This window comes from Opisthocomus hoazin, chromosome 2, assembly GCF_030867145.1.
Source record: "Opisthocomus hoazin isolate bOpiHoa1 chromosome 2, bOpiHoa1.hap1, whole genome shotgun sequence".
Classification (NCBI taxonomy): domain Eukaryota; kingdom Metazoa; phylum Chordata; class Aves; order Opisthocomiformes; family Opisthocomidae; genus Opisthocomus; species Opisthocomus hoazin.
Genome location: NC_134415.1, coordinates 95,293,962 through 95,412,397, shown reverse-complemented (window position 1 = coordinate 95,412,397; position 118,436 = coordinate 95,293,962). Strand labels below are relative to the sequence as shown.

General features: G+C 39.1%; 1 protein-coding gene across 7 annotated transcripts; it reads left to right on the top strand.

Annotated features, from left to right (window-relative positions):
• The first annotated feature begins 1,306 nt into the window (after nucleotides 1-1,306).
• MYO6 (myosin VI) lies at nucleotides 1,307-114,089 on the top strand. Of its 7 annotated transcripts, XM_075414480.1 has the most exons (36): nucleotides 9,565-9,582; nucleotides 10,018-10,102; nucleotides 32,246-32,384; nucleotides 39,491-39,560; nucleotides 44,173-44,246; nucleotides 46,349-46,478; nucleotides 47,418-47,523; nucleotides 49,425-49,480; nucleotides 51,678-51,775; nucleotides 53,433-53,597; nucleotides 59,676-59,756; nucleotides 62,395-62,575; nucleotides 64,421-64,565; nucleotides 72,681-72,838; nucleotides 73,818-73,909; nucleotides 74,373-74,445; nucleotides 76,837-76,964; nucleotides 77,994-78,089; nucleotides 79,156-79,329; nucleotides 83,861-83,899; nucleotides 85,494-85,587; nucleotides 87,592-87,722; nucleotides 87,803-87,880; nucleotides 88,815-88,944; nucleotides 90,731-90,821; nucleotides 91,975-92,125; nucleotides 93,486-93,694; nucleotides 94,074-94,152; nucleotides 95,720-95,880; nucleotides 99,044-99,073; nucleotides 99,546-99,584; nucleotides 102,771-102,874; nucleotides 104,212-104,343; nucleotides 106,872-106,898; nucleotides 109,098-109,316; nucleotides 110,793-114,089. In XM_075414480.1, the coding sequence occupies exons 3-36, from the start codon at nucleotides 32,265-32,267 to the stop codon at nucleotides 110,990-110,992; spliced, it is 3,861 nt and encodes a 1,286-aa protein (XP_075270595.1). In that variant the 5' UTR covers nucleotides 9,565-9,582; nucleotides 10,018-10,102; nucleotides 32,246-32,264; the 3' UTR covers nucleotides 110,993-114,089. The 7 variants fall into 7 exon arrangements, with proteins under 7 accessions (XP_075270594.1, XP_075270596.1, XP_075270598.1 ...); XM_075414479.1 differs by lacking the exons at nucleotides 9,565-9,582; nucleotides 10,018-10,102 and adding an exon at nucleotides 1,307-1,368; XM_075414481.1 differs by lacking the exons at nucleotides 9,565-9,582; nucleotides 10,018-10,102; nucleotides 106,872-106,898 and adding an exon at nucleotides 1,307-1,368.
• The last annotated feature ends 4,347 nt before the right edge of the window (nucleotides 114,090-118,436 follow it).

Below are 118,436 nucleotides of genomic sequence, written 5' to 3'. Positions count from 1 at the left end.
GCCGTGAGGGCAGGGACAGCACAGGGCCCGGGCTGGGAGGGCAGCCATGCCACGGGGCCCGGGGAGCTCAGAGGAAGGAACAGGGGATTCAACGCTCTCCGACCTCCAAAGTTTGCGGCAGCGGGAGAGCCGCCACCTACTCTGCATCCTTCTTCGTGGGGTAGCGGTTAACAGAATCGTAGAATCATAGAATGGTTCGGGTTGGAAAGGAGCTTAAAGATCATCTGGTTCCAACCCCCCTGCCATGAGCAGGGACATCTTCTACTAGACCACGTTGCTCAGAGCTCCATCCAGCCTGGCCTGGAACACTGCCAGGGAGGGGGCAGCCACAGCTTCTCTGGGCAACCTGTTGCAGTGTTTCACCACCCTCATGGTGAAGAATTTCTTCCTAACATCTAACCTAAATTTGCCCCCTTTCAGTTTAGAGCTGTTCCCCCTTGTCCTATCACTACACACCCTTGTGAAAAGTCCCTCTCCATCCTTCCTGTAGGCTCCTTCAGGTACTGGAAGGCTGCTATAAGGTCACAGCGGAGCCTTCTCTTCTCCAGGCTGAACAGCCCCAACTCCCTCAGCTTGTCCTCCTAGGAGAGGTACCCCAGCCCTCTGATCATCTTTGTATCCCTCCTCTGGACCTGCTCCAACACATCCATGTCCTTCTTGTGCTGAGGGCTCCAGATCTGGATGCAGCACTCCAGGTGTGGTCTCACAAGAGCGGAGTGAAGGGGCAGAATCCCCTCCCTTGCCCTGCTGGTCACGCTTCTCTGGATGCAGCCCGGGATACGGTTTGCTTTCTGGGCTGCCAGCGCACATTGCCAGCTCATGTTGAGCTTCTCATCCACCAGCACCCCCAAGTCCTTCTCCTCAGGGCTGCTCTTGAGCCACTCTCCACCCAGCCTGTGCCTGTGTTTGGGATTGCCCCGAACCATGTGCAGGACCCTGCATTTTGCCTTGTTGAATTTCATGCGGTTCACACAGGCCCACCTCTCCAGCCTGTCAAGCTCCCTCTGAATGGCATCCCTTCCCTCCAGCGTGTCAACCCCACCACACAGCCTGGTGTCGCCGGCAGACTGGCTGAGGGTGCGCTCAGTCCCACTGTAACCGAGACAACAACACAGACGGTGACCGCCGAGTCAGAGGCGTCGGTCGGGGCGGGCGCAGGCCGGTGCTCGCTATCAGGCAGGGCCGGTTTGCAGAGCAGGCCCGCGGGCCCGGCCCGGGCCGCTCCCCCCTCCCACCGCCCACCGCCGGCGCAGCCCCCGCCCCCGGCCTGCCCCTGTGCCGCTGACGTGCCGGGCCGGGCCGGGCCGGGCCGCGCCGGGCGGCGGGGGGCGGCGCAGAGCAGCGCGGCAGCCGCGGCGGCAGCAGCAGGTAAGGACGCGGCGCCGGGCGGCGCAGCAGGCCCCTGCCCCACCCCCCCCGCCCCTCCGCGCCTTCCTCCCGCCCGGCGGGGGGGCTCCGGCCCCGGGCCTGGCCGCGGCGCTGCCCCGGCGCCTCCTCCCGCCCGGCCCGGCCCGGCCCGGGGGATCGGAGGCTGTGGCGCCTGGTAGCGAAGGAGAGCTCGCACCGCCGGCGGCGGGGGTCTGCGGCTGGGGGGGGCCGGGGGCTCCGGGGGAGAGCGGCCGGTGCGGGAGGTGGGGGGGGCCGGGCAGAGGCCCCCGGCGCGGCGGGGCTCCCCGTCAGTCCTCCGCCGGGTGGGTGTGCGGGCACCGGGCCTTCCCGGTGCGGTGCCGTCGCCGTCTGAAGCGATTTTTGTTTCCTTCCTTGAGTCTGCCGTCGTGGGAGTGTCTTCCCCGTACGTTCTGTTTTTTAAAAATTTTAAATTTCAGTGTCACCCTCCGTAAAACGCCATCCCTGCCGAGGTACAGCTGAGCTCCCCTCCCTGTGTCAGAAACACCCCTGCGCTGCGAAGGGCTGTCCTCGTCACCGAAGAGACGCGTTTTACAGCCTGGGGTTGCGTTGGTGCAGCTGAAACCCGGCTGCTCTTGGCGGTCCCTCGGCGGGCTGCGGCGCCGGTCAGCGTGAGGTGATGCCAAAAATGGGCACCCAAGTTGGCTACGGAATGGGAAAAATTCCGAGGGTTCGTCCCCTCCGCGAGCCGTCACCTGAGCACGCTGTGCAGTGCGGCGCAGGCAGTGTCGGTGCGTGCCTGATGCTTGGCCCGTGGGTTCCCGGCTGGTAAGTCCTGATGCCGAGGCCCGTCAGATGGAGACCACTGGATTAATAAATTACGTCTTGCTTAGAAGGATGGTCGTCGCCTGTTGTTCCGTCTGAATGTTGCTGATGGTCAGCCCTTTTCCGCGAAGGCAAGCAGTACGTCGTGCCTTGAGTCCCGTCCCGCTCTGGGAAGGAGAAGACCTCGGAGGCGGTGTGATCTCTGCCAGTCCGGGTGGCATCGCCAGGCGGCGGAGCGGCCTGTGGACTGGGTTCGCAGCCGTCGGGGTGCAAAGGTTGGCCGTGGGGCTGAGCCTTCCTTCTGCAGCAGACGTGACAAATTAACAGGGTTGTGATGAACTCGTGAGTTAAATGTCATCTGCTTTTTTTCTCTTCCAGACAGAGGGGAAAGTCTTTTCAACACTAGGCAAAAAAGCCTAATGACAGTGGAAATTATTAAAATTATCCTTGTACAAATTTAAAAGTATAAGCAAATGTCTTCTTGTGGTATTTGTTTAAATATCATAAAACTGTGCCGATGTACAAGTTAACTATGAAGTGTATAGTTCATAAAAAAACTGCGAAAAAAAGGTCTGAGTACTGTTGAGATAGGAGAGTAAATATCGAAATTGTCAGAGCAGAGGTTAGAAACCTTTGCGATGTTGTTTTTACTAATGTGGAAACTGGATTTTAGCTTGACCGTATTTTTAGTGGATGTGTTTGTAATGTTTATAAGTTAATGAACAGTTTAGTGATGGTACAGTTACGCCTTTGACTCTGAAACTATAAGGCCAGCAGTGTGAACGTAAAGGCAGTAAAGTTTACTGCGAGGCTTAACAGCTTTCTGAATTGAAAGCATGTCAGTGTTAGCTTGCAGAAATTGTAAGGAAGTTGAACTAATTTCCCCACCCTCATATTTCTAGCCGGAGTGGGTGTTCATGTATAATCTGCACTAAGTACCGCGTCCTTCAGGACCTGCGATCGCCGTGCGCCTTTGATTTGATACTGGGTCAGTATTTTGACCCATTAACCATCATGTTCTCGTAAGCAAAGTGAAGTAGTGCTTCTTCGTGCCTGGTCTGCAGGGGCAGGGAAGGCTTTGTGGCCTGATCTAACCTTCATGTTCTCTTGGTATTTGATAATACTGGTCCGAGGAAAACGTTGAGGTTTTGGAAATTTGGACGGTCTTGTGAGTGATGTGGCAAAGGTGAGCAGGGACTAACTTTTTATTGTCGCTCCCGTTACAAAAAGTGGAAGCATGAAATTAAGCTGTTAGGTTCAAAACAAACAAAAGGGGTGTGTTTTGGTTTTGACCCAATGCGTGGTTAGTTAAGCTTTGGAAATCCTTTCTGAAGCATGTGGATGCTGAGAGTTTACAGGGACTTGAAAAGCAGCCGGAAAAATTAATGGAAGAAAAATCTGTTGAGGCTGACTTTGTACGGAGTACCTCCAGTAGCTCAGAGAGTCACTGAGCTGCAGATGGAGCCTGGGAGAATATACTGGGAAAGCGCTGTCGAGTATTTACCATACCATTGACAACTGCAGGCAGCAAACTGGAGACAACAGACCTGCCGTCTGACCCGGTAGGGCAGCGATTAGGAAAATTATTTATTCATCTGAAGTGTTTGAGAACAGCTGAGCCGAAGGGACCAGGTCTAGAGATAGCAGCTCTGGGTGATTATTGTGACAGAGTGATTATGAGTTGTCATCAAACTGGGAAGTCAGGTTAAGTGGTGCTGGGGGCAGTTCTGGCACCTGTGTGCTTGGTGTTGTCATTGGTGTCTGATCCACAGAATTAGCACAAAGTTTGAAAGAGACCGAGCAGGCGTTTCAGGCCTTAGTTTTGATGCTCTGTTTTGGAGGACTAGAGATTTTAGATACATTTCATGGCTGTACTGAAGTATGAGATACTATTTTTTGGGAAGGAGATCCCGTAACACAGATAGGTGAAGTCCACTTGGCAGCAGCGCCATGGAAGCAGATCTGAGGGTTGTGGGAGGTCACCATGATCAGCAGCGAGATGCAGTCCTGCTGAAGTTTGTCGTTTAACTTTTTGTACCAGTGAAGCTTCAGTTAACAGGATAGTGTGTTCAGTTAGGGCTGCAGCCCTTTGAGGCAGATAAATGCAAACGTCGCAATCCGGCGGGAATGGTCATCAAGGCTAAGGAAGGGTTTAGAAAGCATCATCTGCAGCGACCGCGCGTGTTTCAAAACTGTGTTCTGCAAAGGCTAGACAAGGTCAGTTCCAGCAGAAAGAGGATGAGATGAGAGGACAAGAAGATGCTACAGTCTGAAAAGGAGTGAGAAGTGGTCTGGGTCCTACTGTCAGTGACTGTATTGAAAAAGATGAAACTAGTTTGTACCAAAGATTGGATGTCGTTCTTGGAATCTGTTGTGCTTTGGGGAAAACTGGAACAAGCTGAGATTGTGCTGTCTCCTTTTTGCAAAGATTTTTTTTGAAAGTCAAATAGGACTTGTGTTAGGGATCTGTTAAAGACTTTCCTCACAACTGTTTTACTTCTCACGCAGGTTGTTGAACTTGATGATTTCTTCAGGTGCTGGCCTGAGCTTATGTGGAAGAAGTAATCAAAAGAAATCCAGTTTCTGTGATAAAGAATTAGAATCTTTCAATTATTGCAGGCCATCTGATGTTACAGCTTAACACATTTGGTTTTGAAATGGTTTGTGTTGAGGCAAACTATTATATTCAACAGCAAAATGTTGTGATTTAGGAGAGTAGCCCATAATTCGGTGGAAAATGTAGGTGTGGGATCATACTGTGGTTTAAACCAGAAAAATCAGAAGGATAAAACCTGAGGTATTCATCATCTGCTGTAGTACGTACTGCATGGGGCTTAGTAACCTCTGTCCAAATGTTACAGCATCTTCTGTTCTGGAACACTTTTAAGAAACTGTCAGCCTATTTAAAATAAAGAAATCAGACTTGTGAAGTACTGTATGTTTCTTTAGGTACCTTCATTTTGAATCTTTTTTAAAGTATGATGGGCAGATAAAAATGACTTAGCATTTCAGCATAGTATGCCATCTATTTATCTTTTTGCCTTGCTGTTACCTGGGATGACTTTATTACATTTTTAGTAAATACTAGTGACTGCATTTCTGAAGTATTGATAGACACAGTAATAATATACAGAAGGCATGGAAAAAATACAGTTTTTGAACTGAAATCTGTGGATGAAACCTCTTTTTTTTTTTTTTTTTTTCTTTTCAAAAAAAATCAGTTGTGTGAAGCTAAATGTGAAGTATTAGCAGCCTGCATGTTTTTTCCTGAGGTTTTGATGGCAAGGAAAAGCCAGATAAATCCATGGGCACTTAAATCTCTGGTGGAATGATTTGTGCAACTAATGACCATGCATAGTTAATAGTATGTGTTTTATTGGGAAGAACATGGTAATTCTGTCTTTCAATAAGCAACTATCTTAGAATAACAGTTTAAAAAAAACTGATTTAGCCAAGCAAGTTCTTGCTTTTCCTTTTGTCAAGCAGCATGCGGAAACAGAGTGGAGGGCGTCGGGGCCAGAGGGGGCTGGCTCGGTTTGGTCCTGAGCCTGAAGGCACAGCCTGGTGCCACCAGCGAACGCGAAGGGGGTCTGGGAGCCCCGGCAGCACCCTGACACAGGGCGCTTCTGTCGAGCCAGGGGTCTGTCCTCGTCAGCTGGGTGCTTCCCCTCGCTCTGCGAGTGGGTGCCTACAGGGTAGGTGACGCTTGCTTTGGGGAATGAGAGGAGGATGGGGCACCTGGGGTCAACCCTCGTGTTCCATAGGTGCGGCTCGCAGCGCTGCTGCTGCTGCTGGGTTCGCCTGGTGAAGGTGGAGCGGGGCCAGTCTCCAAACTGGGTTCCAGCCCTGGCAGGGCCGAAGGGAGCTGCTGTGAGCGCTGGTAGAGCTGGCTGCAGCCGTACGTTTGTCTCTCAGGGCCCAGCCTGCTCCCAGAAAAATCAATAGAGAAATTCCCTGACTCTTGAGCTGGAAGTCTGAGTGAACCCTGCGTTTGTAAATGCTCAGTAAAAGGCCGTTTTCAACTTGAAAGAAAAGAAAGCTCATCTTTGCTTTTTGAAGCAGCCTGCCTTGAATGAGCTTGCTGAGTTTGTTTTGCAAAGGTAGTTAAATGGGCAGTTAAATTACTGGTATTATTTACAGATTGGATAATTCTGTAGTTTCTTGAACAAATCTGTTTTCTTTGTGATGAACAATGTTTAGCAGACTGATTTGAAATTTGAGGAAAAAAAATGAGAAGCAGGGAACGTAGTGAAGTCAGTGGTTCACAAAAATCTCTCCCGATATGAGCAAGATCTGTGTCTGTATTAGCAGCAACAACTTCCTGAATTAGAAGTCAGTATTTTTATGGATCCTTCAGGCCTGATCTGAAGTCGTATAAGTCGTGTTACGTTTTGTACTTTCAGCAAGTCCAGCTCGTGATTTGTATGGTCCAGAACCCTGTCCCCTGCATCTGCCGTGCTCTCTTTTGTTACGGTGGCACTCGGCAAGGTGTTGGTTGTCTTGGGTTTGCTCGTAGTGCCCCAGGTCCAAAGCCACCTGACTAAAGGGTGGTACTGTAATGGCCGTGTGTCAGAGGAAGCTGCCCGTGGGAGGGCAGCGTGTCCTTCGCCAGTGCTCTGGCACAACAGCGTGACGACGGCGTGAGCAAAGCCGTGCCAGCGGCAGGGTGAGGACATCTCCTCCTCCGTTTCCATCCACGCTCCGCTTTTCTCCAGTTTATTCAGGCGCAGCCCCTCATGCCCTCTCTATGGTGGCGGAGATGATGGCTGTAAAAATCTCCCAGGACAGGGATCAAAGCACCCGGGAATGAAGAGTGTGACAAATAATTTTAATAACTTAATGGTTCTCTAGGGTCGCAGTTTTGTGAGTAGCTGGGCTGAGGTAATTGCCTGCTGGCCCCTCGAAAGGAGGATATCTTCCCACGGCTGCGCTGACATTCACTGGGCTCTCCCACACCTCTGCGCAAGCTGCTGGCTCTGCAGAAGGCAGCAAACCCCGTCGCCTTTCTCTTCTCCGTCGCATCCCTGCTGCTGCAGAGGGACGTCGTGCGTTTCGGAGCAGGGCAGCACGAGCAGAAACGAGGGGAGGCAGATGAGGGATTTACCCCTCTCAGGGTGGTAAGCTGTTACCAGTTCAGCTCACCCTCTCTCAGGAAACCACAGCGGTTTTTTTGCAGTCTTTTACACCTGTGTAACCCCTGTTGCCTCTATCAAAAGGTACACAAATGCCTCCAGGAGCCCTGTTGCAGAGAGAAGCATGGACATAAAGAGTGTCCGTAGGGAATTTCAGAGTCATAGCAGTAGGACCAGAAAGGATTTTAAAAGATCACGAACTTCAGAAGACCCTAAGATAATGTGGACTTTTATGACCGTGTAAAGATAAGAACACTTGCTTTTAGCACACGTGGTGGTTTTGGGGCTGGGGAGGAATTTCTTTTTTTTTTTTTTTTTTTTATTTTAATTTCTTACCTAGGATCTGTTATAAAGATAGGAACGCTAACGAGACAAACCCTTATCTTGTTTTTTGGGCTTGTAATAAGTTGTTATTTTTGCAGTGTTTGCCAGTTGCTTTAAAGCCTTTGCTGTGTTCCTGCAGCGAGCCTTTTTGCAGGTGCTTGGGTACACGCATGGCGTTCTGCTGCGTGTTGTATCTCTCTGCTCTGCTGCAAGGAGTGTTAATTACGCAGGCCCTAAAGGGACGATGCTGTTTCTCCTCTCATACTTGTTGGCTTGCCTTTCAATGAGAATTGTGCCAGGCCCATTTTCTCCTCCTCTTTTAATTTTTTTTTCCAAAAATAGACTTGCCAACTGCGTATTCATTTGTGGGAAGATGCATGCATGTTGCATCATCACTTTACTGTCCTTGTTTGCTCGTTGTTGGGGTCATTTCTCAGCGACTTTAATGGCTTTTGTAGATTTTAGTAACTGATCTTCTTGTGGCCGTGGTTGAAAGAGTTGCTTCAATTTTCAAAGTTCTTGGGAAACAGAAGAGAAATGGACTTGTCTGTCATAGTTGTGCATTTAACTGCAAGTGTACAGAAGAACTAGAAGTTTCAGAGATGGTGTGATGTTCTTTGTCTTCAATTGTTGTCCCATTACAGGGCTCTTGCGTCTTCTCAAGCATCTGATATTAGTCATGGTCAGACACTCAATCTCAGATTATATGGACCTTGAGATTGTGTTTGGTTCACTGCGTGAATGTCATATATTAAAATACATGTTTCTTTGGGTGTTGAGAGATGCATTATGGGCTTTTGAAAAAAGCAGTGTAACACCTTAGTATTTTTTCAGATCATTTGTATAAGAACAAACTTTAATCTTTGATTAGGGGAAGGGTGCTTTTTCACAAACTTTTTGTATCATATTCTGATGGTAATCTAAAACAGATTTTAGACCTTGGTTTATGTTTTGCTTTGAAATTCTACATCCTTTCAAAGAAAAAGATTATTTTTTGCTAACCTAGGGAGAGGCATCTTAGACATGAAGATTCATAGACTGTTATCATGCTGTACAAGTCATGTCTTGCTCAAAAGGTCAACACCCACAGAACATGGTTTTTGCAGTGCAGTGGACTCAGTAGCTGCTTTTCTTGGGGCTGTAACAGTCTTTCCTATTGTAAATGAAAATACAGTCTTTCGATGATATGGCATCTGATGCTATGAGTATTTCTGTGTTACATGCTACGTTATATATATTCAACACCAAAGCAGCAATGATAAATATAAATAATATGTTGACCGTAAACTCTTGTGGATTATTCTTGTTAAATCATTGCAGCCTTTCCCAATTTTTCGTACATACATGTATTTTTTAAAATATTACATCAGATTTCTTTTAACTTGAAACTGGTAGTACTTTTTTTACCAAGTGTTGGAGTTCAGCTTCTTTATTTCTGTTGATACAGAGTTGGTGTCTGTTCGTGTAGTAGTCAGCCTAGCAGGGATTTTGAGACATTAAGCTGGTTCATAGACTTTTTTTAAATTGCCATTTGCAGCTTCTGTTGCAAACCCTTCTGTAACGGTCCCAGATCAGTTACTGAGCTCTGCAGAAGGAGATTTTTTTTTATCCCTCTGAAAAAAAAACCAAACAGTTCTATTATTTCCTGATTTTTTTTAAAACAGTTTTTTAGTGAAAAAATTGAGAATTCATGTGAATAATAAGTACCGAATGCTTGAGTGCATCAAGTGGAAGTGGAAATTTGTATGGTTTCACAGAAACCGGCTATTTGAGATGAGTTGTGTTCTGTACCAATCCTGGTTTCTTTATGAATCCCCGTGGGAGGGAAGAGGGCGGACAAAGGCCACTTTATGCCGCTGGCGTGTTTGCTGAGTGACTCTGCTGCTTTCGCCCTAGGGAGGAGGTAGAAGCAAGGGGAGAAGGAAACAAGCAGGAGGAGGAAGAGCAGTTTGAGGTGAGCTCCTGCTTGAGGAATGTGTGAAGGATGATGCCGCGGTGGGAAAGGCTGGGGAGCTGAGAGGACCCAAGGGAACCCAGTAGATTCAAGAGGAACATTTTGAAGACTGTAGTGGGGGAAAAATGCTGGTTTGACCACTTGAAAGCAAAACAGGTTAGTGTCGGGGGTAAGTCCAGCCCTTCCTACCGTGTCTGGGCTTGGCTTTAAAGCCGTGTTTTCCTCCTCAACTGAAGGATGCTGTCTGATCCTCATACACGCCCAGGCACTGACCCCGGGTGTGCCTGCCGTGGGTGTAAGGAGACCACGAGGCCTCGCAATTTGAGCTAAATATTTCAGCCCAAGACAGGTAAAGGTTTTGGAGTGACATCTGAAGGTGTGCTGAAGTGTGGTTAGTTGTAATTAATGAAAGCTAATTGGCTCGTATTTTCCTAGGATTCGGCGTGTTCTCTCTAGCAGCCTCTCTTATTTCCATCGGTCGTCTTGTTGGAAGTGGCTGAAGGGTTTTGAGAGGATCCAGGTAAGACAGGAGCCTTCTCAAAAGGATCTGTTACTTCCTCCACTTTACATACTTTATGGAGAGGTTTGAACAGGCAAGATACAGCTGTGCGTGAGGATCTCATGGCTTTGTTTTGTTCAGTTTGATCAGCTGCTCCATTTTAAATTCGAGCCTAACTTTGTGACAAACATCTTACAGGCAGGCAAACCCACAAAACTGTAACCGGTAGCCTCCAGTCTGACAATGAGGTAAACACATCAGTGTGATAAATACAGGATTTTTTCAAGTATTTAATTTTTACTTTTTTCAGGCCTTTGCATAAGGAAAAGCTGTGTAAATATTACACACCTGAAAATATAGGAGAACCAAGTCAAATATGAAATTGTAGCCACATTTGCAGGAAAAAGAATTTTGTGTTGTGAGGAGTTAGCCTAGTGAAGAACAGAGTTTGGTCGATGGTATGGGGGCCTGTTTATTTTTGGAGCTCATGTCTTAGCAGTGTTAAGTTACTACTCTTAAAAAAGAAGGGTGGTGTTTTTTTCCTTTTCTCTACCACATCACCACTTCTCTTAAGCATCTCCTGCCAGTGTTTGGGCGATGCTGGACTTTCAGTATAAGCTAAGAGCTTATACTAGTACCTAGGGAAGTTAGAAAAACTAAAGCGCCCTCTCTGTTACTGTAGCTCTGTGAAGGTCTTCACATATATTTCAGTCGTAACAAGAAGAAAAGGTGGGAGAAGGATGAAGAGTTTTTAAAAGATCTTCCTGTAGCTGAGGCAGGATTTTCCCCTTTTTGGGTACCAGGGCTCTCCTCCAAGGGCCCCCACCCACCTGGGACAGGAATGACTTGGTCTGAAGCTCGGGTGCTTCAGGCTATAGCGAGTCATACGTGGGATGCAGACCTTGGCTTGGTGATAGTTGATACCTCTTCTTTGCACTGTTGAATGTAATGGCAGTCAAATTTTGACCCAGATGCATGTGATAGTGTTCATTTGGAGTTCACCAGAGCATAAAATATGGATTAGCATGTCACCTGAATTGGCTGCCTGGGTTGCATCATATCTTGCCCCTCATTCATCTGCCTGGATCGCTCTGGGATCCAGGCTGCGGCGAAGGTGTGGTCTGGATCCTTGGCGCTTCAAGTGCGGGTATTTGTGGGCGGCTTCACAAGGTGGCTCCCTCTGAATCAGTATTCTGGTTTTAGGTTCAGCTGCTGCCCTTAAAGAAGCCCTGCATAAGCACTATTCCTAGGACACCTGCCTTTTCAGCCTTTTTTTTTTTTTTTTTCCTTTTACTTTGCTACTTCCAGGATATCCTGCCTTTTTTGTTTCACAGCTTGCTGGAGATAAGAAGGATTTACATGGCGTCAGTCCTGCAGATGAGCGTGCAGCTTCGCATGCTCTTTGTGGACGGCGTAGACCAAGACAGATTGCAAGTGGAGTTTGTACAATAGAGCAAGTAAAACTGGCTGCATCAGTATGGTTTTCCGAGGATGGAAGAGATGCTGGTTTTTGTTTTACTTGGCAGCCAGGCTTAGTGTCTAGTGAGCAGGGTAGTGGAGAGACGCAGGGCAGAACATCTGGTGGAAGCAGAGTTTAAGGATTGGAAAGAGAGTTTTAATCAAAATCCATTTTTTTCTGTACTTTGCCTTCCCTCATTGAGGATGACCAGTGTCATACCAGTAAGCGCTGGATTCGGGATGGCTGTAATTACTTGGAAGCTGTCAACCTACAATTACCCCTGCTCATCAGCCTGGGGTTGGGAGGGTGGCGTGGAGGACACATTTGCTGTGGGGAACACTCCTGTCACAGCAGGCTTTGCTTACGTGTGCCTAGCACAGGCTGGGAAGCCCTGCGGTGGAACGTGCTTGCTCCCCATCCGAATCAGCAGGAAGGAGTATTTTTTGTTGTTGTTGCTGTGGACTATTGTGGGTTGCTGCTCTGCTGGGGACACCTTTGGCTACTCACAGCAGAGTCCTTGCACCAATGGTATCGTCCTGGTCATGTTCTGGGTCAGCAGAAGCACCTTCTCACCATGCCAAGAGCATCCTAGCGAAAATACCCCTGTGCTTTTTGCTGCCCACAGCATGTGTGGATTCACTAAACTCCTAGTCTGAAGCAGCAAGCTGTTGTCCTGTTTTGGGAAGAATGGAAGTGAGGGGAATACTGCTGTGATAAGATGGAGATCTGCTTTAGAAGCAGATTTTAGCTGTAGCTTAATTCGAAGGGGGAGGCAGTTTAGAGTAGAAGGGCTTGAGAAGGGGAGTGAGTACCAGAGGTACAAAATTATTAATGCTGGTGTTTACTAGGGTAGTGTAGGCAAAAGCAGACACGTGCTGTAGGGAAAGCCTGATGTGTAACAGTGGCTTCACAGAGCTGCGGATGCGCTGAATGAAGGAGGCTGGGGAGATGTGGTTCACCTTCCAGCTGAGCTCAGAGGCACAGCACGGTGCCTGACCAGCACAGCCACCCCGGCAGGACGGGGAGCTCCTGGTGTTCCCCAAAACCAAAAGCAGTCCCAAGCATTTCGAGGAGTTTCTCTTACCTGGAATGGCATCAATTGTGATTTTCTAGAATGTGGTCCTTTCTGCTGGCACGTTTTCGCTTAAATACCTTCAGTGGTCCTGCCATTTCCGTGGTTTTTGACTTGCCGATAACAGTTTTAGCAACAGATGTGAGCTTCTCTTCAGAGAGCAAAAAAGCATTTTGAGGCTGGGAGAAGAGATGAACTATGGGGTACCTAGAGAAAGGTGGGGAGCCAAGTGCCAAAAAAGATGAAAATCATTCACTGCAGTCAAGGCCTCTCTTTTAATGCACTGCTGCAATCAAAGGGCAGGGCAGGCAAAAAGTCAGTCCCCTGTGCTATACCTCTCTTCTCTTACGTTTTGCAGTATGAAACTCGTTCAAGAGGCTTGCAGCAGGAAAGGCTTACAGGAAGGCCGCTGTAGTTACTAGAGCACTTTCTGGGTGGCTCAGGATTCGTCTCCAAAGCCACACCTGGCTTATTAGGGCTTCCTGTGCTGTTATTACAGGACACGCTCTGTGTACGTTTCCAGAATAATGTCAAAAGCTTCTGTACCACGGGAGGATCATTCACAGCACATTCACAGCACAAGCTGCTGGGTGCAGGAAGAGATTAGTTAAATTACAGCATCCAGTGAAACCTGAATGAGTTTTATAGAGTAGAAGCTGAAAAACTAAATACTTTTTGAATAACCTTTGAAATATACTTGTACTTCTCTGTTGTGTGCTTAAACTTGAACATCAGCACATTTTGCTAACTCATCACTTCTAAAAAAAAAAAAATATTATCTCTTCATAGACCAGATGCAGTGGTATTTTTCTTCTAGTAAAATTAGATTTGTATCCTTCACAGGTCATAACACTGGGAAGTTAGCCTGCATGGCTCACCCTCTTCTGCAAGGAGAGTACAGGAACCAGCTATTGCTGGTTTTGCAGGCATTTGGGAAAGCATTTGATTAATTTCTTGTTTTCCTTGTTGTTCCCAAGTTATTGGAGTTATTCAAGAAGCGTATATATTTTCTTTAAGTTTGTCAGGATAAACCATTAAGACTAGTGAGTTCTTTTTACGAGTTAGCCAGATAAAGCAGAAACTGCGGCAGATGTGAATTTCCTTTTGACAGAGCATTGATACTGAAATGCAGTCAGGTTGATGGTTAATATGAGTAATTTTCTTTCTGTTTAGTATGAAAGAAATATTGTCTGCTTTTGTTTTTTGAGGCATATTGTGGCAAAAAAGTACTCCAGGTTTAAATACAGTCATCTGAACGATAGTCTGGTGCTTCTTTTAGATATCCTCTGTTTTTTAATAGAAATAATGTGATAATTCTTCAGACCTTGTGTCCTTCAGTCAATAAAAGGAAACGTGTGTGTCCCTGTAATTGAAGACACGTATGCTATTGTGGAGGGTGGAACATGAGTCTTCCTACAGAGAGGTGGAGTCTCAGGTGGAATCTCCAATAACATGGTGTGACGAGGGTACTGATTCATCTGTTGATGCATTTTGCAAAGTGGGTCTGAGAGTTGAGCTTTTTTTTTTAGTTCAGTGGGTTATGAGTTGTGTCAGTGGACTGCTTTGTACTACCATCTTACTCTTTCTGAACTCAATTATTCTGGAATTCTTGCCTCAAGACTTCATGTAGGTCTCGGGAGGGTGAATGAGCCGTGTGTATTTATAGTGTTCTCCGTCTAAGAACCAAACAAAGGAATTGGGCTTTTCTGGATTCCTGAGGAAGTGCCTGACTCACATTAACCCTCTGAGGTAGTCAGATTTATCTGTATTCTGGACATGTTGTTTTTCTTCTTGCACTATGTTTTGAATCTCTTCTAAGATGAGCTTAGAAGATCTCTAATCATACGATGTTGTAAGACAACTATACTCACAAGCTTTTAGTTTTCTAGTTCCCATGAATTACTCAACACTGAAACCTCTTCTCTGAGGAAGATTTTTACTCTGAAGAGAAAATAATAGGACATCTATGAGAAGTTTGGTATTAACATGTCTGTGTCCCATCCCCTCCCCCCCCATCCCTCCAAGAAGGTGCTCAGATCCTTCAGCTGTATGAATAAATATCCATTGTGAGAGGAGATCTGAAATACTTCTGTTCACAAGGAGGAGTTTGCATTGGTCACATCTGACTTTCTTGTAGAATTTTCTGATCACTGTAATTTAAGCTCCTACGAAGCTCAAATTTTGTATGAATATACAGAGGAGATGTATTGACTGTGTGCATCTCCAGTATAGAATGTATTTGCTGCAATGTAGGAAGTGTTGAAGACCTCCAGGCTGGAGTCCCAAACAGGGTGCTTGAGTGAACTTAAGCTGGAGCACTGTAGACCAGAAGTCCAGAAAGCTGAAGAGAATGCTTTGTAAAGCCCTGCGCAAGGGCATCGTCGGGTTCTTTTCTTGTGGGTCCGCAGATGATAAGTTCCACAAGATCCCACGGTCTTTCCTTCAGTAGCAGCACAGCCTCTACTGCATCTTTGATCAGTCGGTTTGGTTTCGAATTGTATTTTTCATCCATTCAAAACTAGTAGCATGTTAGTTTTCCCGCCAAAAAAAATCAGGGACTTTTTTGTGTTTTGGTGTTTGGCAGTTAGCAGTGAGGGTCTTGCTTGCAATCACAAATGGATTAATTAAACGTTTCTGTCATCAGGACTCTGCGTGTGCCTTTTTTCAGCTGTTTCCTAGACCTTTTGGTTGACATTGTTGATGTTTCTGAGTACTTGCAGTATCTGCAGATGTTGAAACCAGCCAGAAATTGACTCTCAAGTGTTTCTGGCGGAAAGCTCTAGCACTTCTCTTTGGCTGTGGCTGTAGATGTGCTGAAAAATAAATAAAAAAGGCAGCTGTTTTGCAAGCTGGGTGTGATCTTGCAATTAGACTATTGAACTAAGAAGAAAAAAAAAATTAGCCCTAATTTAAAACCTGTGTTATTGGTTAAAAGTAACTCTACAAAAGATTTTCAAAATGATTGATTGCCTTCGTGTTTAAAATAGTGCCTGTTTCTAGTCTGTGTGGCCTCTGTTTCCAGTGATTGTGCGTTACAGCTTTTTTTTCTGGATTTGATGGATTCTGTAGTCGGGCTTCTGCATCAACATTGTACATACTTAACCTCTGATGATGTGATCCTTATCCTTTTTTGTTTGGCAGAGGGTTTGTTTAAGACTTGAAGGAATTTCTGTGTGGCTGGTACTGAGCATATACAGGAAAGTTGTAAAGAGGTGCCAGAGTAAAATGTTTCACCTTGGCCTGGGAAGATCAAGGGGATGTGTCTTCAAGTTTAGAAATTAGTAATAATGTATTTTTAAGTGCGAAGGATTTTGAAACTATTCAGTTAGATTGGGCTAGAGTTGGAGGAAGGCATTAAAGGTGCTGCTCTTGATCACAGAAAGTGTTTGAATTAAAAGAAAAAAGTGTAAGAAGATTTAAGTATCTTCAAAGCACATGTAAGAATTATTTCATGTTATCCTCTTCTCTAATTGATTAACTGGATAATAGGTTTAAATGTGCTAAATAACAAAACCAATGGATTTTATAGCAACTGATCTAAATTGATCTAATTAAGTTTGGTTTTTCCTTTTGTGCCACCTGGGTGAATCCTAATGATGTAGAACAGGTTGAATTAAATTGAGTTGTGCCTGTTTCTTGGGAATGGTGTTGAGAAAATGAGAATTTTTTTCAAGAACATTAATTAAATAAGTGTATTAAGTGGAAATGGCTGTTCAGTGTGTTTCTGCTCCCCGTACACCTGGTCCTTCTCACTCATTTAGGCAATTCCATTTGATTGCCTCTCTCAGTAGTCTCAGTGTCGAGCGTATGGACTGCATTTTGTATGTGTAGACGTGTAGCTGATACATGGTTTGAACGTGTGATGTCAGCTGTGATGTCAGTTTTGTTCATTACCTTGTGAAAATAATTAGTCTTTTTGATTTCTGGACCCCCTGCAGTTTCTGCTGGGCACCTGGATTCTGTTAGAAATTTCAAATCTATGAAGTCTTTGGAATATTATTTTTTCTTAATCCCCTGCTAAGGGCTGCCAAACCAGCAATTAAAAATAACTCTTTTAGAAGAGCGTTCCTTAAACACTTAAGGTCACATTGGTCAGATCTCTGTGATCCGCATGAAGTGCCCTGCTTTTACAGTTGTGAAACGTGATGTGATAGAATCATAGATTCAATTGTGTCAACCATCCTTGACAGCAGATAGCTCAAAGATATGATGGTAATCCATTCCAGAAGCTCCGCGCATCTGAACTCAAGCTGAGTCCAGGTAATTCAGGGCATGCTTGTCGGTATTTTGAGTTTTTTTTGCAGAATGTTACAGGTAACAGCACCTGCAGGAGATGAGAAAACCTGCTGACTTTTCTTAAATATTGAACAGGATTTTCAAAGCTATGGAAAAACCATCGGGTTTAGAAAGGTCTGAGTTTTTAACCTGAATCGTTGAGAAAATACCCTTAATTAATGTTTCAGAATTTTTTTTGTATTTCTGCATCTAGTATTTTGCTTTTAGTAATGGGAAACTTTTAGGTATAAAAGAGGATTGTATGTTAAAAATGAATAAAGCAAGTCTGGTTGATTACAAGTTGACTCATTTTTGTGCCTTAGAAAAGGCAGACATTTGGTCTGTATTGATTCTTTTCGACTGCATCCTTCACACCTCCACACATATTTTCAGAGATTTGGACAGCCAATGTAACAACTTGCTGTTGCCCTAAGGAGGAATTTCTGCTCGCATCTCTGCCTTCTCACGGATGTACTTTCTACTTCTACTTTATGCTGACAGTGGAGCTCACCCATTTTCCTTTTGAACCGGGAGGAATTATTTAAGTGGATGAAACCATGCACTTTGGCAGAGATATGTTTCCACCTGATTGGGGAGGGTGGCACTGAGAAATGGAAAATGTAACTTTTGTCCTTGGGGCAGTGAGCTGTTAAATTACCTCAGCTGGATGTTTTTTGGGATTTGGTTGTGAGGTGTATCTTTTTTGTTGGGTTTTTTTGTTGTTTTTGTTTTTGTTTTTTTTTTTTGGAAGCTGCTCCCTAAGTCACAAAATGTCCCGGATACCTCTTCGTAGTTTCATAGCTGATTGTGAGTGGAGCATTACATACTGACTAAGGGGGATGAGATGTCCTGGCAAAGGGGAAAGAGGGTTTTACTTGGGGTTTTTTGGTGGAGGTATCTGGTTTGTGGGGAAGAGTAATATTGCACGGATCCTGTATTTGGAAACTTTAAACTTCTATGTGTAAGCCTTGTACGCTCTTCTCAAGGGTATTTTTAATAATATCTTCCAGTGTGTTTTTAAAACATTTTGGATTTACATGTTACATATTGCCCATAAATGAAAGAAAAATTACCTTTTATAATGTGATATTGGAACAGGAGCAGAAATTTCTGTGCATTATTAGATCTGCACCACTGCAAATGTTAGCTGTGCTTTTGGCTTAAAGCTCTAATTCAAATCTCTCCTGTCCAACAAGCAGCAGGAAGATTAATCTCCTCTGAAGAGAGGAATCCATACCCCAGTTTTAGACAAAACACAGTGATTAAAGCTATTTGTAGGCTGAATAAGCACAAGCCTTTGTTTGGGAGAGCTGACCAGGGTTACATCAGAACATGCGGGAACAGGACTTACTCGCATTCCTGTTTCCAGGTTTCCTGTCCACAGCATCATCTGACGGGGAGCGGGTGGCAAGTTACCAGCTGAGCGTGTCAGCGATATTTTACTCGGAGACCTGTTGTTTAATTAGACAACGATATCTTTGGGTGTCCTCCCCCAGCCAGGGTGAGGGCTGCTCGTCAGAGATGGGGAGAGCTGCCTGGTGGTGGGTGGTGGGCTGGGGGCTGCTGGGTCGTCTTGGTATGATTTAGAGGGAAGGGAAGATAGCTTTAATCATGCTTTCTTTTTAGATAGCAAGATCACTACAATTATGTGAAGTCTGAAGGGGAAAACTCAGTTTGGCTTGTGTTTGAACTCTGGCTTTTAAAAGAAGCATGCAATTTCAGTATTGAACTTTGGAGGTCTAGGCCAAAGGTTTGTGTTGTAATAGCAATAGTCCGTCCCTGGGGATGGTGGAAGGAAGAATAGCTTACACTATTTAAAAAAAGAAAAAAGTCACGAGAAGCTGTCTTCACATTATTTTAAGGTCTTTCTTGCTGTTTAAGTAATGCTCTGTGATTGGTGGCTATGTTATATATGATCACTAATGCTCAGTATTAAAAAAATAAAGCTTGGATTAAAATGGTGATGAAGTTGAAGACAAACTGCAGATGAAAAAGGGGAAAAAAATGCTCTGGCTTGGCCTGTGACTACATTAGAGCAACAGTATACAATTTCTGTCTTTTCCTGTGCCAGGAGCCATCAGCAGCCGAAGAGTGAGTAGAGTTGCATCTCCGTTAGTGTTTTAGTTCATCTCAGGAGCTTGCTCTTGTTGTGAACCTCCAGGTTGCCTGCACTTACGACACTGCAGGTCCAGGCACCAAACTGGGTCCCACTGGATGAAACTGGAGCAGATGATGCTCCTGAGAAAAACACCTGATGCGCTGCAGCTGTGAATTCATATTCAGCCCAGGGACCCAGATGAGCCATCTGGTACTGACTAGACTTAGTAAAACCCTCAAAATGCCTGTGGTGTGGGCACTGGCCCCTCAGCGCTGCTGTTGCACTGTACAAATTTGCTCCTGTTGTACTGTGTTACTTGATGTAGCTATTGAGTTTAAAACTCCTTTTTCGGATTTGTGTCACAACACATAATGACTTGAAAAAATTCTGTAAATAATATGTCCTACACTTCTGAAATTTATCCTTTCATCGAGATAATGGATGTTTTTAAAATCTCTCCAATTAGTTAAAAATGAAAAACACACAAAAGCCTCACCAAACCAGAAGTATTTAAAATTGACCATACAGGGTTTCTGTATGACATCTCTGGTCTTGCGCATAAGAATTTAATTTGGTTTGTCCTGAATGGTGTGCAGTTTAGTTCAGAATATTGTAGGAAGGGCTGTAAAGCAACAAAATGGAAGAAAAGTGTCACTTAGAGTTGAAAATAATACCTGTGTTTTCATTTTTCATTTTGTTCCTGAGATGAAAACCAACGTAGTATGATCCTAGCACCAATGCAATGTTAAATTTAGGGATAATTGTTAAAGAACAGAAAAGGAAATGGAAACTAAATATTCATGTAACTGAAGGAGGAGGAAGGAAAAGTGGTTGTGATGAGTTTCCTAACCTCTGGAGGTGTGCTCTTTGTATAAAATATTTCACGTAGCCTGAAGTGAAGGCTCCAGTGCCATGGATAAATGCTCTCATCTGCGAGCTGCCGAGTCCAGCTAGGGAGTAGCAGTGGCAGCATGACAGTGCTCATTCTACCAGAATTTTTTTTCCAGCTGTAATTGCTCAGGAAGTTTTGAATTTAAAAACACCTGAGCCACATTTTGCGGCTGAATTTACAACCTGACTAAAGGCTTTCCTTTGACTCCGCTTCTGGCCTCCTAGCCAAAATAAATAGGCTGTTTTTAGCATGTGGCTGTGGTGGTTTGTCCTCTGCATGGGCTTCTGTACAGAATTTGTAATTATGCTTTAGGGTTGGTCCTGGTAGCCGTGATTCTGCATGAGTTATTTTCAGTTTACCCACATGTCAGATTTATTGAGACCGTGTGTGCCTGTGGTTGCTGTGCTTTAGTACAGTTCCCAGTCTCAGGGATGGCTCTCTTGCGTATGAGGAGACAATGTCTTCGCTGTGTCGCCTGCACCACGGGACTTGCTGTTGAAAGCCTTAAAGCTACCCCAGATCTCTTCCGAAAGATGGGTTCAGCCAAGCCTGGTCTTTTGTATAGATCTTGTAACACTTGGACAGAAAATTAATAACGATTTTTGTGGTAATGCTGGTTGGTAATTTTTAGTCACTGTTGACTTTCAAAGAACCTTTCAGCAGGAATGCACTTTCTTGCAGCATTCCTGTGAAATTAATAAATAACATTTTATATGTGGCAGGGATGGGGAGTAGTGTTCAGATGATGTATTTGAGGTTTCAAAATAAGTCAGTATAATACAACTGGACTTTGATCTCAGTCTTCCGTCTTAGATCTTTTTAACTGTTTTCTGAACAAGAAGTGAGCGTGATGTTCTTGAACTGGATTTCTTATGGCTCATGGTGTGTAAAAGCACAGAGCTGTGGGAGCTTCATCAGTTTGTCTCTGCAGCTCCTGTACCAAGTTTTAGAGAAGCCCAGGACTTTCTCAGACCTTGCAGAGAGCTAGTGTCTTACCGAATAATGAGCGAGTTGAGCTGTGGTCAGGATGTGGCTGTGACGGAAGTTGTTCTGGTCTGCAGTCTTCCCTGCTGCTGAGATCCCTGTCGGTGCCGACCGCAGATTTTGTCTGATTTGTTGCTGTTCCGATGCCTGGCCTTTACAGCACTTTGCCTTCTGTGAAAATACAAACTCTTCTGGAATAGTACAAGAATTAAAGGTTAGTTTAGAATCACAGAATGGTTTGGGTTGGAAGGGACCTTATAGATCATCTAGCTCCAACCCCCCTGCCATGGGCAGGGACACCTTCCACCAGACCAGGTTGCTCAAAGCCCCGGCCAACCTGGCCTTGAACACTGCCAGGGAGGGGGCAGCCACAGCTTCTCTGGGCAGCCTGTGCCAGTGCCTCACCACCCTCAGAGTAAAGAATTTCTTTCTTATATCCAATCTATATTTACCCTTTTTCAGTTTAAAACTGTTGTCTCTTGTCCCTTTACTACAGGCCTTGGTAGAAGGTCTCTCTCCATCTTTCTATCTTTATATGTCTTTATATATAGAAAGGCTGCAATAAGGTCTCCCTGGAGCCTTCTCTTCTTTAAGCTGAACAGCCCCAACTCTCTTAGCCTTTCTTCATAGCAGAGATGTTCCAGCCCTCTGATCATTTTTGTGGGTTTTAGGTGTATTTTATCTTAAGCATGCATTCCAGATCTTTTTTTGAGATTGAGATAGCGTAAATGATTTCTTTGCAATTACTGTCTTTCCCTGTAATTACTATTTTTTAGCATCATAGTAGTGGGCCCATTAAAATCATCTTCCCAAGAAAACCAATGGATTTGCTGACAAAACACGTTCTGTCTCTTTCTCTGGGTAGCATTTTGTCCTTAGCTGTTAAGACTGTGTTAAATGACTCTCGCGCTCTTCTAGGTTAAGAGAAAGCTTTCAGTCTCATCCCTCAGAATTACTTTATCGATGGCATCTGTGAACTTGGCAATAGATTTTTGTCTTTTTTTTGTAGACTAGATTGAGTAGACTTGGGCAAGAATCTTCCTTTTTTAGTTGCCTGTTTCTGAAGGGGGACTTTCTCCTGAGTTCACTGTGATCTGTAGAGGATTGTCTGTTTTTAGCCCATTGCCTATAAATTACACCTCTACTTTTTGTAAGAGGTACAAGCTGATATGAAGAGATGAAAAAGGAGACTGAAACTGGTAATGTAAGCATTTTTAGGAACTAATTCTGTCTCTGAAAGAATTATGGTCTCTGCACAGAGAGGAATGGCAGTAAACAGTTCCAGACTGTACCCGGTAATCTGCAGATGCCGATTGTCATTAGTTTCTAGTATTTTCTCCTCTATTAAAGTGGCCAAATAAAAATTAATGCTATTTGGAAACCTCCGATTTACTTGCTGTTTTGTTACTCTGAGTAAGACAGAAAGTATAGTTGTCTATTTTTCCAGTCCAACCTCTCTGCAGTGGTCTGAGGTCAAGCATCCAAGTTTTCCTGCAGACCCTCCAGCAGCCTTTGATGCTGCCATCCACAGTGCTTAGTTTATTTGATTTGACTTGGATCCTGGCTGAGTATATATTCTTATTTTTCTAAAATATCAGTTCTGTTCCATTTTCACTCTGATATGTACCGAAAAGTGGTGTTTGGCAATGTTTTCTTATTGCTGGACTTTAAAAACAAATTATCATGCAAATACGTCTGTCTGTTCAGTTATTTGTACATGTATGTATTTATCAAAACTGATGAAACTCGGTGCAGATTGCTTTCTTGCTTATCCCTGTATTTACTTACTTAGTTTTGCTTTATTACACTGCAGTGAGCGGGTTGTATAGCTCAGGCTCAAGACTCAGCAAGACAAATGAGTTGAGGGTAGGGGCTGGAGCTGTGAATAGACTGCTCCTGGGAGTCATCAGAGTATTCCTAAGGCATTCATGAGCGCAGCCGAGGAGAACAAAGGTACTGATAGGCTCAAGGTTACGATTCAGCTCTTGCCTTGCTCTCTTGGAACTGCAGGGTAGCCTGAACTTCAGGACCTGAGCATGACTCATCCAAAAGTACAAACTGTATGTTATTGGCACTAGTTAGTAGGCTTTCTTCTTCAAGTATTTTTCTGAAAAATTAGTTAAGTTGTGGAGAGTTCTTGAGTTGCTGGTGAATTACCAAAATTTCAAAAAGCACTCAAAAGTGGTTTTTTTTGTTGTTGTTTTGTTTCTTAGTTTTGTGGGTTTTTTTCTTAAATTGGTGGTTAGGAATATGTCTCTGATTTTTCTCGTGAGGGGATGAACTTTTTACTGGGTTTAGCTGCTTTCATATGAGTTAGGATAAATTACTGGGATTCAGTTTGGCTCAGCCTCTTCCTGAATCAGCTTGGCAAAAGCTGATGCAAAATGCAATATATGCTTGCTTTAACTGGTATGAGCCCCTGCTGGTTACACTAAGATGTGCTTTTAGATGACATTGATGGTTTACAGAGGACTGAAATTCTGGGGTCCCGATCACTTATCATAATGTGCAGCTTCTGCAGTTCAGGTTATGGAAGCTGGTGGCCAGATATTTACATACCGAACCAGTATCTATGACAAGTGATAGCATTTCCTCTAAATATTTGGGAATCATAAAATCATAGAATGCTTTGGGTTGGAAGGGACCTTTAGAGGTAATCAAGGAGGGACTTTTACTTTAGTATTTTTTTCATTTGCGTAATCTGATTTTCTGCTTTTTGTGCTGGAGCCGAGGTCTCTTGTGTTGGGCAGACTTGAGGCCGATTGGTAGCTTTTGTTTTATCTTGTATACAGAGCTCAGAGAAACTGGCGGGTGTGTAGCCTTAAAGGAGGATATACACATCAGTTCTTGTACTGGGTCACCTGAAGATGAGCAATAGCTTGGCAGCAGGGTGCCTTGGGTGGGGAAAAGGGATGCTCTAATTGAACAGTAGGAGAGTATGAGATGTGGAAGGTGAATGGGTGGGGAAGGCTGGAAGATGACATAACTGGAGGAGAATTTAAACTTCGTTAGCCTGGAGAAGAGTCTTCCTCAGTCATCAAGAAGCATTTGTTCTTCCTGATGTTTACACTTGGAAAACGTGGCACACGAGGGTGTAAACAAATACACCGTTAAAGTGTAAATACCTGCCCTTATTGAGGCTGGCTGTTGAATATGATTTAAGCCAGCGTGCTTGAGCACTGCTACCAGGGGTCACACAGTGTGGTCTCCCAGCTATAGGGGTAGTTAACACCAGCATTCATCTCGTTAGCTTGAACTGCTTCAGCTAGATCCGCAAGAGAGCGTGTCTGTCTGCTCCTGTGCATGCTCCGTACTTTGTCATGAGATGGCTTAAGACACCTTTGATTTTGTGTTGATGCCTTTACCTGTTTGCTGAGCTCTGCCTCATGCTTACTTCCTTCCCCTATCGCTGTCCGGTGGTTTCACTAGGGCTGGCTTGCACAGTCTTTCGAGTTTGGTTGGTTTGAATGACCTCTTTCAGACTCTATCTCTTGGCCACATCTGTTTTTCTGGTCCTCTTTTCTGTTTAGTGATGCTTCTGAAGTAGCGTCCAGACCATAACTGAGGAATTCTTTCTTTAATTTTAACTTCAGCTTTTTTTTTTTGTCTTGCTGAAATTTGACGTTGTGTTTTGGGTTTGGCTTCTTTTCCTCTTTCTGCTTGTTTCTGTTACTGGCTTAGGTACTGCTCTTGGTCGAAAATGCTTGTGCAGACCCCTTGACATATGTCTTCCTTGGTCCATCAAGGAGCTCCACTCGGGTTATTTTAATTAACAAGAACCGGGACAGAAACCTCTGTGTTATGTTAGTAGGAACTAAAATGGGAACAAAAAGATGGCAGAAGAGCAGGAATCACAGAGCAAATCATCAGACCTCACTGATCCTAATATGAATCAAGTTTAACTTTCCACGGTCATAGTCAAGAGACCGCAACCTCTGTGGTTAGAGTTTTACAAGCTTAGAGTTGTGCAGAATTCATCTTGGTCTTTGTATAACTGCAGTTGCAGTTGGACAAATACTGGCTAAAGAGAATTGGTACTGAAGTTCGACAGAATTTGATAACTAGGCAGAATTTTATCAAGAAGTTAACTAGAACTACATTGCTGCAAATAAGAGCTGTTTCAGCCTAGCTTTCATGGTGTTGAGTTTTTATTTGTTTGTTTGTTCTTGTTTTGAACGGTTACTGCAGTAGGATGCTGCTGTGTAAGCCCCATCTCGACAGGTCCAGTCAGTACTGGCCATGGTGAGCGCAGGTGAGCACAGTTGCGTATGGGGGACACGGTGACATTGGGTGCCACACAGATCTTCAGTGCTCTCAGGGTCTGGTGGTGGGTGCAGTTCTAAAAAACCAGTAAGAGCAGTTGGGCAGAGTCTGCTGGAACGCTTTCCCCGCAAGCACTTGCTCCTGCAGCCCCCCTTGTTGGCAGGTGGGCAAACTTTCCACCGAGGATTTTGCAGCCAACGGTTTTGCTTAGGCTTAGTAAAAGTGAGATGTTGCCTTTTGGTAGATTTGAAATTCTTGAATCTAGAACTACTGTTTTATATATATATATATATATATATATATATATATATGTTAGGGTTGCCGAACAAAGCTTTATGTAAGATAAGTGCTTTTTCTTTTAAAGGTCTAAGCAAATGTTTCTATACTGCAGCTTGCTGAGAGCTGAGTCTGTTCACATTGACAGATAGAAGCTGCTTGTTCCCTTCAGTTTATTCTTTTGGGTTTATAGAAATCAGCTTTTCTTTTTTCCCCTTCATAAATGCCTTGGCCATCTTTCGTGGAAGTACATCCTGTCAAGTGCAAACACAGTCATGATTACCTCAGGATTTAATATGAGCCAGTATCAATCTGCTAGGTAATACAAAATGTGTGTTGCTGTCTCCTTTTGCTAAGTCTCTTTTGACTTTCCATCTTCTCCGTTCCTTGTTGCCCTCTCACACAGTAGAGTTTGTGAGAGTGGGGATTTGCAGTGTTTGCTGTCGCTCCTCTCCAGACTCTCGTGTGGACTCGCTTCTTCAGCCATACCCACGGAGCTGGTGTGCTTGCCCAAACCCTCCTTCCTTTGGCTTACTTGGAGCTTTGCTGTAACCTTCAACGGCAGATTTTCATGGCCAGGAAGTATTTACTTTTGTTTCCTAGGTGGTACTGAGGCTCTTGGCACTTCGTAAACAACAGTGGAAAGACACTGGGCCTTTTAAGAAGTCTGTTCAGTTAAAGTAAGAATGATGTTAGATAAGCTTCCTGCAATAGGAGCTTTATTAATTATCTCATCCTTTTTTAGTGGACTGCATTTTTGTTCTGATGCATTTGAAAAAGTATGAAACAAATGTATTTCAAAACTGGAAGAGTTCTTGCCTACAGCTCAGTGCATATAACACCTTATTTTCAGAATAGTGATAAATATGGAACATTCGGTTCCTGTGAAGGAAATTTCTTACTGTTAATCGAGTTAACAAATCAATTCTTTTTAGGAACTTACTTGGATGCCTCAGCTATTTAAATATTTGCGGACAAAGTAATTGTGTGTTTTTTTCAAAGTACTCGTTCTTACTCAGACCGCCTCCTGCCCTGGCTCAGTATTTCTCAAGGTGGCCGGGAGGGGAAGAGGCAGGGGCAGGGACTAAAGCTGGGAGCGTCGCTGGGGTGGGCTGGCTTTCTGCTTTAAGATTTGTTCTTCAAGGATGTGTTTCTGGAGTTACTTGCATATTTTCCTTCCAATTTTAGAACTTCTTCACACATATTTCCCGTAGTGAGGGAAGTGGAAAGAGAGCACAGATGTGCCAGGTGTGGCTGTTTGAGAAATGATACGGGCATTGCAGGCTCGCTTCACTGAGGTCCAGCACAGGTCTTTTGTAATTTTGAATTGTCACATTTAATGTGGAGAAGATAAAACTAGATTTTTCTTCTGCTTTAAGCATGAAGTATTGGCTTGCTTGCTTGTTTGTTTTTGGTTCTTTTTAAATGTTTGAGGAGTAAACACAACCGCAGAGTAGGTATTTCCTATGTCTGCTAAATACAAAGTGAGTACAAACACAAAAGAGTGATTCTTACAGCAGTACTACAGAAATCAGTTTCTAGCTGCTCAGTATTGAGAACGTGTAGATACGTGCAAGCATGCAAGGAGACGAGCATGCTGTGAGAATAATTCCATCAGCTGTTGTCCTCAAATTGTCTCCGGCGGTCAGAGCATGTAGCTTTAAAAGAAGTTTTTATCTATTAAGTCTCAGATGCATGAACTATTACTCTTTGTTTTGCTTGCATACTTCTACAAAATGTATTGGCAATTAACAAGTCAGTATTAACTTTTTCATGGCAAATTGTTTTTGAAGATACCTTTGTGCTCTGCTGTGTTCTAGCCTGCTTTCTTTTCTGGGTTGGCAGAAGGCTCAGCTTGACAGTTAACTGCTGATTCTGTCTTAAGTAGGTATGAAAAAAACTGCAGTTTGGTATGGCTAAACTCGGGTCTGTTAGTGCAGAGAAGTTTTATAAAAAATTGGAAAAGTAAATAAGAAATAAGAATTGAATGGGCTTCATATTCAGTTAAACAATGCAGTTATTGACTGTGTTGCATTTAGCTCAAAAAAGAAAAAAAAAAAATCTCTGTGCTATATCTGCAGTTTCTTTTGAAATATGATGTCTCTTGCAGTAGAGTCTTGGATGCTGCCTAAGCTTTGATTTGTTGTTGTTTCAGTCAAGCAATGAACTATGGTTGAAAAAAGAACTTGAATGGCAGTAAGCTACCACTATGTATCAATGTTTTCCTCTGTCTGGTCTGTCCTGTATGTTCACAGGACCTTCCCCAAAGCATTCTCATGTGTCTGGTGTAATGTGCAGAATTTTGAGCACGAGTAGTAGGGTTTTTTTAATATAAAATAACCTATGTAATTCTGCTTTTACTCTGATGATTTGCTACTGTACCTATTCTGACTACTGTATTTTCCTTGGATTTATCCCACCTAATGAGATACTGTCAGTTGTTTATTGAAGTTTAATTTTTCATTTGTTTTAATTAGAAAATTGCATTAATTTTTCATTTGTTTTTATTAGTTAATTCAGCAATCAGTGCCTTGGTGTTGTGAACTGTTCTTGGGATAATAAATAGGATCAGATCATGCAAATGCCTATCTCTGGGCTCTGATATCAAGTTTAAAATTGCATTACTATATTTTGCCTTCCTAGAATTCTTTCACCAGATGGTAGTGTTTGATTTCCTTTTGAACACTCTACAAAATCAAAATGTAGTTGTATTAAATTCATTTAAAATCAATAATATTTAAGTGAACATAAGTGAGATGATAATGTGCCGACTTTTAACTAAGGAATTCTTATTAGCTTCGTATACTTAATATGTTATATAGATAATTTTTTTGAGAAACGGTGTCATTAAACATTCTCCAAAAGAGGGAATAATAGCACAGAATAAGTTAAAAAAGAGCTAGTAAGTATTTTTCCTTATATTGTAATCTGGGGAGTGCAGTATAGTTTTGTCTTGCAGGTTGTTTGAACTGCTGGCTGCTGGTGTTTAGCCAGTCCTGAATGTGTTGAATACTATTACTGGCAATTAAGGCACGGTCTATTACTGCTTGCCAATTATGAAAATATAAAATCTGACATTTGAAGGAATAGCTATTAAGTTTACCAACTTCAGACAAAGGCTTGTTTTATTACTGTCACTCTCCTGCTCAACGGAGAGACAAACACCAGCATGGGGTTCCTGGCCTTTTTTTCTACTGACCGTAGAAAGAGAAAAGGGCGACCAGCTTCCCAGTTATAAACATAACCTTTGTGAATTCTCTCCTTCATGTTGGAAGAAGTCTTAATTGTGAAGACCAAAATGACCTAGCAGCTTATAATCAACTACTTCAGTCTTTAATATATGTACATGTACAGTATATATACAAATACAAATGTGGAAGATGGCTCATTTTGGCCTCCTTTGTTCAGAAGCATCGTTCAGGTGACTGGTTGTGTTTGGTGGACGGTCTCAAATGTGTTGCCGTAGTGCCTTTAGCCTGGATACCAGTCTTTTTGCTTTCATGGTTTTCAGAAACAGTGTGCTCTTTCAACAGTGTAGTGAAGTTGGCTGCATGTGGATTGGATTTAGATGGATGCACATGGGAAAAAAAATGCTTGTTCCCACTGATATCTATTAATGAATGGTCTGTAACCGGACTGGGGCTGTATTTTTTGTGGGGAAAATATGATGTGAAGGTTCTCCATCCAAATCTATATTTTTCCCAGTTTGTACTCTGTGATATGTATGTTTTAATCAGTAAAGCATAGTTTCCTGTTTCTAAAAAGTGCTGGGTTTTTTTTCTTTTCTAAAGGACTTATGTCAGGTAGTTGAACTTAGAATTTTTTTTTGTTTATGTTCACCTTAAAATGCTGGATTGGAAACCGGCTATTCAAGAACCGGTTCAGGAATAGACTTCATGCATCTGTCTGAAGGGCAATGGCATATACATCAGCTGGAGGGGTAGATGATAGAGCAGGTATGACCTGATAGGTTTTGGTATCCAGTTCTAATGTGCTGGCCGTCAGAGGCCCAGCTGACAGGGATGGAGTGGTGCCAAAACCAAAGCGTTACAACTGTTTTTTTTGTCACTGCTCAGGCAGAAGACACTATTTATTGAAAGTAATTGTCCCGTGAATAATAACTGCTACACTCATACTTAGATGCTTTCACTCAGTGGCTTCTTAGATGCTTACAAAGCCTCAGGTGTTTTTCTTAAACATGCATTTGCTGGTGGTGGCTGAATTCAATCACTGCTCTGTCCTTCAGAAGAATTTTTTTAGCTTGTGACACTCCTCTATCATAATTTATTAGTAAAGCGTAAAGTAGGCTTAAGAATATGTAAGAATGCAAAAGTCCATGTCGGTGAGCAAAGCAGAAGCCTCTGGATGCTAAATGGGGAGACTGGATTCTGACTTTTGGCAGGAATTTTGTCAGTAATTTCAGGGTTTGTTTCTTGTGCGACATGGTTATGTCTGGATGCCTGGCCATGCTACTTGGGGTGTAAAAGAGAGCCTTGTTTTTAGTGGTTGTGTGACATATCACTTAAGTACTAGTTTGAACTAGCATTTTAAAAGCAGATGATAGGCTTGTGAAGAAATGAAGGCCTGGTTATATCCAGAAATAAACTCAGCTGTTTTGCAACTATGCCCACGATGGCAGTTGTACTCGGAGGTCAGATCTGGCCGGGAAAAAAAAAAATCCATACAACTTTGACGTATAGTAGATCTGATTTACAGTACCCTAAAGTAAAGAAAAAATGTCCAACAGCCAATTGTGAGTGAATACAGATGTTTTACAGGATTTATCATGCAATGCTGGCAACACCCGATGAAGGTGGTGGTGTTTTGTAGAGTTCATGGGATGTGGCAAAAGGTTTGAAGTAAATACGAGTGAATGTTACACTCGAGGTTGTAGAACATAGAGTTGCTATAAGTGGTTGGAAGTTAATATGCTGCGTTCATGGGGGGAAAGTAAACTGCATGTTTTACTGTATTAAATACAACATTTTAAATAGCATGAGTTACATGAGTAGAAGACACTAGAAACAGTTGTTAAAATCTTCATGAGCTTCTTGCATCCTGAACTGCATTCAGGGAGAAAAAAAATCTGATTGAGTAAATTTAAACACAAAACCAGATATCAGCACTAAACTAGGAACTCTGTAACTAATTTTTTCTGTCTCTTTGGAACGTTACTTCATTTAAAAATATTTGACTTTACATTCTGAGTCTCTGCTTTAGAATTACTTTTTTATCTTCTGTCTTTTCACATTAAAGTTAACAGCAGATTGTCTTGTTCCTTGACAAGCAAGATGTTAAGACCCAACAGCATTCTCCAGGCGGTCTCAGCAAGCCTTTGTCTTTTCTTCAAACCTTTCTAAATTCCTTGGAGGCAGGAAAAAGCAGGTCATGTGCAGCATGTCCTGACAGATCCCCTGTGGGATGAGAGGGTCCTTTACTGCTCGTGGTTGTATAACTTTCTGGGGGGCCGATGACTCTTTTTCCTTGCCACTGCTTATGGCAAAGGGGTCTGCAGCCTTCCCTGGTTGTGAGAAATTTTGGAGCTTGTTCAGATATGGGAAAAGAAAAATGTGGGACGTTTCCCAGCTTACAGACTCTTGGAGTTCGCTGCCAGTGTTTTCTTTGCTGCTTGGCAGGCTCATTTCATTCATGCTGAGAGAGGCAAGTTACACCTTGGTGCTATGAGATACTTCTTACAAATTTTGGAATCACTAAAACGTGTTGGTTTAGTATGTGAGAGAGTTTTGGAGGGGAGTAAGAAACGGGCAGGAGAGGTAAGCCTTTCAAGCTGTGTGGACTCCCTATTCTTATTAGGGTAAGGACTATAAAGTAGGGTTGTTTTTTGTTTTTGTTGGTTTTTTTTTTTTTTTTTTTTTTTTTTTTTAAAGGGACTCATTCAGCATATTTAAAATTGCACCATTAGCCATTCAGAGTGTGCCAATCCTGGCAACTTTCTTGGTTAGCTCAATGAGCATTGCATGCAAGCAGATACTCCTTTTAACTGGGAGCTTATTCAGCTGCATAATTTGAGGAGCCTAAGGTTTGAATGTCTTGGCCTTTGCACCTACTTCACTTGTAGGCTGTAGATCCCTGTAAAATGATTTTCACGTAATATTTTCATAGAAGGTAAGGTAGGTGTTCCTTAAGAGGGAGAGTTGTAATGTCATAGTATTGGAGGTGAGTCTCACAAAAGCTTGTAATATGATAAATCAGTTGTGACTGAATGCATTAGTGGGTTTTTTAAGAGTTAAAGTTATTGAAGTGCCCAGCAACATGAAATGAGTGGGCACGTTCATTCATCTGAAGTGACAAGAGACTCTGTTTCTGCTCACGTGCCTGACGTGCCCGTTACAGAAATTCAAATATTTGGACACAAGACCAGGGACAGACAAGTATCCATTAGTCATATGACTCACTGTGTGCGTGTATGTATATATGTGTGTGTGTATACATGTATACAGACATATATTTATGTATAGACACACCCCTAGTATAGTCCTAGCTTTGAATGTTTGGTACTTCTATTTAGATCATGAGATAGACCCCCTTTTTGGTTCACAAGTTAGGAAAATTGGGGAAAAAGCTGCAGGGGTTAGTCTGTGGACCCCCACAAAAGCTGATCTCTTCTTGAATATTCTCTATACCCAAGGCTGAGGGTAAGCAGAAAGCAAAATATCATGAGTTGGAAAAAGACTGGAAGAATCTTGTCCTGACAGACTGGCTACCTCCACAGGGAGTAACAGGAATAAACATAATGAACTAAAGTCTGCATAGTGAGTCCTGATAGCTTACTAAATTTGTATACAAATTTTTTTGGTTTAATTTTTATTTTATTTTTCTTGCAGAAAGTGCTGGATAGATCCCATGATGGAGGACGGGAAGCCCGTTTGGGCTCCGCACCCAACTGATGGGTTTCAGATGGGAATGATTGTGGACATTGGCCCTGGCAACTTAACTATTGAACCTTTGAATCAGAAAGGCAAGGTAAGTGTCTCACAAGCAAAGGAGCGGAGAAAAACCTTACAAGAACTATTTCACCTGTAGGCCAAATCTTTACCAATACCTACCATTACACACAACCTGAAGGAGCGGGAAATTGGTTTTCTCTGGCTAAGGATCTTTGTTTAGCTTTAGCTTGCATAGCTTGCATAGCAAATGAAATATCCCACTAATAAGAAGTGACTGCCTTCTGTCAGTTTTCTGCATGTGTTTATGTGCTTGTGAAAGACAGAAGAATTGAATCCCCATAGCCATTTGATTCAGTACTGTATATTTTTCTAAATTAGAGACTGGTTAAGAGTCTACTGTTGAGATTAGCTTCTCTTTTTTCCCTTAAATGCATAAAGAGAGTGTCCTGCAGGGCTGTCCTAGACTCTGTCCTAGACTCTGGCTCAGATTAGACACCTGTTAGAATGATGAAGGTTGAGAGATGAATCCTCTTACTTCAAGTACCTTGAGAAGTAACACAGTATGTCAAACAAAGGTCCTATGGAATTGCTGCATCAAATTAAAGGCAAGATAAATGTAGCTTTTAATGAAGTCCTAATTCATCCTAATTAGTGTGTTCCAACTGCTTCATTTATCATTACATCTTTCATATTCAGTATGTTGAAATTAAATGTCAGTTTTTACAGGACGTACCTTGTATCTGTCAATTATCCTAATTCACATGGTCAGCATCATGGTTTTTACTAGCAGGAATAAGAACAAAGGCTGTTTTAAAAGTTGTAATTTCAGTCTTTGTGAATATGTGATATGTGCCCTTTCTTACAATTTTGTCCTTTCTGTATCTTCAGGTATGCAAAAGACAAAATTTCTTTGTAACTTCTTTTTTCATGTCAACAATAATACGTCAACAATAGTAGAGAATGCCTTGTCACAGGTCAAACGGTTATGCAGCAGTCCTTCCTTCCGGGGGAAATGTTTATAGACTTTCTTTTTTCTGCATCTTGGAGAAGAAGTTGATTTTGCTTTCCTTAGAAACATAAAGCAAGTGTAACATCTGATTTTTGTGTGTGAGATAAAGTCTGTAGGTTTAGTAGTAGCAGTCTGCATTCTTCAGTTTTGGGGAAATTATTCAGACGAGAATATTAAATGTTACAAAACCATGACTAAGTAGTCTTTAACTGACTTAAAAGATTTTGACACCACCCCCACCTCCCCCCCCCCCCCGCTATTTCTGCTTGTGTCCCCAAATGCTTCTGATGTGATGAAGATCAAAAGTCTGTATATTGAAACAGAAATAGGCAATAAGGAGATTCCTGAGTCACTATTTATTTCTAACAAATGCTTCTTTCAGGGTGCATATATGTTTTTTTTTTCATTTTTTGTGAAACCAAAAAATGATCCTAAAATACAGCTATTTTGCTTTATGGTTCACAATGAACAATCTCTTTTGTCAAGAAAGTTTGTTATTCTGCTGTTGGCTGTTTTCTTGAATTAAGCAGATCAATTAAGGGCCTAATGTTCATTCATTTAAAGGAACAAACACTTCACAGTTTAAATACCTTAGAGATTATGGTCCTACATTTCTAATTATCAAACTAACTTATATTAATAGAGGTGGAGTAAAACATTTTCTTGATGACCTTCTCAGTCTTTTCAAGGTGTCATTGATTTCTTTTTATAGTGAAATGTTTCTCATTGCTTTTTGTCTTTTTAGAAGACTCTGTTCTTGTGTGCCTAGACTATTAATTTGAAGTAGTCAGCATTAATACCCATTATTATCAACTTTGTTTACTTAAAATGATAGATCAAAAGTGCTTTTCAGTAAGGAGGAGTGATCCAGCAGCTCCAGAGTTGCCCATGATAATTACAGGGAGGAGAGGAGTAACCTGATCTTGTAAACATATCCGGGCAGTGTAATTTATTATTATTTTTTAATCTGGGTCATTAACATGTCATATATATTCTCTGTAGGCGCTGGTAGCTTACCAGAGATCACAGGCTTGGAGAGGAAATGTGTATGCATATGTTTATTACCTTTTATACCCCTTAGTGGTTAATTAGAATATGTTGCTGATAACTGCAGTAAATGCTGCAAGGCAGCAGTTTCATGATGTCCTAGAATCCTCCCTCCCTTCCCCACCCGTAGCTAGCTCTGGCGTAGCAGAGCGGCACCCTCACAGCTCTGCTCGCCGAGCTGTGCATGACACAGCAAACGAGGGCAGAGAACGGATGCACCTTAAAAATGAAGAACTGGGAAGTTTTCAGGAGGGCAGCAAGCGGTGGCAGAAGGGCAGAGGACCTGAGGCCAGCGTGGCTGTAGATCGCTTTGTGTTGTGAAACCAAGTTACCCGATCCAGACTGGGTGAAGGTAGTTGGTCAACACACTGATGTACTTATGAACCAGCAATAGCAATTTTGCGTACAGAAGCCCATACAGAGTTAATGACGGCACTTACATTTCTGTGCGGAGGCTGGGTGTCTAAAGAGAGGTGGAGACCTGAGTCACCTAGCTTGTAGGAGAAAGAGTAATCCAAGCCGCAGGAGCGTGTTACCGGAACAGAGGATGCATGTGTTATATGATGGGAGCGACTCCCCAAAAACTAGATCATCAGCTCGCGAGGCTGATAAATGCCATGGCTGGAAAGAAAATGAAGAATCTGGAGAGCAGTTTGCTAATGAGCGTGGTCCCACCTATGGCTGGAGCGCTGCCCTGAGGGTGGGCTCCAAACTGGACTGGGGGGCTGGAGCTGGGAGCCCTGGCCAATGTCCCACCAGCAGTTGCACACTGGTCTACAAGGAAGGCGGGTAGAAAGGCAGCCAGTTGCTAAACTCAGCTAGTATTGTATTTACACGTCTACTTGGAGTGTACTTCTCTGAACTTATTTGGGATACCCACCTCAGGTTATGTTGTATACGTCTTACTTTGTTCCGTTTCTTGATGCTGTAATGGGGAGAAAGCAGGTGACAGTGAATTCCCAAACGGGGATTTTACTCGTTTCCTGGAGGTGGCAAATCTAAGGAAAGCTATTAGGAAGAGGTGCCTCAGGGGGACTTGCAACCTGAGGTGCCATCCCGAGACCATTGTGGCACTGAGGAGCAGGGGGCAGGCGTTTCACGGAATCACAGAATGTTTGGGTTTGGAAGGGACCTCTGTAGGTCATCCAGTCCAGCCTCCCTGCCGAAGCAGGGTCACCTACAGCAGGCTGCACAGGACCTTGTCCAGGCAGGTCTTGAATATCTCCAGAGAAGCAGAATCCATGACCTCTCTGGGCAGCCTGTTCCAGTGCTCCATCACCCTCAAAGTGAAGAAGTTCTTCCTCATGTTCAGATGGAACTTCCTCTGCTTCAGTTTGTGCCCGTTGCCCCTTGTGCTGTCGCCAGGCGCCACTGAAAAGAGTCTGTCTCCATCCTCCTGACATCCACCCTTCAGATATTTGTAGGCATTTAGAAGGTCCCCTCTCAGCCTTCTCTTCTTCAGGCTAAACAAGCCCAGCTCCCTCAGCTTTTCCTCATGGGAGAGATGCTCCAGTCCCCTCATCATCCTGGTAGCCCTCCGCTGGACTCTCTCCAGTAGCTCCTCATCTTTCTTGAAGTGGGGAGCCCAGCACTGGACATAGTACTCCAGATGGGGCCTCACTAGGGCAGAGTAGAGGGGGAAGAGAACCTTCCTCAACTTGCTGGCCACACTCCTCTTAATGCATCCCAGGATCTTATTGGCCTTCTTGGCAGCCAGGGCACACTGCTGGCTCATGGTCAACTTGTTGTCCACCAGCACACCCAGGTCCCTCTCCACAGAGCTGCTCTCCAGCAGGTCCGCCCTGAGCCTGTACTGGTGCATGGGGTTGTTCCTCCCCAGGGGCAGGACCCTGCACTTGTCCTTGTTGGTCTTCATCAGGTTCCTCTCTGCCCAACTTTCCAGCCTGTCCAGGTCTCACTGAATGGCAGTGCAGCCTGCTAGTGTATCCATCACTCCTCCCAGTTTTGTGTCATCAGCAAACCCTCGAGGGTTGGCAGTAGGGACTTCCTGGGAGCAGTTGGGAGGTTGTGCGGTGCGGTGGGTGCTCATCGGCACCCCTGCTGCCACCAGCCAAGAGGCACCTTAAGGCTCTGCACCGGTTCTGAAGGGGCATGGAGGGCTTCATGGGCACCTGCCCTGGTATGCTGTGAATAACCAGAAAGGTATTTTCCCAGGCTAAGTATAAATGAATGTACTTTGGACGTTCTGATCCTTACTTTCAAAGTTCAGTTTTTCAAGCTAAGGGTGTTTTTTTTTTTTAGCAGTGAGCGCAGCTTGCTTGCACGAATGAGGTGTGTTCTTGTCTGTCTTGTGCACCATTTGTACTGCTGTAGGTTGGTTTGTGAAATACAGCTGAGAGCAAGGATGTCTCCTGTCTGGATCTGGAAGGTATAAAGGAAGGCATGGTTACACATATTGGATTACATGGTAGAAAGAAGATCCTGCTTGAATGGAAAGATATCTTTTTTCACTCATCTAGTTTCTGGGAGAATAGTTAAGATTGCCATTGGATTTCAAGGGCTGCTTCATTACAAAGGGGAAAAAAAACCCTACAAAAACCCTTAAACGCTCTGTTTTGCCTCCTGAGACCACTTTAGTGTCTCGTAAGATTAATATCCTCTCCATTTGCTTACAACAAGTTTGTCCTAAGCTACGTCTTAATGCAGAAGTCTTCCACCAGATGCTTGAAGTGTTTTCTCCTTACAATAAATGTTTTTAAAAAAAAAAAAAAAGGGACAACATGATAAAGAATTTCTTTGGTTTTTTTTATTGATAGACCTGAGATACCTTGCCCATTTTCCTACTTAATGTATTACATTTTAATAGTAATTGGCAAAACTCAGAGCTCTGCACATCTAGCTAACGTACTTACTTACATAATAAGCAATCACCTTACGTAAAGCAGTAGTCCAACTGTGACATACAGGACTGAAATTCTGTTGACATAGTTGAAACTAGGCTGCATGTTCTGATCTAAAAACGTGCAGCAGAAAAACATCAGCTTTCAAATAAGTCTTCTTCATATTGCTTATTTGTTTTGTCACTTCTGAAATATTCTAGAAAATAATTCACAATTGATATTGAGTGAACAAAATGAAGGAGGACTTAATACAGCATGACTTCTCATTATTTTTTGCATCAAATTTTATATTGCATCAGAAGGGTGAGTGGTGAGGACATTGAAAAAAAACTCTTCCTCTTCTGGGACAGATCTGGTATGGCTGCCTTTAGATCCATGAAATGTTGAAGTATCAGAGATTTGTGAGAAGTCTTAAAGAATAACTGGGTGTCATGTTCATTCTCTCCTGTGAAAAAAAAAATCTGTCTTTGTTAGTGGTTAAACTTGCATTACGCATCAGCAGACAAGAACAAGAAGTAAAGTTAGGTTTTCGTGAAGCCAGTCATGCTCTTTTTAAACTTTTCCACTGTTCCGTGCACAGTGAGCTGATTACGTGGGAATGTTGTGTTCAAGTATATCTTCAGCCAATGCGATATACCTTTGTTGTTGATAAACTTGCAGAGAAAATTAGTAGGATAATATGTTCTAACTGCAGTATTGTGAGGGGGAGGAAAGCAGGGTGAATCTCTGCCCTGCTAAAACTCCGAGTAGCAGCTGGCGACTTTCTGAGGTAGGTAAAGATGTTCAGGTCCTCCGTGGTGCCTCTAAGCTCTGACAAAGGATATTTTGGAGGAAGTTGGTCTGATGGACGTTCAGACGTTCCAACATCATTGAGCTGCTCCGTTTACCTTAGGAAAGCTGCTTGTGCATTTTTTTCTGCATTAGATCCTGATAAGAAGATGACAAAATATAATTTATTATGACTACAAGTTGCATACTTTATGATAACTTTGTAGGGAAGGGATATTGTAGACTTACTGTTTTCTGACTGGCAGCAATTAGTTCTGCTCTGAGACATTTTTAATCCTTTCCACTTCACAGGGAGTTGGAATTTGTGGCTGTTGATGATGGCGTAAGCTACAAGAGCTCACATAACTGCGTCTGTTGTACTGAAGCAGAGATTAGGAGAAATACAGCAACTTGCTTAAACTTCGGTGTGAGGTGCTTCTCATGGGACTGTCTTGCCGAGTACAGTGTGAAACAAGCAAACATGTTTGTTTGTGAAGGTCATTCTTTAGATCCAGTTGGTTGCCTTTTCAAATATTAGCCTAGACTTCTTGTCTCCATTTCCATGGGGAAAAGGAGCCTGTGCCTGCAGCAGCATGGCGGCTGTCGTGTCTAACCGGTGCAGCGGGGGTTTTATGCATTCGTAGTTAGTGCAAACAAGCTATTACTATGGTAAACAAAAAATCAGCATTAAAAGCCTGCCTCTAACAATAGGTATTTCTGTGCAGATGCTGTAATGCCTCTGCGCTAGGATGTTTTTCCTTCCTTTTTACAACAATGTAAATTATGATTTCTGGAGAATAAAGAAGAAACAAAGTTGCTATTGTTATGAATTTTTTCAGTTGGACATGAACACTTGATAAATGGCTGTTTTGTATAACTGGAGTACAAGGCTTGAAGGAAGGTCTTGTCTGGCTTTGGTATTGATTTATTGAAGAAAAAAAAAACAACCAACCAAAAAGCAACAACCAAAGCTGCAATATTCAGGGATAGAGAGGATATTCTGTATTGAGCATTTATATTTTAAGTAGGAATGTTTTAAACCAGCATATGATGATGACAGCACAGTTCTTTGACTGAACTAATAATTTGATTTTTATTCTTTGTGCTTCTTTGCAAAACTGAGGAAGTTGTATGTTCTTTAAATGCTGTTCCCTTTGCAGTACTTTTTTTTTGTCCTTATTTTTTATATTACACAATATTACACAAAATTACAATATTACATGCCATTTTGGAAATGAGCATCAAATACTATTGCAGTAAAAATATGTATTATGGTGACTGCATTTTTATAATGTAGTGCAGTAATGTAAATGCGGCAGCTCCTATCTGCATCTAGTAACTCAATAAAATTTCAAATGTTGAACTATAAAGCTGGCAACTTCATTTTTAACCATGCACAATTACAGTGCACTCACTTGTATCATCGCATCAGACATCTTTGGACTATATTTATATTTTTATCAAATTCTGACCATATTAATATTTTTCATCTAACAGACTTTTCAGGCTGCTATCAATCAAGTGTTTCCTGTGGAAGAGGACAGCAAAAAGGATGTAGAAGATAATTGTAAGTTATGAATTTATAAAGAAATTACATGTTTGAAAAAAAATCTGTATAGTAGAGAATATCGTTTCCTTACAAGCTTCCTGTTTCTTCCTTGTAACCTTTGTTTTGCTTCTTTGCTTGAATTTATGTATGACCTCTACTAGTCCTTTAAACTTCTTCAAGTAAGCCGGTTTTAAACCTCATTTATTGTGTTTTTTAGTTTTCAGTTGAACACTTTAGAGGAAGTCATACAATTGTTACCTGGCTTCAGATATATATCAGATGTCACCTAACTGCATCAGGATCAACTGCTTTCAGTATTAAGTGGGTTAACTCTGTCTTTTGTGGGGCAACAGAAGAATTAGTTGCTTTATCAGTAGCTGTATTGTACAGCATTTTCCTGCAAATAACCCATTTCTCAGGTAGCATTCCTGTGTAAGTACAGGTAATTGAAAACAGATTTTAAGGTAACCTTCCCAAAACCGGAGACAGGAATCTGGACCCATTGGGGCCACTGGAAAAGGAAAGAGGTTGTAGTGAATTGGATACAGGAATGCTGCTGGTGAAGGAATTTGAGGTGAACTTGAGTAATAGACTTCAGTGTTGATCTGCAGGGCTTTTATTTTGTTGAATATTGTATAGTTAGATGTGTGGAGACAAATACAGTATTCAAATCTGGGGAGAGGTGGGAGATTACCAAGAAAGGTGAGTAAGCTCTAGCATCAGCTTTTAGAGAACTGTTGAACAAATATTTTGCTGCTGTTGCTCTGTGTGAAGGCAATTCTTTTAAACATTTCCCATGGTGTTTACTGGTTGGTGAAAATACTGGTAATTTTGTAAATTGTGGGCAAAAGTATCTTCTATTGTTCTTCGTTTAAATTAGAGGCTAGGACTTTGAAAGTTGTTTCGGTGATTTCACCACAATTCCTATTTTGGAATAGGGGTTAGTGTTTATATCCTGTGCCAGGAAATATAGCTGTTACGGCTGCTCCACAGGGAACAGGAAGATGAGACCTGAGGCTTATGATCTGACTTAGATGGTGCGGTGTCATTACAGGTGGAACCAAGCTGGTAGCCTTGTTTCCAGTTGCTTATATTTTTGCAAACATTACGTGGGTTGAAACTTTTCAAAGTTGGCATCTGTATTCTCTGCACATGATGATTGTTAGGGAAATGCATTTAATCTGTGCATCGGCCACAGTGATTTTACTGAGATGTCCTGGCGCCTCAGTCTCCTAGTCAGGGCAGTGAAATTTGGAATGAGATTATGGAAATAATTTGAGATTCCAGCAAAGTAAACAAATAAGTTAAACCAGTCTTCCTCTCAGAGAAAATGTCTTCTTTGGCTTACTGAGTCAAATATAAAACTTAAAAATGCTTTTTCCAGTAATCCTTTCTGTATCAAACCTTATTTGGAGACTTTTCTAATGTATTCTCATTTTTTGTTCACTAGTTGAGATTTGTCTCCAGGATGTGCAAAACTCAAGTTCATTTTCCTTTTCTGTCAAAGAGCGTTTGTGCTGAGCATCTTTGATCTTTAAGAAGATATTTTATAAAATACTGAGTGCTTTCAGTCTCTCCTTATAACACTGTTCTCAAAAATCCTGAAAAACTAGTTAATAATACACTTGCCATTCCAACCCATGCTTTAGTGATTAACTCCCTTCTAGGAAGTAATTTGCTGAAGTATTGCTTTTTTGCACCCTTAGTCTTCCATATCCCAAATGCGCTAGCTGCAGGAGACACCTTTTTGAGAATGTAGCCCTTCCTCAAATGTGAATTTTCAGTTAATGTTGCAAACAGAGCAGAGACAAAGCATTTACTTCTTTTTATGGTGATTCACACTCTTTTTCTGCCCTTCAGTTTTGGGGGTTTGTCACCATACATGGAATTTTTATGTTTTATGGCCAGGAAAAAGATTTATTTATTTATTTATTTATGGGATGAAACAATTTTTTTTTTTAAATTAAGAGGGGCAGGGTATCAGATAAGAATCTTAAAAGAAAAAAATAGTTCTACGGATGCAGAGCCTTGCACTTACATGTTAAAATTATTTTCCATATAAACCCTGCTTCATTGTGTGCACGGGAGAGCCAATGTGAGAAAATTTGATGTTGGTATTTCCTAGCTTTTAGTGCCTGACTTCACTTCTGTGAACTTTGTGTGTGTGCATGAGTGGATATATACAGACTATTAGATGCACATACACGCACTGGTTACATTTAGGCATGAGCCATATGCATATTCAGAATTCTCCCTCTGGTGACTTCCTTTGCCTCTGGATATGAATGCCTCTTTTAAAGGATTTATTCTAAAGAAGATGCTTTTGGAAGTTGCTGACATAAGCCTTAGTTTGCATATCTGGAGTGAAGGTTGCCCCGAGGAGCAAGCTCCCATTACGAACCCAGTCTGCAGGTATAACTGCTTGAGCAAGGACTTGCTAAGAGAGTACTGGGGTCGCACTGAAATCTGGGGTCTTTGTTGTTTAGATAATTACCGAGTTTTTATTCGAATGCTTCGCTGATGACTGTTTCCTTTGAAACAATACTGCAAACCGTGAGAGGTTCTTGGGAAGATATGGTCAAGAGAGAGGATCGTTCCTTGAAGTGTAGACAATTACTATGTAGTAGTTTCTCAACTGAATACTGAGAATCCAAATGACTTTTAAAAAATTAGCAGACTTCAAAAGTTAACACCCTGCTCCCCTCCCAAGGCATACACAAGGGGAGAAGGAGATTTTAACTTTCATTAGAGCAAATGGGAATTTCTGTTTCTGGCCCATTTCCTTGTAATGTCTCTTTCGCTTGGGATGACCTTGTTCAAGGAGATGATAGCAAGAGTTCTGGCAGCAGCCCTGCCGTCGCTGCTGCCTGCACCATTTTCTCAGCCACGTGACCCGCATGCGCCTGGGGTGGGGAGGAGGAGGAGAAGCACCGCTCCCATGCAAGGGGTTGCGCGGAGGAAGATGGCTTTTTCTAAACAACCCAGAAGTTGCAAGGTCCTGTGGGAAGCATGAACGGTTCCAAGTGTTTGAAGCAGAGCTGTGTTTAGTCACGTAATGGAAGGAAGGGCTGTTATTCGGTGGAGGAGCTGGAGGGAGGCTGCAAATGGCTGTGGAACCTGCCTTTGCTTCAGGCCGACCTGGTCTAGGTGGTGGGAGGCAGAGCCACTCCTCAGTCCACTGTGGGAGGAAGGGTAAAAGATTAAAAATGAAAACACAGATGCTCTTGAGAAGCTCCCCTTTTCCCTTTGCCGGTATCTTTGGGTTCAGCAGGAGGAGCGCTGAAGGAGATGTTAAGAGCTGCTTACTGTGCTTCAGGCATCCTTGCGGGGTGAGGTGGCTTGGGGGGTTGGCTTTAGGTCATAAGAACTGGCAGCCCGGCTTGCACATTTGTCTAAAGAATTTGGAATACATTCTTCTCAGTTGGAGCCCTCAAGAAAGAGCATTGGTCCAACTTGAGAAGCAACTTTGTTGGTCATTATAGATGAGAGGTGTGTATGTGGCCCTCGTGTGAGGTGAGGGGTAGCAGTTACAATTACAGGTGCAGTGCTTACTCCATCAACAGCAGTCAGATGTATACAGCTTTTTAAGTGGCACTCACCATAAGGTTTACCAGCATGGTAGTCAGTCGGTTGTAACTAGACAAAATATTGTTGCGCACTTGAATTTTAAGTGGTGAGCAAAAGAAGATTGGGCATATTTGAAAACAGAGGCTGAGTAGTGCCCTCAGTTGTTTTAGGGATAATGTTTTTAATATTGTTACAATGGAACCTGGTAATGACCTACGTAATTAAGGCTGCTGACACTTTCTAGTGCCTTATAGCTGAGAACAAGCACCAGCTTTGGCAGAATGCAAGCCTGTACGGTCTGAAGCTTTCTTTGGATGCCTGCTCGCTGCCTTGAGCCGCTGCTTTGTACCATTTCAGCAGAGTTGGTTTGGTTATTTTATATTAATGAGCCAAAGAGAAAAATAAAGCTAGGTTTTGGTGTGTTAACATTTTTTTTTCTCCCTAACAGTCTCTTTGAGGAGGCTGAGTAGCAGTGAAATTCAGAATCAGAACACAAAAGGTTGCGTTGGTGCCTGGTGTTGTAATGATGCTTGCTGCCACCTCTATCTAGGCAGTATTTCCCGATTGACTTGGTGAATATAAGTATCTAAAAATCACCGGGAGCCAGCAGTTGCTCTGAACGTCAGTTAGGTGGCATTACCCTGGGGACACTGTGGCTGAGGTTGGAGAGGGGAGCTGGGAGGAGGGAAGCAGTCGGTGCTGGGGATTTTGGTAGGCACCACTTTCTGCGCCTATGGACCAGCATGGAGGGAGATGCACCGTGTTCGTCTGAGGCTGCTGAAAGGGAGCTTACCCTGCGCCGGGCCCGTGTCGAGACTCCCGGAGTCTGGCCCTTTGTTCAGCAGCTTTCTGTAACTCTGGTTGTACAACAGAGCAGGTCTATGGTTTTTAAAGCATATATTGAGTCAGCCTCAAGACGGTATAAAGAAATGATCAATAAGATTAAACTGTAACCAAAGAGAGGGGAAGTAAAAATTCTTCTTAATCCTAAGATTTAGTTTTTCAGCTGTACACAAAAGTAGTCCTGAGCTCTTAATGGTGTATGATTGTCTTTTACTTGCAGGTTCCCTTATGTATTTAAATGAGGCCACTCTCCTTCACAATATCAAAGTTCGGTATAGTAAGGACAGAATTTACGTAAGTATTATGTGTCGTGACAACCAGTCTAATGATAGATGTCCTTTCAAAAAATCAACAAAACAGGTGTTTCCAATTCTGATTTTTGCAATAACAGAGACTAAACAGAAATGGTAACATTGGAAGGTTAGGATGTTTTAGGCCTTATTTATTTATTTATTTATTTATTTATTACATTATACCTTGTTTGAGATCTGAATGACATTAATCACATTCATGTTAGCTAATTTTTACCAGTCAGAGCAATAGATCTTTCTCTACATGACTGTTCATGTGCAACCATGGCACGACGTTGTTTCACAAAGGTCTGTTCCTTCAGGTAACTTCGCCAGTAGAGTAGCTGTTAACAAAGATGGTTTTCTTTCTTCATTATTTTTGAACGAAGCAAACAGGTGCCGTCTTTGACACCTCCTAGCTCAGATGTCCATCTTAATCTTTTATATTGCTATCAAGTTGCCTAATTGTACTTAATGAATTCTGACTAAATTACATTTTGTCCTTGCCATCTGCCCGGACACTGACAGCTGTGAAATAGAAGAAAGATAAGAGTTTTCTTTCTTCCTGATTTTTTTCCTAATAGAAAGTTGGCTAGTAATAATACAAAACAGTTCTACGTATTTTCTAAGTGTCTGTGTTTAAAATAATCAACTTTCCTGTTAGCATACTGTTCTTAAATGAATTGAATTAGGGTTAAACCCTCTTTTTTATATATCTATATAAAGAAAGTATAGTTGTTTTCTTTTGTTGCAGTTAATTTTACATAGCTATAAATTCTTTATGGCTCAAGATCAAGCACCAGCTTTAAAATAAATAAATAAAAATGGCCATTTGAATGCTGCTCTGGAAAAATAATTATTTAAAAAACAAATGAAAAACCTTCCAAGGAAGTAAAATTCTAAAACTGAATTGGTTATGAGGTATGATAGTATTTAGCTTCATAAAGCTGTTCTTCATTTTAAACCAATACTACTAATATGTTGTCCTGGCCAGGTGGATTTTTGAGGGGGGCTGGGGAGAGGTTTGATTTATATTTTAACTGCCTTTCCCTTGTAACTTTAAGATACAGTTTGAATCAACATTTTTTTTGCTTTTTGTTTAATGCTAGTTATAAGTATTTGTCTTGTCACTAAAAGGAAAACTAATAGTAGTACTTGCAGCTTTTGAAGAACTCTGCATGTTTTCCTTCAGTGAAATAAGTGCTGAAAATAGAAACCATGTAATAAAATTCATATATTGTGTATGTGACCCAGTTCTCTATCAATGTATCAGGATAGTGTCCAAATTTCAGTTGTCTAGGGACATGCTCAGTAACAACAAACCAAGTAAGTTATTCAAGCTGAAGGTTTATCTGGTTTTCTTCAGACCTTTTCCTGCAAATCTGCTTTTTTGTTTTCCTGTGATTCAGACATCTGTTCTTCCTTGCATGTAATCTGGCCATCATAACCAAGCTATGAAAGTTTTTCAGAAATCTTAAAAAAGCTTCTCTTTGGTCTTCCTTATCCTATGGAAAGGTGAAAAGCAGTCTTGGTTTGAGATTCTTCTCAAATTCTTTCTCTGTGAGAAAACATTTGCATTCTGTATTTCTCACTGTGGAAGCAGCCGTAGCTAATTTCTCTCAGCTGAATGCTTTTATTGCCTGGCTTGAATGTGTTCCCAGGCAGGATCCTGTCAGTCCTTCCTGCTGAGTTGCTTCCATTCGATATTGAAAAATTATCCTCCTCACTGGAGGAGAGTGCATTATGCTAGCCAGAAACTTAGTTTATTCACTTTTCAGGGGGAGGTTGTGGTGTCTTATCCTTGATCCAGTAACTTGAACAATAAGAAATAATTTAAAAGGAGATTGGGAGAAAGGTCAAATTCAGGACATACTCTTAGCTCAGTGGTTAGGAAATTCTCCTAAGAAGTGCTTTTTCATAGAGGTGTTGAGAAGATAATTGGAAGAACTCTGAAAATATAGCCCTTCTAGCATCTGCATTAGCTGGAGAGAATTGTAAATGTAATTGTTATACTTAGGCTGTAGTCTTCAATAGTAATAGAAAATTGCTGTTACCCACTTGATTGGATACCAGCTAATAGTTTGCTGTTAATTTTTTTCTTCACAGACTTACGTAGCCAACATTCTTATTGCAGTGAATCCATACTTTGATATACCTAAGTTGTATTCTTCAGATACTATTAAAAAGTACCAGGGTAGATCACTTGGAACATTGCCACCACATGTTTTTGCTATTGGTATGTATTGAGCCTGTATTTGTCTTTTACAAAGCAAACATTAAATACTTTGCAGTTATCCATAAATTGGCAGCTGTAACAGTAATTAATTCACTTTAAACCATTATAAAATAAAACCACTGATTGCTAATATTGCAAATCTTATCATCTTTGATAAGCAGTTTGAAGAACTTGGAAATTAGCAGCCCTGTTGTTATTGTTCTATATTGCCAGTGTTTTACGTCTAAGCAGATTAAATATAATTTACAACCATTAAAAAAAGAAAAAAAAGAAATTCAGATTTTATTTTTTTATTATGTTGCCAGAGAACATGTACTGTTGCTTTTTATATGCTTGTGTTATTTAAATGCACTTTCTGCCTATGTTATTAGCAGGATAAACCTGATTTCAGTCACTTTCTTTAAGAAAAAAAAAAAGGAAACTACACATCAACATTTGACTTGTTAAAAGCCTTCTCACTGTGTGGCATTTTGTTTTGTAATCAAAAGTATACATAGCTGGGGTTTTAGCACCTGCTGTGTAACAAGAAAACTACACACATTTTTCCAAGTTTCCTTGTCTCAGATGTTACTTGTTACAAAGTGCAACTGAAAGTTTCTCTTTAGGAGACACATTAAGATTGGTTACAATTTTGTAAATACATTTAATTCAAGAGATTTAGTTCTAGGTGGTGGTTTTTGTTTTATTTCGTCCTGGATGTAGTTGAGTAGGTCTTTATTTTCAAAGATTTTAAGCTCTTACATGTCAGTGTTTGAGGGTGAGCAAGTATAATATAAGGGAAACAGACTTTAATAAGTTGTAATGCACTCAATTGTAAATAATTGCTTTATTATTCCTGAAAATGTTACATTTTCATTTTTGTATTGTAGCTGAACTTTATGCTTGCAACTGTCCTGAATATTAATTTTTTGTCATGTTCAACATATTCTTCTTTTTAAGCTGATAAAGCATTCCGTGACATGAAAGTTCTCAAAATGAGTCAGTCCATCATAGTCTCTGGAGAATCGGGAGCTGGCAAGACAGAAAACACTAAATTTGTTTTGAGGTTTGTGTTTTTGGACCAAAGTAATTCATTGAATCTCTTGTATTGATGTGTTTAGTTCACAGACAGACAGAGAAAATTGTGAAGTAATCAGTAGGTTTAAGCCACAGTTCAGCAGCATACTTCTACGTACACTTTAACGCAAAAAATTCATAGGGTTAAACTTAAATGCTGACATGATAACATAAAAAATGGCTATCTATTCACAGAAACCTTAACTTGGTTGTGACATCATGTGGTAGTTATGGTTTATGATGCAGTCATTTTGGTATTGCATATCTGCTGTTGCGGTAGATGAAAATGTAACTAGGCATTTTAACTGTGTCTTGCAAGACACTGTTGGTTTTGCCATAAATGTGCATTTCTGTGTTTTCCCTGTCTTTGTTTCTTTAGTTTGCTTAAGCATCCAGGATTTTTAACTCTTAATTTTGAGGTCATTGCAGAGATTCTGTAATGTACTGTACCCTAATTTACTGAATAAGATTGAATAATGGGATTTGTTTATTTATTGATGTTCATGTCTGACTGGTATTGTCAAGCATATTAAACTGTATGGAAGTCATGTTGCTGATCTATATTAGCCTTGCTTCCTCTTACATGTTTTTAAAGTTTTTGACCATATTTACTTTATATTTTATCTGCTTTATATCACTCTGGAACACTGTAACTAGAAAGCACCACTCCATTAAATTCACCTATATCATAGGTGGCCTGATTATCCCGGGAAGCACAGTGCAGGCAGTGTGAATGCACTCCCTTCCCCACCTTGTCCTTGTTATCTGCTATGAATCTTTAATTCCATTTTCCCTAACATCGTGTATTCTCTAGTATGTATGTACAGTAGCGATATTATCTTTTAGATCCCAGGAAGAATTGTCATGGCTGTCTGTTGTTCACTCATACTGCTCTTCTCTGCCCCTGTTCAACCTTTAACAGATGCCTGTAGGAATTACTGGAAGGTGCTGGTAATGATTTTTACAGGGGACATCCTAACTTTGATCCTGCTAAGAGTAAAAAAAGATGGCAGGCACTGGGAGAACATCTCCTGAGGAGTGCTCTCTAAGGAGGTCATTCTTCTGCTTTTCGGCAAAGGAAGTTCTTATTACACGGCAGGCAAATGTCACTGCTGCTGCTTCTCCCCACCACCCGCCCTCATAGAGTCTGTGTGTGAAACATCATTGAGTTTTAAAAGCAGGAAGGTTTTTTCCCTTGTGCGATCAGGAAGCAAACGGTACTAATACAGCTCTGTTAGTGCTCCTAAATTTTTTTTGGAAGGCCCCATTTTCGAGAACTGTTTTTAACTTGTCCCAGATTTACTTGTGAATTTCCAGAAAGCATGCGCTGTGCACAGGATAGGGGGGAAAGCAAGCTGCAGCTATGGAGCAAATAGGTTGTAGACTTATTTTCACATTCTTCATTTAGTTGCTAAATTGAACCTTACCTTGTTTATGCACCTGCTATTTCCTATCTCACTGTCTCCGTGTGGGATTTTTATTAACACTGATAGTTATGAACACAGACGCTGTATGCATGGAAACAGTCTTTAATTCAGGAAGTACATACGAAACCTTATGCGTTCACTAGGGTTATTAATAAATATAGATAGTATAGTAATAGTGTAATTATATTTGTATAAAAGTGTAATTTCCATATGCACGTCTAGAAGAAATTTCTAGTGTGTCATGAAGTATTGAAAAAAATCTGAAGTCTGCAAGAATATTTTTAACAAAAAAGAAAAGTCAAACTGCATTTATTTTAAAAGATATAGTTATTTGGAACTTGTAATCAATATGCGTTCCCTTTAGTAAATTATTAGTAAGTATGGTGCACAGACGTGCTAAGACCTGTTGAATTGAGGTAACCTGGTACATGAGAGATACTGATATTTTTATCTTGCTTTACAGGTATTTGACAGAATCCTATGGTACTGGCCAAGATATTGATGATAGAATTGTAGAAGGTATTGAATTTTCCTTAAATAAATTAAAAGTTCCAGTGTTGTATTTTTTTACAAATTTGATATGTCAATCAACACTAAATAAGTAAAAGTTAGGATGGAAAAACTGTCAGACTCCCTAGGGCATCATTTACTGGTAGTTTACCTTGATCCTACAGTCTGAAAACATTTTTTTTTATGTGTGATTCACTTTATTTTTATTTATTATAATGTCATATAGTCCTTGACCTAGAAATTGTTTAAGTATGCGTTCAAGTTGAACTTCACACACATGCGTACCCAAGACTGGTTTATATGCTGTATGAAATCTGCAAGGACAAGATAATGTTCTCATTGGTATCTGCTAGTACCAGGAAAGAGTAATTCCTCCTCCTCCTCACTATAAAGTTCTCAAAGTCAGATAAAGCAGGAAAGTTCTTTTCAATTATGGTTCTGGGTTATTTTTCTGTTACGTCTTTTTTGTCAGAAAGCCCATAATTCAGATTAACAATTTCATTGTGTCTATCTTTATAGTAGACTCCCAAACAAGGTCAGAAGAGACTGTGCTGATCATCCAGTTGAGCCTCTTTAATGTTGCATGCATTTCCTGATTGAACCGAAAATAACTAGTTGAGAAAATATAAATATCTCAAAAACAAACAACCCTTGGCCAATCTAATAATACCTCAAATGTCAGTTTTAGTCTTCTGTACTATATAGTAGATTTATTTCAGAACTTCATTACTCTCTGTCTTTCTTAAAGCAAAAATTTTTGCTTTCGAGCCACTGGATTGTTCAAGAGAAGTACTGCGGGCTTTGATCTCTTGTTGCTGTAGGTTTGCTTAAATGAATTCCTTAGTGAAATCCACTGTGTGCTAAAGGAACTCGGAAAGTGGCCAAGAGTTGGATAATGCCTGACGCAGTATGCCATAAAATTAATCGGTACTTGTAGGTATTCTTAGAATTGGGTTTTTTAATCTAACCCAGCATCTGATGCATGACTTTTGAAATTTTTTAGGCACAATTTTAATGAGCACCCTTACAGCATGTGTATTACTAGAGGAACCTGTAACCTATCTGAAAGATCTCTTGCAATTTGTTTTTAATAATGATCTTTTCTTCAAAACTGTTAATATTATGTAAAATACCTGAATGGTTATCAAAGATCTCTTAAGAAGTCAATTTTGAAAGTCAGAATTCTATTTTCATAAGCTTTTTAAAAGAATGAAAACCTAGCCAAAACAAAAAAGTTAATGCTGATGTTGTCCTACTAAATGTTGTATTATCATTAATAACTTATCCAACCATTATAGTTATTTATTCATTCTTTAATTTTTGTAGGAATAGATTTGTAGATGATTGTCAGTGGAGTTCTGGATCTGAGTTTCTGCTTGCTTAGCTTCCAATACATATTTTTTTAGCTAAAAGCCTTAAAAAAATCTAACAGATGCTTTCGATGGTTTATTGATAGTGTGGTTCAGTAAATCGGTTTTCTGTGATCTTCAGAACTAGTAAATGCAGTCTTTCAGAGGCCTTGTGTTTCATAACTACTAATCATTTTCAAACTGCTTAAACTGTGCATGATGTGGAGAGAGAAATACATATGCTTTTAGATTGCTGTCACTCTTTCTGTATGGGCTGTAAGATGCTTGAAAACTGCAGCCAGTAAAAAAATAAAATCACTCAATCGCTTAATTGACCTAACTTGAAATGGCATTTAAAACTTGTTTTTGAAATCAACACACTCTTCTAATACATTTTTTTATTCCCTAATCAATCTAACATGTTGCATGCATGACATTTAAGTGGCACTTTTGTCTGTGGGATAAGTGGGTAGTGTGGATTTTATGAATAACAGCTCATTGAGAAATGTCAGATTGTGTGTTGTCTCATATAGTTTAAGTATCAGTTGTTTACCTACTTGCTGTAGAAGAACATCACTGAACAATTTTTGATGTTTGTCTCTGAGTTTCTTACAGCATTGATTCAAATGCTTTGCAATGTTATGTAATATTTCAGCACTTCATTGTAAGTTCCACCACAGTCTATGCAGTACAATTTGCAAAATTGATTATTCGTGATATGTAATATTTTTCCTTTAATTTTCAAACCTTATTCCCAATATGTTCACTGAATAATTAATATATATTTGTTCTGTCTTTCTTTTTGGTAGTTAATTGATAAAGTTTTAACTCTTTAAAATATTTTATTTTTTAAACAGCAAATCCCCTGTTAGAAGCCTTTGGAAATGCAAAGACTGTTCGCAACAACAACAGCAGTCGTTTTGGGAAATTTGTAGAAATTCACTTCAATGAAAAGGTACTGGAATTTTGATACAGATAACTGGTGATGATTTTTTTTGCCATAAAATGGTAATGCTAGATGGAAAGTAGGTTGAATAGACTTCCTTATCTTGCACCAAATAGCTGCTGTCCTGCTTTACAGATAAGTTTTATATTCTGTCACCTTGAAAGGAAAACCAAAGCCACAGTACTGTGTCATTACTGGAAAATGGTGGGTCAAGTCAGCAGGAAAATTGCTTCCATCCACAAAAGGATAAAAATTGTTCCCTTTATTGCAAAAAGACAAAAAGGCATAGCTAAAGAATAACTTACTTGCTGTTAAGTATTTATGCATTCCTTTAATGCACAGATAAGTGGGAGCTGCGTATTAGATACAAACAGATATAAATGTATTTCAGTGCTTTAATACTTTAAATGAATTATTGATGGTTTTATGTATTTGTATGAAATTTTGGGATCTCATATTAGTATTATGTATGTGGCAGAAGTCAGGCAATTGTTTTTTGTCAGAAGTACTATTCACTGTGTAGCTTATGAAAGATTTTCTCTGAGTTTAGTTTTGCTTGGATAGCATATGTATACAAACATTCCACAACTAAGGATGACTCTATAGTTGTCCAGCATATTCAAGTTGAAGACTTTTGTCAATGATCCCCATAGAGGTTACGTATGTGCCTCCTCATCTTTCTGATTGAGGACATAAAGAAACAAATTCTTTGTTTCAAATTTCTACTTGGAATGATGCATTCATGACCTTTCAACTTACCTGTCAACGCTTACATGATGTTTCGGATTAATTGCTTCAGCTGAGGCAAATAACACACAGAGTATCTTCAGAAACTGCTTAAAAGCCTGTTCCAGCTTTCCAGGGCAAGATCAGCCTGTTTACTTGAGCCCCTTTTCACAAGACTTCATGCTTCACAAGACTTCACTTCGTGGTGACCTTATTAGGTCTGATTTCTCAGAGGAATATAAGTACAGACTGGGGCCTCCTGAATGAGTGAATGACTGCATAACCGTAGTCAAATTTGTCAGTCTGTAAGTCCTTCTTAGCTTCTGTAGTGGCCATGAGCTCAGGAATTCCCTTGCTGTTAAGATTTGTCTAGGCACAGGGAATTTTGTCAAAGGCCAGATAACAAATAGCTTTTGAAATCTTTGTCAGGCTTCGCTCTCGGAAAAGAAGTGCAAGTATTTGAAATAAAATGTTCACTCATAATTAGCCTGCCTAAGATGTTGTCCAAATATGTATTCGTTAATTTTAACACTTCCTCCCCCTTTGCAAGAGTCTCAGTGAAATGCAGCTTGAGAAGGTTGTAGCAGTGTGGGAATGGCACTTACTGCCGTCCACTGAATGTGTAAGGGTGGCTGTAGCACTCCTCTTTGCAGGAGGTACTCGAATTCTACTCAGGATTTCTGTTTGCTGGGGTGAAACAGACCCTTCTTTTAACAGGAATGTATGCATATGCAATACATGAGCGGGGGGGAGAAGGTAGGGTAAAGGCAATGGTTTCTTTTCCAAGCTCAATATGTATTAGGTATAGATATATTTTAATCTTCTTTGAAGCAGTGCCCGTTGAAAGAGGCACGATCAGACAAATGTAAATTGAAAACGTCTGAATCTCAAACAATCCAAAAAATATTCAGATAATCAAAAAAATGTTTCTTCTTCCTAGAACTCGGTGGTTGGTGGATTTGTATCACATTACCTTCTGGAGAAATCTAGGATCTGTGTGCAAGGCAAAGAAGAGAGGAATTATCATATTTTTTACAGGCTTTGTGCTGGTGCTCCAGAAGACATTAGGGAAAAACTATATCTAAGCTCTCCTGACAACTTTAGGGTAAGTATCAGAGTCAGTGTTTGTAAAGCTTCTCATATTTCCATACATGGATTTTTCATATAGATCTTATTAAAGTCTCTATTTACTATTTTTGATAGAGTTTTTCCTATTACAAAAATCAGAAGATTTTTTGTTAAATCTATTTGATCCTGAAATAAAGCTGCCTGCCATTTTTCCTTATTGGAAGATTTCCTGTACTTCATGTCTTAAAATTGAGGAATCTTTGCTTTTTCCAAAAATGTGTTGTTGCATACCCAGCTGCTGTAATGTTGTTATGGGCTCTTCTAGTTGTATAAACTGTGAATTTCTTGATAATGACCTAACTGTTCTGTGGGTAGCCTATCTTTTAAGTCCTGAAAACTGCATTTATTTCCTTCTGTTCCAACGATGCATTTAGGAAGACTTAGGAGTTGTCCCACGATTCTCTTAATTTATTCTTTCCTCACACTTCCCACCAAGGATCAGACCAGGGTGATAAGGTGGTTGTACTTCTCTATTCCAGCCCATGTGCTTTCACATTGCTTGTCTTTCCTACTCTGTTGCACCTTGTTCCTATCATATGATGCTCTGCGCCCTAGATTGCCACTTGTACTGCTCCAGCTTGGAGCCTTTCCTTTTCCTCTTATCATACTCCTCTGTCATTCTTGGTCACTCCAGGTTAAGTGATAACTTACTAGTGGCTTTCAGCCGAAAGCTCGCCCTTTTATCTCTGGTTGACCCAAAGCGCATGCTCAGCTCTTCCTGCCAAGATGACTTCTGTTCATTAAGCATGATCCTCCCTCTTAGGTTTTTATTCACCTAATTTATTCTTTCCTGAGGACTACACACTGTTCCTGAGTTTTGGCTGTCTTTCCATAGCCTGTTACTGGTCCAGTCAGTCAGGTAATGGAGAAGCCAGTAAAACACAGATGAAATCAGTGCTGAATGTAATACTCCTAGCTATACCTAAATGAAAGTGATCTTAAAATAAAAAGTGGGGAAATAAGACTTGAATCGCTGTGCATACTTCTTTAAAAATGTTAGGTTAATGTTCAGTGGCAGGAAGAAAGCAGAGTAGAATTTTAGGAGTTGTTAGGAAAGGAAGGGAGAATGAAATAGTGAGTTATGCTGCAATGTACATCCATATTTGTAAACAGTGTACACAGTTTGTCATCCCAACTTGGAAGGGCACAGTAAAATCCTTGGGTGAAGCAGACAGAGGTCATGGCTGAAGAAAAGCTCTTGGATAGTATGGGCCTTTTAATGCAATCCAGTGTGCCTGTTCTTATGACTTACAATTTGTTTACTGCCTTCCCCCTTCTCCCCATGCTTTAGTTTTAAGGTTTTTGTCCTTTTCTGAGATTATATGGTTTCTCCTGATTAACCCTGATTCTGTGTTAATGTTTCTAGTATCAATCCCAGAAACAGGCTGGCTTTCTGTCCTACCATTAAGTTCTTGCATTCTTTTCTTCCCATTTTTCCACTGAATGGTTTTACTACTTCAGTTCAACTTTTAACTTTTTCCTTCAGCTTTCTGTCTTTCTCCTCCCCTTGTCTGTGTTCAGATTTCACTGAATTGTTTTCAGAAGTGATCCACAAATCATGTGACGTTTCCTTTTGCTTTCTTTCCTTTCTTGTCAGTCAAAATTTTTTCTCTATTTTGTTTTCTGTTTGCTTGAGTGACTCAAACCCCATTTCCCTTATTTTTAAATGATTTTAATTTCTCTGTGTATTACATCTCGATTATTGCAGTCTTTTTTTTTTCTTGAGAAACAAACATTATTGAACTCTTACCCAGCCAGGGCAGCTTTACTGATACTGCTGTTTCTCGTTGTTCTCATTGTCCCTTCTCTTTCTCTTCAAAGCTAGCTTCTGCCATCCCTTTGAGTCCTTCTAAGCCTATTCACATCTTACACTGTCGTCACCAATTTCACTAGTGAGGTGAAGACTCTTGCCTTCAATCACTCATTCCTGTTATTAAATTATATATAAATGTATCAGTAGGTTTTTGTTGTATTTTGTTTTTCTTTTCCTTTTGACAATCACACTTGAGCTGAAAATATCTACGAACATCATCATGTGCTTTGTTGACTTGCACTGAAAAGAAGAATAATGTCAGATCAAATCTTACTGGTACATACTGGTCAGTTGTTTGTGTTCTGTGGTTTGTCTCCATCTCTCCACTGTCTCTTGGCTTGAAATCTCACGGAAGCAGAATTTTTTATATTTCTAAAATACCCAGACCAAATCCCTGCCACAGGTTTGGAAGTGTTTAAAAACACATCCCTGAAGAGCATGTGCAATTACAAGGCTATAAATTAATTGACTGTCATCTTTTTAGACTTCCTTGATGTTAAATGGGGTGAGGAGCACTACTAACAAAGAATTACATTACGGTGTGGATTGTTTTCTTTGTTGGTATATTTTCTTTCTTGGTTTTCTAAATAAAAGTGGAACTGTGCTTATCTGATACTTTCCCCAAGGTCTTTTGTACTCAGCTTCGTCTGAATTTAGCAGAGGACTAGAAGCCTTAACAATAGAAAGCTCCTGCTAGTTCTGTGCAAAGTCGTGGTTGCATAGGTGACATCTAAATTGCACTGGTGACCAAACAGGTTGCTGCTGCTTCTTGGCTTGGCCAGGTCAGTCTCTGCATACCGATGAGCCAGGCAGCGGGCATGGAGCTGCAGTTCTGTGTCGTGCACGTCGTACGTTTGTACTGTGGTGTCTAGATGATCTTGCTCCCTGAAAAGCCATGGCAGTATTTTAGGACAAGTTTCCTTACTTCCTCAGAGGTATTTGTAGGGGCCTTTATTATAGACCTTATATTATGTCTTTAAATATTTAGTTTGTATCTTATAGTTCATCTGTTTGTACTCAGTTGTGTGATGGAAACTTGATCTGATGCTTATTAAGAAAGAACTGCTTCTGTTCTCTAGAAGGAAAGTTTTCTTTTGAAATACCAATAAACATAATACTTAAAAAAATCCCAGCACCATTTATTTTCATATAATATGGAGCTAGTTTTCAAAACTTCCTTCGTTTCTGTGCAGCTATTCTATGAAATACTCTCTTGTATGTTTTAAAACTAAAATCTTGAACAAATTTTCAAATACATATTTTTATTGTGCAGCCAGTTTTCCATTAAAACTTTTTTCTTGTAGTTAATAGATTTTTAGTTCTGGAACTGGATATGCTGCGTAGCCACTCTTGGGGATTTTTTTTTTCTTTAGTCAAAAACTCTGCTTACGAGAACACAGAATGTTGTAGATGTCAAGCTCAGAATTATAACCTGCTTAAAATCATGCTGGCACAGCACAGTGCTGAACAGCCTGAGTGCCTTACAGAAGACACTCACTTGCCTGTTTCATTTATAAGGAGTTTACAGTCACATCAGCATTATCGCACCATGACATAATTTTTTTGACTTCTAAGTTTGCAGCAGGTGCTTTCATTTCCATTAAGAATATTTATTGCTTTACCATAAGTTAGTATTTGAGTCTTGAGTTCTTGCTGCATGTGAGAGATCCATTCTGCATGTTAAATTTAACAAAATTAACCTTTTTTCCCCTTCTGAACTTAAAGTAAATTATCTTTAAAAAAAAAACCCTTAGGATCATTTTCATCTCTGTATGTATGCAAATTAATATAAATAAAGCTTTAGTCATATTACACTAAATATGGAAGCTTTTTAGAAAAACAAACTGTAAAAGGTTAATTTTCTTCCTAAATTTTTATTACTTTTGTCAAGGTCATTTTTTCTCTGTTCCTCATTCTCATTTGCTGCTTCAGGTTTTATCATGAAATGGCTCTAAATCATAACGCTTGTGTCAGTTTTACCATGTTTTGTTGTTGACTGCATGTCTGTCTGGTTCAAATTTCATGGGAATACCATCTTTCCAGCTTCTGATAATATACGGTAATATTATACTAGGCAAGGTTTGATGATTGATCAGTGTTTTGATATTAATGATAATTTTTTGGACAAGAAAAACATTGAGAAAAAAAAATTACGCTCTTACATTAGTTATTTAGAAAAACCCATCCCTAAAGTCACCGTTTTGCATTGGCACTATTGTGCCACTTGTGCCTTTTAGCTTACTGAGTTAAAATCCAAATTAGGGCCAGCTTGGGTTCTGAGACTCAAGCATGTTTTGCTCAATGCCTGGTTTCTCTTAACTCCACTCACTGGAAAATACTTTCCTCCCCCCCCAGCAGGCTTGCTCCCCTTTGACTTAAGCGAACCCTTGTGATCTCCTCCCTGCACATTTGGCCGTCTCGGCGTAAGCGCGCAGTTGCTCTGGGCACATGAACTGAGACCACTGCACTGGCTGCGCCTGCCTGACCTGGCGTCGGGATTTCGGCAGCACTGGTGGGGGTTACCTCTCTGCTGGTTCATCCTTCCCCTGCAGTTCCCTTGAGGAAGCGTGTATTTGCTTAGCAAAGCACCATTAAAAATTGCAGGTTTCTTACGCACCCCTCCTCCGAGCACACCCACACAAAAACCTTGTAGGTCTAGGTGGCCTGGACTGCACTGCATGGCTTTGAAAGTAAAGTTGCACAGTAAATCTGTACCTGGAGTAGAGTTGATGAGGATGAGAAGCTGATTTTTTTTTCAGATCTTAATTTCCAGAAGAGAAATCAGGTTGCCTTACGTTTGGGTCACTGATGTTATAATGGGGTGTTGTACTTCACAGTTAAACAAAAAACAAGTACAGTGGTATTTAGATGTTATACATGATAACATCAAGCTGTGTATTTGTGTGTTTTAAAGTATTTGTGTGTTTTAAAAATACAATTTCTCTTAGGTGCAATATGTAAATTTATTTGAGTTTTTAGCTTTCAAGTGAAAGCCATTATCTTGTGATTAAATGTCTTCTACATAGATTATTATTGAATACCATGCTGGTTCACATTCCTAGCCTGTCAGATAAGTTTCCACACTCTCTTCGTGAAAAGTATGACCTTTTTCACTTCCCTCCCGAGTTTCTAGGATCATGTTACTAATACTGTAATACAGGGATATATTGTTGTGCTTAAAATATGCTGTGATTTGCATTCTTATTGGCTGATTAAGAAAACTTTTCAGTATTTTGTTAGACACCAAGCTAACTTTGAACAGTGCTTCTTGCCAGTTTTTTAGTATTAAATTTGTCACCTAGTTTTGTTCTGCTGTTAGAAATGCTTTGAATATTCTATTTTTTAGAATTTTGTATACAAGTTTTAATCAAAGTGTGGAATTATCTGTGTTCACCTAGCTGAAAACATCTCCTTTCTTCATGGGCCAGAGCAAAGAATCAGTTCGCTTCCTTCAGACAAAGGGCTCTGTCCAAGCTTTTTTGGCCAGAGTTCTTTCAGCTGAACAAATTCGGAAGAAAAAGCTGGCGATCCCATTTTGCTGGAAGTGTCAGTCATGTGAATGCCTGGTCTGTTCCCTTTACTATACAACATGAGATTGAAATCAGAAGCCAAATTCTGCATTAGGCTTCTGCTTGTACCATGTTATAAGCTTATAATACTCTTCAAGCTTTTTAATATGCTATGTCTCTTACTACCTACAGAAATATTTCACTGGTGAGGAAAGAAGTGACCATAAAACTACACTGGCCTTAGTACCACAAATTCTTTGATCCTACCCCTGTCACCCCCAGATACTCTATATGAAGCCTATAAGTTGCTGAAAACATAAAGATTATTGTGAATTTTTTTTCTGATGTTCCTTACAGCTTGCTGGAGTAAAGTTTGATATTAGACATAGGCCAGAAAATTTATTTTCTTCGTTCCTAATTTTGATTGTCTTTTCTGTAATCCCACACTCCATACAGTCAAGAAAAGATTGTTGGACTTAACAAAATGAATATCCCACTGTGTCAAAAAGTATTTTAATTGTCAAAATCGAGGCGCTTTTGATAGGAGTTTATTACTGTTGCACTTCTGTAATTTTGTAGATGTAAATAAATAAATTGAATGAATTCCGAATACATAGCATGTTGTTGCTATCATATAATTAAATCAAGCTATGTAGAGCAAGCCTTAAATAAAAGCATATGTTTTCTTTACTTCTGTCTTTAAGTAAGCATTTCCACTTTTTTATTGTTACAGTATTTAAATCGAGGCTGTACCAGATACTTTGCTAACAAAGAAACAGACAAGCAGATTTTGCAAAATCGCAAGAGTCCTGAGGTATGTTTGCATCTTCAGTTAGATTATATTATTAACTAATAGAGATAGAGTTGAAAATGGTGGTTACAGTTTTACAGTGTGGAATGAAATGTTCATTTTGCACACCTTCATAGGTCTAAATGGGTACTGTCAAAGCTGGTGCATTCAGAACTCTAGTTTTGGAGTTCAGTCCTAGAAATACATTTTAACGTGCATAAAATGTAATATAAAATGCCAAATGGAACAGCATATGAAATCTGTTTCCTTTTAATTCTTGTAATAATATGACACTTAATGATGCAGCTTGTCTTCTGTGGAAAACAAAAAATAAATTCAAGATTTGTTGTCATTTTCTTTTTAAATCTTTCTGCCGCTAGGAATAGGTCAGAAGCAGTACTTTTTTCCAGAGACATTTTTACTGTCTGGATTTTTGAACTGATGCTCCAAACTGTTTTGTAAAACATGAGTGCAGTGTCGCTTCCAGGACGAGTGTATCTTGCTCTCCAGTACACTGTGTTCTTCACTGGTTTTTGTTGTCCCCTTGCTATGAACTGTTACTTACAGCACAATGTGGCATTTCCTGGAAGAGTGTGACACTTCAAAGCATTTGTTTTCTCTTGCTCCATGTCCGTTTACATTTTTTAAAACTGGAATTACCTGAATTTGTAGCATTTAAGCCTTTGAGCTTGTTTGTGTGAAGACACTAAAGAATTTAATCTGAACTAATAGTATATGTCAATTGGAAGTAGTTTAAACACTTCATTAAACTTCTACTCTGCTTTCTAGTATAATTTTTATCTATTCATACCTAAAGTATGAATTTTTCAGTTGTTTAGCTGGAAGATATTTCAAATCTTAATAAAATCCATACTTCGGATTCAGTAGCAGGGCAAGCTGCATATACGTGTGGATTAATACAAAGAGAAGTTTACTCAAGAGCTTCTCTCCCGGCTTGAGCTTGTACGTAGCTTGTGCCTAGCTATGAAAGGCAATATAGATACTTGCTTTGCTCAGGTCAGCATTGCGAAGTCTACTCCTGGATTTCTAATGTTTGTATGTTGTAACACTGAGCACCTAATGCCAATTTATTTTGCTTGAGTATAGGCTATTTTCTGTGTTTGGGGATGGTGGCGCGTGAAATGCAGAAATGCTGATTTGATCTTATTGTGAGGCAGAAGGCTGGTAGATGGTTAATTCATTTCAAGCATATAGGCTGAGATGGTTGGGAGATTTTGCCTCAGTTTACCTAATTTGCCTTAAATTAAGATTTGTAGTGAAGTTGGTAACTTGTGTAGGCATGAAGTATCAACATTTACTTATTCTTACTACTGGAAGATGAACCTATGCTATTCTGCTATTGATGTGATTTACGGGTGGGTGTTCTGTCAAAAATGTGTCAAAAAGGACTTAATTTGAAATAAGTGTTTGTCTAAATTAAAAGATACTGAAATAACAATTCTGAAAATATGTACTGGAGATTAAATAGTGTGATGTTTAATGCCATAATACCTGTATGTTACAGCCAAGTCAACTTGAAGGCGCAATAAATGATCAAATTTCGATGATATTAAAGCTTAGTCTAGCCGCTTAAACAGGAAATGTATTGCATTGTTCAAGTTTTTAAATCAGAAATTTAATATATGCTCTGTCATTTTGTGAAAAATATTAAGATAGTTTATTTTAATAAAAGTAGCTGGAATAATTAATACTTAAATTATTTTTGTGTTTTCCTTATCAGGAAGATGAGGTGATCATTTTGCATAATTAAGATGTAGTTTAATTCTATTGATGTGTCTAAATGTTGTGTGAAGTGAATTTTTCAGATGCATGTGGTGTTTTGATAAAAATCATGTTAGCTTATTTGATGTTAACAAGGCTTCTATTTAAAGTTAATTATTCTTAGTTGAAAACATTTTAAAGTAATTGTAAAACCTTAGATCAGTCTGTGCATGTTCAGTTAGTTTCTTGATTGCATGGAGATGTGTTACTATCTACTATTTAAAACTGTTAATAATTGAAATGGCTTTTGTTGTATTTAAATTAGGAAAATCAGCAAAACATTAAATTAGTCTTTTAAAACATAGCTGGTATTCTTTTAACCAGTAGAACACTGCAACAACTTTACCGCTTCTTAATCGCCAGCAAAAGTTAACGAGTATATTTCTCTAAATATGTCTGTTTGGAATAGGGATAACGCTTCCAGTTCCGGTTTGTCCTCTACTCCTTTCCCATGGTCTGTCAGACTTTCTGTCACCCTGTTACAAGGACTTCAGTCTCCTTCCAGCTGCTAGGGGCTAGAAGCACTCCTCGGTATAAGTGCTTTGATGGCCTCCTTAGCCAAACTCTGCCTTTCCACCGCTCGCTGTCTTGTATTCCCCTGTCCTTAGCTGTCACACTCTCCAGCTTCTGCTTCCTGAAGATAGTTTGAAGTTTGCTTTGAAGTTGGAGTTTGAAGATCATGTTTCAAAGTATCAACAAACAAACAAATCAGGGTTTTTGCAAAGCCTGTATTGTATGAAGAGCTCTAATCTCTTTCTGCTTAGTTTGTGTTTTGCATGCTTTTTTATGCTTTTTGTTACGCTTTATTTTTGACTGGAGATATTTGCTTACATTTACTTTAAAATCACTCACTCAGTATTTGGTTTATCTTGTTTTGTAGTATCTCAAAGCAGGCTCCTTGAAGGATCCACTCTTAGACGATCATGGAGATTTCAACAGAATGTGCACAGCGATGAAAAAGATTGGACTAGATGATGCAGAAAAACTTGATCTTTTTAGAGTAGTGGCTGGTGTCCTTCACCTTGGAAATATTGATTTTGAAGAAGCTGGGAGCACTTCAGGTTAGATGAAACACAAATTGTTTTCTGTAAAAAAAAATACTGAAAATGTCTCTTGATTATAGATGATTCCTTTCCATGTGAATTATTGCTTTAGAAAGCTGCCTTGCATTCAAGGGTAATTCAGTCTTAATTCACACCATTCTGAAGTCAAGTTTACGATTGTTTTCAAGCTGTACTTCTTTACATGCTCTGAAAGCAAATAGGCTCCCACTGAAATTGTGCAAGAATTTGTTCAGTACAAAGAAAAGAGACATTTTTGTATTTTAATAATAATTTTAAAAAAGCCCAACTTCTTGCTAATGTCATGAAAACATCTTGAAATTAGTAACTCCATCTGTAGGGAAAGGCATTATGTCCTTTGGCTTCATAAATAAAAATATCACCATGTTAGTATTTTGAGAGGCGAGGGAAAAAAAGACACAGCAAAAACTTAGGTAAAGGTAAACTTAGTCATTTTAACATATCACTCACAAGATGAGTTGGTACAAGTGTAGCTGGGACTTAGTAGCAGAATGTGCAGGAAGGCTGAGGAAGGGGAATGAGTATTTTGGGAACGATTGTCCTTACCTTACTACTGAAATCAGCCTCTCTAAGCTGAGAATTGCTGTCCATATACTCCTGAAGGACTGAAGATATTCCTGGTCTGGACGGACTACAAATATAACTGCAGTACAAAAGATGTGTATGTAGATCTTTATCTGGAATTGCAGGATAGACAAGATACAGTGAAATTGGTTGCTCTTAGTCCTACTTCAAGTATGTATGGCTGTTGCCAGACTTGGTAAAGTTGTTAGGAAGGGCGTACCAAAGAACATTCTAAAAGATGTTTTGAATGACGAATTAAGTGAGTGCTAGCCTTATAGATTCGCTAGCTCCTGACCTCAAGCACAGAATCACCACAGAACTGCAGAAATGTTCGGGTCGGAAGAGATCGTGGGAGATCTGTAGGCCAACGTGTCCTGGTCAAAGTAGGGCCAACACTGAATTCAGACTGGGTAGCTTAGGGTTGTCATAGCAAAGGTGGGTTTTTTCCTTTTTATTTCCCATCCCCTCCTCTGCTGGTCAAATCAGAACCTCCCCAGTGTCAATTCGCGACCTTGCCATCTTCATGAAGATGACTGAAATGAACGTGAATGGATCTGGGGGGATGTGGGGGTAGGGAAAGGCTCTGTGGGGCCCGGCAGGGAGCTGGCAGGGAGCTTCCCTGTTTGGGCCTCCTGTGAGTTGGGATGACAAGGTGGGATGGGGTGAAAAAGGTGTAAACGGGAGTGGAGAGGCAGTTTCGGGAGGCAAACGAACAAGGAGAGGGGGAGCCACTGATGGTGAGGGAAGTCAGGGTTTAGGGAAGGGAAGGAGAACACCAGGAAACTTATTTTCTCGGAATACTGAAATTCAAGCCTGTTTTTTCTGGAATAAATTATTGACCTTCTAAAATGTCCATCGCAAATACAGGCTTTCTTCTGCTCTCGCCTTGTGCATGTGCGCACAGAGCGTTCGTTTGAACTGCTCCGGGCAGTATCTCTGCACCAGAGACCCTCTAAAGTTTCATTTGAAAACCTGGTAAACACCCCTCAAAATCTGTTTACTACAGGTCAGGCGGTGTTTCAGAGCTTCCAAAACCAATTCGCAAAAGCCTTGATCTTTTAAGGGCTGCCTTTTTCTTCACGCCGAGCCGGCAGCTGTTGGCCTTGACGATGTAAAATAACGAGAGGGCGTGGGTGCCGGCACCCGGGAGCCTCACGGGCGGGGGGCGGCGGGGCGGGGGGGGGCCTCCCCGGAGTCGGGGAGGGTGGGGTGGGGGGGGCGGCGGGGCGAGCGCCTAACGCCTGTGGGGCCTGTCCGCAGGGGGCTGCACGCTGCGGCCGCGGAGCGAGCCGGCGCTGGAGTGCTGCGCCGCGCTGCTGGGCCTGGACGGGGAGGACCTGCGCGGCAGCCTCACCACGCGCGTCATGCTCACCACGGCAGGGGGCGCCAAAGGAACGGTCATCAAGTGAGTCCCCGGGACGCGGCGGGGCGCGGCGCGCTGCCGGCTGCCTCTGGCGCGGCGGGAGCGGGGCGGGCAGGGCGCGGCGTTGCCGTCGCGGCGCTGGAACGGGAGGCTCGGGAAGGGCGACGGTGTGTTCACGGGGGGGGGCTTGCGGTGAGTGTGGCCGGGGGCTGGGAGCCGCTGACCCCTCCCGGCCCAGCTGCGGTGTGAGGTAACCCCTTGCCGACCTCCGCCCGGGGCCTGCCTGCCGACACTGGCTTTGCCCGGTTTCTGACCCGCGGGGAAAAGTGGCCCCGCGCTCCTGGTTCACCGTTTGCACGCGTGAACTGAGCTGCGGTCAGCCGAAGTGCAGCTGTTTAAAATGCCTGCTGAACGGTTTACAAAAGACGGCGACAGAAACATGGCGTGACAGAAATAGGAGAGTGCAGAAGGCCGGCAGACTGGCGTTGTTAGTCCCCTCAGAGCAGAAACGGCACGCGGCGTTTCTCCGTATCGCAAGTGTTAATTATGACATGACAAATTTTTAACAGCGCTTTGATTTTATCTTTTTAGTTTTATTTGTTGATCCAACTGCGCGTTTTTAGATGTTCAGGCTAGCTTGTTGGGTTCTTGGGGGTTTTAAAATTTTCGTTTGAAAGGGTGGCGGTTGTACAGCATTTCAACTAAAATGGCCTTTTTCCAGGAAAGGAACAGCTTTGCTCAAGTCGCTGTCACATTTTATAAAACCTCGCCATGTCGGTGAATATGCTGTGTGAACAAAGACTAGTAGTCAGCCTGTTAAATCCATAACCTACACAGAAAATTACATATGCGCATGAATTTAACAGATATACTGCTTCAAGGAATATTAGTGCTGTGCTGAAAGTATTTCAGCAGATACTGGGATGCATCTTTCTTTGTCATGAGGGCTGTACAGTGCTATGATATTAGGTCTGGGATGCTTTAATCAGAGGGTAATACATCCACAGTTCTCAGTGTCTGGGTGCTCAGGTTCCCTGTGTTCGCCACATCTAATTCTTCTGAAATCAAGTTTCAGCTTTAAAAACACCACCGCAAATGGAAATCCAGAGGTGCGCTGCTTCTTGCTATTGCTGGTAAACAAACATTTAATCTTGACTGTGAAATTAATATTGTTTCATAGAAACATAAAATACAGTGGAACAGTATAAATTTAAGAGAAAGTTGGTTTATTTTTTCTGTAGCTACTAAGAACGTGTCACTATTGAAGCAAATAACAATCTTAAAAAAAAGAGTGATTATCCCTTTTTTTTCATTAGCTTACATTTTGACAAGAAGATATTATCAAGGTAACTTCCCAGGCACAGAAATAGGATAGTGATTTGTTTCTGTACACGTGGGGAGAAGGAATAATTGCAAAGAGCATGTTTAGGCATGATATTGATGATAACACTTCAATACCATGGAAGTTATGACTCTTGTGAAACTGAGTTTTGTAAAAATGATCAATTTCACTACAGTTGCCTTTTGTTTATGAAAAACCTCTAGCTTCCACCACAAATTTTCTCATGTTGAGATCAATCCTTCTAGCATGCAAGCTGTCAGGGACGCTAGCTAAGCTGCGAGCAACTGAATTGTGTGTTCTAACATTTGGTTTTCCAAGTTGTATGCTTTTCTATGTTGTGTAGTTTCTGGAGTTAAAGAAAACATTGCATCAAAAACTGAACTTGGGCTGAACAGTTTTTGAGCACATTAAAAATAATTCTTAACGTGTAGCTGAATGCATCAATCTTTTAATTAGGAAACTAATTAACATTCACTTCACTCATTGGAAGAATGCATGGCTGCTTCGTATTGACTTACGGAAACATTGTTTTAGTTTCATTGAATCACAAATGCAACTTCATACGCATTACACCAGACGTTTAATATATGAAAACCGTAATTAATTATCTGTATTAATATGGTTTGTCTAAGTTCCTTGCATATGTTTTATTTTTCAAAATTTATTATTTATGTTTTATAATATGAAATATTTGCTAACATTCCATAAACTTGTGGACTGAAACAAAGTAAAGGCTGGTTGATTTAACCTTGATATGTCACTGTGTCCAGTAAAGGTGGCAGGTGTTAGTTAATGCCTGCTTAGGTTATATCAGACTTATGGGTGGAAAGTTGATATTTGAGCACTTGAGAGTATTGGCTTTTTTAGCCCTCAAAGGGATGTAATAGATTTGAGTAATGAAGGTTTCCAGTGATCAAGATCTCATGCTGTGCAACTAATTCCAGCCAATGATGATAAATTAAAAGAATCACAGAATCACAAAAAGAGAACAGCTGTAGTAGAAATACAGTTCCCGCTTCGTGATCTCCACGGTGAAACCGATCTTCCTGGCCAAAGTGCGAGCATAATAAACCATCATAATAAACCAACAGCCTGTGCTGTTTGAACATTGTGTTTTTTAGGGGCATGCAGAAGCTGTCCTGAATATAAGTTAATTCAGAAGTCTTCACTTTAGCATGGGTATGGGCTGTTGTTCCAGAAATACATTATTACCAAATGGCAGACCTTTGATGTGTATTTCTGGATAGAGCAAACAAGTAGACTGCTTGGTGGTCTCCTTGTTTCTGTACTTTGAGAGAAGGGATATTCCAGAGTTAGAACCTTCATAGCGATTACCATGGAAAAAGTTACAATGCAGGGACAAATGGTAAGTAATGGTTGGGGAGGGATTATTCTGCCTTCAGTTAAAAGCTCAAGATCTAGATCTCTTCACAATATTTTTAATAGTGCATTTCTGGAAGGTGGTTATAAATTCCTCTCTCCACCCAACTCCCCCACCCCTCACCCCAGTTATTAGAAATCTCAATTAAATTAAAATCACTGTTGTCTTGCTGCCTTATTAGCAGATATGGAAAGTTACAAATAATTTTTCGCTTTATAACAGCCTTTACATGTAGGAAGACGTGGGTCTGGCAGGATAAAGTTTTTCCAGTTGCCAGTTTCCAAGTTGTACTGTTGGCTCTCTTCCAGACCATATCTAAATTGACAGCAAATCTTTGATACGTTCATCCAGGAGAAACTTTTTTAATTAAAGGTAGCATTAGAATAGGCGATTATATATTATACAGTACAGATGGTACTCATAACGGATGGTGGTATGAGAATTGCAGGTTTTGGAAGTTCGTAACCTTTTTTGCTTAATTCAGCTTGTGATCCACGATAACTGCTGATCTTTCTCTGTTGACTCACTGCTTGTCTGGTTATTCTCCATCTTGCATTTGTATTTTTGAATTCTCCTAAGTATACTACCACACACTTTTCTTTACTAAAATCTATCTTGGGGATTTTTAGATAGTATCTTCAATCTGTGGAAATAATTACACAATTATTTCACATTGTGAAAATTGCTAATCTTGTTACTATTATTTCCTGCTTTCTTAGTTAAGTATTGTGAGACTGTTCTTTTGAAAATACCCTTACTTTCCTCATTCCTGTTTAGTGAAAGTGATAACTAGAAGCAGAAAGGGGTTAAAGTAATCGCATCCGTGTCGGATTCAGATGGCACCCCACTGGAAATGCTCTCAGTGAACTATTGACTTGGACTCTGAGAGCAGATTAGTTTTGGCAGTTGTACACGTAACGTATAGATAAAGCGTGTCAGTCTGGTTTCCTTTTGAGAATGTTTGTGGGACATACCAAGCACTGAAGCAAAGGTGTATCATAATATACTGCTTCCCTTTCACCACATCTCAAGTGACCCTGTCCAGGAAGATTTCTTAACAACAAATACATTTTTTGTTACAGCTTCAAATTCACTTTGGATTAAGACTGTAATGATTTTCTGCTCAGCATATTTATCATGATAAGCCTGGGGCATTGTTAGCAGTGTACTGTTTCAAAAGTCTGGAAACACAAGGAGCTATGTTTTTGTGCCAGCAGGTCTTTCACCAATGTTTTATTTTGTGGATAGCAAAAACGAATTCAGAGGACTCCTTCCACCATCTCGAACGATTAATGTGTTAAGCCTTTTTCTCTAGCCTTTTCTAAAATTGTGCACCTAAAAGCAAACATATGCTAATAAATACGCTAATACCTTCTTCTTGTATGGCTTGCTGCATGTACAAGGGAAGTGGATTGGACTGTTTTAGATACTTATTAAATAGCCACCAGGTTTTACTGTGGTAGCATATTTTAGAAACTATTTGATTGCCATCAGTCTTAGAGTTTTGACAAGTACGATGTTTTATTTTGTTACAGCAACCCGGAGAGCTACTCATTTCTCTCTCTCTTTCTTAGGGACCTTTTGTGTGCAAGTAGATCATGTGAGTCCTAATGGGTCACAGTGAACAAATAGCTCAGCTGAAATCGCTGTGCTCAGAGTATAACAAAGGCTTTGTTCTGCTGGGCACAATGGAGCCAACAAGGAACAGAAGGAGGGTGATGCTACATGCTATCTCTGTGAATTTTATTAAATACTAATGTGGGAGACTTGACAGCTGCACTACTTTTTATCTGTCCTCGTTAGTCTCCCAAAAAGAGCGTAATGATCTCCTTGTTTGCTGATGTTTTTGCCATCCCTGTAAAGTGTGATTGCAGAGAGAAATAATGTACTAGTATTCAAAATCCAGTGCACTTCTTAGACTGTAAATGCACTGTACTACTCTCTTACTCGGTTTCTCCCTTCCCAAGAAGACTTTTAAATGGAACTCCATCATCCCGTAAATAATTTTACAGAGCGAATAATTTAGCTGACATCATTCCAGGTCCTCCAGCTTCTTTTGGAGTAGTACGTTTTCTACCAAAATGCATCTTTTGGTGGTAGTACTGAAGCCTCTGTTGGAAAAACATTGAGAGTCTAGGCCCTTCAAATTTTGTGTTTTTTTAAAAAATATTTTTCCCCAACTTTTCTCAAATTGCAAATGAGGTGTTTATATTCTTTAATTACGTAGGCCTTTCCCTAGGTAGTGTTACTTCATCCAGGCCATTTCATTTGTGAAGCAGTGACCGGATTGGGTGACAGTGACTGATGGGTATTGCTTCACCTGCTCTCTCTCCCCGTTTTGTTGACAACCATGGGCAAATTGTACATATTTTAACTGCAGTTTATTTGTTCGGCAAAAATTTGTGTACTGCATGGAATTATCGACAGGTAAATCCAGCCCACGGGAGCGCTTTCCCCTAGGCTAGGACTGTAGATCACTGGAAGCCTTACTGAAGAAATTTGTATGACGGCCAAAGAAGTTTTTTTTGTTGCACCCTTAGCAAATAGCTTAGAAAATTGGAAGAATTTCTCCCCTGTTCCTTACAAGTAGCTGATGGATGGAGGAGAGGGGGAGAAGGTGAAATGGAGGAAGGAAAATATATCTTTTTCCAGTTCAGATGAAAAACAGGAGCAGGAAAGAGATTCCTTTGTCACTGTGCGGCCCAGAGGAAAGGAGAAGCTTTGGGAAAGCCAGTTCACAAGAAGGAAGTTACTCTTGCTGAATGTCACTTCTGTAATAGGGCTCTTCTGTATTGACTGGCTCAGTGCAATTTCAGCATTATTTTGTGGTTCTGCACTTTCAGCAGTGCAAAACACATTGCAGGGCTACAGTTTCTTTCCACAGGTTTCTTTTGCATACAATGATAATGTAAAATAGCAATAGGGTTTTGCACGGTCTCTGGAATTCTACTTAATAATGGCAGAAATTTTTTTGAAGCACAGGAACATTTTATAAATACATGCTCTAGAAGTATGACTCGGATGTTGTTTAACGTACTTAAAAAAATAAATTGAAAGCAGAAATTATTTTAGTGTATTGTATTATGTAATGGCACTGCAGCTGACGTGGGAATTAGTATTCTGATCTCTTAAACGTATCAGAATGGAATGTAAAGTTACCTTCATTCTATTTATAAGATAAGATTTCTGTCAGTACTTGTTACCTTAAGATAAGTCAGGAGATACTTAGTGGAAGACAAGATTGTGTGTTAAAGCTAATTACTGTCTAATATAATGTAGCTGCAAGTGTCCTTAGTGAACAGAGTCTCTGATTCCCTGACTTGCCAGTCACAATGGAAAGTGATCTCCACCAGTCTTACGTTTCTGCATCAGAAGTATCATCTTTGAAAATATACAGAAATAATGAGGTAGTTTAGTGCTTGTGAATCCTGGGAAGTGAGGGAAATAATGCAGTGTGGGTAGGCTGCATAGCGTTAATTTTTCTTTTTCTGACCTGCCAGTTCTTTGTACTCCTGTATATGGAAAACTACCTGGCGAGGGCGACAGAGCCGCTCTGCAGTGGTGACATCTTGAACCTCATGCGTAGGGCTTACTAAACAGCTCAGATAAGCAATATTTTTTAAACATCATTTGCTGCGTATTTGAGAAGTTATATAAATGACTCCACCAACTTAGCTGGACAGTCTATCGGTTGATTATTGCAAATTGTTATTGTAGCGCTTGTGGTCCAAAGATATGAGAGGTGAGGCATATGGGGAGAAATAATATAGAGAGTTATATGGGAAGAAGTGATTAATATTTTTAAGCCAACTGATTGAGATATTTAGAAAAAGCATGAGAGGTTGTGGCATACAGCCATCATCCTGTATTGTTTATGACAAAGAGGCTTGGTGTGAAAAATATCTTGACATTATTTCTCCAGCTTCCTCCCTGCAAATTTTTTCAGTTTGCTTAGCAAAGGGTGTCTCCCTAAAAATCCCTTTTTTTGATTTACTCTAACATTGGGTCTATCTGTATGTAATGATACAGTGTTGTGCAAAGTCTTTGTCTGCTCATAGTTGTTCTAAACTGTAGGCCTTCTTTTCATGCCTGAGATTTTGGTACTGTCTGGTCAAGGGGCTGTTTCAGTTTAATTTTTTTTCTCTTTATATTTTTTTATTGACATGTAAAAATCCTTTGGAGTTTTGATCTTTGACAGTCTGATTCTGTTCTGATCCTGTTCAGATTGGTGGGACTTTTGCTTTTGAATTGTTTGGCAACATGATTGGTATATAAGTGCCATTTGCAATCATACCATAAAGCCAAAAGTTCGTTTTTCATACTTCTTTCACGTTGTTTCTTAAACACTTCATTAAGGCTCTATTTTTGTATGAATTGTCTTATTCTGGAGACTTCTATAGGTGCTTCCTTAGCCGTGTACAGCGTAACTGTTCTTAGTTTTGGTACTCTTATGTGTTAATCTGAAACCTATTTAAAAAAACAAACAAACCAAAACAGTCTTGTGGAATGTGTTTAGTCAGGAAATGAGGTGATTAAAGGTGCTTTGAAATATATGCATTCTAAGCTGTCGTACTGACTTTATAAAATAACTAGATATGTATTACTATATGTATAGCTAAATATGTGGTTGTATTTGGGGGCTGATCTAGATGACCTTTAAAGGTCCCTTCAACCCCAAACCCTTCTATGATTCTGTGATTTTCCTGATATTTGCACAGTTTTGTCATGCATTTCATAGGCTTTGAAGTTGTGACTCATGGGGGCTTTGTTGTTGGTTTTGTGGTTTTTTTTTTAATTTTTATTTTTAAACTGCTAAACTGGGATATAGGCTTGTAATAAACAGTCAGAATACAGAATAAAAGTTTATAAATAAGGGAGGGGGAAGAATAAATTCTCATCTTTTGAAAGGCCCCTTCTTTCAGTGTTTAATAATAATCCTTATTTTGGGATTGCATCTAACTTTCACCATGAGAACACACTCCCTGATCTGTGTGTGTTTATTGTTGATTAACTTACAGCCTTATAGCCTTAGTTATAGCTCTTATGAAAACATAGGAACAAAGACGTCAGAGCAAAACTGAGCTATAGGTTTTATTGTAATTAGGCAGCTCATAAATAGTTGAAATAACTTTTGTAGATGGGAATGTATATGTTTTAAATACCTTTCTCTGGCAATTATCAATGTAGTTTCTAATTAGTAAACGAGCATGAAAACATCTGCATCTCGCTTCTGCTGAGGACAGCAAAACATTATTCTTTCTGTTTTCAGGCAGGATAGTCGTACTTGGCAAGATTGTTTCCTCCCTGGGACAAGAGTTAAATTTTTTTCTGTCCTTTATACTAGTTGGAAAGGCTCTTTTTAAGTTTAGGGTCTTATCTCGGTATTTCAGAGTAAGGAATTCTGAAAAATAAGATCTGTATTTTTGTTTTTTAGAGTACCCTTGAAAGTGGAACAAGCAAACAATGCTCGTGATGCCTTGGCTAAAACGGTGTATAGTCATCTGTTTGACCATGTAGTAAACAGGGTAAACCAGTGTTTTCCATTTGAGACTTCTTCTTTCTTCATTGGAGTTCTAGATATAGCTGGTTTTGGTAAGTGTACTTGAAATAAAATAATTAATGTTCTAGTTGTCTATTATTGCCACCAAAGATTCAATGATAAATACTGTAATGGAGTGAGAGGGTTTTGTTTTTGGTAGTGGTGGGTGGGGTGGGTTACAAGGGCTTAAGAAGATGTCAAAAGAGCAGATAAAGCCTCATTTTCCTGAGATACAGGAATGTAGAGGAGGTCTAGATCTTCTCCTGATGACCCAATAACACTAACGTGTCAGCATGAAACTAGACATCTTTGGTTATGGTAATGGTTTCAGATTCCTCTAGTGTCTACATAGACACAGCTTCTGAAGGACTAAAAATTTGGAAATGGATCTTACTGTGGCCACCCGGTAAGATTTGTAAAGATATTGCATATGCACGCTGTTTTCCCATTCAGTCCTGGGAAGATCACTGTATACTGACAGGCAAATGAAGTCCCTGAGTTGTGGTCCTGTTTCCTGGGGGATGGATAGTTCTATTCCAGTGTTGAACTTCAGGCTCCTGATTAATCCCTGCAAGTGTTGGGCATTGTTGGTGCCCATAAAGCTTTTGTCTTGTTTGGCTCACTGAGATTCAGAATAGTGCATATTTTCTGGCATGCTGTAGCCCTGCTAAGGTGATGCAAGAACGGTGAAAAAGGGAACCTTTGGTTTTCAGGTCTTTAGAGCCATGATACCCTGTGCCAGCCTGTTCTAATGTGGATGTGTGAGGATGTATTGGTACAATTTCACTGTATGGTAGTATCTTGCTTTGGTTTGCTGCCAGGTTGCCTTAGAAATATGATCTGCCACAGTATTTTTATATCTGTCTTATGTGCAACTTGAAAATTTATAAAAGCTTTTATTTTACTGAAAGAAACAGATATGGATCTGAACCCATCTTTAAATATAAGCAATGAGAAACTTTTCTTATATACTATGTAATATAAATTCTTGAAAGACTGGTTTATCATAGAAGTTTGACTTCTGTTTTTCAGAATACTTTGAACACAACAGTTTTGAACAATTCTGTATTAACTATTGTAATGAGAAACTGCAGCAGTTTTTTAATGAAAGGATTTTGAAAGAGGTATGTTATATTTGATATTATTTTTGAGGATTTGTTTTTTTAGTAAAGAGATACTTAAAATAGCACTGCTTTCCATGAGATTGTACATTATGCTGAGATTAAGAAAGAATCAGCTGACAAACTGTTTTCTTACTGTGTCACATCTGGTTGCGCCAGAAAAGAATATGGCTATTCGAAAACCAGCAATCTTTTTTTTCTTCATCTTTTTTACCATTGATTAAAATGAGGCATCCACATCCTGGACAATATCTCATAACTAATGGGAATATCTAGTTGCATGGGCTTATCATTAAGGAGGTGAAGTTGGGATATCTTAAGCTGTGGAAGGAAATACTAAAATGTGTGTTGATTCATGCTGTATATAAAAATGTCTTTATGTTTATTTAAAAAAACATTCTTAGTGGGTGGAAAAAATATATGGTGACGTGTTTTCTCAATTACTTTTTTTTTTTTTTACTATTAGGAACAAGAACTTTATCAAAAAGAAGGCCTAGGGGTTAATGAAGTGCGCTATGTAGATAATCAGGACTGTATAGGTATGTACTTCTTGAAATGTCAAGCAATTCATTAGTTTCATGGAGAAAAAAAAGCTTCAAGCAGAAGAGATAATATGTGTAGCAGTAGTAATTTTATGCTTTTAATGACTGTTGCAAGCTAGTGAATTCTTCCAGCTTTGTATAACATTCCAGTTCTGGTTGATAATAGAGCCATATTGTCCTGCAGTGTGTTATAATTGCAGCTGGGACTTGTGAATTTCTTGTGCATTTTCCTAAAAAAACAGAACACCTAAATAAGATAAATAACGTGAAGAAGGGTAAGAGGGTGTCTGGGAAAAAATATTCCATGAATTAAAAAAACCGCTATCCCATTCCCCCCACCTTTTTCAAGCCAATGAGCAAAGAAGCAAAATTGGCTATAGGCGACAGGCTGTAGATGTTACTGCTGCTTTTAGGTTTCCATAGACTGATATACCAGAGGCTTGAGAGTGGTGGTGGTGGTTTTTTTTTTTCCCCCTCCATGTTCCACTTGTGTTCTCCACATTGATGTCCTGTGAACAAATGTTCATCGTGTTTTTGTATGTACAGTTATTTGCTTATGGTAACTAGTCAGTCCTGGCTGAGGAGAGGGTTCAGAGTGGCAGAATTCAACATCTGTTGCAAAATGTGTGGTTCTTCTGAGTTTCTATAGCTCTGCTGAAGAAGTTTTCACTTTTTCAGATAGGAGTGTACAGTCACTAACTCAGATTTAACTGCAGACAGCTCTTGTAGAGCAAACCTCTTGGCCATCTTGTGAAAAAGCAACAGGAAGGTATTTGGAGGAGGGAACAGAAGCATAGCAAAAGGAAATAAGTGACTTCTGTGAATACAAATCTTGTAGAGGTTTAATAATGTGTTTGATAACATATATATGAGCCTGAGCCTGTTCCCAAAAATGTTGTTATAAAGACTGTCACATTTCTATAAAAAGGATTGCTTCCCCCTCAATGTGAGTCGTCTTTTTGGTTTTTTTTTTTCAAATGTATCTGAGGATCAAAAGGGATTTCCTGGTGACTATTGGAAGAAAAGGTCCAACTGTCTGACTCATAGTGGGAAAATGGGTCAGGTTGTAGAGGTTGTTGCCAAGTTGTTGCCTTTTTCCTGCCATAGAAGAGGTTTGGGCAGCTTACCTAAGAATACAAGTAGCAGTCGTGACCCCTTTTATTACTGCAGCCAACATATGGCACCCCATCACAGATTTGACACATTGCTTCATTGTATGAGTTATTCTTGGGTAAGTTAATAAAATTACAGCTTAGTTAAACACAACATACATGCCCTTTTTCTGTTCTTGCATGGTCTGGAGAAAAGGTGTTTCTATTGCCTTTTGAAGCAAGTGAGAAAAATAATGTTGGTTTGTGTCGAAATATGATTTTGTTTAAGGTGTTGGAGCAGGCCAGTGACAGCAGTAAATGTAGAAATATTAACTGTCACAAAAGAGAGGGAGATTATGTTGACACGGACAATTTTTTAACACTATGGAAGAATCTTAGAAACAGTCATTAGTATATTAGAATGTTTTGATGGAATGGTAGTCATTTGTAGCTACATTAGCTTATTCAGATTTGATAAGCATCAATTCTTTGGACTGGGGCTTTGTGCCTTATATGTAGCCTCGTACTGTTTACAGTCTGTGGTAAGAGTTCATAGGCACTGCTGCAGTACAAGCATTAGTCATTTCTTCCTTACCACAGGGAAAAAAAGTAGGTAGTAAAAATTCCTCTTGCAAGAACAGTTTCGTAGATAGTACAAGAAGGTTTTAAAAGCTGCAAAATTCTTTTGTTTAGTAGTTCCAAGACCATGAATTTCTATTTCAGCTTTCAAGGGTTTTTGTATATGTATGTGAAAGGTCAAGGCAATACACTTGTAAAAAGCTGTGAAACCACCACTGTATGCTTAAGTCTAATCTGCCTTCCTTAAAACGAATGCATTTCATTTTTCTTCCTGGATCCTGTTACAAATGGAAGTATGTGTCTTTTCATACTTTCAGTTTTGACATGTAGTGAAACATGGATGAAAAACTTAAAAAACCCACCAACAACATAAACAATTATCCCATAAAAACCTATGGTTGTATTACATAAACCTTTTGGGAATTAGATGACTAAATTCAACTTGAGACCCAGAGTAAAAATCACACAATCTATGCTTGATCCTTTTTCCCCTCATGTTCTTTGTGTTAGAGTTAGAACTTGGTATGTATAGGATATCGATTAAATCAACAGCTCAGAATTAAGTAGAATTGATTTGCAATGACTTTTTGTATTTTGTGTTAACAGCTTTGCATAGATACTGTTACACAGAATCAGATCAGTAGCATTTTAAACTTGTGTTCAGTTCTGATATGAGGTTATATATTCAATTTTTGTAAACATTTTGTTTTATTAATAGATTTGATTGAAGCAAAATTAATAGGTGTACTGGATATTTTGGATGAAGAAAATCGTCTTCCCCAACCAAGTGACCAGCATTTTACTTCAGTAGTGCACCAAAAACACAAGGACCATTTCAGACTCTCAGTAGGTTTATTTTCGCTCTCGGTTTTGTTTTAATAAAACAGTTCTTGGAACAGTTGAGAGTAGCACTTCAATTTAATGAAAAGCTTTCCCAGGAATTCTCATACCACACGAGTCTGCACAATCCATATTTTTCTATTAAGGACAGGTCTGGTTGTTAGGTTTGTTGAAAAGATCATTGAAGGGTTAAGTCTTCTAGCAATTCTAATATCCTGCTGAAACTAAAGCTGTATTCTTCATTTACATTTGAAGTTTGTTAACATGTAATGAATGAAAAGGAAATAAAAACACATTTTAATTTAGATTATTTCATATCAGATGAGCTATTTTGTTGTTCTTTTCAAAAATTGCTTGCTTTGTTGAATATCTGGCTCGCATGGAGTGTCTAGCTAGCACTACATAGGTGAAAATAGGGAACACACAAGGAAAACCTTTTTGTTGTTGTTAATTCTTTAACTCTGTGGAAGATTAATGCACATTATTGCAATTTAGGTACATGACTTCTGTTGAAATTAAAAAAAAAAAAAAAAAAAGTTCCCTGCTGAAAAAAATGCAATTTACCTTTCATTAAGTTTCCACTTAATCTTCCTTAACTGGATTGCTGTGCAATGAAACATTTTTGTTGGTGTGTGTATAATCAGCTAGGTGGTTGCACTTTAAAATATGCCATCTAAAAATATATTTTAAGCTTCTGTCTGATCCTATTCATATGACAAGGCTATTCATCAGCTGTGGAATGAATGGTGTAGAAACTGCTGATTAAAGGCAAAAAAGAAAATCAACTAGCTGACGTAGTGATCCTGGTGACTTTTATTTTGAATGTGAGGTATCTAAGGGGGTGAATGAGAATGAAAATAGGTTTTTGGAATATCTTGGTGTGAACAGGAATGGTAGCGGTCATCACAATTATACTGCAGGAAATGTCATTTTTAACACACAGTGCTCCTGGCAGAATCACGGTGACATTTTAAGCATAAACTTTTCCTAGCTCTCCATGTAATTCTTGTTTGTAATTCAACTTTTTGATTCCAGATTCCTAGAAAGTCTAAACTGGCTGTTCACAGAAATATCAGAGATGATGAAGGCTTTATTATCCGACATTTTGCAGGGGCAGTATGCTATGAGACGGTAATTTTACTTACACAAAACTGGTTTTGTTACTCTTTGTAGTACTTCCACATTTTTTAGTGTATGTAGATTAAATAACAAAATTTCCTTTCATCAGAAGAGAAATTAAAAAGTTGATATGTCTTAGCTTTGAAACTAATTTTTTGAGTATGTGACAGAATTGACATTTTCTTTTAACTTCTCAGATTACTGAGTGTTTTGATGACGTATTTGGTGTAAGAGTTTGTTATAAATCTGTAGGTAATGGTGTCAATATTAAATACATTGATTCATGCTCTACTGCAGATCTTGCATCAGCCGAAGTTTATATCTTGGGGAGAGAAATTATTGTTCTCGTCTCACCATTAAATGCTTTTATGGGGCAACTGGCAAATTCATATTTCCTTTGAATTAGTTTTGGCCTCTTCATAAATACTGAAGTCACTATTAAAGTTGTACTAGAAGCTATTGAGAATTTTGTTAGTGTGAAACTGGATACTAGCAGCTTGATCTCTGGATTTCAGTGTAATGTTTTGTTCTTAACTTCTAAAAGTTAGTGAGCCGATTTAAATAAACCAGAGAGGTAAGGTCTGTAGGAAGGGACAATACATTTTATTAAATCAACTGCACTTAAGTAGTCATAGTACTGCTAAAATAACGATTTTTCATTTCGTGTAGTAGATGCACCAATTAAAGTGTGCGTGTTAATTCCTATTTCACAACAGATCTTAAGTGTTATCAGAACTCCCAAGTGATGATGTGCTGAGTACTAGAAATGGAAACAAGGAGGATAATCATTGCCAGAAGAGCAACTGATCTCTCAAAACGCACTAAATCTTGTCCTGGGTTTCATGATTCCCAACAACATCCTTCAAATTTAAGAAAAGGAACATCTTTACTCTCTGTCGTTAATGTTTTCTGTGTCCAGTTGAAAAGTTGTTTGAAATAATGTATGAATATTTACACCACATATTCTTCCTGAATTTTGAATTACATATATAACTTTGCTTTCTTTAATTTTCTTTAAGACTTAAGTAACCGAGGCAGTGAAACAACTGTGCTATTATTTCTTGGGTTGTCTTTTCAGATGCAGTTTGTGGAAAAAAACAATGATGCTTTGCACATGTCGCTTGAATCGCTTATATGTGAATCCAAGGACAAGTTTGTTCGACAGCTGTTTGAATCTAACACTAATAACAATAAGGATCCCAAACAAAAAGCTGGGAAACTTAGTTTCATCAGTGTGGGAAACAAATTCAAGGTAACATAATATAATAAAGAATCTTATATTCTTGTAATATATGCCACTTCTAAGTTACCTGAAATAAGTAGAACCTAAGGTTGGGAGAACTAGCAGCAACTTGAGATTAATACAAAGAAAATTATGTAAAATAAACATTTTTTTATACTGAATTATAAGAAACCAGTACCTTCAAGCTATGTGCTATGTGTTTCTCTCAAAAAGATGTTTTGTAATAGTCCTTACAGAAATTACACAGTAATTTTTAAGGCAGAATTTTGCACATGCAAATAAAAGTCTTTATTCAAAAGGTTTAAAGTCTTGATTGAGATCTAAGTTTGGATTCTGTGGACTTCAGAGGATTCAAAATGTGACCAAAAGTTTTCTTCCATTCTATCTTAATTGTGCATCCTAGAAGACCCATCAATTGGCTACAGTTTGCCAGTCTCAAAATTTGATACCTAACCACTTCTTCCTCTTCTACAATATAAAGATAGTCATGGCTTTCACAGAAAGATGTTCATTGTGCTGAATGCTTCCTTTCTCGATACCTGAATCTGATGGCTTCTCCTCATTTTCTCCTTTCTTCTGCTTGTTGTAAAGCTGACCTTCAAACCTTGTCTTCTCCCAATGTTTTCTGCATCCTTTTCTCATTCAGCAGTTTTATTTTAGCTGGACTATTCCAGCTCAGGATGGCTAGAAAGAGAACTGTAGGGGAATTAAGAGATGAAAAGCAGGCACAACCATGGGCTGCAGGTAAATTTTTCCATCTCATGGATTTACTGTTGGTAGAGCTGCTGCAATTTCAGCAAGAGCTCTCCTCAACGCATCTGGGCCAGATCCAATGAAGGATTTGTATGCCTTCAAGTCAAGTGCTGCAACATTGTTGGTATGCTACCTTACCTAGAGCACCTAAAACCCCACATCATGTTCCTGGCTAGACTCCTTATACTGTCCCTGGGGAAAGCAGGTATCTCAGACAATCCAAAAACCTTCTCATAGAGCGGGACACTGCTGACAGCAGAGGAGCGTTTCTGCTTTCTGCTCTCTATCGAGGTAAAGTGCTGAATTAGGACTGTGAGAGAAATTCCTTCTTGCATAATTGTAACTTGTGGCTAGTGTTTAGAACTGTTCTCTAAAAATGCAGGGACTGAAGAGCAGGAAGGATATGGTAGCAGCACTTGCTTTTCGTATAGCAGCAGTATTCTGCTTCAGGTCTATACTATATTTGGTGTTTTGTGTCTACTGTATTTCTTGTAGCGACAAGTTATTGGTCAGTCTGACAAAGGGGATTCTTTGTATACCTTTCTGGAGAGGGGTTGTTATGTAGTCAGAAGTTAAATTTTGATGGGGCCGGGAAGACATGACCACCAGTTTTGACACACCAGAAGGACGGGATGCCATCCAGAGGGACCTGGACAAGCTTGAGAAGTGGGCCCATGTGAACCTCACGAGGTTCAACAAGGCCAAGTGCAGCGTCCTGCACCGGGGTTGGGGCAACCCCCACTATCAATACAGGCTGAGGGGTGAAGGGATTGAGAGCAGCCCTGCCAAGAAAGACCTGGGGGTACTGGTGGATGAAAAGCTTGACAGAAGCCACCAATGTGTGCTCATGGCCCAGAAGGCCAACTGTATCCCGGGCTGCATCAAGAGAACCGTGGCCAGCAGGGCAAGGGAGGGGATTCTGCCTGGTGAGACCCTACCTGGAATACTGCATCCAGCTCTGGAGCCCCCAGCACAAGAAGGACCTGGAGCTGTTGGAGGAGGTCCAGAGGAGGCCACAAAGATGATCCGAGGGCTGGAGCACCTCTCCTGTGAGGAAAGACTGAGAAAGTTGGGGCTGTTGAGCCTGGAGAAGAGAAGGCTGTGGGGAGACCTTCTAGCAGCTTTGCAGTACCTGAAGGGGGCCTGTAGGGGAAAATATTTTCAGCAGGGCTTGTTGCGATAGGACAAGGAGCAATGGCTTTAAACTAAGGGAGGGTAGACTTGGACTAGATATAAGGAAGACATTTTTTACCATGAGGGTGGTGAAACCCTGGAACAGGTTGCCCAGAGAAGTAGTGGAGGTCCCATCCCTGGAAACATTCAAGGTCAGGTTAGACAGGGCTCTGAGCAACCTGGTCTAGCTGAAGATGTCCCTGCTCACTGCAGGGTGCTGGGGCTACATGACCTCTAAAGGTCCCTTCCAACACAAAGCATTCTATGATTCTGTGATGCTAAGAGTAGGAGACAGAGCCTGACTTGTAAGGTAGTGGTTTTGGTATTTAACTGGGAATCAGGCAGCCTGCTCTCTTGAGTTTTGCTCTGACGATTATTTCCTCATCTTCACTATGACAATGGTTGTAGAATTAAACTGTAGCAATTGATATAGTATAAAATGCATGATCAGAAGGCTGACTGAAAAATGGAATTACAGATAAGCCATCTCCTGACCAAGCCCTGTGACTATGGGTCTGTTGTAGGTGAAGCTAGGATCCATTGGTTTTTATAACTGCATTTTCAAAATTAAACCAACTGTGGGATTTTTGGAGATAATTTGCGCTTTCTTCCATCTGGGTTCTTGGTTCGTCTTGGATTTAGCATCTCACATCCCGTACATGTGGACATGTGAATGATACCATTGTCCAAGGAGGGCTGAAGTAAAAAGGGAGGCATTTTTTAAGTTACGCGGCAATTGAGTGGGGAACCTTTTGGATTGCCTCTTGGACTTTGGTGTTCACCTCTGACCCTAGAACATGACTAAAGTCCTCTTTGGATCTGGCCCATAAATCTATAATTCTTTCAATGTTTTCAAGTGTCATGGCATTTTGAATGTATGTGTTACTTCCAGTAATTCATTTAGTGTTACCTTCCCAGACACAACATGTGCTGCTGATGAACACTAATAGCCTTGAAAAAGTCACTTCTGATGACATTGAAATAAGTTCTATTATCTTAGTAGAAATTCCATTTCTTTAAGAATAAGAATTCTTGGTGCATCACTCTGTAAGTCGGTCTTGAATTCTAATTACATCAGTTGTTAGATGATTTTGCAGGGACTTCTGTTTATGAAATACTTGACACATCCCTTCCTTATAACTAATTAAAATTAATTCACATAAATCAGTTGAGGAAATAATGATTAGTTCACGAGATCTACTCAAGAATCTTTGGATAATTTTACCTTAATACAGTAACGATGGATTAAATTGTGATAATTCAAAGAGCAGTAGTTTTAGCAATATGTTTTTTCCATATGATTTCATCAGTGAAATTTACCTGACAATGGCTCTGGCTTATTTCTTGTCAAACCACAGAGTATAAGGAAGGGGTATTTTTCTTGTAGCAGAAACTTATTTTGTTGATGGAAATTGGGCTGTCCCCTCCAAAACTGAGCATTTCTAACCTAAGAAAAAGATTATAGTCAAGTAGATATAAAACATTATGTGTAAGTAAGAACTAAGCAGGAGGTTATTAGTGTTTGTCATGCCTCTCGTGGCACTCCTTCTCTTTTTCTAACCATATCCATCATAAGCTGAAAAAAGAACCCAAACCTGTTTTATCCACTGGAAGGATGACTGGCAGCTGTAGGTAATGCATACTGCCCATACAAATCTGGTTTCTTGGATTGAAGGTGATTGAAAGATATGGTTAAACTAGTCAGAAGTCAGATCGTTTCAATTTTGGTTCCAGTATAGAAAATGAGGAGTATGTTAGGACATACAGAATTCTGTCTTCAGTCTGTATACTTAATGCTGGATAGTAAACTAGAAAGGCTGGCACAGCAATAAACTATGTGGTAAAACAGACACATCTGTAAAGTAAAATTACAACTGTTTTCCTGATGTGCTTCTGGAATTTTTTAAGTCCCTACCAATCACATTCGATAGCAACTGTAGCTTGTTCTCTGGTCTCTGGTGATCCTGTAGACTTGCCCCCAAATAATCAGAGGACTGTGGTCTTTTCTAATCATAGTGTGTTTAATTCCAGCCTCAGTAAATGTGATTTTAAAATTATAGTCTGTTGTCATCAACAGAGAATTAAAAATTTGGAATTTTGCAATAAAAAACAGATTATGCAGGTTCATTCACTGAAATGTTGACTTTGCTTCAAAAACCCCAAGAAAAGACTGAGCATATCTGTTTTCTGTGTTAATTATTTAACATACAAATATATGCTTGTAATAGATGAAATTTGGGCTTCTACAAATTTTCGGTGTATTTGTTTAAAATTGTTGCTGATCAGTCTCATTTTCTTTATAGTTCTATTACGTAGCCATTATTTCCTTTATTTTCCCAAATGGACTTGCACTTTTTGTGTTTTTTATAACTGCCCTGTAGAAGTGACCAGTCCATACAATACTGTTGTACAATTAAACACAGTCAGTTTCCTCAGGACCATTCATGCACACTTGCATGATTTTGTCTGTTAAAATTTGTGACCGTTTGATTTATCAATTCTGTCTGGTTTACTAACAATAAACATGCATGGAGTAATACTATACCACTATTCTGTGTGTGTATTTCTGTAGTTGTCATGGTAAAATTCTTGAAATACCTGTTTTCTTTTACAGACTCAGTTAAATTTGCTTCTTGAGAAGCTTCACAGTACTGTAAGTATATATACAGATGCAGGTTCATAATTTTCTGACGTAAGTCATAATCGTCTCAACAATATGGCTTACAATAAGTATAAATAATTGCTTTAGAGTTTGCAGTTAAATGGCACTTCTGAAACGTCTTGCTGTGCGCATCATGATTATTGAGTTACTTAAAAAAAACCTAGCACCTTTAAAAAAGCCGTAGAATGAAAGATAAACAATTTGAGTAAGCAATATGAAATCTGTCTGGGCTGCAGTCTCCTTTTCTTGTCACTTCTACTTCCCTCCATTCACTGGTTATCACTGATGACTGTTTTGCAGAAGATGTAGAGATCTTACTTAGAAGGAAGGTAGACAATAAGTTATTACTAGTTTCTGTTCTCAGAGTCCATAAAGTTGTTAAAAATGTTTTATTTCACTTTTGTGATAGGCTGTAAATGCACACATGATCAAAGAACCTGATTCCCCTAATGAGTATTTGCTAATGTAGCTGATGTAATTTGATAGTTTGTGGAGTTCTCCGTGTAGTTCAAATACCCTTTTTTTTTTAAGAACTTGTATTTGTAGGAACACATCCTTATTTCTCTTGACCGCGTGTTCTAACCAATTCTAGATACAAAGTTATGCACTGTCAGAAAAAGAAAAAGGGGAAAAAATATGGGAAACAAACGGGACAGGTGCTGGAGCGTAGCTGACATTAAGATTTCACTGTACTCATGAGAGTGGTCTGAAAGAAAGATCCAGTTCTTTCACACAGAACACTCTGGAACTGAGACCCGGTCCAGGGAAAAAGTATGTGGCCAGGCTAGCTGTACTCTGAGTTTAGTTCATCCATGACTGAGGATGTATTGTTAATACAGAGCTCCCTTGGCAGGTGCTCTCCCACTCTCAGCTAAGAGATGGAAAAAGAGAGAAGACACTGCAAACCAGAAGTAATACTATGTTTTCTCAGTCCAAATTTTGTTTTAGTATATAAGTTAGGTTATCGTTATCAGCCCCCTGTTATAGGAAAATCAGACTAATTGGATGGTGTTTTGCAAAAATGTCATCCTCAAGGAATGTGAAATGATCAGAGAAGGCAGTGGTTGAAATTGTAGAGATAGCACACATGGTTATAAGAGGGGAGCAGGCTGGAACAACATAGGGAAATGGAGAGAGAAGCTATGAGCCAAAAGAAACTGTAAAAAGTAGAAGGAAGGAAAGTCAAGTACATGTGGCATGATTCAAGTGACAGGAGGCTGGTAGCATGTTCGTTGATGTGAATTCTGGAAGACTGAGGCATTTAGGTGATGTGACTGTAGAATCTAGACTGCTAAATCGTGATTAGGTTTTACTGATGTTAAGAAGAACATTTGAGGGAAAATTCAGCAGTTGAGGATCCAGTTAATAGCTTGAGCATTGAGATCAGTTACATTAAGACCGAGGCTAGAGTGCAAAACAGATATATCAAGAGAAAAAAGAATGTCGGCATTTCTGTACTACAATACTATTATTTTGTATCATTTTGTCCGCCCCCCCCCCCCCCGCGTAATTCTTAAATGACTAACTGTTTTTTCAGGAGGTTTAAAAATGTGTAAATTCTGCTAACTTCTTGTTTTGGTAATAGGGGTCTAGCTTTATTCGCTGTATCAAACCTAATTTAAAGATGACAAACCACAATTTTGAAGGAGGACAGATCCTCTCTCAGCTTCAGTGTTCAGGTAACGTATGCCTCTGATATTTTTCCCTCTGTTTACTATTAAAGATTATAGATTGACCTAAGTTTGAAATATGTGAGATGCAACTAATATTTCTTTGTTTGAACTGTTGCTTTCTAGAAGGCAGCTTATTTATGCATTATGAGCAGTTATTTAGATTCTTAGTAACTTTGCTCTTGTTTTAGTCAGAGAACCCTAGAAATAATTCATGTGAACAGCCATAAGGTGTCTTCTTTGCAGAAAGAGTTGATGTAATTTCCGTTGACTGTTTTTCCATTGATCATAATGAAAGTTCAGACACCAGGTGCATATGCAAGAAGCCATGTAGCCATATATTGGTACATAAATTTAGATGTCCTGACCTGGAGCTGAATCCCACCTCTGTTTGTTACCCACAGTGTTAATAGGGCAACAGTTCAGTCCAGAACAATAGAATTCTTTTAAATTGCTGTGGCAATTGAAGTGTTAGAAACTCCTGTATGCATTTAGAGGCAGTGAGCATTAGCTGAGATATCTTAATAATTGAAACACACCTGGGTTTTTTTGATTTTGTAGATGCTATGGTAGAGTTGAATCGTCGTCTTTTACTCTTTTGGAAGTTCTTTATCTGACTCTTAATTTGGTTTGGATCTGAACTTCCAACAGGGGCATTTCAGCATAGTCTTTCCTGTTGCTTTATATACTACAGATTACAGTGCTGCATTTTCATTATTCTTGAAATGTTAGGTGCTTTCCAATTTTACAGCTTTATTTTAAAGAATGAATGTTAGCAGATTTTGCTCACTGAACAGCAGAAGGAAATGCTTGCTTGGGAATTAGAGTGCTAGTATTGTTGTTCTTCATAGGGTGTTTGTTCATCAGAGTACTTCAGTATTTATTTTTTCCCTTTTCTGTATTTTGTACTTTCAGTAGCTTGTGCTTAATTTTTTCTGAAGACAAGGTATTTTGAAGTTCTGCAGCTGATGTTTTGACAAGCCCGCATGTTTAACATGTCATGTTATCATCACAAAAGCTTAACAACTTTTCAGCAATTAGAATTCCACTAACATCATTAGTAGTAGGTTTCTTCAGGTTAACAGTATTTGGCATGTCAGAGAGGAAAAGAATAACAAATTAACTCTGCCCCGCCCCCTCCAGCAGTTGCGGTCTCTTACAAGCTCCCTTGTGCTTACTTTAGCAACAGTAAATAAAGCTTAATCTGGTAAAACAAAGTTGTTACATGTAATAAGAGAAAGATGTAATGCTACAGAATCTTTTTTGAAAAAGACTTAGTGTAAACAGATCAATTTTCCATTGAAAACAAAGATGCAAAAGATTAAATTTAAAGACAGCAACCACAAGGTAAGGGCTAACTTAAGAACTTGTATGCAAAATCTGTTGACAGGGTTATGTAAAGCAGCGGGCATGCCCGGTGCTGCTTGAACTAATTGGAACGTTTTACTGACTTTGCGTCTGTGCTTTACTGATTCCTAGTTGCAGCCAAAATGTAGTAACAGTATTCGGGACATTACGATTACATCTTAGCAGCTGACACCTAGTACTGCAAGTACACTGAATGTTCTAGTGCTGCATATGTATTTGATGCTGCATAGGTACCACGTCTCACAAATATCATTGACACAATGAAAATAAAACCCTGGCCAGACATTGTTTGTTGGGGTGGGTTTTTTATTTAAAAATTAAAATGTCAAGTTTACTAAAAAGAAAAAAATAGGTAGAAAAAATTTTAGGAAAAAAAATCCTCTGCGTGACTGGGTGTTAACATACTTCTCATACAGTGAAAATTGTATGGGCTCTTCTCATCTGTTCAGTATTAACTTTTTGTGAATGATTACGTGATCGAGAAATGTTAAGAGCCTGGGTCAAGTCCCAGCTGAACTTTGTGGTTTAGTGTCTGAAAAATGTCTTGAAGGTTTATGTCATAAACTACTGGTTATCATAAAAAATCACTGCTTCATTTGCATTTTACTGATACCAGCTTTTGTGCATGTGTTTCTATGAATCTAGGAATGGTGTCAGTTCTGGATTTGATGCAAGGTGGTTTCCCTTCACGAGCTTCATTTCATGAACTGTATAATATGTACAAGAAATACTTGCCTGATAAGTTGGCTCGACTGGATCCTAGGCTCTTCTGCAAGGTATTGAGGGATTTTTTTTTGTGTTTTTTGAACTTTTTTTTTGAAGGAGGCAGAGTATAATCCTGTTTTCTGTGTTTCAGGCACTATTTAAAGCCTTGGGACTGAATGAAAATGATTACAAATTTGGGCTAACTAAGGTGTTTTTTAGACCTGGCAAGGTAATGTTTCTCTTGGAGTTCGTGAATGTGAATCTTAGAATAATTTCAGTTGGAAGGAACCTCTGAAGGTGACATTGTTCAACACATTGCTAAAAGTGTGACCAATTTAAATAAGGTTGCCCAGGGTTTTTTGTAAATACTGTTAATTTCCTAAGAAAAAAATCAGTATTAATACTGATATAATTGGTTTCATAGTCTTGTTGCTAATGCTGCTGTATTCCTAATGTAATGTTTGTATTCTGAGACATTCTGCCAGTCACTTAAGACTTATGTTGACTATTAAGAAGATCAAGTCAGAGCAAAGAAAAAATATTTTCTAGTAAAATCTGTTTATAGCTGAAGTCTCTTTCTGTGATTCTGAGCATTGCTGCTGCTATGCAGAGAAAGGACGTGAAGTAGAGAGCTGTTGTGACTAGAGAGGGAAACTGTTGTAGTTCCAGAAGAATGTTCTTACCGAAAAGTAGAAGTGCAGGATTTTCAGACAAAATTGCCTTAGATGGACTCTTATACATAGGTTAGAAATTGAGAAGTGCTTTCAGGGCTTTATTTTTTTCCCAGATACAGACTTAGAGGTGTCTTGAAGTTGTGGAAGGCCAGAGTAAGTGTTCAGGATGCAGAGAAGCAATTTTTAAAAATTTTGGCAATAAATAGTTTTAGTGATTAATAAATGGTTGGATTATTCAAAATGCTAGGTGTTGCACAGCGATTAAACAGACAAACAAAAAACCCCAGTAGTCATTTCTGTTATCATTAAAGAATAAAGTGATACCAGACATACCTGCTCACTTCAATTAATTGAAAGCTGATATAATGATGACATACAGTTTACATTAAAAATATTTTACCTTTTTAACTCAATAAGCTCTTAAATAGTAATGTCTAACACTCTCTGTTCTCCTAATTTGTAATTTTTAATTTTTTTTTTAATATTTAGTTTGCAGAGTTTGATCAGATAATGAAGTCTGATCCGGATCACTTAGCAGAGCTAGTTAAACGAGTGAATCGCTGGCTTATCTGCAGTCGTTGGAAAAAAGTTCAATGGTGTTCTCTCTCAGTGATTAAATGTATGTATTTTATGTTTTATGAAATGAAAATATTTGATGAAAATCTAGCAAAGCAATTATTATCACCTTGAAATGTGACCAAGGACATGTATAGGAGATGGTTGCATACTAAAGTGTGAGTAATTGCTTTCAACATTGGTGAGGATTTTTTATCCTTTATGTTAGGTACATATAGGGGGGCTTAGAGCAGAGGTTCTTTGAAGTGGGTTGTATAGCCCACCACCAATCTGCTCTGTCCAGTCTGTTTGGGTGCTTACTGAAGCCTGGGAAGATTTTTGCGCAGAAATAACTAGCAATCAGCTAGGGGAGACTTCTGCATCAGTGTGGAAGAACAGCAGTCAGCTTTCAGCTGACAACATGGAGTCATTTAGTTCCAGGAAGTGCCTGCATAGAGCTTGTCTTCTCTGGACAGAAAATGCATGTTTTTGACAGCACTGGCATGGATTATGTGGCAAACATCTCCAGTCCAGCAATTGGTGCTGATCAGCAAATAAGTGCCTATCACTATTGATAAGCAGTTTCTAAGTGCTTGGCCTGCTCAGTTTACTGTGCAGGGTAGGGATGAGGCAGTGTGGAACAGCGATTGATGCTTGTGGGGTGCTTCAGTAGAGATGTCTGGGAGATGGGGAAAGGTCTAATGCAGGATGTCAGTGATCTATAAAAACATGGATGGTGGAAAGTATACGTTAAATGGGGAAGAAAAGCAGAAAGGCCTCATGCTTTATGGCTGTGCATTTGGGCCAGCACGGTCATGACATTTACATTTGTCGTTGGTTGGGTGCTATTTGCTGCTGTTTATACTAGCACAAATAGAATCTGTGAGTTCTTATCATCTAGGTTTCAGACATCAGAAACTGTAACACTAGCATCATGGTTTATTTATGCCATTTGGTCTGTTTTTCAGAAAGATAGGACAGAAAGTCTGTCACTGTATCCAAAAAAGAGAAACCCAGGGAAATAATATGCTGGTTTGACGTGCCTTACTCTTTTTTTAGTGTTTTATGGGAAATTAGAAGCTAATTTTATCCCCAGAATAAAGCTGAAATAGGTAGACAAGAAGTAGAGTAAGTCTTTTTGTGCACCTAAGTTCAGTAGTTAAGTATCCCTGTGTTCACAAACCATGTGCTCAGCTGATGACTGAAGGCAGCAGGGATGCTTCGGCGTCTGTGCTTCCTCTAATACCTATATAAAACCAGCATGTATTGTTGTGTGTCTGAGCTACTCCGCACATAGGGTTGTGCCTGTACCTTGACATCATTCTCTGTTTAACTCTCCTCCTGGTCCCAGTCATTTGAGTCTTTAGATGAAGACTGTATTAGAACAAGAACAGGTGGAGGTTTTGTTTTGTGTTCTTTTATTTCAGTATTGCGAAGAAATGCTCAGCAAAGTTGCAGACACTTTTTTATCTCTGGCAGACATTGGCTGCTTGATTACCCTTCAGCACCAGACTTAGGCTTGGAGCTGAGCATCTCCTGCCTGCTGGGTCCGCTGACTTTTCACTGAGGTCACTGACGTCTGTGGGTCTGGAGGGAGTGGATGGTGCACGCGTGCAAGTGTGCGCGCGCTTAATTCTTCCTCTTTGTGTTGGGTGGGAGCCTCTGTGCCTGGCTCAGGATTGTGAATTCTGTTGTCTGTTGTGTCTTAAGTGTTGTGATTCCAGTGTAGACCTAGCTCTCAAGTGCGTGTAGTCTACATACAGTTTTGAGCAATCAAATGCAGGAATAATACAGGAGTTGTGTTAAACTGTGTAACCCAATGAGACTTGGTATTTTCTGTGTGTTTACAGTGAAAAATAAGATACAATATCGAGCCAGTGCCTGCATTAAAATACAAAAGACTGTTCGTATGTGGCTTTGCAAGAGAAAGCACAAACCACGGTAAGAGGATATTCCTTGTTTGAAGATAGTGGGATTTTGTTATTATTTTCTTGTGAATGTAAAGAGATTTACTATACTTAGCTAAACATACCTGAAATCATAGAAGAATGCTAAGTACGACTGAAAGAGACTGAGAGGTGCCGTGTTCCTGCTTTCTTTCCAAAGGATGAATAGACTAAATTTGAACCTTTCCTACAAATATGTGTTTAGCTCTTTGTTCATAAAATCCTTCAATGATAACCTAGTTATTAGAAATCCTTAGTTAAGTCTCTCTAAATGAAATGTAAGGTCATTAATTTTTGTCCTTCACTTATTCACACCTTCCTTTATAGGCCCCCTTTCTTTTTCATCTTAAAAATAACTGTGTGTTCTGTCTGTCTCGTCTGCTCTTGAAATTAACTAATTCCATTAGCTTTCATCTGGCTACACGGAATACTGATGGAAAAAACACTTTGGTCATTAAGATCTGCTGATACCTTTTTGTTCTTTGATAACTCTGTTCTTTAATAGTGGGGTTCTTTATACAATGTTCTCTTTTACATTTTTTGATAATTGTTTCATTTTGTAGCTTGGCATTTCTGAGGATGTCTGTGTATTTTTAAGCTGTTCTGTACTCACCTTTAATGATTTTATTAAGTTTCTACTTTTTGTGTGTTGTTTCTGAATCCCAGTTCAGTGATTTCTTTCTAGGAAGTCTGTCTCTGCAGAGTTGTAACTTGTAGGTGTGGCCTTCATATTGATTCTTTAAAAAGTTCCAACTTTTCCTGGACTCTTCCTCCATTGAGCTCCAGTGACTGAGTTCCCCACTGTGTAGTTAATGCTGTGTAGTTAAGTTTTATCGGATTCAGTCCCATTATTGGTGTTTGAATAAGTGGCACAACTCGAACCCCCACGTTAATTCTCAAAATAAAAGTGCATTTTGTTTTGAGTCGAAGTCTGCTAATCAGTTTTAATTACTGTTTGCAAAAGGCTCCATTGCTGAATTACTTCACGCGATAATGTTTGAATTTCAAAAAAAAGAGGGTGAATTTTATTAGAAGACATAACTTGTCTCCCCTATCTGCCTCTTCAATGTGAGTGATTAGTGGTAGTTTTAAAAATACCACCTTGTAAAAGCACTTCAAGATACAAATAAACTGTCCTGCCTTCACAGCATTGATGGCCTGATAAAAGTGCGTACACTGAAGAAGAGACTTGATAAATTTAATGAAGTAGTAAGTGCTCTGAAGGAGGGGAAGGCGGAGACAAGCAAGCGGGTCAAGGAGCTGGAGTATTCTATTGATGCTTTAATGACCAAAATTAAGGTATGATAATAAACAGAGAAATTGTTTCTTATTACTGGAATCTTTTAAAAACTTAATCTGAAGTGGAATGCCAATGTATTTTTCATAAGAGAAAAGACATTTTAATATAGTAGTCTTAATTTTCAGAGACACTGGATAAATCCTGTTTAAAATTATTTGTGAATGTAACTGAAGTGAATCTTGAAACTGGGTGCATATGTCTAGACTTGGGTATTATTATCTGTGTTTTGAAATTGGCACTGGAAAATTTAAAGCAAAAATGCATGTTGATACTGTGAGACAAGTGTTGTTAGTAATTTGTTTGTTGCTTTTATTAATGGAATAATGCATATTAGCAATGTTTTAAATTAATCAGAGCTGAAACATCCAAGCATCGATCACGGAGTGAAGAGATTTATATTCCAGTTACGAGTTTTTTTCAGACTTGGTAATAAAGAGAATTCAGCTTGCTCATTATGCTTCAGGGTCTGTGGTTCTCACTTGCTTAACACAAAAGCACAGACAAAATGAGAGCACACTGAGTTATTAATTTTAGGAAAAAAAAAAGTGTTGAATTTTTGTTTAATGCAATATTATAGCTTTCTTAGCGTACCGTATTAAGATATTTCTATTGAAAATCATGTCTGAACAGTTGGTAGAGTTAACCTGTCAACTTACAGTTCTCTTTTCTAATAAAAATAAGGTAATTTCTTATCATCATGATACGCCCTCAGAAAAGGTCAGCAAACACCCCATAACGCAGCTTTATTAGTATGCATCAATGTGAATTGTAAAATTAAATTAAATTGTAGCTATCAGTGAGGTTTGAAAACATACATAAAACATTTTTTTAAGTATTTTCAACCTGTTATTTGCTACTAATACTTTTTTAAAAAAAGTTAATCACAGAATAGTCCGGTACTTTTTCTGAGCGCTGTCACATACAGTAAGAAAAAATATTCTGTGCTGTGACATAAAAGACAGAGCTGTAAATAACCACTATAGCAGCTAAGAACACGACACAAAATGCACATAGGAGGCCTGTGGTTTTCATCTTAGTGTGGCAGGAATTAATTTCTCTTGCTTAAAGCTTCAAGGTTTAAAAAATGAAGGCATGTTTTAAAGAGAAGTTATGTTTTCAGTGATAAAATGGATATTACTTTGTATGGTTGTATATGAGAGAGAAGAGTAATGGATCCCCAGGAATTTAGGAAGAAAGGGAAGGATGTGCTCAGGCTCCCCCACCCTGAAGTGTACATATAATTTAATTATACTGCTCAGTGCTCTCATTTCATTTAATATTTTTTTTCAATATATATTTTTAAAAAGTGAAGTACAAATGTCAAAGAATGTAACCCCCTCTCACTATTTCATTTTGCAGACCACTATAATGACTAGGGAACAGATACAGAAAGAATATGATGCTCTAGTTAGAAGCTCAGAGCAGCTTCTGAGTGCGCTGCAAAAGAAGAAACAGCAAGAGGAGGAAGCAGAGAGGCTACGACGCATCCAGGAGGAAATGGAAAAGGAAAGAAAGAGACGTGAAGAGGAAGAACAAAAGCGGAGGAAGGAAGAGGAGGAAAGACGTCTGTGAGTCTTGAATAAGTTGCTAGTTATAGAATGAGAAGAAAATAGGAAAGGTGCTTTAATGAGGTCGTTTTTAATACTCCTGTGCTTAAAGACTATCACTTGGATTGTACTTCTGGTCTCCTATGCAATGTTGAAATGTTTCCTTTCCCAGTGATTTATAGGATAAATGTAGTCAGAATAGAGTATGGAAGAGGTTATATGATGCAGCTGAAAATACAGATGGACTTGGAAAGTTTCTTGACTTTACCTGTAGTGTCCTGTCATCAGGACTGTACTGACTTCTGGATTACTGTTCAGTTTTATGGAAGATGCTTTCATATCTCTTGTTCACTTGCATCGTAATAATATGTTTTCATTTCCTCCTCCTCTTTTGTAATAGGAAATCTGAGATTGAGGCAAAGAGAAAACAAGAAGAGGAAGAGAGGAAGAAGAGGGAAGAGGAAGAAAAGCGTATTCAGGTTAATACTTTAGCCTAGGGGGAGTCTGGGTGGGGTTTGTTGTTGTTGTTGGGATTTTTTTAGAAATCTTTTTTTTTTTTTTTTTTTTTTATTTTTTTCACGGCTTAGGTTCCTCACTGAGTCTATCGGCTTCATTTTATAAATGTGTCTCAAGCAAAAGTCATGTTAGGGCATCCCAAGGCAGATCACCTATTTCTAGTTCACATGCAAGTTCAGGTCTTCTGAGTAGAGGTGCGTTTATTTTTGAAGGGTTTTTTAAGTTATTGTGAAGTTAAAAATACAGAACACTGAAGAATCCTAGTCTAGCCTTTGAAATTTTAGCAGATGTTCCATGTCAGGCAAGTTTGGCTCTCTTTTAGAAGTCACATCTGGACTCGGGCTATGTCATGTACTAGCTTAACTGTAAACACTTTCAGAAATTTGGTAATAATAAGAGGATACAGGACTGTCTCTGGTAGCCCCTTTGGCTACATTAATGTAGAATAAATACATGTAATTCAAACCCTGCTCCTGCACCCCTCCCCCTTGATTCCTGACGCCTCTTGACTTCCTACTGATCCTGTCGTGAACTCTCACTCTGAGGTGTCTTTGGTCCCTGAACCCTCATAATGTACACTTATACTTAGAAACGCTGCGTTTGGATACAAAGCAGACAGGTGATCCAGTAGGGTATTTCTTTCTACTACAGTTAGTTACTCGTTATCTCTCCTACTGATGGTTGTTACTATCAGCTAATCTAAAATGAGATTCATAGGGTAAAGTCACTGATGTCACTGCACTGCTTTAGTGGTGCAAATTCATGATGATGAGTGGGAGCTGACTTTGTCTCCTTTGATGTTTGACGAGGAAGTCACTGCTAAGACTTGGCGTGTATGACTTTCAGAAGTATGAATTGGATGATTGTGTTTTACTTACTGTGTGTGCAAGACCCTTTGTTAAATAATGACAGTAAACTGGAATTAGTTGTGCTCTACAGAGGCAGTATATCTGGATTGCTTCTGCGTTGCAGTAAGTTAGAATTTTACCGTTTGCTTTAATTCAAACCTAGATCAGGTCTACAGAGGATTCCAATGTTTGTCTTGATCCCTTTTCAGAATGAACCATGGACCTATATGCAAAGTAATGCTTATTGCAAGTCCTATAATGCCAGGTGCAGAATTTCGAGGGAGTATTGTGTTAGTGCTCTGGAAGGGTAACCGTATTGCTCTGTATGATCTGAGTTTTAATGATTCTGAAAACTTTTGAAGTCTAATTTTCATAATAGCTAACAAAAAGCCTCATGTGTTTTTTTAAATAAGGAATAATTGATTGGCACTTTAATTTTAAAAGGTGATACAAGTAGTGAACAATAATGATTTAATAAACTATGTGAAAACCAAGATACAGTTTATAGCTCTCTTGTTTTTCTTGGGTCGGACTAAATACTAGTGCTGTTACTTTTTCAATTGTAAATTTTGCGTGTTTCAAAAGCCATAAATATACTACTTGGCATATTTTTCTAATAATTTGCTTATGTAGCATTTTGGTTTTGATTGGCTAAGGCTAAAGGTGTGTTTTTATAAAACAGGCTGAAATTGAGGCTCAGCTAGCTAGAGAACGAGAAGAGGAAACCCAGCACCAGGCAGTGCTTGAACAGGAGCGTCGTGATCATGAACTTGCAATGAGAATTGCCCAAAGTGAGGCAGAACTCATCAATGATGAGGCTCAGCTTGATTTAGGATTGCGCAGGTATGGGGTTAAGTAGTTAAATTTCTCTTTTTTTTTTTTTTTTTGTACTCTTCCTATCATGATCCCTTTGAGAAGACTCTGTTCTTGTTGGTTTTATGTATTTTTGTATTAATTAAAGGGACCAATTATTTTTCAAATTAACTTGTGAAATTTGTTAGAAATAAATTGCTTTTGCTTAAAGGCCTTCTCCAGTTTGCATCTTGCTACATTAGTAATTTAATAGGTGGTTGTGAATACAACTGCAGTTCTCTTTTTCGAGTACTGGCAAGGATGGCAACAAATTTAAATTGTGATTTTTATGACTCATTTAAAGCAGTGAATGGAGTTTCTTCAGTGGTAAGTAGTAATAAAATATACCCTTTCTGGTACTTGATTTTTCCAGTAGCTTAGTGTGGATTTGTGTGTGGTTTTTTTAACAAGAAGCTCTCTTTGAATGCAGAAATAGTAGTTATTTCTGTGTCCTGACTGGTAAGTTTTTTGAAGTGGAATGAATATATTTAACATAGAGGGGTTTGAAATATAAATGTTGTCTTAAACATTTTGTTTTGTTTTGTTTGAACTTTCTGATGTGTCACAAGGAGTGCTTGGCTTTTGGTATACAGATCCACACCACTTGCAAAGTAGAAGTTTCAGTAAAAGTGATGCTTACTGGTCAAGTAAAGGGACCTATGAACATGATCACATCACTAGTGACTTGTGCTAGTCTACTCAGTTTATTGTTGTTGTTGAAAAAGGGGTGTAAGAAAATCCCAAGCGTTTCCATTGCATTTCAAGCTCCCAGATGTGTTCTCTTTCCTACTCAAATGTTAACTAGATGTATACTTTTTTTTAGTAACTGTATGTCTTTGTAAGATAGTGAGGTAATTTTTTCTGTCATGTATAGTATTGATTTTTAGACTCTTCCACTAAATTTATTGTGGCTTTGCCCTCAGTTACACAATCGCTGTCATATGGTCTCAGATAACACTTTAACATGCTCAGTTGGATGTTCAAGTGCTTCACAGACGGCATTCTGGAGATTTTCATACTTTCGCTGTTTGGATTTTGGTCCAATACTCTGAAGGTAAACCCAAAGTCACTCTAGTGTTGCAACCTGGCAGACTTCTCTTAAATATGAAAGAAGGGAGGCTTTAGGCAAGAAGGGCTCAGAGAATTCAAGAAATTTTCTGTCATGAAGCTCTAATCTCCACAGTGTTTCCTACTGCTCATGAGTGATCCTGGTATTTTTCTTCCTTGTGTAGTCCCAGAATGGATGATGAACTAACCATCCTGATAGTTATGACTGCCAGTTTCTCTCTGTGGTGTAGCTAGCAGTAGGAGAATGAAGAGTCTTTTCTGAATGACTGGAAAGTGCAGAATGGTCTGAACAAGTCAACATAGCAATGTAAATCCTTTCTTGAACAAGATAATGTATAAATCTAGAAAAAAGCAATGCGAGACATTTTTCTGCTTAGATTTCTTTTTAGCTCATTAGCAAATTTTTGGCCTTCTGTTTCTGGAGTCTGCTTCAAAGAGTTTTAAGCATGTCCAAAAATTAAAGAAAATTCTTTTAATTTCACCTTTGATTTGGTTTTATTTTGGTTTGTTTAAAAACAAACTAAAACATTCCCCAGACCCCAATATCTTCTACTGAAATCCAAGGGTAGACTTCCATGTAACTGCAGGAATTGTCTTAAAGGTAGAAACTCTGGGAATTCTTCTCTGAAATGAAAACTGCTTATTTGTTTTGAACCAAACATGCCATTTAATAATTTAAATGCAAACTCTCAGAACTTGTTTTAACTGATACCAGTTAAAATTTTACTGGACTCTAAGGAAGTTATGTTCTGCCATCTTCTGGATTCGAGACTTGCATATTACCATATGATACACTGAAATCCCTGTGACTTTTATCTATGTGTATTGCTCTTTTCTGTTACATTTTGCTGTGGTAAAATAAAGCACGCCTCACTCCTTACTGAATTCTGGTTCTACAGTGTTTTCACATAATTTTGTAAAAGAACGTTTCACGATTACACGTTGGCATGAATAAAAGGGTATTTTCCACTGTGCTGTACTACCTGTGGAGTAAAAGTAGTAAGAAAAAGGTGTTTTTTAGGTGCCACTTTGGTTGAAGGAACTCTTGTGTTTTGCTTATTTTTAAGGAATATGTGATACTGCATGTTGTCGTATTTGAAAATGAGTAGCCTCTTTACTTCTTTGCTATTTCTTTCAATAGCTTGCAGAATTCGCCTTTAGTTTTCATAGATGTTTAAAGGTTCATAAGTATCATTAGTTTCTTTAACAAATATACTTGTTGGCTCCTGTCACAAAGAAAATAAGTTGTGTGTTCTGGCAGTAGATCCAGCATTTTTATTTGTGCTTATTCTGTGCTGGATGTGCTGGACCTCTCCTAGCTTCATCCAGTTTTATTACTGATTCACTATTTGAACGCACGTGTAATAAGAGATTTACTGCACCTAGAGGTAAATTAACAGACGTGATTAGCGCTTAAGTAATAAATTTGTTAAAGAAAAAATACCAGTTTTCAACTGTGCATATTTTTAATTTATGATGTGACTTATTGAAACATACAGTATAGCATATAGCACCAAAATTAGCTAGCCTCAGTGAAGGTGTTGAGAGTATATATGTTCTGTGTGTTGCGTTGGAACAATTCAAAGAAGTTCTGATTTGTAGCGTATTCAATGCTACATGTGTGTACATGTGAGTCTTCAGTACGACAGTGAGACTCAATGTATTTTCACAGCTTGCATGAAGCAGCTACCTGTCTTGTTCCCGGAGTAGCTACATGAGGACTGCGGGTATTTCTTGTGATATACTGATCCAGGCATAAAATATATCAGTACAATGTCTCAAAGTCTTTGATTTTGAAATATGGGGTGGGAGAAAGGATGGGGGCAATTTCCGCTTGCACATTTTTTCCAGATTATCTTAATTTAACTTTTAAAAAATAATCTAACACTCATAATTGAATGAGAAAGGTGAAGAAAAAAGTCTGTGGAATCCTGTTTCTCAATTCAAAAAAAAAAAAAGAAAAAAAATAAGGTAATAAATAAGATGTAAGAGAGCAGGAAATACTATGACCCACCTTTTCCAACTTCAGTTATTAGAAAGGTAACTGGGAAGTAGTCTGTCTAACATAAATATCTTCTATTTGCAGAGCCAATGGAACAAAGCCACAAATGACTGCGTATGGCATTTTTTCCATTTGAGTGCACTAATAGAAAAAAACCAACACTAATTAATTCAAAGGAAATTGATATTGTCCTCTTATTTACTAATTCCCCATAATAATATCTATTAGCGTGCATCTGTAAACTTTAAATCAGTTCATAATACCTTATATCCACTACTTTGCTTATGTCTAATCAACAAGTTAATAATCTAATTTACCTAATAATATCTATTTAAAGATGAATATGTAATTCGTGTAAACTTCTTCACATACCATCCATTTTTCAATGACCTGTGTGATTTATTATTCTTTACAGAATCACAACTGTATATCTGTGTATTACAATGGAGATTATTTGAAATAAGTATCTGGGTTTTTTGTGCACTTGAATTAGCTTCAATTTGGTTGGCAAGTGACTGTCACAGTTATAAAGGCTGTTTTTATATTATTATGTTTGGTTTATGCTTATTTATCAATTTTCTTATAGGGAGCAAATGGCCACAGAAATGTCAGAAATATTGTCTAGGTAGGTGGGAAGACAACACCAAATGAATCAATCATTTTATAAAAAGAAATCACACATGAAATGGGTTGCATTATTATGGAATGAAAAATAATGGAATCAGTTTCTTTTTTTTTAAAGTGCTAAGCAGATATGTAAATTATTTCCTTCAGATAAATTTCCTTTATCAACACCTTTTTTCCAGAAATTATTTTCCTGCTATTTCAATTTATTGTATAAAAAAATAAATTAAGAGTAGTTCACATACCCTGGTATTTTGTGTAATTTTGATGTTCCTCCAGCTTTATTCTCTTCTCACCTTTCTTATAATGATAATAGAAAACTAGGCTCCACATCTTTCTAAGGAGGATTTCTACAGATTCAACACAGAGTTAAAGAGTTATTTAATGTTAATGTAACTGTTAGTGCTTTTATTAAGAAAATAGTTGTTATAATTCCATTCACATAAAAGCGGTTTTGAAAATTACGAAGTTAAAAGCATAGTAAAACTCCTCTGAAGACATCTAGACAAAATCCACTTCTGAGACTTCTTGAATGCTAATACAAGATTTTGTGTGCAGGGCAGGAGGGAAGGAGAATGCTGGTTTAGATCCGAATACAATTCAACTGTAATGGTCTCGTAGCAGTTTGTGTTAGAATACTAATTCTCTGTTGAAAGAAGTTGTTATAATGTCCTCCACATCAGTAAGTAATTGGAAAGTGTTTTGTGCAACTTGAGGACAAAAATAACCGTTTGACATTCATTTTCTGAAGCTCACATAAAATTCTAAACAATTTCCCTTCTTAAAAGTGAATCTGTTGTTAAACAAGCTACTATGCTATGTGTATATGGTCTGAAGATGATTGATCTCACATGACTGATGAGTTTTCTAGTTGTAGCGTTGATAATTGGGAATGCAGCTCTTAACTGAATTTGTTTCTTGTGGTGGCATTAAGAACAGGAATAAACAATGTGTGTAATAAAGTTAGCATGTGAATTTAGATGGTTAGATTGTATTGCATGTGCTGATGTAGTTCCAATGACAATGGCCAATTCTTAATGTGCAAAAAAATGACAAAGCTCTGCGGCAAAGTCAGAGGCTCTATGTTTTGGTTGAATTCAAAATGCCGTACTTCTTACTGCGGCAAAGTATGGTGCTCTTCTTACTGCCATACTATTGTGCTTAAAGTGATCTGCAGAGCACAGAGTAGTACTGTAATGGAAAGGCTAAGCTATTCAATTGGATTAGCGTTCTTACAGATTACTAGTTTAACCAAAGGTCTTACAGCCTAGTTCTGCTGTTCTAAATTATGTAGCAAAGTCTTACAGTGGTAGGTAGTGTTGCTAATTAAGGAAAATCCTTAGGATTTGTCAAATTAGATTCAAAAGGTTAGACACAAGGCAGCGGAAATTGCATTTAGCAGCAATCCTTTAATGTCCTACAGGTATGCCAGTGATGATAAAGTATTAAAATACAGATTTTGAAGGAGACTGTCTAATGATTTGTTTTATGAGTAGTGCTAAGGGTGAGGAAAAGTTCCTTTCCCTCAGCTTTTATGTCAGACTTCTGACATACTATAACTGGAAGCTGTGTTGACTCAGATTAGTAGTATCAATAGGCATAATTAAGCTGATGCTGCAATAAACAGTAAGATTCTGTAGTTTTAATTACATTTGAAGAGGTGGTTCAGTTGGTATCAAGAAGAACATTTGGTTAAACAGATTGTTTTATTCTATGAAACTTAAAAAGAAATTGCTTTTGTTATCTCTGCTTTCAGAACTACTGTATCTACAGAGAGAAATTTTTCACTGCAAATGTATTTATAACCTATTAAGTAAAAAGGGAAAACAAACAACATAAAATTTGGTAGTCCCACATGAGACCTTTATGGAAAAATAAACTTTGAAATAATATTCACTGGATTATAAATACTATAATAATGTAACAGTCCCACAAAGATATTGCTGCACAAACAGGCATTAACTGAAAAGGCCTGGTTTCTTTCTCTCTTGTGAATTTTTCAAATGACGTATTGCATCAAGTATTTTGCTACTCTGTTAAAGTTCCAGTTTCTTCTGAACAAATCCTCTCGGATCCTGAAAGATAATTCAGTGTGCCTCGTGTTCTAAGCGACAGGCATTAGCAGAAGTTGAAGTCATGTGTCTCTTTCTGAATTCCTTAGTGTTTAAAAAGTATTCTGATCGTCACAGAATGTTGGAGTGTTTTGAACTTAGCTTATATCCAGATAATCCATGGGAAGTTTGCTGTTGCTAAGGGAGAGTTCTTCTACTTCTTATCCATACCATTTCTAAGGGGGGGAAAAAAACCCTCAGGTTTATCTTTATATGTATACATGTAATCTTTTATTTCTTTGTTACATGAATAACCTCATGCATACTGTTAAAGATGAAGGAGGTTTTACTAATAATTTCTCACTTGCATTTGCTGTTGGCTTTATTGCGTACTACCTACATGATGACTAACTTTTGCCTGTGAAAAACACAGTTTCTAGATGAGTCTTTTTATACTGGTCAACTTTTCTTGTGAATGTGGTCTTTTTCTCATTGATATCTATTAATGACTCCCCCCTTCCCCCCCAATAAATACTGGTATTCTCAGACAGCTACTATAAAATTAATGTAAAATTAATTTGATTTCCTCTCTCAAATTAGACTTTTGTCAAAGACATAAAATATTTTCGCTAGTCTTAGAACAAGGATTTTGTCCTAATCCAGTTTTAAAAGGTAGAGGACAGCCTTTTCTGCCTTCTGCTTGTGTGCTTCAGAAATACTTTTCCTCGTCTGTTTTTTGAATAGAACTAAAAATGTGTAAGGCCACTCTTTGTTGTCTGTATTCTGCATCTTGACTAGTACCAAGAAAAGTGTACATTAGCGTGGGGTGAGGTACTCATGAATAAAATATGTGTCTTTTCACACAGAAGCACTATTAATAGCAATTTGTTTTAATCTCCAGGCAATCAATCAGATTATTATATGATTTTGGATATAAAAGATGCTTTCATTTTTTCTTAATCGTTTGAACATCTTGAAAATAATAATGTACTTTGCCTTCGAATTCAGTCCCTCTGCTGCTGATTTTCATTGTAATAAGCATGCTGCAGTGTTGATCGTGGGATCTGTTCCTCCTGTTATGAAAACTCCAGTTTCAGACTTGAAAAAATAAGTTGTATTTTTTTTAATAATTGTAGGGGTCCTTCAGTTCAAGCCACAAAAGCTGCTGCTGGTACTAAGAAGCATGATCTCAGTAAGTGGAAGTATGCAGAGCTTCGCGATACAATCAATACATCCTGTGGTAAGTTGGGGTTTTTTTTTCTGATTTGAGAAAGAAGTCAAGTTTTAGTTGTATGAAAAATCTTACTTTATTCCTATGACAAATACAAAAACTTGCTTATGGATTTATTTAAGTTTGAATGTCGAATTAATTTTAAAAAGGTCTGTTACTCCAAAGAGAACAGCGAACTAAGCTATTTCCTTATTGAGTAAACAGAATTTCCTTTGTTACCTCCTTTACTGATTATGCTGGTAAACTGCTTGGGCCATAATATACATGTTATGTTTTCTTAATTAAATTATCTCAGTTTTATGTATTTCCACAAAGGGAATAATAGTTATTATGCTTTACCTAGAATTTGCGTGTTCTAAGAAAGTTTTTGCTATCACTTCTCACTGTCACCAACTCACAAAAAAGCAAATATGTTATGTAAAGCACAGCGTGAAATATTTTCTGTCTTAGATGTTCATATTATTCATTAATTTTCAAAATATTGTAACTTCATTTGGGAAGCTCACAGTTGGAATATTAATTACTTTTCCCCTAATGTTGTGAAGATAGAAACAGATAAGAATTATTTCTTTGTTAAGTATTACTGTTCCTTCCTGGTTGTGATTGAAAGCAGTTGGTTAATTTCTGATTTAAGATAACTCATAATTTCTCCATCGATATAGAAACTGGAAACAAACTCATTCTCTCTGTTTGCATTTAAAACCCAAATTTAGCTCCAAATTCTAATTGTGTCTCAGTTGTTTTTACATATGCGAGACTGGAGCAATGCTTTCATCTGAATAGATGGTGCAGTAATGCGTGGTGCTAATGTGTGTTCATCACTATTGATGCCAGTTTGGATGCTCTTAGATGACTAATGAAAAAGCCTTGCAATCATTCAGTCTCTTAGTATCGTGAAACTCAGCAAAATAGAAATATATTTAATAAAGTGGAAAAAACCCTAGATCTGCGCAGTCAAATTGCTGATTTTCTTTTTTTGAATTGCAGAAATAAAGTTCACTGGTGACATTCTATCTGTTTCTGCACTGCTTGGCTTGTGATAATGTCAACAGACAAATTTAGGAAAGTGAAAATGTTATTTGTAGCATTTCACTGCTCCAGATCTCGCAGCAGAACCAGCTACTTTGGGGATTGCCATTCCTCTAAAGGAGAAAAGGACATATAACGCTCCAAGGATCTTTCTGGGCCATACAATACAGGCCCTGTTGCTGCAGAAAATTTGGATACATTATATTAGTGTTACAAATTGATCTAAAATTATGTGCCTAGCAATATAGAGAAGCATTTCATAAATAATTTTTCTAATTTTTTTACCCTCCTCCCTTCCTTCCTCATTTTTGAGACAGATATTGAACTGTTGGCAGCTTGCAGAGAAGAGTTTCACAGAAGGCTAAAGGTATATCATGCTTGGAAATCCAAGAATAAGAAACGCAATGCAGAAACAGAACAGCGTGCTCCCAAATCAGTCACAGACTATGGTGAGGAGAGATAATTTAGTGTTTATAACAATTTTGGTGACAATATTCTAAAGAAAACATTTTTAGAATGAACTTTGGTTTTGCTAGGTTGAAGGAAATTCTTGGGTTTTTTAGAGTATGTTTATGTTGATTTACCTTAATTATTCTGAAAAGATTGTAAGTGGCAAATACTTTGCAAAAAGTAGAATACTTCCAGGAGATCCAGATAAATGTACCAAACAGCTTTCCCTAAAACCTTTTCTCATACCAATTCATATCTGTTAAAAATAGTTCTTGATTTGCTGTTGCAGTTGCTGGCAGTTCTGCTAAATGTTCATTGCTGTTCTTAAGACTAAAGATGATCATTGTCCATTTATGAAACTGGTTTGCATTTTGAGACTTTTGAGGCTGTTTTTAAGATCGTTCGTACTAGTTCTGACCTCTGTAATTACAGATGTTGCTTTCTGAGAGTAGTTAGTGATAGTTCAGATCAGAAAATCATACCTAAGGATAGAATAGAGACTCTAAAAATAGTTCTCAGATAGTCCATCTATCAGAGAATTGCATGTGATTTTTTTGGTGCTATAAAAAACAGGATTGGAAGGAATCATGCTCTCTTACATAATTCACTATTACGTATGGGGTCCAGACAAAACAAGAAGTATTGGTGGTAAGGGTTTTTTCCTCATGCTTTTATTGTTTCATAAGATACAAATGTGTAAGACATAGATGTAGATGTTGTAAAAGGTGCTAATAATTTTCTCATTTACATTAGCATAAGCCGTATTTTTTTCAGGTTACATTCGCTTTTTAAAAATTCCATGAGTGTTGATACTGCAGTTTTGATTATGGGATGACAAATTTTGCATTGTCCCCGCTTTCTTTAATTAGACTGTCATTCTGCTGATTTCACAGATGGGTGTTTATTGTCACAGCAATGCACTAATGAGAATAAGTGACTGCCTTTTAAATTCTACAAGAAGATGCAGGAGTTACCATGTGTAACAGTGCCAGACCTGAAAATTAGGTCGCCAGTTTCTGGAGTGCTATTTGCAGTGTGGATTGTTACTCTTTTGTTGCCACCCCTCCCTCCCCCCAAGGAATCTAAGAAATGAACAGGATCGCAGCGACTGGATATAATAATTTAGTCAGATCTTTCTTGCTGTCTTGTGATTGCATGATTCTCGTGATCCTGGCCATGCAGTTAATGGGAAAAGCAGAGGAAAGGGAAGGTGGGGAGAAGATGCTCTACCTAAAGTCCCATTAGCTTGGGATTTGAGCATTGTCCTGGGACATGAGGGATACAGATCCCAGGGGATACAGGTGCCCTACTTTCACTGTTAGTCCTTATACTAAGGTGTCTCCTTCCCCTTGATTCATTTACTGAGTTATGCATTGCTTGAGCATTACCTGAGAACTTGAGCTTTTCCAGGAACTTTGGAACAGATATATGGCAGGTGAAATCTGGACCCCTGGAAAAGATTTTATCAAAGAATGGGTCCTTGTGGCCATGCCTAGTAATGTGTTTTTAAGTGCTTAAGAAAGCTTATGACTGAAACAGCAGGAAAACATACTTGAAGCACTTCTGCAAAGTGCTAAGTTGCTTTGAATTTGAGTTTGCAAATTCTGTCTGGAGCTAAATGGGTAAAACAAATATGCATGCACAGTATTGCTGGTGGGAAGTATCCAAGAACAGAAAATCATCACATTTAGTTAGACATTTACAGCATTCTTTTCAATGTTTTCCATTGCATTTTTTTACTTTTCTTGAAATATGGCTTCATGTTTCTGAAGAAAAGTTAGAACATTGTAGTTCAGAAGGCGGCCACTGGTAGTGACCTTTAGAGACTCTTGTTAATGTCAGAAGTAATTCTTCCTGTTGCAAATAATTATACTACATGGGCGTTTCACATCTATGTATTGTAACGATCTGAAAAGGTAATGAGAAGGAACTCTGATTTCTTCGGTGTTTAAGCTAAAAGTCTTTCAGGTGTTGGTGGATGTGTGCTTCAAATCATGTAGTTTCTTCTTTCTGTCTTTTCACTGATGTCATATAATTCTACAGATATCCTTTAATTAAATTCATACATTCAGTATAGAAGCTAAACACAGATTTCTGTATTATTACTGGAATAGGCAGATTTGGTACTAACAGAGGTCTGGAATTTTTTTCCTAGCAGAAATGTCAGAAATTGATAGTACTACTTTAGCTAAGTAGCAGATTTGTTACAGCAATCTTTGCTTAGCAGGTATACAACCAAGGTTTTGTAACAGGCATTGCAAATCATTGAAGTAATCAATTTAAAAAATAAATCCCAATGAAAATAGAAGCAGTTGGAAATCTATGAAACTTGAGGAAAGGAGACATTTTATATGTTTCAGTGAGCAGAAATTTAATAGAAATACTTAGCTCAACATCTGTGTTTTTCTTCTAACTAGAATTTCCATTTGTTTATCAGCGTTGGTGAAAATTGTTGAGGTAATGAAACTATAACTTCCAAAGGATCAGCACTTTTATGTTTTGTTCAACATGTAATATTTGTTCACAGATTTTGCACCATTTTTGAGCAACTCACGTAAGTGGGGAGATGGTTGTTTAAGCTAACTTTGAAGAATAGAACACTTGAGAGCTCTATACTAACATTAATCCAGTGTTTTGCTACATGTGTACATAGAATTCAATTATTCAAAAAATTTCTACATTACAATTTGGCAATATTATTCAATTAATGGTAACTATATGTTGCTCTGGTAATTTACGAATGTACTTTACTGCTCATCTTCATGAAATCCGACCCCTTTGAGCAGTTACGGGAAGGGAGAATGAAATAACCTTTCTATGTAGGTTATTTGAAGGTATAATCTTCTTTTTTTCCTCCCCCCTTCCTCCCTGAAATACCATGCTTGTTCTAACATTTTTTTACTGTCTGCACATGGCTTTTTGTTGTAGCAAAACTCTGGAATCAACTTAATGTAACAGCTATCTTCCTAGCACACAAACTAACATTCAGGTGATGGTTTCTTTGGAATAAAGAACTACAATTCCGTAGCACTGAAAAGTAGAGGCTGTATTGGCTGCTTAGCATTTCTGTCCTCTAGATTTCCTATTGGATTTAGGTGTGCATAGGGGTAGAAATAAGCCTTAGCAGTTATCACTGCAGTGCAAAAAGTGTTTGACAGTACTAAAGCGCTCGTCTGCTGTGGTAAATGTTCAGACAACCTGCAGAAAAGAGTTTATTTCCTGTAAACTGTAGACTATGTCTCCCTGTATAATACATGCTTTATCAGAGTTGGTGTACAAAATTAGCATTCACCTATTAAAATCTATTTTGGTTTTCTTCCCTTTGTTTATGTAGACATGCCAAAAAAAAATTTGGGAGTAAGATTCGTGTAGTACATGTGTATTTTTTTAAGATTCTGCTTTTCAGATTTAGGAAAATTTTTTATGCTTGAATCTAAGTGGAAGAAATTCCAAGGTATAGTGGCTAGTCTATTAGTCTTGTTAATCCTTGTGAAAGTACATTATTAGAAGTGATGCTTATTTTTCATTTTATTAAATTTTAGCTCAAAAAATAGCTTTGCTGCATAATAGACAATGGACAGAAAAGGAATTCACTTATAGTTTTTCCCTTTATGTTGAAACGTGAAACTGTTAATACTGATTTTCTTTTGTAGAGATGGCATAGATTCACATTCAGAATACTTAAACAGGGTGTTTGTAACAGTGTTTTTGTAAACTGCTAAAACACGACCAGTAATAAACTTTTGCAGGAGGCGGTTATTAAAGGAAAGGGTTTTGCTTGTAAGAGCATTTACTACTTATAACTGATTATGATTGTGTATGTGTAACATTAAGAAGGTTGATCAGTGAACATAGAGAGTATTTGCTTCTATTTGAAAGAAAGTTTCTTTCTGAAGTCTGAAATGTGTGGGACTCTGAGGGACTCCAGAAATGCACATGGGAAATGTTTACCAAAAATACACATAAAGCTTTAAAAGATTTCATATGACTCTGTCTCCTCTAGATGATTGATCTATTGATCTTAATGGTCAGAAATAAACAATTTCTTTAAAAAAGAAAGCAGTCAGAGAGTAGTTCTAATGCTGGAGCTCAGTACACACAAATCTGGGCAGAAAGTTATGTTTGGTGGCAGCTTTGTAATAAGCAGTGTTTGTTGTCACCATTTCTATTAACAAATTGCTCATTTCTAACAATATTACACACTCTTCTGTGTTGACTGTCAGAAATCTTCCAGTGGTGCTTTGTATTTTTGTACTGAAATTGCTTCTTTGTACTGTGACCTTGTTTTACAAAGAGATGGACTGAACTACTGCAGTTACTGATTAATGTTTCTGGTTGGTGAGAAATTTTGTATGGGAATTTTTGCCTCAGATACTGATTTAAAGCAGAATGTGTTGTTTTAGTCGTTTTGTCTAAGCATACGTGGTGCAGTTGAGCAACCTAGTATTACAAGTAGATACAGTAGTCAATGTGAGCCTTTCCTTACCACTGTGGTAGCTGTAGTGATTAGAAGAATGCACATAAGACAAGATGGGAATACTTCTTAGGCTTGATGAGACTTCAGATGACCTTGTTTTCAGAGAGAATCTCTCAGATTTTGGGGGGTTTAGTTTGGTTTTTAGGTTGGTTTGTTTATTTTGGGGATTTTGTTTGTTTGTTTTTACTTTGCTGACTAATCAAGCAAGTCCTAATATGGCTCTCTTGTTTTCTGGTTTTTTTTGTTTGCTTGTTCTTGGGTTTTTTGGTATGATAGCTCAACAGAACCCGACAACCCAGCTACCAGCCAGACAACAAGAGATTGTAATAAACAGACAACAGCGTTACTTCCGCATTCCCTTCATCCGTCCCGCGGACCAGTACAAAGATCCCCAGAACAAGAAGAAGGGTTGGTGGTACGCACATTTTGATGGGCCGTGGATTGCTCGACAAATGGAACTTCACCCTGACAAGGCACCCATTCTCCTTGTAGCGGGTTGGTATTGAAAGCAAAATTCAAATGTTGAAAAGGTTCAGAGTTGATAGCTTACTGTAGAAAAAGAGGCTGATGATGGAAGTTTCCCAAGTTGTTTCCTCTTTTTTTTCTGCCGTTCTTCTCTGGGCAGAATTTGAGGATTTGGGACTGCTGTTGATGGTGGCCAAATGTTGTGGAATATCATTTGGAGATGTAACTGGTCACGTGTTTTACTTGTACATGTACTGTAATCCAGGAAATCATAGACAGAGTGGGAATCCAAATGTAAATGGTTTTATTATTAAGCGTTCTCAGTTTATTCATTGAACTGGGGAGAGCATGAGGATAAAACATCACAGTAAATCTGGGGAAGTTCTACTCATCATTGTATTGTTTTTTAATTAGCTTTGAAAAATTACAGCAGTTTCCATTAAAACAATTTGTGCGTATGATATATTGTCTTTCCATAGTATGGTGCTAATAACAAACTGATGCTTCTACCAGGTTTATGCTGTCTAGGATGGGAAAATAGCTTTTTAGTCTTGAACATTTAAAATAAAAACTAAATGTGGCAATGGATAGGTAGAGATTTTATCTGGTAATTAAATGTATCTGCCTTTTCTGGAGGATAATAAAAGGGGGACAAAACACTGGAGAAATGCTGTTTAGAGTTCTGTGTTTTGGGTTTTTGTATTTTACTTGGGGACTGAGGAAGCAGCCATCACCAATTTGTTTAGCTGCAGAGTGATGCTTTACTAGCATCACAAAAGGACAAGAACAAAAGTTCCTAGGTTTTCTGCTAATTATTTTTAATAGAATTCCTTATACCACTGTTACCTGTTCAGTGTCAAAGCCCATGGCTAAAATGCTGTCATGAATACCGCATTTAATGGATCACCTATTATGATAAGATTAAAATACAGTGAGTGAGCTACACTCATCATTTCATTGGATTCCCTGTGTCAGTCCCATTTGGTAAACATTGTGTGTTTAGCGTGGGAGGCTGACAGGTTAAGAATACTGGCTACTTGATCAAAAATCTTGAGTTCTTAGTCACTTTGCTACATTTAAACAAAATAAATAATAACAGCAGTTCACTGTAAAACTGAAAGTATGTGTAAAACACACATGGTTGTCATGCTGTAGTGAATTTCAGGACAATATATCAAGATGCTGATCTTCTCAGCTTCTTTGCTTTGTTCCTTTATGCTCGCTTTTTAAGCCAAATTTTTTCAGTAGCAGCACCTGATACTAGTTGATTCTGGTAACACTTTTCTGCTCTGTTTGGAAAAAGAAAACAACCCCAACCAAAAAGCCCCAAAACAAACCAGCCAATTGTGTCTGAGGACTGATTTCCTCGTAAGCTCTGAAGTCTATTAACAAACCAGAGCTTGAGAGAGGAAATCTAATTAACAAAGATCTACTCTTTGTTAATAGGACCTTTGAATGATGTAAAAGCTTTATAAAGATTTTTTCCTTTTCCCTTTACCATTTCAGGTAAGGACGATATGGATATGTGCGAGCTTAATCTTGAAGAGACTGGCTTAACTCGGAAGCGAGGTGCTGAGATTTTGCCGAGACAGTTTGAAGAAATTTGGGAGCGCTGCGGAGGTATCCAGTATCTTCAAAACGCGATTGAAAGCAGACAAGCTCGTCCTACATATGCTACAGCTATGCTGCAGAACCTCTTGAAATAAATGGTCACTTTGCACAGCAGCGTTCGAGACGAGAACCCTTGCCTGCGATACAAAGGGAAGAGTTCCTCTGTGCAGCAGAGGACGTAAACATTCTATAATCATATTAGAGATGTTTAATATAAAGTGAACAGATTTTATTAATCATGTGGTTTGTTAATTTGTACTTTATGAAGTTTAATTTGTGTAGTGAACTTTACTAGGTATGAGGACCTTGAAGAAATTTCAGTCAGTGTAGTTTGTTGCATTTTGTTTATATATTGCATTTTCTTTAACAGTTTCTGTTATAGCTCTCAACACTTGTTAGCAATCTGTCTATACTTGGGTACATATTACAAAGAACCACATTGCAACCAGCTTTTTATAAAATCCCCTCTTTGAAACACTGAAGAGTTGGCTTCGAGTGGTGGCCTAGTAAAGACGGTGTGCTGTTTTTAATAACTGGAATTGTGAGGCCTTAGCTTTGACTTCTGTTCCGGAGAAGTTGGAGTATACTTTTATATAATCTGAGACATTTTATGTCCTGATTTGAAAACTGGTTAGTGTCTGTATTTACTGACTTTTTCAGAAACTGATGGGAAATCCTTATGAACTTGAGACCCATAAATTCCTGTATTTAATGCATTCTCTGTCTTGGTTTAAGAGAAATGGTTTCTGTGCATTCTGAGAAGAGCATTCATATATGTCAATAGTGTGTAATACTGGAGGTACTCAAAGAATGTACAGCTCATTAGGGCTTGTCCCGATTCTCCCTGTTTCTTTTTTTGTTTGTCTCTTTGAGTACGAATTTCCTTTACACTTTTATTTTTCTGACCAAATTTCTGTTAGGAATTCTTGAACAGTTTGTTTATCCAGGCAGTGTAATTTCAGTACAGTGTGCAAAAACGTCCAAGTCTTACATCTGGAGGCACATAAGATTAAGGATAGCATAAGGGAAAGATGTTCAGCTTTTTGGTGGCAGTAGAACTTAACTGAGTATTGAGGCCTGAGCCTCTGCCATCCTGTTTATTTTTGTGTAACAAGGTGCTTTTGTTAGATTGTATAAAAATTTGGTCCAATAACATAACGCATCATCTTAATACTATGTGCAGATGAGATAGCTACAATTTTTAATATACTGGAATATCGCATTGAACCTTATTAAGCAGTTCATTTTGAGAGTTTTTGTAGGTGGGAATTACTAATTTTCATACCATTTCAAGATGCATCTAATTCACTTAAGTGAACATGTTTTCACCATGCTGGCCATTATTTCATGTTAAATTTCATATTAAAATAGTTTCCTCACTGTTTACTCAGTTTGAAACTTTAGGAACTCGTGGAAACTTTTTAAATGCAGAACTATACTTCATTAGCAACTTTCAAGAGGTACAGTTCTGTAGCACAGAGAAAGCTCGTGGTGCATACAGCCTTGCTGACCTTAGGTTGTGCTTGCATGGCACAGTCTGCTTGCTGTCATAAATGCACTCCTTACTGTCATACATGTGGAGATATTTCAGCGGTACATGAAGTCTCTGAGTCTGCTACCTCAGAGAATCTCAGCTGCCACTGCATACCCACACTGCTTTTTGGTCATGTGATTGCAAACGAGAAAATGCTTTCGTTTTACCCAAACAAATTCTTCACTGAAGCAGTAATTTTTGGCTGAAACGTGAAAGGAGAAGTGCATCAGACGACTGGCTAGCAAGCTATGTACAAACCTGTACAGAGTTGCATGAGTTCAGAGGTGCTGCTTATGAAATTTAGATTATTGGTTTAATGTATTAATGAATTAGAACCAAAGTTTTAGAACTTCCAGTCTCCAGAAATTTAGCACTGCAAGAGGCTATGACCTGACCGTTCATGGCAATGCAAGGAAGAAAAATCACTGAACTAATAGGGCTGAGATGCCCTACCCTGTATTTATTACTATCTAGATTTAACTTCTTGACTTAACACATTCACTCCCAGTTCATATATATGTAAAAAAAAAATAAAACAGATCTTACGAGACTGAACATGGTAAGCAAAGAGCCTCAATACTTAACGAGAGTGTGTGTATGTATATACACATATATATGCTTAAATATTTTAGTATATGTATGTGTAAACATACTTGTGGGGAACTTAAATAAAACTGTTAACTGAATTTTTCCAGTGTGTTCCTTTGATTGTGCCAGGATTTCCTTGACTGGCATCAGAGAGAAAATTAATTTTTTCAAAATGGGGTGTATGGGAATTCTTGTTAACTAAATGACTAACAGATATGACCTATCAGGAAAATAAAATTGACTTTGAAATAGTGGAAGAGGAACTGGTGGCTGAATGTTCCCAAATGAGATGTTCCCACCCCTCTGCATTGCTCCAGCAGTACGGCTGAGGCAAGCAGAAGATGCATTCCCAAAAAGAGCATATTCTAGTTTGCACAGTAGCAGACTTTTTTTTTTTTTTCTTTCCTGCACCACAAGCATCTGCTTTTAGTTCTACTGATCTTTTTGTGCAACAAAATTAATTTTGAAAGCATTTCAGGTTTGGGTTTGTGTTTTTTTTTTTTTTTTTACATTGGGCAATATTCAGCTGCTTACTGATTGTTTCCGTTGTCCCATCTGCTGTGTCAGATAATTATACTGTTGGTTGATTTGGAGAGGAAATAAAAACAGGGGGGAAGGCATTGAACTGTAGGATTGTAGTATTACGTAATGCCCTTCTGATCTAGTTCCAGAGAAAAAATTAATTTCGTTTTTAAAGCAAAATGGTGAGCTAAACATATTGGCTTGCTTCTGTGTGTTTGACTTGAAAACAACAAAACAAAAAAATCTTCCTGCCTCTCAGTGAAGTTGTCCATTATAGTTGAGACACTCCAGAAAACAAAGGAGAGGAAGAGAATCACGGTGCCAGGCTATGTTACTGACGTGATCCAGAAGTGTGAATTCTCTAGAGAATGCTGCTTCCAGGATCGCAAGGTCGTTAAATACTTGTCTTTCATCCACTAATAAGATTGTTTTTCTTTACCTAGTTGAATCCTTTGGGTTTTTCTCCAAAATCTTTATTTAAAGTATTTAAATGACCTTCTAATACTGTACTGAAAATTAATAAAAAATAAATACATTCCATGTTGAAATCTCAGTTGTATCTCTCTCACTGTTTTGTCTTTAAAGATTTGAAGTGTAATAAGTAAGAGTAAATTAAGTTATGAGATGGATAAAAGGAGTTCTGTGCTGGAGCTGCCTAATGCTTTTCTGTGAGGTGTGTATGGTGCTTAAAGTGATGCTTAGTAAAGACTTTGACTTTACTTTCTAAGGTAAGTGTTCCTCTAAAATAACATTCTGGTATTAAGAAGTTCTGATTTTGTTATCTTAAAGTCTCATACCTCATTTCTCAGTATTTGTTGAAACAAGTATACTTCTACTTTTATTACTATTTTTTAACCTTTATTGCTATCGCTTCCAATGTATTTCTCATTTGCTGTGCTGTGTACTGTTTGCATCTTTTTCGTCAGTGACCAGTGAAACCACTTAGGATGCTCCAAGTTCGTATGCTGCAGGAAAAGTTGGAGGTTTGGGGTGGGGCTCTGGTGTTGCTTTTGGGTTTGTTGTTTGTTTTTTTTTTTTTTTAAAATAAAGTGTTATCAAACTTTCCTGTCTTAAAGGCCAAATCAGACTAGTATTTAATTTAAGAAGGCTGAAGTAATTCAGACTTTGATATCTAGGAGAGATAATTTTGTTTTGCTTTCCCTATGGCTTTCATTTCCAGCTGTAGCTTTACGACAGTTTTAAAATAATGTGATGTGTCTTAGTGTGGCATTAAATACCAAGGCAATTCCCTATGAAATTTTCAAGTAAATAGTTTTATTGTGTTTTATTGAAATACAAAAGGCTTACATCCAGCAAATATATTTGGTAATTAATAGTTGAGAGTGATAAATACAGTCATGAATAATCATTATTAAAATACACATTTTAAAATTACTTAGATTTTTAATCTGACTAGTGATGACTAGTATGAATTGAAATATACTAAACACATACAAAAATACATTTGTGATGGAAAAAATTGGAATGCGTTCAGCATTCTTAATGCGTTCTTAACTTACATGAGTGAAAAGCTAACATTTGTTGGCAGGGATGACTCCCAGTCCCCTGCAAGAAATATTTTTAAAGTAGAGTTTTATTCTGAAGTGTTACTGTGTAAAACCACCTCTTAGGTTTCGTTTTGATTTTTTTTTTTTTCCTAGTGCAGTAAAGTAAGTAAAAATACTATTTCAGCTGTAGAAACTCAACCTTGTATTCTTGGTGCATTGCCTTCATTTGTACACAGTCACCAGTTTTGGTGGTTTCACAGGCAAATCTGTGCAGTTAATTGTTTGGAATTTGTAAACAGTCCTTTTGAGTGTACATAACAAGGTAAACTAAAGTTCAGTCTTTGCTGTGTGAAGTGAAGTAAAAAGAGTTGTCACTAAAATCAGCTACTATCCTGAATATGTGCAAGTTTCACGCCTGGATGAGGAGCTGTCATCCAGCATAGTCAGGAACTTTGCAGAAGCTCAGTTTGAGCTGTAAGTACAACTTCTGGTATGCACCAAGCAGCAAGCAGTGCCTCAGTATCGTACAACACTGGTGCAGCATGTCTATATCTGTATATCTACGTATACACACACTCAAGGAAAAGATGTTCAAGGTGAAGTAATGCTCATACATGAATGGGGATTGTGGATCCATAGAGCATAAATTGCTAAGCCTGTAAAATACTGCGTGGCCACCCACTGTCTGCTTAGATTTCTTCTACAAAAACTTACAGTAACCTCTCGAAATTATTTGTGTGCGTACTGAGTTTAAAGTGTGCATATTTACGTGTGACTCCATAACCTGCTTGCTGCTGAGAGGGTGCTTGTGAATGTAAATCTCATGTTCTGAAAAGATGAAACTGCAGGTATTGTGCCTCAGCAAAAAGTTTTGAGCTCTTAGGATAAGACAGTTGAACTGTCACCAGAAATTAAGTGGCGAAGTGTGTATATACATATGTATACATAATGTGTTCATTAACAGAAAAATAGGAGTCTGCTGTTCATAGAAAACATTAAAAAAAATAATCCCAGCTTCTGTGTGGTTTGCAATGTGAGCATCATAGGGAGAGAATGAACAAGTTCCCAAACGCTTTTATTGCGGCCTTTGGCCAGTGACAGCTCATATTTCTGTGTTTGCCGCTTACGTTAGTGAACGTAAGGAAGGTTGATAAAAAGGTAGAGAAATGTGGTAAAGTTTCATTGACACTTTTAGCAGAATGGTTGTGACATGAAATATTGAAAAAAGTTACTTCTCAGCAAAACCTGTTTCTAGCACTCTGTTCTTAAATGGAAGTACAGTTAAGGTGTGTAAGCGCCGGCTGCTTAATGCATGCGTCTTAACTGGTGGCTGCTTACTAGGCAGATTTTAGATATGGTCAAATAGTTGGTCGTGTTGATTTTCTTTAATAACATTTAGTTAATGTGTACTGATTTTAGAGCTAAAACGCTACGTCTTTAGGAATTCTCGTATTTTTTTCATATGCATAATCACCCTGAAGTCCAGTCTTGAATAATGCAGGCCTTCTTTTTTGAATACCTGTAAGAGAAAGTCTCATAAGACATTTGAAAAGCATTTTTGGATTTGAAAATATATTATTTATCTACTGCTAATAGGCAAGATCTGACTGAAAAATTTTGAGGTAATCTCCAGTTCATTGTAAGGAGAATGGAGTTACTCCTGGAGTTATTTTACGCACTAAGTCATTGAGCTCAGAGTAAAATTATTATTTTTTCCCTCCCTGGTATAACAATGCTGTGCTTGCTTATGAAATAACGAGTACCACTGATACCATCATAATGTGAAAAACATGCTTTTGGCTGTAAAATAATTAGAGTGCAGCGTGCTACAAAAGCAGCCGTATCTACAAGGTTGGCAGTCAGAGCAGACCTGGGATGCAGCAGGCTTTGGGACACTCAGCTCCTGCGCCTTGCGTGAAGCGTAAGGGCAGCCGCTGTGCCGCGCGAGCTGCTGGGCTGGCAGCGGCTGGTGCCTGGCGTTCTCCAGCTGAGAGCACAGCACTTCTGCCGCTGTGGTGGTGATTTTAGGTCTTCTTTCCCCTGTGATTCTGGTGATGAAACACAGAATCTCTGGGGCTGGCGGGGGAGCTAGAGCAGGCTGACTTGTGTTGTTCTAATCCGAAATACTGTTTGCCTGATGATCCAAGGGGCTGACATGAGGATGAAACAAATGGCGGTCTTTGTTTTCTCATCAAAATTACTTTCAGTCATCTTTCTTGGTGGCGGAGAGTCAGGTTTTCAGAGGACTCTGCTATGTGTTAGTTACAGGTTTTGATGAGCAAAGAATGGTGTATTTTATATCTATATTTTTAGGGAGAATCTGTGATGACTTTCAGGCTTCATCTGAATTGCATCACATGAAGCAGTCTTAGTCCATGCCAATTAGATTCAGCATTATGAAACAAATTATTCTACCATCCTCTTATCCAGTGCATTATTTCCAATGCTTCTGGGCTGTTTTGCTTCCTCTAAGGTTTTATCTAAGTTTAAAACCGTTTATCTGTGGTATCTGTTGCAGCACAGTTCTTTTGCAAGTTTAGAAAAAGTTTGTGAACTCTCTTTCGATGAGATCCTTTTTCTTTTCAAGGGTTAGATCCATTACTGCATTTTGCCAGATGATGTCTGAAAAGCAGCCTGCTCCCCCATGCCACGTACAAGCACAAATAAACGACAAGTTTAGAGAGTCGCATCCGTCAGACCAACTGAAAAATAACAGACTTTACAGACAGCTCAAGATAAGACCCTTAAGCTGAAAAGCGATGGTGTGCTTTATTTTTCAGCAGGTTTTTCACTGACTAGAGAATGTCCAGCACAATCATAATAGGGACAGTGGGTATTGTAAGAGAAAAGTGACGTTTTGGATGAGGTGGTGTCTTCAGCTTCCATCTCAGAGGAGCAGAGGGCACGCGTGCGGGTGAGGGAGGCAGCAGACATCAGCAGGATGATTTTTAGAGAACTTTGGCATGTTTGGCTCCCAACCGTCATAGGTGCCAACTGGATGTGGACTTGTCGGCCTTATGTATCAGTCTGAACAAGCTGATCCACTGCGATGTGTGAACTCTAGCTCATTGTCACGTTCTGCTTTGGCCCAAGGGAAGATGACTCTCACAGTCATTTTATTCCCCACGTTACACTGTCTGGGGAGTAAGACAGGCCAACTTCCCAGAGCCCTAACCGTCTAAAGAGGCAGCTGTGGCTTTCAGCTGCTTGCAAGAACTTGCATTTTCTACTGAGCTCAGAGAGAAGGAGGAGCAAGTTCTTCACCTGGACGTGAACCATGTTTTTTAATTCCTGGATGACTAATTGGGTAAAAACCCAATCAAACAAAACCCCCTCTGATAACTAAGTTTTGCAATCATTTACCATGTAGTGACCCTGTAACTAAAC

What these genes read in the sequence shown, in the direction of transcription:
- MYO6 (XM_075414479.1), top strand. Translation starts at nt 32,265, where the DNA reads ATGATGGAGGACGGGAAGCCCGTTTGGGCTCCGCACCCAACTGATGGG. An exon ending in TGTTTTTTAGACCTGGCAAG is followed by an intron (nt 87,881 to 88,814) that starts GTAATGTTTCTC and finishes TTTAATATTTAG; the next exon opens with TTTGCAGAGTTTGATCAGAT. An exon ending in GAAGAGGAGGAAAGACGTCT is followed by an intron (nt 93,695 to 94,073) that starts GTGAGTCTTGAA and finishes CTTTTGTAATAG; the next exon opens with GAAATCTGAGATTGAGGCAA.